Here is a 144,179-nt window from a genome sequence, read left to right as displayed (position 1 = left end):
TCCGCATATAGACTTTCTACAGGTGAAGTGCGAAAAGCACCTAAAGCTAAACGTAAACCCTGGTGATGTATGGTATCTAGCATTTGAAGATATGATTTTCTTGCGGACCCATATACTACAGAACCATAATCTAATTTTGATCGGATAAGACTTCTGTATAATTTCAGTAATGTGGAAGAATTTGATCCCCAATTTGTACTTGATAAAACCTTAAGTAAATTTAAAGCTTTTAGGCATTTAGTTTTCAAATGTTTAATATGTGGTATAAAAGAAAGTTTTTTATCAAATATAATTCCTAGAAACTTAGCTTCATCAACTACTGGAATTTTAGAACCAGATATGTAAAGTTCAGGGTCATTATGTTGTTTTCGCAATCGGCAAAAATGAACACATTGAGTTTTTGACTTTGAAAATTTAAACCCATTTTCTATTGCCCACTTCTGAATTTTATCTAAATTTTGTTGAAGTTGCCGTTCAATTGTTCTCATACTTTTATTACAAATGTACTAGTACATGTATACATATCGTGTTGAAAATGACAAATTTCATGTCAGAAACAAAAGTAAAATGTATATTATTTATTTGATGATTATTATGTACATACAAAATTCTGGAAACAAAGTGATCCCTCGGAAGCATTTATCACAACAAAATAACATAAGAATTGCAGACTCGGTTTGATTGAGTCTGTACATGAGGACAGTATATGGACAATATGGACAGTATAGCTACTAGTATTAAAGGTTATTCATATCAAATTATATCAGTATATACCGGTATGTGGCATTTTAATAAATGGATGCCGATTGCCTGACCTCGTTTTTTCAAGTCACACCATTATATAAATAATTTTAACCACTTTATGCTTATGCTTTCTGGCAGTTAATGAATTTTATAAAAAAAATGCCCTACTTTCATTTCTCTTCATTCTCCCTCCAATAAGACGCCATTTTATAAATCTTATTTAGAAAAAACTCGAATGGATAACCGCAATCTTTAATTCAATTTACAATTTAAAAAGATTTATAAAGGCTTTAACATGCTCGTTTTCGTACAATCCAGTTAGAATAAGCGTCAACAAATCTCTTTTCAGAATCAAAAGAGAAAAGCTGACTTATCATTTATTTAGTGTTGAATAAATGAATTTTTAGACCGGCTGCTAAGCAATGGTCTCCAGCAATTACTATATGTCTTATTATTGTTATTATTTTTATTATCGTTATTCATGTCATGTATTGTGTGTATCGAACTTTATTAGCATTCCCTAACAATAAGGCGCCATTTTTAATCTTATTTAAAAATAACTCGAAAGGATTACCGCCATCTTTAATTTAATTTGAAAAGAACCTTAAAGGCTTACCGCCATTTTGATTTTAATTGAAAAGAACTTAATAGGAAATTGGCATGTTACAAAATTTCTCAATTTCCTTGTTCAAGGCCGCCATTTTGTCCTACTTCCGGTTTAGTTCTGTTTATATGTCAGATTGATACAGATGTTTTCTGAGGCAAAAATGTTGACTCAGGACTGATTCATACGCATTATTTAATGATTTGAATAGTATGTTTATGATCAGAATGAAATAGTATGACATAAAACGTTCAGCAGATTCAGTAAGACCGGTGTAGACAATGTTGAAATATATGATTTTCCCGCAAACCGGAAGGAATAATTTAAGTAATATCCGTACTGTAAATTAAACTTTTATCTTAATCAGCTATTTTATGTGAAAAATACAACATTTTTTGTTCACTTTCGTTTCTTTGTGCAATATCTTACACAATAAAATGTGCAAGTCAATGTCAAGAACCAAAATATATTACATTGTATTTCGGAAATGACACAGTCTCCTTTCTGATGATGTTACAAAATTAATGGAAGAATCCATTACTGAATGGGCAAATCAACTTCACTGTAGCTATGCAATTTGGGCTATTCTGATTGATTTTGTTTTGAATTAACATTCACATTCAACAACATTTTCATCTTTCTAATGCTTTAACAGAAAAATCCTCATAACAATGTCTGTTGAGACAAAAAAATACAAGATACAGTTTTTTCAATTTATCCCTACAAAGACAGTCTATATAATCTTGCAATAAAAAATCCCTTTAACCCCCAAAACAAAGACCAATTTTCAACTCTAGACCATAATTTGAATGTACTTTGTAGAAACCAACAAGCTAATGCCTTGTGAGAAATATCTTAGCTCTAGCCCTTTCTATTTTGAAGTATAAGAACTTTTTCTTTTAGTTGCCATAGCAACCAGAGTTTAGCATGGAATGGCATTCTTTGAACAATCTTGATAGAGCTTTATACAAAGAGTATTCCTGCCAAGTTTCATTAATATTGGCCAAGTGGTATTATAGAAGATGTCGTTTGAATAAAATGTGGACGGACGACGGACGCATTTGATTGGCCATCCTATAAGCTCACCTGCACTATGTGCAAGATGAGCTAAAAAAATGCTGTATGAGTAAATGTTTAAATTCATTTTTACACCAGTGACCTTGACCCAAGTAATCCCTTACTTTACAACAATTAGAGGACCATAAAAGGAACCCACCCACCAAATATGGAAGATATTATCATATAACTTAATTAATTAGTGGAAATTTAAGATAAATCCAACTTGCAGGAATAGGTAAACCATGCAAGAGTTAAATAAATCCAACTTGCTGGAATAAGTTAACCATACAAGGCACTATTTTTAAAAGTGATAACAAGGGAAATTACTGGGAAAAATGGATGATACATTTATATAACTTGGCAATATCATGTACTTTGTAATGATAAATATTTGTGGAAATTATGGGGCCAACTTGCCGTTTTAGGTTAACCATATTCAATCCCAAAGTGCTGAAAAGAGCACTAACTTGAAAAAGAATGGAAGCAATACATGTAGTTCTTGAACCTGCCCAGATCATTTACTATGTATTGATTAGTAAGTTATGAAGCCATTAGTACAGGTAATAATTAAGAACAATATACACGTAACTTGCATTTAAGGTAACCTCGTGCAGACAGACGCACAGACAGAAGGGTCAGGTACTGTATGCTTCTGCCCGGGGCATAAAATTACATTATATAATTTATTTGAAATATCAAATGCTCATTATAGCAATAATTCTTTTTATCGTCTCGTGGCCTTAATTATGTTCGAGCGCCGTAAAATCAAACAAATTTAACAACCAAAGGCTGTTGATCTCTCATAAATAAGATGGATCAAACCGAATGGGCAATATTCATATTTTATTTTTTTGCTGCTCCGTAGAGATTACCATTTTAATATGAAAAGAACTGTCTTTGCGGAAATGATTTTTACATGCTCTATAGCATTTTGTTGCATTGGGGAAAATCTAGCGGATAAGTAATCATTTTCTTTATTTTCTACTTGGACCAGTCTCAATTTGTAAACAAAGGTACCTTTGCAGAAATAAAAAAACAACAAAACATTTACTCCTGAAGATTTGGCGCCGGAAATTTTGTACTTATCAACATTCTGAACAAAATTTGGAAACGTATGTTGGCGTCTATTTTAATATGCAAGTTAAACTATATATACTATCATCCCTTCTATTGTTATTCATTTTAACATAGTAGCTCTATTTTTGCAAAGTGACGTTCTACTTTTACGTATTGTTTGCATAATTTAGATTTAACCACAAACATTGACAAGTGTTATTTTTTTAACAAACAGTTGTGTAGTAATTCTTATCGCAATGCACTAATCAGGTTATTTGAATTAGACATGCCCGGGTCAAAAAAGCGATCTATCCGTTACTGATTGTCAACAATATTACAGCCTGTAAGATCGTAGCTTTAAAACCAAGTTTCAAAAATGTGATTTTTATATCACTGGAATCAGTTGCGCGATATCTTCAGTTATCTGTCATCTTAATATAAATTCTTACATAATAGTTTAAGTCTGTTTTAGCATTCGGCACGATATGGCCATTTATGTGTTGACGTGCCGTAAAAGAAAATGCTTGACAGTAAAATTTTCATTACAGCCTACACAGAAAGGGGCATTGTCATTCGTGAGGAGATAAGAATGGGTAACTTGAGTGTGTCCAATTCGGCATCGAAGAAGAACTGTTTGATCATGGCGGTTTGACAAAGACAGAGATGGTGACACATCAAGAGATGGGTTTATATCATGAAGTTTATTAAAGACGGCATTGTCCCAATTTGCTTTCCATTCAGATGAAACGAGTTTATTTATAGCCGTCCTAAAATCACAAACAGGTAACAATAAGTCAGTTTTTTGAAAATTTAAAGCTTGTTTAGCTAAAGCATCTACTTTTTCATTTCCTCGTATACCTACATGACTTGGAATCCAATATAATTTAACAGATTTTATTTTAAGGATATCATGAAATCGCAAAAGAAGTTTCTTCATCATGATATTGTCAGTTTTGTTATTTTTAATGGATATTAAAACAGAAAGCGAGTCAGAAAATATCACAAAGTTATCATGGGTATGCTGTTCTATGTATGACAATGCTAAATCTATAGCTTTTGCTTCAGCAGTAAAAATTGATGCATTATCTGGTAACTTCATACTAGATGTAAAATCATTTTTATACACAGCCGCACCTACTTTGCAACCTTCCTTTGAACCGTCCGTATAAACATGTATAAAATTTTCATGTTATTCCTTAATTGCTAGAAACTTCTCTTTGAAATGTTCATGTGAATTTGATGTCTTTTTTATATTTGAAAGGTTAATATTTATTTCAGGGGAATTATAAGTCCAAGGTGGAACATCCTCATCGTCATTTTGAAGGATACTGACAGGATTAATTTTAAGTTTATCTAAATCATCTTTTAAACGGAGGCATAATGGTTTAATTTCCTTTGGTTTGTTAACAAATTTTTCAATATAATTTGGTTTGAAAATAATATTTTTGGCTGGTTTTTTTGCTATTTGATGAAATTCTAGTTGCATATTGAAGTGATAGCTTTTTTCGACGAAGTTGAAGCGATGGTTCCCCAGCTTCCGCATATAGACTTTCTACATGTGAGGTGCGAAATGCACCTAAAGCTAAGCGTAAACGCTGTTGATGTATGGTATCTAGCATTTGAAGATATGATTTTCTTGCAGACCCATATACAACAGAACCATAATCTAATTTTGATCGGATAAGACTTCTGTATAATTTCAGTAATGTGGAAGAATTTGATCCCCAATTTGAACTTGATAAAACCTTAAGTAAATTTAAAGCTTTAAGGCGAATGTCATGATTTTTCACAGGCCCGTAACAGATTTTATAATGTAAACCCACTCAAAGAACTCTTTAATACAATTCCATCAAAAATCATCATCGATTATTTGAAAGAGATTAACTTGTATTCACAGATTTGATTGGCTCTTTTTATTTTTATTTACAACGTTTTACATAATAGTTTAAGCCTATTTTAGCATTCGGCACGATATGGCCATTTATGTGTTGACGTGCCTTAAAATCCAAACAAACAAACAAACTTGATTGGACAACTGCCAAATCTCAACAAGTTTTTACGGATGGTGGATGTGATAAACTTCAGGATTGTGATTTTACTGCATTGAAAAAAAATGTCATTTACGGGAACAGTTGTATCTACCATTAACATAACTCCTGAAACAGGGATTGAATTTTCTGCTGGTAAACAGTTGTAAATCTTGATGAATCAGGGATAACATTCAACACAGGAGAGTGAAATGTAGTATTGCATTCATGTTATAGGTCTTTACTAATATTTGAACTATTTTTGAGTGATGCTGTCTCAGAAGATGATTTTAGAAAATAAATAGAAGACATTTATATAGACTGTAATTGTCACGTCTACAAGAACAATACAGAATGAATTCTGAAAGGTTCAGCTTGACGGAAGTTGTAATCATTTTGCAAGATGATTATAAGTTTGCTAGCAATAATTTATAGTTATAGGACGGATTTCAGGATGAATTTGATACTCCATATGGATTAGAAGAGATCGTAAATTTTGCTTCTGAAGAAAAACAGAGTTGACTTGAATAGTAACATTCCCGAAAAGAATACATACATTCTTGACAGTGATACTAATCTGACTCCGTGTCTATGACAGTGATACTTGTCAAACAGATCTTAATGACTCCGTGAACGAGAAAATCATTTATGACAGTGATACTATGCGAACAGTTTTTAATGACATCATTAACGATTAAAATGACATTGAAACCTAAAATAGGGGTTATGTGTTGAAAGTGTCTAATGGTTTAATGTTTGACAATGATAAGTGATAAATCAAAGCTATTGACATTGTTGTCAGTTATGTGATGTTGGCACTGGAATGAAACTTAGCTCAGACACTTATAGGAAACTAAGCTAAGTAACCAAAGTTTATGATATGTTTGTCAGTGTATAAAGTTAGAAGGTTTAAAATTGATATGTGATTTAGTTCAGTCAACTTATAAGAGTTTATGAAGTGTTTCTAGCTATGAAGTTTAAATATTTGGGACTAATATAAAACTAAGTTCTGTTCTTGTATAATGATTCACATTTATGACAACTGACGTCATAAATCGAAGTTTATGATATGTTTGTCCATTATGAATTCATAATGTTGAATGCTGATATGAAACGTAGTTCATAAGTCATATTTTATGACATATTTATTATATCTAGAAATTGTATGTTGTTTTAAACAAAGTATAAAAATAACGTTCATTTATCAAAGTTAATGGCATGTTTAACACTTGTAATGTTTGGCATCGATATAAAACTGAAATCAGTTCATACAGTTTACGACATTTTTGTCAATTCCGAAGTAATGATGTTTTATGCTGATATCAAACTCAGTTCAAAAGTCATAGAATATGTCATGTTTATCACTTAGAAAATGCACGTTGTTTGAATTAATTGGAAAATATGTTCATTTATCAAAGTTATTGACTTGTTTATCAGTTATCATATTTGGCATTTATACATTTATTTTGTGCTTACTTTTTATAATTCAGAGTTATTGACATGATTGTCTGTTAATTCATTAAAAGCATAAATTGACCTCTAGGTGTTATTATTTTTCAATAGTTCAAACAAAGTTGTTTAATACTAATTTATTTTGGCATATTAAGGCAGAAAGACCGTACTATTGCCATTTTAAACAAAAATTGATTCACATAACCTTGTATATAGCCTTTACAATGGACGGAATTCTGCAAGGTGTGAAATTTGCATGTCAATTACCTACTAATGTGAAGGTAATTCCAAATGAAAACTACACTTTTATAAATTAGTGAAGTTCGGGGAACCTTATACAGTCTTGTTAAACATTATACTATGTGGACCTGTGACGAAGTTTGTAGAGCACTCTCTTTTCTTTTAGACAACATTTATGTCAGGTTTGGTAATACCCTATTTAAACAGATCATAGGAATTCCTATGGGTACTAATTGTGCACCCCTGGTCGCCGATTTGTTTTTGTACTGCTATGAAAGAGACTTTATGTTGAGTCTCTCTGAAGAGAAACAACAAGATGTTATAGTCGCATTTAATAATACTTCCAGATACCTTGATGATATTTTTAATTTAGATAATCCTTATTTTGATCAAATGCAAGATGCAACATCCTACGGGGTTTATGTTTCTCAGTTAATTAGATTCGCTAGAGCTTGTAACAACGTAAAGGATTTCAACGAGCGGAATATTTTTATTACCAGCAAGCTTCTAAAACAGGGCTACCGCTATCATAAATTACGGAAATATTTTACTAAATTTTACAATCGTAACTTTGATTTAATTTCTAAATTCAATAGTGATTTAAAAACTCTTCTGCGACAAGGGATTAGCCAGCCTGGTTTTTATGGCGATGTGGTTTACAAACTTCGTAAGATTTTGGGTCATGGTAATTTTTCTGCTGTTTTTACTAAAATCATTAAACGTTTTATTAAAAGAGGTTATGACCCTACTATTTTAAGACATACTGCATGTTTAGTGTTCAACCCTTTTACAGTTGGACACTACGCTTTCCTCTTTTGATTGCATCTGACGGACCAAGTGGGAGACTCTATGATGGATAGTTCGTAAAGCCCTTTGGGACTGAATTGTCTTAATGTTCGTCTTCTGCCTTGCTTCGTCGGGCCCTTGTAGGTGATTTTCTTGTTGCTCTGTCTTCCTTTAGGACATTGAGTACTTTTGTTATGGTCATTGGGTTTACTTTTATATGTTTCTACATGATCATTTTAGTGTTTTACTTATTTAACCTTTTGTAACCATGACAACTGTTAGAATTTCACTTGGCGGGGATTCATTTTATTTACACTGTCTCGTTTATAGGAACATGGTGGGGCTAAGAGCGAGGTTTGGTGCACCATTAACCGGTTTAAACTCCCCAGCAGTCATTATTATGCTGCTGACCGTTCCAAGGCGGCGCCCCACTGTGTTCCTCAGATGTATGTCTATGTTGTTTCATACTGTTTTGGTGACACTTTTGCTTGTGTCCCTTGTTGTTTTCTCGTCTACGGTAAGTATCTTCCCAATTGCCTCTAGTTTTTATTTCTTTGATTAACCCCCCCCCCCTTCCCCCGGTCTCCTGTCCCCTTCCCCTTTGTGGGCCTATTATAATTTTCTTTGAATTCCTAATCAGTTACAAATTATTTATCATTTAATGATTAACGTGTCGTTGCCCTGTCCTTTTTATGTTTGGGGTCCACCTGGGCTCCTTGCCATTGGTTCTTGTTGCTGGGTCATATGGGGGTTGCGTTCATTGAACGCCGCCTTTCCTTGTTGATCTTGTTTTTCATATTTTATTGTATATGCAAAGTAAATGCAATAGTCAGAAAACAACACTTAAGCCATTTCGGCAGGAGCATTTTGTGAAAAATTACTGTTTTCATTAAAAGGTCTCCCGTTACAAGTTCAAATTGCTATAAAACTATAAAATAGAGAAAATAAGAATCACCCTTTCTGGCAACCCCCTGAAGTATCTTTGAGGGGCGCCGAAAAAAAAGATCACGAATTTTTAACATCATTTCTCAAACAAAAATCAGTGTTAGGGGCATAAATAAGGCATGTTTTCACCATTTGAGACAACAAAAAGGGGGGGGGGGTGAAAAGGTATATCGAGACAGTGACTGTCACAATATTTATTATCCCCCGCCGATGGAGCCGGGAGGAGGATATAGTTTTGGCATTGTCCGTCCGTCTGTCCGAATTTCATTTTCGGAGTAGTTTCCTGCAACTACTGGCTGGAATTCACTGAATCTTTATGGGAATCATCAATATCAAGAGGAGATGCGCATTTCGTCGGCTTGTTCCGGTCAGACACTTTAACTCAGAGTTATGGTCTTTGATTAGTTATGTAGTATGCATAGAGAGTAAAAATCGTTTCCACACTACTTAACGGCAACTACTGGCTGGAATTCAACAAAACTTTATGGGAATCATCAATACCAAGAGGTGATGGGCAAATCGTCAGCTTGTTCCGGTCTGACACTTAAACACAGAGTTATGACCCTTGATTAGTTATGCAGTATGCATATGGAGTAAAAATCGTTTCCGTGCTACTTCTCTACATCTACTGGCTGGAATTCAACGAAACTTCATTGGAACCTTCAATACCAAGAAGAGATGCGCAAATCGTCGGTTTTTTGGGGTCAGACACTTTAACTCAGAGTAATGGCCCTTGATTAGTTATGCAATATGCATATGGAGTAAAAATCGTTTCCGGAGTAGTTCTCTGCAACTACTGTCTGGAATTCAACGAAACTTTATCAAGGGGGAGAATCACGCCGTTCGTTACCCAAACAAACAAGATGGCGGATGCAGCCAAAAAGAAGGTTTTTCCCATTTTTAAGAAACTGAAATAAATAATATCAGTGTCCAGCTTTATTTTTCATCCAATGAAAGCGTAATATTTCTTTAAAAAAATTGAGTAAATTTTCATAGAATAGAAGAACAAAAGTCGATGATATATCAAAGTCCGTTCATAGCAGCCTTTTATTTTTCATAGTACTTCATAGAACCTCGTTTGTGCAAATGGACAGGTATAGTGATGAAATAAAGTTAATACTAATGAAGCCAAATAAAGATTGACACTAAGTATGTTTGTATTCATCCGTAGCTGTTCTACAGAAATAAGAAATATTCTCCGGTCGCTATCGCCCCCGTCGAAATGAACACTTACATATAGTTTAAGAGTAGCGTAATAATTTTTAAAATTGTTCTTTCATAAAGATAATGACGTCATTTAAGCACATGAGCGGTCTGGCATTTAAGGTTTCAGACGGGTTTCCGGCATGGATAAAAACATCAAAATCCAAATACGATTTGAAACTTCATAATTTACACTAGAAATTAATAAGCAAATTCCAATGTCATTCTTTTATTGCTGATACCTGCAATACTTTTTTTAAAGAAATTATTGTTTTTGTTGGGGCGTTTGTGGAAAAAAAACAACGGTAATTGCGTTTCTGTGATAAAAAATCGATTTACAACAATTTTGCATTAATAGTTCATATAATGTATGCTTTTTGTATGTATGTACATGTATTCGTTTGTATGTATATGTAAATACAAGAGACCTCTAAGTTACTGGTTTAAAGATCAATTTTGAAAATGTTCATTATGTAACTCCTTCAGAAAATTTCGGCTCGTATTTACTCTTTTACCTAATATATCACAAAACAACACACGTTCGACCCCCCTTTTAGGCCTCAGTGAAAAATGTCCTTTTTTAGACCCCAAACACATGTTTCGTTTGAGAAACGTTGCTAAAAAAGAGAGCACTTTTTCGGCGCCGCCCTCCATCCAAAAGATACACCAGGGGGTTGCCAGAAGGGGGATGTGCCCCCTTCTGTTTCGGGGGTTTGAAGAGGGGCGGTAGTCCCCCTCATCGCCAAGAAAATTTTGGACTTGCAAGAGGCTAAACATGACACCAGGTCGATCATTAGGTAAAATGAACCAACGCTGAAACGCCTTTGACTCTATCTCAATCCCTTGAGAAGTTGCAGCACTTTGAAATAAATTTTGATAAAAAACTCAAGGCAAAGTAATGATTTATGGCAATTTTGAGATGCCCCATGTTGCCATGGTAACAGGAAAGTTTAGACTGAGCATGTCGTTACAAAGGCAATGGTCCAGTCAACATTTATGCCAAGTTTGATTAGTATTGAAACATTTTTCAAAGTTACATAGCAGTTTGAACTTGTAACAGGAGGCTTTTCAATGAAAACGTCCATTTTCACAATATGCTCATGAGGGAAAGGGTTTTCTTGAATCTCAGACAGTATTATCTACCGTTTACACCGGTGCTAGAAAACTCTGTCTTACATCCCCCATGTAAGACAAGTCGCTTGCTTTAAATGACGTTATTGACGCGCGCCTTTTATGAATGAATCGCGTTCTTAGGATGACGTCATTTTTCCGTTATGAATGAAGTTGTAAGTTCATACGCTACTATAGGAAAAAAGTGCGTAATGACAATATCAGTTTTCATAATTCCTGTTCCGAAAATTATTGACATGTAATATGCAAGAAAGAGAATCAAACACCGGCTGCTGGTGCAGACCGGAATATCTAGCTCTCGGGTAACTGTTTAGCGGAAACTCGGCAGAGCCTCGTTACCGCCGTAAACAAGTTACCCTCAAGCTAGATATTCCGGTCTGTACCGGCAGCCGATGTAAGATTCTTATAACATGTTTATATGAACTGTTCGTTATTATGCATGTTTTATGTCCTCATCGGCTTTAAAGCCAAATGGAATAAAACAAAATGTCTACTGTCTACTATGATAAAAAAAAACTGTGAGGCTATGTCGCGTAATTATTTCTTGCATCTCAGACAGGATTATCTACCGTTTACACAGGTGCGAGAAAACTCTGTCTTACACCCCCATGTAAGACAAGTCGCGTGCTTTAAATGACGTCATTGACGCGCGCCTTTTATGAATGAATCGCGTTCTTAGGATGACGTCATTTTTCCGTTATGAATGAAGTTGTAAGTTCATACGCTACAATCAGAAAAAAGTGCGTAATGAGAGTATCAGTTTTCATAATTTCTTTTCCGAAAATAGTTGACATGTAATATGCAAGAAAAAGAATCAAACACCGGCTGTTGGTACAGACTGGAATATCTAGCTCTCGGGTAACTGTTTAGCGGAAACTCGGCAGAGCCTCGTTACCGCCGTAAACAGTTACCCTCGAGCAAGATATTCCGGTCTGTACCGGCAGCCGGTGTAAGATTCTTATAATCTGACGCCATAGTGGCACAACGTCACGCTAAATGGTAGCGTTTCAATATTAACCGCCCGTCTAATAAATAGATTTTTTTTATTTACTAAATTCAAGTTTTTCGCATAACATTATTTTTAACTCGTTCAATAAACTCATTACAGTATAGAACCTACATTCATTCATTTTTCTCTGTTATGTTTTTTCCTTTCAATGAGCGACCATAATGAATAAACACAGGCTCATCTCATCTGGGTGTAAGCCATAAAAACAATTTTTGTTTTGTAAATTTTAGGGGGTTTAAATATTAAGATTTTCCCTTATCGAAATTTTTTAGGAAATGATTTGGGAAAAAAAAATATATAAGCCCCTCCCTCCCTTTTTTTTATTTTTGCTCTGCTGTGCGTTTCTTTTTTCCATTAGGGGGAAAAGACCATAATTATCGCACAAAAAATGGCGAAATTTAATGTAAGACAACACACACAAATTTTCCCCGAAAGGGGGGTTTTCTTTCCCTTCGCATTTTATACAAAAAATTTTTCAAACTATAAACCGGGGTTTTAATTGGGATACAAAACGGGTATCTATTTTGCCCCCACTAGAAAATTTTATTTCCGATGGTCAGCATTGTTCAATTAATTTTTTTTCTGACCTACCAAAAATTTTTTTCAGATACTATCATTTCCTACATAAAAATAATTCATTATCAGCTGATTGGACAAATGGAAATCCACTACGTAGTAAAATGCGCCGTACGTTATCATTGATATTTTGTGAACCATACGTTATCATTTCCGGAAAATGCCCTGATATTAATTTTTACAGCAGTAAATCTAGCCAGAATTGGCCGATTGCTTACTTGACAACATATAACAACTTTTTAAGTCAGTGCTTTCAGTTAAATACATATATGTAAACGAAACAGTGAATTTGAGAGAAAAAGCCGTACGTTACCACGGTCAAACCGGTGAAAAATTCTCTCCCTTCGAATCTGGTGACGCGCATTTCAGATGAAGTACGGGACGAAATATCATGGAATAAAATCCCGTGTGCCAGGAAACTTGTGTAGAAGGTTGTTATATGTACTTTAACATTAGAACATCACGAATTTCAGAGAAAAAAGGGAAAAACCTACTTTTGGGCTGCATCCGCCATCTTGTTTGTTTGGGTAACGAACGACGTGATTCTCCCCCTTGTTTATGGGAATCATCAATATCAAGAGGAGATGCGCATATCGTCGGCTTGTTCCGGTCAGACCTTTTAACGCAGAGTTATGGCCCTTGATTAGTTATGTAGTATGCATATAGAGTAAAATTTGTTTCCCCACTACTTCTCTGCAACAACTGGCTGGAATTCAACGAAACTTTATGGGAACCTTCAATACCAAGAGGAGATGCGCATATCATCGGCTTGTTCGGGTCAGACACTTTAACACAGAGTTATGGCTCTTGATTAGTTATGCAGTATCCATATAGAAAAATATTTGTTTCCTCGCTACGTCTCTGCTATTACTGGCTGGAATTCAACGAAACTTTATTGAATACTAAGAGGAGATTTGCATATAGTCGCCTTCTTCCAGTCAGATACTTATAACTCAGATTTATGGCCCTTGATTAGTTATGTAGTATGCATACATCTCATTGGCATTTCCAGATTTTACTATTGAACAAAAAGTTATGGCTCTGTTATTGCCCTGAATATTTATCAAGTTCAAAGAATATTACTGTTTATGCCATGATTAATATATAAAAAAAGGCTGATCAACATTCCTGTAAAGTTTCATGACTCTAAGGTCAAATACTTTTTGAGTTACTGTGCGACAGGCCAAAAGTGAACGGACGGACGGACGGACGGACGGACGGACAAGGGTAAATCTAAATGCCCGCCACTAACGTGGGGGCACAAAAAAGCCTTATGTCTTTAATTGTTGTGTTAGTAATAACCAGTACTTGGCGGGGGATATAAATTCAACGAATTTGCTTGTTAGACCAGATTCGAGAAAAATGGTTATGAAACAGAGAAAATAGCATAATCATGTCAATGCAGTTTTGCTCTATATACTTTTCCGTGATGGAAATGTTGCTCTTACTCCCGATTGAGTAGTACTGAAATAACATATTTTCCAAAAAGTTATCAAAATCTCCAAACAATAAAATGTTCAAAAAGAATTAATAATGCGGAAAAAATAAATTAAAAAAGGTGGTATTAAAGAGGGCATAAAGTTCATCATTGTTAATGTGTCAAGATACAGTCCAAAATAAGGGAGATAACGACAATTGAAACTTTGAAAGCGATTTTTTCTTAAAGTTGCAAATGGTAGATAGAGCAACCGGACTATGTCAAACTCAAGTTGACCTTGGCTTATTAATGACATTGGCTTTAAATCACAGATTATTGCTGTTAATAATTGACTGTTACTTGGAAATTAATCAATGGATTATCCTCATATTTGTTTGTCCCTGAAATAATCGATGGTTGGGCACCCGAGGTCTTCCTCCGCCAGTGACAAATTCTGTGTTGGTGTGATGCAAAACAAAATCTTATATTTGGACATAAAAACCCTTTGGGACAAGACTTCTAAAAGTTTGACATTGACTTTGAGTTTAAGATGACCTTGAATATCAAGGTCAAATTATTGAATTTTGGTTAAATTGTAGTTACTTTGTAAAGTTTAATTGTATAGATTTGATTTTTAGTTGTACAACGAAACATATTGAATTATTCAGATGGGACCTTTACCTTTCATTGACCTTGACAAAAAACAACAACAAAAACAGGTACAGCGGTAATTATTCCGTTCAAAAAATTTAACGTATAATAACATTTAAGAAGACGATTGTGGTCAATTTTCAAGTCATTGTGTAAAAAAGATGACGTTAAAGTTAATAAAACGTCTATTATTTTTGGAGGTTAATTTATACTGACCAACTGACCTTGGCGTTCCCCCGCGGGAAACGGGTGACTGATGTTATCGACGAATGAAGAACGGTCGTCAGAATTTTGTCCGCGGTGGAAACAACTGAACACCGGGGATCGCGGGGGAAATTACGCTTTCATCGCAGACGAACCCCCGCGTTTGTCCGCGATAAAAAAAATCGTCCGCGGTGGTATCGCGGAAAAAGCAAAACCCGCGGTGAGCGTACTGTAGGTAGATAGATCTCATTGAGTAGAAGTGCTAATTTCAACACTTTGAATATGAAAAACAAGATCGACAAGGAAAGGCGGCGTTCAAATGAACGCAACCCCCATATGACCCAGCAACAAGAACCAATGGCAAGGAGCCAAGGTGGACCCCAAACATAAAAAGGACAGGGCAACGACACGTTAATCATTAAATGATAAATAATTTGTAACTGATTAGGAATTCAAAGAAAATAATAATAGGCCCACAAAGGGGAAGGGGACAGGAGACCGGGGGAAGGGGGGGGTAAACAAAGAAATAAAAACTAGAGGCAATGGGGAAGATACTTACCGTAGACGAGAAAACAACAAGGGACACAAGCAAAAGTGTCACCAAAACAGTATGAAACAACATAGACATACATCTGAGGAACACAGTGGGGCGCCGCCTTGGAACGGTCAGCAGCATAATAATGACTTCTGGGGAGTTTAAACCGGTTAATGGTGCACCAAACCTCGCTCTTAGCCCCACCATGTTCCTATAAACGAGACAGTGTAAATAAAATGAATCCCCGCCAAGTGAAATTCTAACAGTTGTCATGGTTACAAAAGGTTAAATAAGTAAAACACTAAAATGATCATGTAGAAACATATAAAAGTAAACCCAATGACCATAACAAAAGTACTCAATGTCCTAAAGGAAGACAGAGCAACAAGAAAATCACCTACAAGGGCCCGACGAAGCAAGGCAGAAGACGAACATTAAGACAATTCAGTCCCAAAGGGCTTTACGAACTATCCATCATAGAGTCTCCCACTTGGTCCGTCAGATGCAATCAAAAGAGGAAAGCGTAGTGTCCAACTGTAAAAGGGTTGAACACTAAACATGCAGTATGTCTTAAAATAGTAGGGTCATAACCTCTTTTAATAAAACGTTTAATGATTTTAGTAAAAACAGCAGAAAAATTACCATGACCCAAAATCTTACGAAGTTTGTAAACCACATCGCCATAAAAAACCAGGCTGGCTAATCCCTTGTCGCAGAAGAGTTTTTAAATCACTATTAAATTTAGAAATTAAATCAAAGTTACGATTGTAAAATTTTGTAAAATATTTCCGTAATTTATGATAGCGGTAGCCCTGTTTTTAGAAGCTTGCTGGTAATAAAAATATTCCGCTCGTTGAAATCCTTTACGTTGTTACAAGCTCTAGCGAATCTAATTAACTGAGAAACATAAACCCCGTAGGATGTTGCATGGGGTACGTCTCCATCCAAATGTGGATAATTAACTATACAAAAGTCAAAGTCATCTCTTTTTAATCATAAATTTTCGTGTGAATAGAATTGTTATTGATAGTAATATGAAGATCCAAAAATGATGTACTAAAATTTCAAGAGTTCGTTTTATTAAGTTGTAGTTCATGCGGATAAATGTCAGACACCATTTGATCAAAATAAGGATTATCTAAATTAAAAATATCATCAAGGTATCTGGAAGTATTATTAAATGCGACTATAACATCTTGTTGTTTCTCTTCAGAGAGACTCAACATAAAGTCTCTTTCATAGCAGTACAAAAACAAATCGGCGACCAGGGGTGCACAATTAGTACCCATAGGAATTCCTATGATCTAAAATAGGGTATTACCAAACCTGACATAAATGTTGTCTAAAAGAAAAGAGAGTGCTCCACAAACTTCGTCACAGGTCCACATAGTATAATGTTTAACAATACCGTTAGTAAAAAAAGCTTTGTTAGAATTACATGCTAGAAAGGTAACTTTTTCCCGTGCAAAAGTTTTCTGAATTAGGGAAATTAGTTTATCATTGATTAATTTATGTGGCAAAGTTGTATAAAGTGTAGAAAAATCGTATGTACTGACAGTTGAAGCTTGAAAGTTATTAATTTTGAATTTATCCAAGATTTCACCAGAATTCTTAATTTACCAAAAGAGATGTTTGCCTGTGTTTTCATAGACTTTATCACAATATCTAATTACATGTGTTTTAATGGCAGTCAAACAAGACGTCAATAAAATAGAAAGTTTACTTGTAGTGCAAGATGTAGAGTTAGCAATAAATCTGGCTTTGTAAGGTTTTTTATGTAATTTAGGAATCCAATACATAATAGGAAGTTTGAGTTCTTTTTCATTAATTTGGACTTTAAGATTGGAAATATTAGTAATATGATTGTTTACAATGTCTTTTTCGGAGGCAGAGGTTTTAGAATACGCATTAGTGCTATTTAGTTCCTTATGCAAAACGTTAATGTAATGGATTCGTCAAACAATTATAATATTATTAGCCGCCTTGTCCGCTGGCACCAAAACAAATTTTGAATGAAAAGCTAGAATATCTTTTTTTCAGATGTCTTAAAGTAAGTCTTGGTTTAGGTGGCAAAAAATGTTCATTTCCACGATGAAAATTAATACATGAATCAATAATTTTAAAGATGTTACGTTTCCATGTAACTAGAGCATTACTATCCGCATTTTCACGGCGACACCATTTGACCGAAAAATCCTCTATAGATTCAGCAATCTGACCACGACAAGCATTAAAATCAATCTCAGAAGGAATTCTGTATTTAGGTCCTTTCAAGAATAAGTTACGAATTCTTTTGTCTGCAATTATATCAAAATTACCAGTGATTATGTCCGGGACATAACTCTAAAACTATAAGAGATATCAAGATGAAACATTGTAGGTAGATAGATCGCATTGAGTAGAAGTGCAGTGCAAAAGAACCATAACTCTGTTAAGCCTCATTTTTGAATTATCTCCCCTTATAGAAAAATCTTGTCCGGGGCATAACTCTAAAACATATCAACATGAAACTTTGTAGGTGAATAGATCTCAATTGGTAGATGTGCAGTGCTTAAAAACAATAACTCTTTTTGTCCAAATTTTGGAGTTATTGCCCTTTGTTAATTTTAACTCTGAACTTTGTCCGGAACATAACTCTAAAATTATAAGAGATATCAAGATGGAACATTGTAGGTAGATAGATCTCATTGAGTAGAAGTGCAGTGCAAAAAAAACATAACTCTGTTTAATTCTGGAAACAAAGTGATCCCTCGGAAGCATCAATCAGAACAAAATAACATAAGAATTGCAGACTCGGTTTGAATGAGTCTGTACATGAGGGATAGTGAATAAGTGCAACATCCCTCACGCCCCCTAGCACCGGCTTGAGCGGTACTCAATTCTCAACACTTTATAGTGTTGGCATCAATGATCCCGAAGGACCAGAAAATATATCAACACTGAAGTGAAGTACGGGGCAACTTTTTACGGCTGCCACACGGCACTTGACACTTGCTGTTGTGAAGTACAAAATTCTGGAAACAAAGTGATCCCTCGGAAGCATCAATCACAACAAGCCTCATTTTTGAATTATCTCCCCCTTTTAGAAAAATATTGTACTGGACATAGCTGTAAAACTATAAAAGATATCAACATGAAACTTTGTAGGTAGATGTATCTCAATGGGTAGCTGTGCAGTGGATGAGAATCACAACTCTGCCTTGCCTAATTTTGGAGTTATTGCCCTTTGTTTATTTATACTTTTTTTATTTAGTTCCGCCCAACGTTTTCTCGTTTAGGGCATACGCATTCTTTTACTTCAATTTTGTAAGGTTCACCAGACAGTGCCTGATGCAAAATTTAAAGCTCTTCGCTTTTGAAGTCCCCTTCCCCTTTGTGGGCCTATTATTATTTTCTTTGAATTCCTAATCAGTTACAAATTATTTATCATTTGATGATTGACGTGTCGTTGCCCTGTCCTTTTTATGTTTGGGGTCCGCCTGGGCTCCTTGCCATTGGTTCTTGTTGCTGGGTCATATGGGGGTTGCGTTCATTGAACGCCGCCTTTCCTTGTTGATCTTGTTTTTCATATTTTACAAGAATAATTTAAAATTTATTCTTATAAATTCTTTTGGTTGCCATGGCAACCAGATTTCTGCATGGAATTATTTTTTTTGAACAACTTTGAAAGCCCTTACCCACAGATCAATCCTGCCAAATTCTGGAAACTAAGTGATCCCTCGGAAGCGTAAGTCACAACAAAAACATAAAAATTGCAGACTCGGTTTGATTGAAATAGATAAATACAGAATCCCTAAAGATAGCCAAACACGGCAAAATTGAAAATGTTGCAGGCTCGGTTATGAGGGAATTTGAATAAGTGCAACATCCCTCACGCCCCCTAGCACCGGCTTGAGCGATTCTCGACTTTGGTTTGAAATTTGACTAGTGGTTTTTTACATGAACACATCTTCAGATGTTTTTAATTTCAAAATTTCACCATTGAAGCGTTTACATGTTGAGTTCTGCTTAAGCCGGTGCTGGGGGCGTGGATGGTAACTTGCACTTTCCAGTACCGTCCATGAACAGAATCAATCAAATGTGATAAACAAAATCGACAAGGAAAGGCGGCATTCAATGAACGCAGCCCCCACTCGACCCAGCAGCAAGCGCCAAGGAGGACCCCAAAGAAAAACAGGACAGGGCACAATGCAGAGCACAGGCAGGCAAACCACTACATCAGAATACATAATTAGTAACTTATAAGGAATTAAAACAAAACAAATAAATGATTGAGTATAAGGCCCATTATGTCAAAAGGCACAGGGGAAGGGGACATGAGACACGGGGAAGGAGGGGGAATAAAATAAATAAAAACTAGGGACAAGGGGAAGAAACTTACCGTAGACGAGAAACAACAAGAGACACGAGCAAAAGTGTCACCTAAACAGTATAAAACAACAAAGACACAAACACACAGGTGAATCGCTATATGCCACCGCATCGCAGATGCTGCGTTGGCATAAATACTTAGTTTTGTAAATTCAATTGTTTGCTGTATTGTCACTACAAATATATCGTTCATTTCTGAAATATATTTTGTTTCTTCATGAAGGAACTAGTGCTAATTTACAAACCTGACTTATAGGCTCAATCAAATATGATAACCAAGATCGACCAGGAAAGGCGGCATTCAATGAACGCAGCCCCCACCCGACCCAGCAACAAGCGCCAGCGGCAAGGAGCCCAGGAGGACCCCAAAGAAAAACCCAGCCTGCAACATTTTCAATTTTGCCGAGTTGGTTCTTCGGGATCATTGATGCCAACACTATTAAGTGTTGAGAATAGAGTACCGCTCAAGCCGGTGCTAGGGGGCGTGAGGGATGTTGCACTTAATCAGTATCTCTCATGTACAGACTCAATCAAACCGAGTCTGCAATTCTCTTGTAATTTTGTTGTGATGAATGCTTCCGGGGGATCACTTTGTTTCCAGATTTTTGGACTTTCTTTAAGGATTCTGTATTTATCTATTTTATTTCTTATTTCAAAATCCTTATTTTGATCAAATGGTGTCTGACATTTATCCGCATGAACTACAACTTATTGTTGTGCTTGTGGTATTTCTAGTTTCAACTTTTCGGCATTTTCTACTGTGAGGGATGTTGCACTTATACATTGTTCCTCATGTACAGATCCCCTTTCAAAATTCCATTTTATTTAGTTCCGCCCATTGTTTTCTCGTTTAGGGCACACGCATTTTTTTACTTGGGGACCATATGCCGCTTTTCATGGAATGGCACTACCGTGTCACATTGAAGGTTCCATGATAACCGCCATATGAACACATCTGCGGATGTTTCTTAATTCAAAATTTTACCAGTTCATGTTAAATGTTGAATTCTGCTTAAGCCGGTGCTAGGGGGCGTGGACGGTAACTTGCACTTTCCAGTACCGTCCATGAACAGGCTCAATCAAACCGAGCCTGCAACATTTTCAATTTTGCCGTGTTGGACTTTCTTTAGGGATTCTGTATTTATCTATTTTATGATCACATCCGTGTTATTTGTGCCGTGTGGCGGCTGTAAAAAGTCTCCCCGTACATTTAATCAATGATGTTATATTTTCGATCCTTGAAGATCGTTCAGCACGACATTATTTTTGTGCTTGTGGTATTTTAGTTTCAACTTTTTGGCACTTTCTAGTTGGGTGGTTCCAATATTCCTACTTGAATAATGTTGAATCACCCTTAGGATATGTTGCCTGCTTTTTAAATTTGTCTTTTGACGTCCTATCTGTGATACGCAGGCTTCATAACCTCAGATCCCCTTTCAAAATTCCATTTTATTTAGTTCCGCCCATTGTTTTCTCGTTTAGGGCACACGCATTTTTTACTTGGGGACCATATGCCGCTTTTCATGGAATGGCACTACCGTGTCACATTGAAGGTTCCATGATAACCGCCATATGAACACATCTGCGGATGTTTCTTAATTCAAAGTTTTACCAGTTCATGTTAAATGTTGAATGCTGCTTAAGCCGGTGCTAGGGGGCGTGGACGGTAACTTGCACTTTCCAGTACCGTCCATGAACAGGCTCAATCAAACCGAGCCTGCAACATTTTCAATTTTGCCGTGTTGGACTTTCTTTAGGGATTCTGTATTTATCTATTTCAATCAAACCGAGTCTGCAATTCTTATGTTATTTTGTTTTGATTAATGCTTCCGAGGGATCACTTTGTTTCCAGAATTTTGTACTTCACAACAGCAGGTGTCAAGTGCCATGTGGCAGCCGTAAAAAGTTGCCCCGTACTTCACTTCAGTGTTGTTATATTTTCTGGTCCTTCGGGATCATTGATGCCAACACTATAAAGTGTTGAGAATTGAGTACCGCTCAAGCCGGTGCTAGGGGGCGTGAGGGATGTTGCACTTATTCATTATCCCTCATGAACAGACTCAATCAAACCGAGTCTGCAATTCTTATGTTATTTTGTTGTGATTAATGCTTCCGAGGGATCACTTTGTTTCCAGAATTTTGGGTGGTTCCAATATTCCTACTTGAATAATGTTGAATCACCCTTAGAATATGTTGCCTGCTTTTTAAATTTGTCTTTTGACGTCTTATCTGTGATACGCAGGCTTCATAACCTCTGATCCCCTTTCAAAATTACATTTAATTTAGTTTTGCCCATTGTTTCGTCGTTAAGGGCACACGCTTTTTATTACTTGGGGACCATACGCCGCTTTTTCTTTGGAAAAAGGGCACGGGGGGCCCAACCTTTCTAAAGGGTTTTTTCCTGTTACCGCCGTTTTAAACAGATCTCCCGGGATGTTTCAAAATTTCCAAAAATTTTACAAAAATTCATTTTTAAAGGGTTGAATTCTGCTTACCCGGTGCTAGGGGGCGTGGCGGAAAAATTTCCCATTTTTCCTTTTAAACCCGCCCAAATGAAAGGCTCAATAAAACCCGGGAAAATTGCAACATTTTCAATTTTGCCGTGTTGGGCTTTCTTTAGGGATTCTGTATTTTATCTATTTTTTAATAAAAACGAACTCTTGAAATCTTAGTACAATCATTTTTGGATCTTCATATTACTATCAACAACAATTCTATTCACACGAAAATCTATGATAAGAGATGACTTTGACTTTTATATAGTTAATTATCCACATTTAGATGGAGACGTACCCCATGCAACATCTTACGGGGTTTATGTTTCTCAGTTAATTAGATTCGCTAGAGCTTGTAGCAACGTAAAGGATTTCAACGAGCGGAATATTTTTATTACCAACAGGGCTACCGCTATCATAAATTACGGAAATATTTTACTAAATTTTTCACAATCGTAACTTTGATTTTAATTTCTAAATTCAATAGTGATTTAAAAAAACTCTTCTGCGACAAGGACTAACCAGCCTGGTTTTTAATGGCGATGAGATTTTCAAACTTCGTAAGATTATGGGTCATGGTAATTTTTCTGCTGTTTTTACTAAAATCATTAAACGTTTTATTAAAAGAGGTTATGACCCTACTATTTTAAGACATACTGCATGTTTAGTGTTCAACCCTTTTACAGTTGGAGTCTACGCTTTCCTCTTTTGATTACATCTGACGGACCAAGTGGGTGACTATGATGGATAGTTCGTAAAGCCCTCTGGGACTGAATTGTCTTAATGTTCGTTTTCTGCCTTGCTTCGTCGGGTCCTTGTTGGTGATTTTCTTGTTGCTCTGTCTTCCTTTAGGACATTGAGTACTTTTGTTATGGTCATTGGGTTTACTTTTATTTGTTTCTACATGATCATTTTGGTGTTTTACTTATTTAACCTTTTGTAACCATGACAACTGTTAGAATTTCACTTGGCGGGGATTCATTTTATTTACACTGTCTCGTTTATAGGAACATGGTAGGGCTAAGAGCGAGGTTTGGTGCACCATTAACCGGATTAAACTCCCCGGCAGTCATTATTATGCTGCTGAACCGTTCCAAGGCGGCGCCCAACTGTGGTTCCTCAGATGTATGTCTATGTTGTTTTATACTGTTTTGGTGACCCTTGTGCGTGTGTCCCTTGTTGTTTTTCTCGTCTACGGAAAGTATCTTCCCCTTTGCCTCTAATATTTACTTCATAATATGAATTACCCAACACACAAACCACCTTTTCCCCCGGTCTGTTTGTTATATATTTTTTCGTCCTTCGGGATCATTGATTCCAGCACTATTGGTTTTTAGGTAAAAACTGCTCCAAGCCGATGGGCGAGAGGGGCGTGAGGGAGGTTGCACATATTTATTACCCGAGTCTGCAATTCTCCTTTGTAATTTAGTTATGATTAATGTTTACTCTTTTTGTTGGGATTCGATCCCCGGGAGAATGCATTTTGGTGGTTTAAAGCGCGGATGAAAGGTGTCTAGTACTGGTTGTTACTTCTCCAGGAAACCCGATGGTTAGGAAAAACTACCCCGCCCTATATGACTGAAAATTACTGTTGAAAAAGGGCCGTAAATGAATAGATAAATACAGAATCCCTAAAGAAAGCCCAACACGACAAAATTGAAAATGTTGCAGGCTCGGTTTGATTGAGCCTGTTCATGGACGGTACTGGAAAAGTGCAAGTTACCGTCCACGCCCCCTAGCACCGGCTTAAGCAGAATTCAACATTTAAACGTGAAATAGTAAAATTTTGAATTTTAGAAACACATCCGCAGATGTGTTCAATACGGCGGTTATCATGGAACCTTCAATGTGACACAGTAGTGCCATTCCATGAAAAGCGGCGTATGGTCCCCAATTAAAAAAATGTGTGTGCCCTAAACGAGAAAACAATGGGCGGAACTAAATAAAATGGAATTTTGAAAGGGGATCAGAGGTTAAGAAGCCTGCGTATCACAGATGAGACGTCAAAAGACAAATTTAAAAAGCAGGCAACATATCCTAAGGGTGATTCAACATTATTCAAGTAGGAATATTGGAAAATTCTGGAAACAAAGTGATCCCTCGGAAGCATTAATCACAACAAAATAACATAAGAATTGCAGACTCGGTTTGATTGAGTCTGTACATGAGTGATAATGAATAAGTGCAACATCACTCACGCCCCCTAGCACCGGCTGGAACCACCCAACTAGAAAATGCCGAAGAGTTGAAACTAAAAATACCACAAGCACAACAATAATGTCGTGCTGAACGATCCTCATACAATAAGTCTTTTTAATTTAAAGCTTGTTTAGCTAAAGCATCTACTTTTTCATTTCCTCGTTTACCTACATGACTTGAGTCTGCAATTCTTATGTTATTTAGTTGTGATTAATGCTTCCGAGGGATCACTTTGTTTCCAGAATTTTGGACTTGAGTTCATTGAACGCCGCCTTTCCTTGTTGATCTTGCTTATCATATTTTTTGGAATCCAATATAATTTAACAGAAGTTTCTTTATCATGATATTGTCAGATTATCTGCGGATGTTTCTAAATTCAAAATTTTACTATTTCACGTCTAAATGTTGAATTCTGCTTAAGCTGGTGCTAGGGGGCGTGGACGGTAACTTGCACTTTCCAGTACCGTCCATGAACAGGCTCAATCAAACCGAGCCTGCAACATCTTCAATTTTGCCGTGTTGGGCTTTCTTTAGGGATTCTGAATTTATCTATATTCTTATTTTTAATAAAACAGAAAGCGAGTCAGAAAATATCACAAATTTATCATGGGTATGCTGTTCTATGTATGACAATGCTAAATCTATAGCTTTTGCTTCAGCAGTAAAAATTGATGCATTATCTGGTAACCTCATACTAGATGTAAAATCATTTTCATACACAGCCGCACCTACTTTGCAACCTTCCTTTGAACCGTCCGTATAAACATGTATAAAATTTTCATGTGCTTCCTTAATTGCTAGAAACTTCTCTTTGAAATGTTCATGTGAATTTGCAACGTGTCGTTGCCCTGTCCTTTTTATGTTTGGGGTCCGCCTGGGCTCCTTGCCGTTGGTTCTTGTTGCTGGGTCATATGGGGGTTGCGTTCATTGAACGCCGCCTTTCCTTGTTGATCTTGTTTTTCATATTTGATGTCTTTTTTATATTTGAAAGGTTAATATTTATTTCATGGGAATTATAAGTCCAAGGTGGAACATCGTCATTTTGAAGGATACTGTCCGGATTAATTGTAAGTTTATCTAAATCATCATTAATCACAACAAAATAACATAAGAATTGCAGGCTCGGTTTTATTGAGTCTGTACATGAGGGATAATGTAAAAGTGCAACATCCCTCACGCCCCCTAGCACCGGCTTGAGCGGTACTCAATTCTCAACACTATAGTATTGGCATCAATGATCTAAAGTTAATATTTGAAACATCCCTGTTACCAAAATATAACATTTTAAAAAGCAACATTCTTAAAGAGGAGATAACTCTGGAATTAAAGATGCAATTTCATAAAAAGTTTCAGCTCATATAACATTTTAATAAGCAAAATTCTTAAAGAGGAGATAACTCTTGAATTAAAGATGCAATTTCATATAAAGTTTCAGCTCTTTTTGACTAATCACAAATATTGTTATATTTGCCATGTTTTAAGCCTATTTGTTGCCAAGGCAACCAATATTTTTTCAAAATAGGAAGAACAAATAAGACATGCATAATCTCAAAATATGAAAAACAAGATCAACAAGGAAAGGCGGCGTTCAATGAACGCAACCCCCATATGACCCAGCAACAAGAACCAATGGCAAGGAGCCCAGGCGGACCCCAAACAAAAAAAGGACAGGGCAACGACACGTTAATCATTAAATGATAAATAATTTGTAACTGATTAGGAATTCAAAGAAAATAATAATAGGCCCACAAAGGGGAAGGGGACAGGAGACCGGGGGAAGGGGGGGGGGGGGTTAATCAAAGAAATAAAAACTAGAGGCAATGGGGAAGATACTTACCGTAGACGAGAAAACAACAAGGGACACAAGCAAAAGTGTCACCAAAACAGTATGAAACAACATAGACATACATCTGAGGAACACAGTGGGGCGCCGCCTTGGAACGGTCAGCAGCATAATAATGACTGCTGGGGAGTTTAAAACCGGTTAATGGTGCACCAAACCTCGCTCTTAGCCCCACCATGTTCCTATTAACGAGACAGTGTAAATAAAATGAATCCCCGCCAAGTGAAATTCTAACAGTTGTCATGGTTACAAAAGGTTAAATAAGTAAAACACTAAAATGATCATGTAGAAACATATAAAAGTAAACCCAATGACCATAACAAAAGTACTCAATGTCCTAAAGGAAGACAGAGCAACAAGAAAATCACCTACAAGGGCCCGACGAAGCAAGGCAGAAGACGAACATTAAGACAATTCAGTCCCAAAGGGCTTTACGAACTATCCATCATAGAGTCCTCCCACTTGGTCCGTCAGATGCAATCAAAAGAGGAAAGCGTAGTGTCCAACTGTAAAAGGGTTGAACACTAAACATGCAGTATGTTTTAAAATAGTAGGGTCATAACCTCTTTTGATAAAACGTTTAATAATTTTAGTAAAAAAACAGCAGAAAAATTACCATGACCCAAAATCTTACGAAGTTTGTAAACCACATCGCCATAAAAACCAGGCTGGCTAATCCCTTGTCACAGAAGAGTTTTTTAAATCACTATTGAATTTAGAAATTAAATCAATGTTACGATTGTAAAATTTAGTAAAATATTTCCGTAATTTATGATAGCGGTAGCCCTGTTTTAGAAGCTTGCTGGTAATAAAAATATTCCGCTCGTTGAAATTCTGGAAACAAAGTGATCCCTCGGAAGCTTAATCACAACAAAATAACATAAGAATTGCAGACTCCGGTTTGATTCTGTACATGAGGGAAAAATGCAACATCCCTCACGCCCCCTAGCACCGGACTTGAGCGGTACTCAATTCTCAACACTTTATAGTGTTGGCATCAATGATCCCCGAAGGACCAGAAAAACTATAACAACACTGAAACGTTGAAATCCTTTACGTTGTTACAAGCTCTAGCGAATCTAATTAACTGAGAAACATAAACCCCGTAGGATGTTGCATGGGGTACGTCTCCATCCAAATGTGGATAATTAACTATACAAAAGTCAAAGTCATCTCTTTTATCATAAATTTTCGTGTGAATAGAATTATTGTTGATAGTAATATGAAGATCCAAAAAAATGATGTACTAAAATTTCAAGAGTTCGTTTTATTAAGTTGTAGTTCATGCGGATAAATGTCAGACACCATTTGATCAAAAATAAGGATTATTTAAATTAAAAATATCATCAAGGTATCTGGAAGTATTATTAAATGCGACTATAACATCTTGTTGTTTCTCTTCAGAGAGACTCAACATAAAGTCTCTTTCATAGCAGTACAAAAACAAATCGGCGACCAGGGGTGCACAATTAGTACCCATAGGAATTCCTATGATCTGTTTAAATAGGGTATTACCAAACCTGACATAAATGTTGTCTAAAAGAAAAGAGAGTGCTCTACAAACTTCGTCACAGGTCCACATAGTATAATGTTTAACAATACCGTTAGTAAAAAAAGCTTTGTTAGAATTACATGCTAGAAAGGTAACTTTTTCCCGTGCAAAAGTTTTCTGAATTAGGGAAATTAGTTTATCATTGATTAATTTATGTGGCAAAGTTGTATAAAGTGTAGAAAAATCGTATGTACTGACAGTTGAAGCTTGAAAGTTATTAATTTTGAATTTATCCAAGATTTCACCAGAATTTTACCATCCACGCCCCACAGCACCGGCTTAAGCAGAATTCAACATGTAAACGCTTCAATGGTGAAATTTTGAATTTAAAAACATCTGAAGATGTGTTCATGTAAAAAACCACTAGTCAAATTTCAAACCAAACTCGAGAACCGCTCAAGCCGGTGCTAGGGGGCGTGAGGGATGTTGTATTTATTCAAATTCCCTCATAACCGAGCCTGCAACATTTTCAATTTTGCCGTATTTGGCTATCGTTAGGGATTCTGTATTTATCTATTTCAATCAAACCGAGTCTGCAATTTTTATGTTTTTGTTGTGATTTACGCTTCCGAGGGATCACTTAGTTTCCAGAATTTGGCAGGATTGATCTGTGGCTAAGGGCTTTCAAAGTTGTTCAAAAAAAATAATTCCATGCAGAAATCTGGTTGCCATGGCAACCAAAAGGAATTATAAGAATAAATTTTAAATTATTCTTGTAAAGACTTCAAAAGCGAAGAGCTTTAAAATTTTGCATCAGGCATTGTCTGGTGAACCTTACAAAATTGAAGTAAAAGAATGCGTATGCCCTAAACGAGAAAACATTGGGCGGAACTAAATAAAATGGAATTCTGAAAGGGGATTTCAAGTTATGATATAACAAGAGTAAAGATCAACAAGACAAAGGCAACGTTTACAGGTCGCCTGAAATAACAAGAATAAAGACGCCGCCCCCGGACACACCCAAGCAGGACACCCAGAAGGCACCAAACAAGTACCCGGAGTGGACGCAAGGGCGAAAGGAGCGGGACATGTAATGTGAAATAATATAATCAACAAGAGCCCGGTTTGAGAGCCCGGTTTGAGCCGGGTGATGCTCCTCGAATAGGTTTTGGACACAGGAAAGTACACCTTGTAGTTTCAGAGTTATGTCCCTGGAAAAAGTTCAAAGTGCAATAATTCCAAAATTAGGAAAGGCAGAGTTACTGTTCTTTCCACTGCACTTCTAATCACTGTTATCTATCAACTGTACAGTTACCCATTGAGATACATCTACCTACAAAGTTTCATGTTGATATCTCTTGTAGTTTTACAGCTATGTCCAGTACAATATTTTTCTAAAAGGGGGAAATAATTCAAAAATGAGGCTTGTTGTGATTGATGCCTCCGAGGGATCACTTTGTTTCCAGAATTTTGTACTTCACAACAGCAAGTTTCAAGTGCCGTGTGGCAGCCGTAAAAAGTTGCCCCGTACTTCATTTCAGTGTTGATATATTTTCTGGTCCTTCGGGATCATTGATGCCAACACTATAAAGTGTTGAGAATTGAGTACCGCTCAAGCCGGTGCTAGGGGGCGTGAGGGATGTTGCACTTATTCACTATCCCTCATGTTTCCAGAATTTAACAGAGTTATGTTTTTTTTTGCACTGCACTTCTACTCAATGAGATCTATCTACCTACAATGTTTCATCTTGATATCTCTTATAGTTTTAGAGTTATGTTCCGGACAAAGTTCAAAGTGTTGAAATAAGCACTTCTACTCAATGAGATCTATCTACCTACAATGTTTCATTTTGATATCTCTTATAGTTTAAGAGTTATGTTCCGGACAAAGTTCATAGTGTTGAAATTAACAAAGGGCAATAACTCCAAAATTAGTACAAAAAGAGTTATTGTTCTTAAGCACTGCACATCTACCAATTTAGATCTATTCACCTACAAAGTTTCATATTGATATCTCTTATAGTTTTAGAGTTATGCCCCGGACAAGACTTTTCTATAAGGGGAGATAATTCAAAAATGAGGCTTAACAGAGTTATGGTTCTTTTGCACTGCACTTCTACTCAATGAGATCTATCTACCTACAATGTTTCATCTTGATAACTCTTATAGTTTTAGAGTTATGTCCCGGACACAAAGTTCAAAGTGTTGAAATTGACAAAGGGCAATAACTCCAAAATTAGGACAAAAAGTGTTATTGTTCTTATGCACTGCACATCTACCCATTGAGATCTATTCACCTACAAAGTTTCATGTTGATATCTCTTATAGTTTTAGAGTTATGCCCCGGACAAGATTTTTCTATAAGGGGAGATATTTCATAAAATATGATAAACAAGATCGACAAGGAACGGCGGCATTCAATGAACGCAGCCGGGCAAAATAGAGTTATGGTTCTTTGACACTGCACTCCCTCTCAATGCCCTCTACCACTATATGAAGTTTAAACAAATTATCTCCAAGGGTTTTCAAGTTATGCTCCGGACAAGAAAACGGACGGACAAGGCGCCGACTATATGCTCCCCTTTTTCGGGGAGCATAAAAACAGGCCCATAAGGGAATTAAAGGGAAAATATGATAGACAAGATCGACAAGGAAAGGCGGCATTCAATGAACGCAGCCCCCACCCGACCCAGCAACAAGCGCCAGCGGCAAGGAGCCCAGGAGGACCCCAAAGAAAAACAGGACAGGGCACAAGGCAGAGCACGGGCAGGCAAACCACCACATCAGAATACATAATAAGTAACTTATAAGGAAATAAAACAAAACAAATAAATGATTTAATATAAGGCCCACAATGTCAAAAGGCACAGGGGAAGGGGACATGAGACACGGGGAAGGGGGGGGGGAATAAAATAAATATAAACCAGGGACAAAGGGAAGATACTTACCGTAGACGAGAAACAACAAGAGTCATGAGCAAAAGTGTCACCAAAACAGTATAAAACAACATAGACATACATCTGAGGAACACAGAGGGGCGCCGCCTTGGAACGGTCAGCAGCATAATAATGACTACTGGGGAGTTAAAACCGGTTAATGGTGCACCAAACCTCGCTCTTAGCCCCACCATGTTCCTATAAACGAGACAGTGTAAATAAAATGAATCCCCGCCAAGTGAAATTCTAACTGTTGTTATGGTTACAAAAGGTTAAATAAGTAAAACACCAAAATGATCATGTAGAAACATATAAAAGTAAACCCAATGACCATAACAAAAGTACTCGATGTCTTAAAGGAAGACAGAGCAACAAGAAAATCACCTACAAGGGCCCGACGAAGCAAGACAGAAGACAAACATTAAGGCAATTCAGTCCCAAAGGGCTTTAAGAACTGTCCATCATATAGTCTCCCACTTGGCCCGTCAGATGTAATCAAAATAGGAAAGCGTAGTGTCCAACTGTAAATGGGTTGAACACTAAGCATGCGGTATGTCTTAAAATAGTAGGGTCATAACCCCTTTTAATAAAACGTTTTATAATTTTAGTAAACACAACAGAAAAATTACAATGACCCAAGATCTTACGAAGTTTGTAAATCACATCACCGTAAAAATTAGGCTGGCTAATCCCTTGTCGCAGAAGTGTTTTTAGATCACTATTGAATTTTGAAATTAAAAAGCCTGCATATCACAGATAATACGTCAAAAGACAAATTCAAAAAGCTTAAAGTAGAAATACCTTTAAAAGCCTATTTCTACAGAACTAATTAATGGATGATCACCAAACTTTGTCTGTAGCATTCTAGGGTAGTCGTTTATCAAATTTGCTCATATCAATTTGATTGGACCCTTTTGTAGGGGCCACTTAAGCTTAAAATATATATAAATCTTTATACATTTCCTACTGAAACAATTGATAGATGATCACCTAATGTTGTAGCATTATTGGGTAGTCTTTTATCAAGTTTGCTCATATTAATTTGATTGGCGCCGTTTAAGCTAAAATATGAAAAACAAGATCGACAAGGAAAGGCGGCATTCAATGAACGCAGCCCCAACCCGACCAGCAACAAGTGCCAGCGGCAAGGAGCCCAGGAGGACCCCAAAGAAAAACAGGACAAGGCAGAGTACGGGCAGGCAAACCACTACATCAGAATACATAATTAGTAACTTATAAGGAATTAAAAACAAATAAATGATTTAATATAAGGCCCATAATGTCAAAAGCCTAAATGCCCCAAAATATGATAAGCAAGATCATCCAAAGCAGCGTTCAATGAACACAGCCCCCACCCGACCCAGCAACAAAAGTCAGCGGCAAGGAGCCGACTCAAAAAATAGATAAATACAGAATCCCTAAAGAAAGCCCAACATGACAAGATTGTAAATGGCAATCAAAAGATCAAGTCATGGCATTTCTTCAAGTTATTGTTTAAAGGGATATTCAGGTATGTACTGAAAACCATAGGAACTCGAGAACGGGACCGCAGATTGCGGCGTATATTTTCGATCGTGTAACAGTTTTTAAAAACGTTTCTGCTACATCTAAATATCTTTTAGTATTATCCGAGTGTATGGACTCAAAAAATATATTATCAATTGAACCCAATCTGCCTCTTTTAAAACTGGTCAAATTTTACGGTATTATAAAAAAGACAAGGAGTGACATCCGCCATTTGTCGCAACGTTTTCGGCATGAGTTTTTCCCCTTTGGCTACAATCGATTACTATTTTTTCAGAATTTTGTTCCCGTTATTTTTGTCAACTATCGGGTATCGTCCGGATATAACGTTAACGGTTTATTGTTTACACGTGTTGACATATATAGGCGGCATTATAACGGGCGTATTCGTGTATTGATTTGTTAACATGGAGACACTTTAGTAATATGGTCCAACTGATTTATTTTGCGTAACTGAAAAAAGGAATATTAAAACATGATCCATAGATAAATATTTTAGGCACTCATCTCGTATTCATTACTAGAAAAATTAAAACAAAAATCAAGCGTATCAAGGGGAATAACTTACGCCGAACGTTGCGGCAAATGGCGGATGTCACTCCATTTCTTTTTTCAATATACCGTAAATTTGACTGATTTTTAAATTAGCAGATTATATTAAATTGAGATTATATAATTAAAGACCACCCATTTCGAAGTGTCAAAAAAGAACAAACCAACAAACAAACAAAAACCCAGAAAACAAAGTTCAATATTAAAAAAAAATAAATATCGCGATACTGAAATAAGACGTAGAATGGACTAAATATGTGCTTCCGATTCATTTCCGATGGTTTTCATGTTGGTATTATCCTTAGTTTTCTTTAGGCTGCTAGGCTGCTAACTTCACAAATTTCGAAGTGTCAAAAAAAACAAAACAAAAAAAACCCCAAAAAACAAAGTTCAATATTTAAAATAATAAAGATCGCGATACTGAAATAAGACGTGGAGTGGTCTAAGTATGTGCTACCAATTCATATCTGACGGTTTTCATGTTTGTATTATCCTTAGTTTTCTTTAGGCTGCTAGGCTGCCAGACTTCCAACTTCAGGCTGCTAGGCTGCCAACTTCACGAACATTTTTTTTCAGGTACTATCACTGAAATGTTGCAACTGACCCTGCAATTTATTTTAATTCTTTTGATCTTTTTATCCCCCGCCGAAAAAGTTCGGCGGGGGATATAGAAATAGTCTCCGTCCGTCCGTCCTTCCGTCCGACATTTTTGTCCAGAGCATATCTCTAAAAGTATTTGAGTTATCAACTTGAAACTTCATAGGTGGATAGACCTCATTGAGGAGGAGTGCAGTGCACAAGAATGATAACTCTACCCTGCATAATTTTTGAGTTATTGCCCTTTGTTATTTTTCAAAATGGATTTTTGTCCAGAGCATAACTCCAAAAGCCTATGAGATATCAACATGAAACTTCATAGGTGCATAAATCTCACTCAGGAGGTGTGCAGTGCAGTAGAATGATAACTCTACCTTTCATAATTTTTGAGTTATTGCCCTTTGTTATTTTTTTTACTTAATTTTTCACCTGAGTGAAGCATAACTCAAACAGTGTTTGAGATATCAACATGAAATGTCATAGGTGGATAGATCTTATGGAGGAGGAATGTTGTGTGCAAGAATGATAACTCTTCCCTATACAATTTTTGAGTTATTGCCCTTTGTTCTTTTTCATACTATTTTGTCCAGAGTTTATCTCAAAAAGTATTTGAGGTATCAACTTGAAACTTCATAGGTGGATGGATCTCATTAAGGAGGAGTGCAGTGCACAAGAACAATAACTCTACCCTGCATAATTTTTGAGTTATTGCCCTTTGTTACTTTTCAAAATTAATTTTTGTCCAGAGCATAACTCTAAAAGCCTTTGAGATATCAAAATGAAACTTTATAGGTGCATAGATCTCACTCAGGGGTGTGCAGTGCACAAGAATGATAACTCTACCTTTTTATAATTTTTGAGTTATTGCCCTTTGTTATTTTTCATACTTAATTTTTCACCCGAGTGGAGCATAACTCAAAAGTGTTTGAGATGTTCTACATGAAATGTCATAGGTGGATAGATTTTATTGAGGAGGAATGCTGTGCACAAGAATGATAACTCTTCCCTGTCCATTTTTTGACTTATTGCCCTTTGTTCTTTTTCATAATATTTTGTCCAGAGTTTATCTCAAAAAGTATTTGAGGTATCAACTTGAAACTTCATAGGTGGATGGATCTCATTAAGGAGGAGTGCAGTGCACAAGAAACGATAACTCTACCCTGCATAAATGTTTAGTTATTGCCCTTTTTTTATTTTTCAAAATTAATTTTTTTTCCAGAGCATAACTCAAAAGGCCTTTGAGATATCATTATGAAATTTCATAGGGGCATATATCTAATTCAGGAGGTGTGCAGGGCACAAGAATGATAACTCTACCTTTTATAATTCTTGAGTTATTGCCCTTTGTTATTTTTCATACTTAATTTTTCAATTCAATTTTTTTCTCAAAAAGTATTTGAGGTATCAACTTGAAACTTCATAGGCGGATAGATTTTACTGAGGAGGGATGCAGCACACAACAATGATAACCTACCCTGCATTATTTTTCAGTAATTGCCCTTTGTTATATTCAGCCATCAGTATTCACATAGGTTTCAAATCTGTAATCACTATAGCCATCAGTTTTTCATTACCAAAATACCTCCTAAAATGGAATTATTCTGCTCTACTACTTGTAAAATTTTTCCAAAGAGGGAAAAAAATTCGGGGGGGGATGGCCCTGTTGACATGGTCTTGGGTTTTTCTTTAAAATTTTACGGTCATGGGCATTCTTTCGAAAGGCCCTTGGTTAGGTTGATTTTCTTTGTAACACTTTGTAAACTAACTATTTTTTAAAATGCTAGTAGAAAAAATGACTCTGTCTTTTTATTTTTTTATTATGAGTTTTTTACGCAGAAATTAAATTTAACCCATATATAATATTTTTTAAAAACCATGAAAGAAAAAATTTTTCAAAATTAACCCTTTTTTGTGAAATTAAATTTTTTAAAAGATTTAAAAAAAAAATTTAGGCTCGTTGGGCTGGGGTAGAAGGTCCCCGGTTCAATTCCCCGGAAAAAAGGCCCCTTTTTTTTAAAAAAAATGCAAAATATTTAAAATAATATTGGGAGAAATTTATGGCTTCAAACTGTGAAAAATTTCCCATTTTGTTAAAACAGTTTTGTGAAAACTTGGGAAATTTTCTTTTTAAAATTTTTATGATTTTTTTGTCCCAAAACAATGTGATATTTGTGTTTGGGCTAGGGGTATATTCCCTTTGGGGGCGAGAGGGCCCGGGGTTTAAATCCGGGCGAGCCCCTTTTTGTTTTTCCCATTTTCGATAAGAATTTAAAGGAGAAGTTGTACGGTGCAAAATATAATTTAAAAAATTTAAAATTTTTAATATTTTATGAATCGGTTTTAAATTAAAAGCCCTTTTTTGAAAATAAAGGGCTTTTTGGGCTAAGGGTATGATTTTCACCTTTCCCAAATTTTCATGTCAAAAATGCCAAATTTAAAAGTTTTACCCCCTTTTAGTAAAACTTTTTTAAAGCTTTTTTGTGTCGTTGGTTTTTCGCTTTGGGTGCTAGAGGTCCCGGGTTCAATCCGGACGAGCCCTTTCTTTTTGTTTTTTTTTTTCTCTCATTATTTAATTATTCGATAAATTGTGAAATTTAACATGGTGCAGTACACAAATTATTACGTTTCTTAAGTAAAGTTTCACGTGAAAGAAATTAACAGTATGCCAATTATGGGCATGTAATATTTGCAGACGAATTAAATGAGAGAGTGAAGAAGTCCTTTTAAATTTGATAGTTTATTTACATTTATTTACGGGTATGCTATGAAAATTATCATATTTCATCCCACTCGATGAAAATAAATTCTGTATTTATAGAAAAAAAACTTGAATATCCTCTATATATTAACAAGTTTGTGTGAAACGGTTTAAATAGAAAGTTTTTAATGAAATATTCTCACATTAGAAAGATGACATTTTTTATTTATATTTTCAGTTTAAACTTGAAATTCATTTTTGCTGAACTGGATCTAACGTTTCCATACTTTAATACAGGTTTCCAGCCACAAAGATTCTTCCACTATTTTAATTCGTTTGATAGCAAAGCTTTACTTAAGACAATGTTTAAAAGTTTGGTTATTGTTACATTTAATAAATAATATGTACGGCTCGTTGGTCTAGGGGTATGATTCTCGCTTAGGGTGCGAGAGGTCCCGGGTTCAAATCCCAGGACGAGCCCAACTTTTACACTTTGTAATCATACTTTTGAACTGCCGGAAACATAATACGACAATGTATTGCTTTTTTCTTCTTCTACTTATAAAGTTATCATTCAATACTTTAAAAATCATGATGCAATAAATTCATATGTTAACCAATTTGTGTGAATTGGTTTTAAATAGATTGTCTTTGTATCAAATATCCATGGCTCGTTGGTCTAGGGGTATGATTCTCGCTTCGGGTGCGAGAGGTCCAGGGTTCAATTCCCGGACGAGCCCAAATCTTTTAACACAAGTCAATATCAATACAAATAATAATAAGAGAAATCACGGCTTCCAACATTACATGAGATTTAAAGATAAATCGTAAAATATCGCCAATTTCACCTTATTTATTCGTACAATCGCTGCACAGAATACCGGATTAAAAACCAGAAGATTCAATTAATTTAACAAAATATAATAATGTCAATATTAATAAAGATCTTAGTTTTAGTTATCTATTTCAGGAATATTTTACGATGGATATCGTTTAACACTGTAAAACATTTTGTCAAATCCATGTATTAAATTGATAATTTACACACCCCATATCTGAAAGGGGCATCAACAGTAATCTTCGTCTAGTTAATTAAGGGGGAAAGTCAACATATCCTTGTCATGGTGAATGTGTTAAAGATGCTTATTTCCTGGTATATTTTCTTCAATCTTGAAATTTGTTTTATCTAAAATTCATCTTATATGATTTTATGTTTCTATGTTATATATGTGCGGCTCGTTGGTCTAGGGGTATTATTCTCGCTTTGGGTGCGAGAGGTCCCGGGTTCAAATCCCGAACGAGCCCTGTCTTTTGTTTTCTCTCATTATTCGATAAAGTTATTTAAAGTGTAAAGTTTATCATGATGCAATATATAACTTGTAAATTCCGTATGTCAACCAATTTATGTGAATCGGTTTTAATAGAATGCCTTTAAAGAAATATACATGGTTCGTTGGTCTAAGGATATGATTATCACCTTTCCAATTTACATGTCAAAGATGCCAATTCATAGTTTACCATTTTCAGTAAAACTTTAAATTTATTTCATCTGAAATGGATCAAATGTTTCCATATACTCAAATCTGAAGTGTATTATGTGCGGCTCGTTGGTCTAGGGGTATGATTCTCGCTTTGGGTGCGAGAGGTCCCGGGTTCAAATCCCGGACGAGCCCTGTCTTTTTTCTAATAAATTGTGAAATTTAACACGGTGCAGTACACAAATTATTACATTTTTTAAGTACAATTTCCCGTGAAAGAAATAAACAGTATTGCAATTGGGGCATGTATAAATGGCAGATTTATTAAATGATCTTATAAACTTGAAAAAATTTTTACATTTATTTACGGGTATTCTATGAAAATTATCATATTTCATCCCACTCGATGAAAATAAAACAAAAAAACTTGAATATCCTCTATATATTAACAAGTTTGTGTGAAACGGTTTAAATAGAAAGTTTTTAAATGTAATATTCTCACCTTAACAATTTACATGTGAAAGATGACACATTTTATCTACATTTTACAGTGGCACAAAGGTGACATGTGTGTGTTTTTATTTATCACGTGGCCACGACTTAGCTATCTCGTGGCCACAACTTAGTAACTCGTGGCCACGGCATAGTATCTCGTGGCCACGACTTAGCTATCTCGTGACCACGACTTAGTAACTCGTGGCCACGACATAGTATCTCGTGGCCACGAGATAAATAAAAACACATACATGTCAACTTTGTGCCACCGTACCTTTTTGCCACCGTAACATTTTAATTTAAATTTGTAATTTCTTTTTTGCTGAAATTGAACTAACGTTTCCATACTCTAATACATGTTTCAAGCCCCAGATATTCTTCCGCTATTTCAATTCGTTTGATAGCAAAGCTTTACTTAAATAGATAATTGACATATCCCATATCTGAAAGGGACATCAACGGTAATCTTTGTCTAGTTAATTAAGGGGGAAAGTTAACATATCTTTGTCATGATGAAAGTATAAAATATACTTATTTCCTGTTATATAAACTTATTTCCAGTGAATCTTGAAATTTGTTTTATCTTAAATTTATCGTTCTAATCGATATTATACGTAAGCGGCTCGTTGGTCTGGGGTATGTTTCTCGCTTTGGGTGCGAGAGGTCCCGGGTTCAAATCCCGGACGAGCCCTGTCTTTTGTTGTTGTTGTTTTTTTTTATCACTTATTTTTCGATAAATTGTGAAATTTAACACGGTGCAGTACACAAATTAGTAAGAGAAATCACGGCTTCCAACATAACATGAGATTTAAAGTTAAATCGTAAAAAAATCGCCAATTTGTCCTTATTTATTCGTGTGTTACGGCACCATATGTAAAACGGCACCATTTGTAAAATGGTGCACCATATGTCAAAAAATCGGAACCAAATACGAAATTTTTTGCCGTTTTGCCTTGCACCAAATGTCAGTATTTTCGGTACCATATGTAAAATATTTTTTGATATGCATCATAAGTAAGAAAAGATGCACCATTCGTAAAATGCAATATTTTCTGTACTATAACATAGTCTTAGCATTATTATCACCATCGTCGTCGTCGCCAGCACCAACAAGATAATAATAATAATAATAATAAAAATAATAATAATAATAATCATCATCATAATCATCAATTTACTGAGCAAAAACAATTTTATTTTTTATTGTAAAAGATACTTTGTAGATAGAGTAATTGTCTTCCAACTGTTTTTTCTCAAAGAAGTGTGTTTAATTCAAGCGCTCCGCTCGCGCACTGATCTATATCGTTTGTGTATCGAAGTATGAGTGTGCTTTGTTACAACTGTACATACATGGTGCAATAAAACTCCTTTTTTCAACAACGAAAACCACATATTCACATTATTTTTATCTCGTTGTTATATCTACTTTTCATAATATACTTTATAAATGCTTATAAACGACGATTTAACTAATTTATAAGCAATCTCTCGCCAAAATAAAATTTATAATCTTTTCATTAAAAAACAAAAAAAAGTCTTATTTACTTTTGCAAAAAATATTTTGAAATCATTTATCATTAATTATTATTGCAATATAATTAAAATATTGTTGTGCATGTCACTGCACCATTATTAAACATCAATTTTACAAGCGCTCGCTTCGCTTGCGCGTTTAAATAGTTAAAAAGGATAATTGGCTCTAATTTAATATTCAAGACTAATGAGGATTTTACCGTACATATAGCAACTTACATGTACTTACTGGCGTTTGTTGTGTATGACTGCACATATATTGTGTATAGCAACGATAAGCTTAAGAACCTGCAAACGTCACAAATTAGAACGTGTAAACAGAAAACATCCATGTATAAGACATGGAAAAGCAGGGCCCGCCCTAAAAACAGAAAAAAAACTAATTATTTTTACTTGATAAGTATTAGCACATATGAAATTTGAATGCTTTGTTAACAATATCTTATTGATAAATTGAAATAAAAACATCACTTTATGATAAAAATTCAATGTCTAAACTGTCAATAATTTCAAAAACGAAAGTATGTTAAACACAATGGAGACGATAGGTTTCTTTAAGGTTAATATTATCAACTAATCTAATTGAATAACTGGTAAGCTCAGTAGGTAAAGCGTCAGTCAGCGTTGTTGTTGATGATGATGATGATGTTGAATAATAATGCTAAGACTATGTTATAGTACAGAAAATATTACCCCTATATATTACTCCAAGTGATTTGTTTGCATTTTACGAATAGTGCATCTTTTCTTACTTATGGTGCATATCAAAAAATATTTTTACATATGGTACCGAAAATACTGACATTTGGTGCAGGGCAAAACGGCAAAAAAATTCGTATTTGGTTCCGATTTTTTGACATGTGGTGCACCATTTTACAAATGGTGCCGTTTTACATATGTTGCCGTAACATTCGTGCCATCGCTTCACAAAACAATCGCCTAAAGAGCGAATTGTCATCACAGATCGGTTGAAAAAAGCAATGCGGAACCCGATCAACACAGAAAATCGGTTCGATCCACTTCACGACACCCAATTGATGGAGGATGAGGATCTATACCTCTCCCCTCCTCCAACTCCGAATAGCAGAAGTCCAATAAAGTTTCCTAAATGATATAAATATTCTTTAAAATGGATAATAGAAGTCATTCTATCCTACAACGGAATTGCCGTGGTCTAAAGTCAAATTATAATGATCTACTTCTACTTTTATCAAAATTATCTCCAAATGTGTTATGTCTTCAGGAGACCATGTTATCTCCTAAAGATAACATCTCTATAAAAGGTTATACACTATATAACTATATATGCACTAGTAACGCCAGAACATCAGGTGGTACAAGCATTGCTATCGCAAATTGCGTTCCACAAAAAGAACTAAAACTTAATACAAGATTACAAGCCACAGCTGTGCAGGTGACCTTACATCGACCTCTAACAATTTGTTCCCTATACCTTTCTCCAAATATAACGGTAACAAGTGATGAACTTGAGAGTATTGTTCGACAATTACCATCACCTTTCCTTCTCTTAGGCGACTTTAATGCTCATAATCCTATGTGGGGCAGTACATCTACAAATAACAAGGGTAATATAACTGAAAAATTGATAGATAACTTTCAGCTTTGTTTATTAAACAATCGGTCACCTACATATTTACATCCAGCTACAGGTACGTTTTCTTGCATCGACCTCTCGATTGTCCACTCTGCTATATTCTTGGACTTCGATTGGAAAGTGTTAGATGACCAGTACGGCAGTGATCATTTTTCATTGTTACTTACATCAAATGACTCTTTACCAGATGAAAGACGTCAATTTTTTAAATTTAATAAAGCAGATTGGGAAACATTTTCTAGGCTTTGTTCCATTGATCTAACAAAAAATGATTTTAATTTCACTTCTGCTGATATAGCTGAAACGTTTTCTTCAGCATTACATACTATTGCCTGCAAAGTTGTTCCATTAACAAAAAATAATAGTAACAAAATCAAAAAGCCATGGTTTAACGATGAATGTAAAAAAGCTGTTCGCATACGTAAAGCTTCACTAAAAAAGTTTGAACATCGCCCTACAACAGAAAACCTTGAACATTATAGAATATTTAGAGCTAAAGCTAGAAGATCAATTCGTTTGTCTAAACGCAAATCCTGGCAATCATATGTTTCAAATATTAATTCAAATACTCCTATTAAGAAAGTCTGGGATGCAGTACGGAAAATAAGTGGTAAGTATAAAAAGAGTCCAATTGTTCACTTAAAAACTGGTGATGGCCAATATGCCAAAACAAAAACGGATATTGCAGAAACTTTGGCTAAAACATTTGAAAAGAACTCTTCTTCAAACAATTATTCAAATGAATTTCAACAACACAAATGTAAAGCTGAGAAAGAACATATTAATTTTACTTCAAGAAATGACGAAGACTATAATTCCCTTTTCTCTATTGACGACTTAATTTATTCAATTAAAACTGCAAAAGACAGTGCTGCAGGCCCGGACGAAATTTACTACCATTTTCTTAAACATCTACCGCCCCAATCTCTTGACTTGCTTCTTGAAATTTTTAACAGAATTTGGGTTTCTGGTGAATTTCCTAACACTTGGAAAAAAGCGTTGGTTATACCTATCCCTAAACCCGGAAAAGATTCAACTGACCCTACAAATTATCGTCCAATTTCACTGACAAGTTGCCTCTGCAAAACATTCGAGAGAATGATAAATAATCGGTTAGTTTGGTATCTAGAAAATAATGGAATTATTACTAATTTCCAGTCAGGTTTTCGTAAACAGCGAAGTACAAACGATCATCTTGTACGACTTGAAACTTTTATTAGAGAAGCCTTTGTAAATAAACAACACCTGGTATCAATTTTCTTTGATCTTGAGAAGGCTTACGATACTACTTGGAAATATGGTATCCTAAAAGATCTAAAGGATGCTGGACTTAAAGGCAGACTTCCTCTTTTCATTTCTGGATTTTTAAACGATAGGCACTTTAAAGTAAGACTTGGTTCAACTTTTTCTGAGGATCACCAACAAGAACAAGGTGTTCCTCAAGGAAGCATACTTTCTGTTACACTTTTTGGCCTTAAAATAAACAATATTGCTAGCGCTCTTACACCAGGCATAGATTGTTCTCTATATGTAGATGATTTTCTTATCTGCTATCGATCGAAAAGTATGAGAACAATTGAAAGGCAACTTCAACAAAATTTAGATAAAATCCAAAAGTGGGCAATAGAAAATGGTTTTAAATTTTCAAAGTCAAAAACTCAATGTGTTTATTTTTGTCGATTGCAGAAACACCATAATGACCCTGAACTTTACATATCTGGTTCTAAAATTCCAGTAGTTGATGAAGCTAAGTTTTTAGGAATTATATTTGACAAAAAACTTTCTTTTATACCACATATTAAACATTTGAAAACTAAATGCCTTAAAGCTTTAAATTTACTTAAGGTTTTATCAAGTACAAATTGGGGATCAAATTCTTCCACATTACTGAAATTATACAGAAGTCTTATCCGATCAAAACTAGATTATGGTTCTGTTGTATATGGGTCTGCAAGAAAATCGTATCTTCAAATGCTAGATACCATACATCACCAGGGTTTACGCTTAGCTTTAGGTGCATTTCGCACCTCACCTGTAGAAAGTCTATATGCGGAAGCTGGGGAACCATCGCTTCAACTTCGTCGAAAAAAGCTATCACTTCAATATGCAACTAGAATTTCATCTAATAGGAAAAATCCAGCTAAAAATATTATTTTCAAACCAAGTTATACTGAAAAATTTGTTAACAAACCAAAGGAAATTAAACCATTAGGCCTTCGTTTAAAAGATGATTTAGATAAACTTAAAATTAAGCCAGACAGTATCCTTCAAAATGACGATGAGGATGTTCCACCTTGGACTTATAATTCCCCGGAAATAAATATTAACCTTTCAAATATAAAAAAGGCATAAAATTCACCTGAATATTTTAAAGAGAAATTTCTAGCAATTAAGGAAGAACATGAAGATTTTATACATATTTATACGGACGGTTCAAAAGATGGTTGCAAAGTAGGTGCGGCTGTGTTTGAAAATAATTTTACATCTAGTATGAGGTTACCAGATAATGCATCAATTTTTACTGCTGAAGCAAAAGCTATCGATTTAGCATTGTCATACATTGCACAGCATACCCACGATAAATTTGTGATATTTTCTGACTCGCTTTCTGTTTTAATATCCATTAAAAATAAAAAATCTGACAATATCATGGTAAAGAAACTTCTTTTACGATTTCATGATATACTAAAAACAAAATATGTTAAATTATATTGGATTCCAAGCCATGTAGGAATACGAGGAAATGAAAAAGTAGATGCTTTAGCTAAACAATCATTAAATTTTCAAAAAACTGACTTATTGTTACCTGCTTGTGATTTTAGACCGGCTATAAATAAACTCGTATCATCTGAATGGAAAGCAAATTGGGACAATGCCGTTTTTAATAAACTTCACGATATAAACCCATCTCTTGATATGTCACCATCTCTATCTCTGTCAAACCGCCGTGATCAAACAGTTCTTCTTCGGTGCCGAATTGGACACACTAAAATTACACACTCTTATCTCCTCACAAATGACAATGCCCCTTTCTGTGTAGGTTGTAATGAAAATTTTACTGTCAAGCATTTTCTTCTTGAATGTCATGATTTTTTACAGGCCCGTAATAGATTTTATTCTGTAAATTCACTCAAAGAACTTTTTAATACAATTCCATCAAAAAACATAATTGATTATTTAAAAGAGATTAACTTGTATTCTAGGATCTAATTGGCTCATTTCTATTGTCATTTACAATGTTTTACATAATATTTTAAGCCTATTATAGCATTCGGCACGATATGGCCAGTTATGTGTTGACGTGCCGTTAAAAATCCAAACAAACAAACAAAACAAAGCTTCACAGAATTCCGGATTAAAGAGAGTCCATTAATTTAACAATATATTATAATGTCAATATTAATAAAGACCGTAGTTTTAGTTATATATTTCAGGAATATTTTATGATTTTAACACTGTAAAACATTTTGCTAGCTCCATGTCTGAAATGGATAATTTACATACCCCATATCTGAAAGGGGCATCAACAGTAATCTTTGTCTAGTTAATTAAGGGGGGAAGTCAACATATCCTTGTAATGGCGAGTGTGTGATATATGCTTATATCCTGTTATATAGTTTTCTTCAATCTTGAAATTTGTTTTATCTAAAATTTATATAATGATTTTATGTCCTAATCCAAGGCTCGTTGGTCTAGGGGTATGATTCTCGCTTAGGGTGCGAGAGGTCCCGGGTTCAAATCCCGGACGAGCCCAAATTTTACACATTGTGTATCACATACTTTTGAACTGCTGGAAACATAATACGACAATGTATTATTTCTTTTATTATAAGTTTGTACTGCAGAGCTAATTAAGGTATCATTCAAAACTTTAAGAATCATGATGCAATAATTTCATATGTTAACCAATTTATGTGAATCGGTTTTAATAGAATGTCTTTAAAGAAATATCCATGATTCGTTGGTCTAAGGCCTTTACAATTTACATGTCAAAGATGCCAATTCATTGTTTACCATTTTCCAGTAAAACTTTAAATTATTTAATCTGAAATGGATTTAGTCTTTCCATATACTCAAATCTGAAATACATATGTGTGGCTCGTTGGTCTAGGGGTATGATTCTCGCTTTGGGTGCGAGAGGTCCCGGGTTCAAATCCCGGACGAGCCCTGTCTTTCGTTTTTTTTTCTCATTACTTATTATTCCATAAATTGTGAAATCTTACACGGTGTAGTACACAAACTATTACGTTACTTAAGTTTCACGTGAAAGAAATAAACAGTATGTCAATTATGGTCATGTATTAATTGCAGACCTATAAAATGATAGAGTGAAGAAGTCCTTTTAAACTTCATAGTTTATTTACATTTATTTACGGGTATGTTATGAAAATTATCATATTTTATCCCACTCGATGAAAATAAATTCTGTTTATAGAAAAAAATTGAATACCCCCTATATATTAACAAATTTGTGTGAAACGGGTTTATTTTTAGAAAGTTTTAAATGAAATAGTCCCACAAATACAATTAACATGTGAAAGATGACACTTTTTTATTTACATTTTCATTTTAACTTGAAATTTATTTTATCTGAAATTGATCTACCGCTTCCATACTCTAATACATGTACAAACCCAAAAATTCTTCAACTATTTCAATTCATTTGAAAGCAAAACTTTAATTAAAATAATGTTTAAATGTTAGGTTATTGTTAAATTAAGCTGAAATGTGTACGGCTCGTTGGTCTAGGGGTATGATTCTTGCTGAGGGTGCGAGAGGTCCCGGGTTCATTTCCCGGACGAGCCCACCTTTTACACATTGTTAACTACATGCACATACTTTTGAACAACTGGAAACATAATACGACAATGTATTGTTATTTCTTTTATTATGAGTTTGTACTGCAGAGCTTATTAAGTTATCATTCAATACTTTAAGAATCATGATGCAATACTTGCATACGTTAACCAATTTATGTGAATCGGTTTTGAATAGATTGTCTTTGTATCAAATATCCATGGCTCGTTGGTCTAGGGGTATGATTCTCGCTTCGGGTGCGAGAGATCCCGGGTTCAATTCCCGGACGAGCCCAAACCTTTTAACACAGGCCATTATCAAAACAAGTAATAATAAGAGAAATCACGACTTCCATCATAACATGAGATTAAAAGTTAAATCGTAAAACAATCGCCAATTTGACCTTATTTATTCGTACCATCGCTGCACAGAATTCCGGGTTAAAAACCGGAAGAGTCCATTAATTTAACAATATAAATATAATAATGTCAATATTAATAAAGAACGTAGTTTTAGTTATATATTTCAGGAATATTTTATGATGACAATCGTTTAACACTGTAAAACATTTTGTCAACTCCATGTATTAAATAAATAATTTACATACCCCATATCTGAAAGGGGCATCAACAGTAATCTTCGTCTAGTAAATTAAGGGAAAAGTCAACATATCCTTGTAATGGTGAATGTGTGAAAGATGCTTATTTCCTGGTATATAGTTTTCTTTAATCTTGATTTTTTTTTATCTTAACTTTATCTAATGATTTTATGTCCTAATCCATGTTATATATGTGCGGCTCGTTGGTCTAGGGGTATGATTCTCGCTTAGGGTGCGAGAGGTCCCGCGTTCAAATCCCGGACGAGCCCTGTCTTTTGTTTTCTCTCAATATTTGATAAAGTAATTTAAAGTGTAAAGTTTATCATGGTGCAATATATGATTTATAAATTTCATATATTAACCAGTTTGTGTGAATTGGAATTAATATAAAGTCTTTAAAGAAATATCCATGGTTCGTTGATCTAAGGGTATGATTATCGTCTTTACAAGATCCAATTCATTGTTTACCATTTTCAGTAAAACTTTAAATTTATTTTATCTGAAATGGATCTAATGTTTGCATACACTCAACTCTGAAGTATATATGTGCGGCTCTTCGGTCTAGGGGTATGATTCTCGCTTTGGGTGCGAGAGATCCCGTGTTCAAATCCCGTACGAGCCCTGTCTTTTGTTGTTTTTTTTCTCATTATTTATTATCCGATAAATTGAAAAATTTAACACGGTGCAGTACAGAAATTATTACGTTTCTTAAGGTAAGTTTCACGTGAAAGAAATAAACAGTATGTCAATTATGGGCATGTATTTATTGCAGACACATTAAATACTAGTAATAGAGTGAAGAAGTCCTTTTACACTTGATTTATTTAGGGTATGCTATGAAAGCTATCATATTTCATCTCACTCGATGAAAATGAATTCTGTATATAGAAAAAAATTAAATATCCCCTATATATTAACAAGTTTGTGTGAAACGGTTTTATTAGAAAGTTTTAAATGAAATATTCTCACAAATACAATTTACAAGTGAAAGATGACACATTTTTATTTACATTTTCATTTGAATTTGAAATTTATATAATCTGAAATGGATCTAACGTTTCCATACTCTAATACATGTACATTTTTAAAAACCCAGAAATTCTTCAACTATTTCAATTCGTTTTGAAAGCAAAACTTTAATTAAAATAATGTTTAAATATTAAGGTATTGTTAAATTTAGCTACATGTGTACGGCTCGTTGATTCTCGCTTAGGGTGCGAGAGGTCCCGGGTTCAAATCCCGGACGAGCCCAACTTTTACACATTGTGTATCACATACTTTTGAACTGCCGGAAGCATTATACGACAATGTATTGTTATTTCTTTTTATTATAATTTGTACATAACATGATATTTAAAGTTAAATCGTAAAAAAATCGCCAATATCAATTTATTTATTCGTACAATCGCTGCACAGAATTCCGGGTTAAAAACCGGAAGAGTCCATTAACACTATATTATAATGTCGATATTTATAAAGAACGTAGCTGTAGTTATATATTTAATTTAATATAGTATAAATATTAAACAACATCCGACTCATTGTGTAAGGGTATTGTACCCTTAGGATGCAAGAGTCCTTCTTTTACACTTTGTATATATTGATGTAATGCTGAGAAGTTTTATTTTGTGAAATTCATAGCTCGTTGGCCTAGAGTAATGATTGGTGCGAGAGGGCACGGGTTCAAATCAAGGACGAGCCCTATTTTTACTGTTGGCTAGCTTCTTCTTTTCAACTGACAAATGCAAAATATTACCATGACCAGTTGATTCTTTATTATACGGCGGCACAGAGGTGACATGTGTTTGTTTTTATTTATCTCGTGCGCACGAGATACTATGTCGTTGGCACGAGTTACTAAGTCGTTGCCAAGAGATAACGGAGTTTGTATAGGAGAACTTTATCATACAAATTATATATCATGACGCAATAATTTATATTAACGAATTTGTGTGAAACGGTTTTAACAGAAAGGTTTTAAATGCACATCTGCTTGGTTTGCAACTCTCAGCATCCGGAAAACCTGCGAATAATTGTCATATACATTTTGATTATCTGTACAAAGCACAAAAGGCATATTTTAGAATTGAATAAAAGTAGGGCTCGTCCGGGATTTGAACCCGGGACCTCTCGCACCCTAAGCGAAAATCATACCCCTAGACCAACGAGCCAGTTATCAAATATCGTAAATATTTCAAACTTAAGTGATATTCGCTAAATTAAAGTTAAATCTCTCAAAGTTTCTTATTGTTTAAAAATTATTTACGTATTTAGTCATAACCATTTAGCAAATCAAAATAAACAATAAGTAATAGTTACCGTACGAGGAATAGGTCTGCATAGTATTTACAGACCCGGGTGGCGATTTGAAGACCGAGAGAGCGTAGCGATCGAGGTTTTTAAAAGGCCACCGGGTCTGTAAATACTATGCAGACCTATTCCGAGTGCGGTAACTATCTTACCTACATGCTCTTTTGTTTTTCTATCCATACATCAGTTTTTAGCTCAGTATTTATTAATATTACTCACAAGAAACATATTACTTATGTACTTTATCATGTTTAAGAAAGCATTCCAAAGCCAAGCAAAGATACCATCCGCTACGCTCTTGTAATTCATTCGTTCACAAATCAGGTGTTATTTGAATATTCTCGTGATTTTCGTGGTGTTTCATTAGGTAATGTACTTGTTGAGTTGAGTCACAGAAAATGAAAACAGAACTTGTCGAGTAGGGAAAGGTAAGATCATTATTTTGATATATGAATACATAACATATTAATAATATAAACAAATACTGAGGAAGATAAAAATGTTTTCTAATCATAAAAACGGAACACTTTATCTTTATATATAATAAATTTCATGGTAAATAGATGATCAGGCTATTTCTTATATAATTAAAATATACGATGTTTTCAACGGGGTTCTATGAATAAATATTAGTAATACATGTAGTTACACCGTTATGTAAGTTGGGTTTTGTTGTTGTTGTTTTTTGTGATGGCTGATTTTAAATGTTCTTAGAATTTCATCCATGTTTGGAAGAATTTTCTTTCCGTGTATTCTTAATTAGCATAAACCGTTATAAGACAGCATGTAAGCACGCGGTCTAGAATGGAAGCGCAAGTCGTATTCTTGGTACTGGTATACAAAATCCAAATTGTAATGTAAAAATAACTGGGAAAAAATGATAAAAACGGTCTTATACTTAAGATGAACTATACTCTCACTGACAGTAATATTTTGGGAAAGAAAGATGCAGAAGTTGACTTTGATTCGATATGCACCAATAATATAATCTTCGTATATATCCTATAATGCAGAATTGTTAAAATAATGCAGGATTGTGCAAATTCAGACATAGTTGTAGAAATAAATACCGAAAACTAGTATCTTATGAAGCTATATAGTTCGGCAAATATGTTAGGTATACCGAAAAGCAAACTTTAAAGAAAGGCTTAATGTGCGTTGTTATACTCATTAATATCGGCGAAACACAAAACTTCAACGCCAGAACAGTAGCCAGTTCGTTTTTCTCGCAAATAATCTGGAATATAAGTTATGAGGGTACTTACAGCCGTATGCGCTAATTTATTTCGATTAATCTTTAAAATATATATCGACCCTTTTCCTATTCAAAGTGGTCATTATCCCCCCTCCCCCACAATATAGCGATATTTTACGGTGACTATTGTATACTGTAATGCACGAGTTTCTCGACTTCACATATTTTCTATTGTATAGAGAACAATAGAACAATAACCGGTCGGTATCTATTTGCAGACCTGTTAACCGGTCGGTAAGTGATTTACTAGACCGCTTTTAACAAAGGAGCCGGTAGGTAAACATCGGTATTGTCCAACAATATTGACCTGGCACTTCATTAATTTCCGTAAAGGTTAGGTGATAAACAGTGGTATCTAACGAATACATCGATATCTTTATTAACTTCACACGTCAATGAGTTGTGGTGTATTGATATAGATGCCTGACTTCTGATCTGAAGTTCTCTGGTTCGATACCTTACCAACACCACGATATGAGGACAAGTATTTTTTTTTTATTTTATTCTGAAATTTACATACAAGAATTAATTTGAAATCGTTATACTACATCTGGTTTTTAGGATACCTTTTAAGAAGTGTTTTTTATACAATTTTATTTTTTATTTCATTACATTATCTTTAATTACTAAAAAGGACAGCGCGTTTCAATACAAAATTAAAATTACTACACATAGAATACACACACAAAAATCAAAAACGTTTTGCACGTGAGTTAAGAGAGAAATGGCAATTTTAAAATAAGTTTAAAAAAAAATATAGAAGTGGCAGAACCAGGATTAACCTACGAGTGTACGTCTAAAATTGTTTAAAGTGAAAGCCCTTAACGATTTGGGGCTAAGGGGGTTTTTTATAACTTAACCTTTTTAACAACGGGTTTAAAAATACACTCGAAATCGATTTTAAAATGGGAAGAAAACTTTTAGGGAAAATTACCGAAAAGGGGTTTCAAACAAAGGGGGCCAGGTCAATGTTTGGGAAACAATAATTTTCCCCAAAAAAGGAGTACCCCCCCCAAAAAAAAAAAAACACAACAAAAAAATAAAATTATATGTATCTTTTCTAAAATCCTTAAAAAGAAAGAAAATGATTTTTTCCCGGGGTTTTAAAACTTTTTTATCAGCCCAATTAAAATAATGAAAATAATTTTTTTTAAAATTGAGAAAAAAAATTAAAGGGGCTCGTCCCCGGGATTTAAACCCCGGGCCCTCTCGAAACCAAAAGCGATATCATCCCCCAAACCCAACGAGCCACTTTGGGAAAGAACTAAAAAATTTTAATCATAAATTTATCTTAGCGCTTTTTATTTAGTAACCTGTAAATTTTTCACTTAATTTGTTTTCATTTTAAATTTAAATTCAGTGTTTAACATTTTAAAGGACTTTTCCATGGGTTAAAATGTAATAAAAAATTCCCGTAAGATTTCAAGATGGGACTTTTGATTTTAATTTTTTTTTTTTTGTTAATTCCCGAATTTTTAATTATACATGTGCAAATATAAATTTTTTTCCGGAAACATGCAAAAACAAAATTCCCCCTTTAAAAACATTTTTAGTAAAGGGTTTTTTAATCTTGAAAAATTTAAATCCAATTTTTAAAACAGCGTTTAAAAAAACTTTTTAATGGGAATTTATTTTTTTTTAAAATTTAATGACCTTTAGTTAAAAAGGCCCTTTAAAACTTAAAATTGTTTTAAAAAACATATAACAAATATTATTATTCATGTTAAATTATTCATACTATTACACTCTTTAACTATATCAATATTTGTTTTTTAAGATATATTTTTTTTAAACCCAAAATGATTTTTTTTTCCCGTTTTCCCCAATTTAAAAAAACCCTTTTTTTCTAAAAAAAGGGCCCAAAATTTGAAGAACATTAAATTTAAAAATAGGGGTTAAATTTTAATTTTTAAAAGAAAGGGTTGAACAATGCCCCCGTACAAAAATATCAAAAAAATTCAATGCGAGTAAACATGACGAGCCCGACCCACAAAAAATTAAACCCGAGACCCCCCCGGTTTAAAAACCTTATATTAAAAAAATTTAAACCCTGGCCCCCGGTTTAAAAATGTTGAATTCAACTTTTGTAAAAAAAATTTTTTCCAAAAACCCCTTTTCCCTTTTAAATTTTTTAAAAAAAACCCATTTTAGTTTTAAACCCTTTGACTAATTTTTACATTTTCGAAGGTCCCTTTTTCACAAAGACTGGGGTTAAAAGTCCCCCAAACGCCCTTTGTTATCATTCAATTTTCCTCCTTTTAAAATCTTTATTATGATTGATGGGGGTTTGGGGAATTTTCACTTATATTTGCATGCTCGTTGGCTAGGGTATAAAATTCCGTTTTGGGGTGGAGAGGCCCCGGGTTTCCCAAACCCCGGACAAAGCCCAAATTTTCCCTTTCTTTAAACTCCCTTTAGAAAAAATAGACACGGGTTTAAATATTTTTTTTTTAAAGGGGGTTTGAAATTGCAAATTATTAAGTTCCCCAAAATTAATTTTTAAAAATCATGTGCAAAAATTTTTTAAGATATTCCCCCAATTTTTGTGATTTGGTTTTTTAAAAAGATTGTCTTTGTAAATCAAAAATATCCATGGCTCGTTGGTCCTAGGGTATGATTCTCCGCTTCGGAGGCGAGAAGGTCCCCGGGTTTCAATTCCCGGAAAGACCCCAAATTCTTTTTAAGACAGGCCAATAATCAATACAAGTAAAAAAAGAAATCACGATTTCCCAAAACATAAAACATGATATGTTGAAGTTATAATTGTAAAAAAAAATTTCACCAAATTTTGAAACGTTTTGTTGGAACCATCGCAGCACCAGAAGATTCCCCTGTTTTAAAAACACGAACAGTCTTTTAAATTTTAACAATATTTGATACTGTCAGTATTTTAATATAGAAACTAAGTTTTAGGTTATATTATTTCAGGGAATAATTTTAATGATGTAAATTTTTTTAAATTCCTAACAACGACCCGCAAATTTTTTCCCTAATTGAACAATAGAGAAACCGAATAGTGTGTGTTAAATTATGCTTTATAAAATTTCCACTTTTTATTTTAAAAAATTTGAAATTTAAAAATAATAAAAAATACACTTTTGACAAAAAAATTTAACAAAAATTTTTTGTAAAACCCGAGAACCCAAAATAAATAACGGGAAAAACAAACCGGCCCCAATTTTTTTTGGCCTAAAATTTTTTTTATTTTTTAACCGGTTTCAGTTTCTTATTTCCTTAAAAAAAGTTCTTTTTTAAAAAATTCGAAAAATTTTAAAATTTTATCCCAAAAGGGGGTTTTTTGAATTTTAAAATTGGGGCCTTAAAAAAAAATTTTTAAAACTTGGTTTGGTTTTTTTTCGGAATAAAAAAATAAAATTATAATTTTCGGGCCCTTAACGCCCATTTTTTTTAAAAAATAATAATTCCCGGATCCAAAATTTCCAAACAGGTGTGTTTGAGCAATAAAAAATTCCAGTTTGGGAAATTTTTTTATTTTTAAACCCTTTTTTTTGAAACAATTATCGCCCCTTTTTTCAAAATGGTTTTAAAGGGAGTTTTTAAAAAATTTTTGCCCCAAAAACCTTTTGAAAATATAAATGAAAAATTTGATTTTGTTTAAACCGAATTTAAAAGGAAATGTTTACCCTTTTTAAAATTTTCCCCAAATTTAAATTTTGGTTTTGAAAACAGAAAAAAAGTTGTTTTTGGGGAAAAAATAATTTTTTTAAAAATTAATTTTGAAACTTGGTTTCAGCCTTTCCCCAATTTAAAAAGGTTAAGAAAACCGTTTTGGATTTAAAAAAAAAAAAACCAGGGCAAATTTTTCCCAAAAAAATAAATTTTAAATTTTATTTTTTCAAGGGTTTTTTTTAAAAACAAATAAATATTTTTTCCCTTTTTCCCCTTTTCAAAAAAATTTTTTTTCTATAATTTCAATTTTCCCGAAAAATTTCTATGGTTTTTTGGTTTTTTGTTTGTTAAATTGGGCAAAAAGGGTAAAAATTTTTTTAAAAAAATTTCCAAAAAATTCCGAAACCCCAAATATATAAAAAATCAGTTTTAATCTTAAATTTAAAACCTTTTTTCCAAAGCAAAAAACTTTTTTCCCCCACCCAAGTTTTATTTTTTATTTTTCTTTCCTTCCCTAAAATCTTTTTTAAACCCAAATACTAAAATAGGGTGTTGAGTTTTGTTCCCCCCCTTCTAATTTGATAGCCCATTTTTGTAAAAAAGGTTTTATTGAAATTTTAAATTGGCATTCAAGGGAAGACCCGTTGCTAATGTTGAGAGAACTTGTGGGTCAACCCTTTTGCCAAATAGGTCATGTCATTGTATTGTAACTGTCTACATGTATGTATATGTCTTATTTTTGGCAATAAAATATGTTTAAATCAAATCAAAGAAAGAAAAAGCAAAGGGGTATCAATGGCAATTTTCGTCTAGTTCATTACGGGGAAAGTCACCATACCGAATTCAAATCCCGGACGAGCCCTACTTTTACAGTTGGTAAACTTCTTTTTTAAACTGACGGAAGCAAAATATGACAATGTCTAGTTTTTTCTTTATCATGAGTTTGTATAGCAGAACTATGTTAGTCATTATACGAAAATAATTATCATGACGCAATAATTTCATATATTATTAACCAATTTGTAAAAACCCGTTTTAAGAAAAAATTTTTTATGTTTTTTGGGTATAAGGGGTATGATTACAACCTTAAAAATTTTACAGGGAAAAATTTTTAAAATATACTCAAATTCAAAAAGGGTTAAAATTTATTTTCGGCTCGTTGCCCTAGGGGAAATTGATTTCCCTTTGGGGTGCAAAAGGTCCCCGTTCAAATTTCCCGGACGAGCCCTGCCCTTTTGCTTTCTTTTCAAAAAAAAAATTTTGTGTATTTTTAAACAGGGGTGTTTTTTCCCGGGACAAAGCGCAAAATTTGCATTTTTGGGTTAATTTTTTTTAACTGACAAATTACAAAAAAATGGAAATGTTGTTTGGTTATTTATCGGTTTTAAATAGTTTTTTAATATTTTGAAAAATGGGGAAAAAACAAGAAAGGGTGCTTCAAAAACCACCCCCAACAAACCCAGCAACACTAAACACCGGCAAGGGGGCCCCAAGGGGGAAAACCAAAAAAAACGGGCAAAAAAGCAAAAGGGGCCAAAACCCACGGAGTGGGAAAATTATAAAAGAAAAAATTATATATATAAAGGAACCCGACCGGGTTTTTTCGGGAATGTTTTCATGCATTTTTAAGAAAAATTTTGATGAATTTTCATATTTTAAAACCATTTTTTTCTAATGTCTTTAAATTTTTTTTTAAAAGGGTTTTTCGCCGGTTCTAAACTTTTTGGTGCCGAAAGTTTTGGGTGCCACAGTTTCCGGGGTTCAATACGGGGTTCGGACCCCAAATTACTTTTTTTCACGTTTTATGAAGGGCACGGGTGTTTTTTAAAATCTAAAAAAAAGGGTTTACTAACTTTATTACTTTTCTTAAACACAAATTTTAAAAAAACCCTTAAGCGGGGTTGGGGGGGGATTGATTCAAAATTTTTATCAAAAATTTTTCAAAATTTTATTCGGTTTTTCCCCCAACTTGGTCTTTTCAAGGAAAACTTTTTTATAGTTAAATTCTTTTTGCCCACTTTGTTTTTGAATCTTATTTTTTTTCCTTTACCGTTTTTTATCAAAAAATTTAAAACTATAACTTTTGTTGTTTTTTTTCCCCCCTCAAGCCCAAAATAAACCAATTGAGCTTAGGGAGGTGGATTCAAAAAACCCGGTGATAACAAATAAACCCCAACCCTTTCTTTTTAAGGGTAAACCCTTATTCGGGATTTTAAATGCCCGAAAAAAGGTCATTGACTTTTCTGAAATTTTATTTTTGGTCTAGTTGAGCTTGTAAAGTCCCCCGTTTACCTTTAATTAAAAAATAGAAAAAGGGAAAAATTTGGAATTTTGAAAATTCAATTTTTACTTTCCCCTTTTCCCTTTAAATCTTAACAATATTCATTTTGCGGCTCTTTGGTCTGGGGAAATTGATTCCGTTTTTTGGGTGGAGGGGCCCCGGGTTTTAAAATTTCCCCCCCAACCCCTTTTTTTTTTCTCTAAATTATTTATTGATAAGAATGAAAAATTTTTAGGGAAGTTTCCCAAATTTTTCCCCCTTTTTTTTAAAGTTCGAGAAATTCGCTTCAGGGTTTAAGAAAAGATTCTTCCAACTTTTTTAAAATTGGGTTTGAAAAGAAAGCTTTATTTTAAAAAAACCAATTTTTTAAAGTTTGGTTATTTGTTAAAAATTTAATAAAAAAAATGAAAGGACCCCGTTGGTTTTTTTAAGGAAGTATAAATTCCCCGGCTTGGGGTGCGAGGGGTCCCTGTGCAAACCCGGGGACGACCCAAACTTTTAAAACTTTGAACCAAAACTTTTAAAAAACTGCCGGAAACATAATACCAATGTTTGTTTTTTCCCTTCTTCTCTTAAAAGTTATAAATTCAATACTTTAAAAAAATCTTTGATGCAATAAATTCAAAATTTTAAACCAAATTTTGGGTGGGGGAATTGGTTTTAAAAAAAGATTGTTTTGTATCAAATATCCATGGCTCTTTGGGGTTGGGGGTATGTTTTCTCGCTTGGGGGTGGGGAAGGCCCCCGGGTTAAAATTCCCGGACGACCCCAAAAATTTTTTAAAAACACAAGTCAATATCAAACAAAAAAAATTAAGAGAAACCGGGGTTTCCAAAATTTAAACAATAAAATTTAAAAAGGAAAAAATGTAAAAATATCCCCAATTTCCCAACCTTTATTATTGAAACAATCGTTTGCCGAATACGGATTAAAACCGAAAAATTTCCCTTTAAAATTTTAAACAAATATTAATGTAAAATAAAAATTTAAAGTTTTTTATTTTTAAGTTATCTATTTGGGAATATTTTAGGGTGGAAATTTTTTTAAAACACTGAAAAACTTTTTTGTCAAATCCATTATTTTTTTTTGATAATTTTCACCCCAAAATTCAAAAAAGGGGAAAATCAACAAAAAATTTTTCGTTAGTTTAATTAAGGGGGAAAGTCAACATATCATTGTCATGGTGAATGTGGTTAAAAAGACGCTTATTTCCTGGTATATTTTCTTCCCAAATCTTTTGAAAATTTGTTTTTAATCTAAAATTGATCTTATATGATTTTATGTTTCTAATGTTATATATATGCGGCTCGTTGGCTAGGGGTAATTTATTCTCGCTTTTTGGGTGCGAGAAGGTCCCGGGTTCGAATCCCGGGAACGAGCCCTGTCTTTTGTTTTTCTCTCATTTAATTCGATAAAGTTATTTAAAGTGTAAAGTTTATCATGATGCAAATATATGAACTTGTAAATTCCCCGTATGTCAACCAATTTATGTGAATCGGTTTTAATAGAATGCCTTTAAAGAAATATACATGGTTCGTTGGTCTAAGGATATGATTATCACCTTTCCAATTTACATGTCAAAGATGCCAATTCATAGTTTACCATTTTCAGTAAAACTTTTAAATTTATTTCATCTGAAATGGATCAAATGTTTCCATATACTCAAATCTGAAGTGTATATGTGCGGCTCGTTGGTCTAGGGGTATGATTCTCGCTTTGGGTGCGAGAGGTCCCGGGTTCAAATCCCGGACGAGCCCTTTCTTTTGTTGTTTTATTTTCTCTCATTATTTATTATTCGATAAATTGTGAAATTTAACATGGTGCAGTACACAAACTATTACGTTACTTTTTTAAGTTTCCCTTGAAAGAAATAAACAGTATGTCAATTATGGGCATGTTATAATTGCAGACGTATTAAATAAGAGAGTGAAGAAAGCCTTTTAAATTTGATAGTTTATTTACATTAATTTACGGGTATGTTAAGAAAATTATCATATTTTATCCAACTCGATGAAAATAAATTCTGTATATAGAAAAAAAAAGAATATCCTCTATATATTAACAAGTTTGTCAGAAACGGATTTATTAGAAAGTTTTAAATGAAATATTCTTACAAATACAATTTACATGTGAAAGATTTACATTTTCATTTGAACTTGAAATTTATTTTATCTGAAATGGATCTAACGTTTCCATGCTCTAATACATGTACATTTTTCCAAACCAAGAAATTCTTCAACTATTTCAATTCGTTTAATCAAAATAATGTTTAAATGTTAGGGCATTGTTACATTTTGCTTAAATGTGTACGGCTCGTTGGTCTAGGGGTATGATTCTCGCTTAGGGTGCGAAAAGGCCCCACGGGTTTTAAAATCCCGGAAAAACCCCAAAACTTTAAACCCTTTTTTGAAACTGGAAAGTAAAAATAAAAATGACTGAAATTTTTTTATTTTTTATTTGATTTGTACGGGCAAAAATTTAAAAAAAATTATAAAATAACTTTGGATGCAATGTTTTATAATATTAACCAATATGGGGTAAATTTTAATTTAAAAATGGGTTTTGTAAAAAAATTTAAGGGTTTTAATTCAGGGCCCTCGTTGGGTTAGGGGTTTTGATTCCCCGCTTTCGGGTGCGAGGGGCCCCGGGTTTAAATTTCCCGGCCCGACCCAAACCTTTTTTTTCCCAAGCCATTTTTCAAAAACAAGTAATCACGGGCTCGCAAAAGGGAAAGGGGGCCAAATTGACCTTTTTTCATTCGTAAACATCCCCACAGAAATACCGGAAAAAAAAACCAAAAGTTTCCTTTAAAATTTTTAAAAAATATAAATAATTCAATATTAATTTAAAGATCTTATTTTTAGTTTATATTTCCGGGGAATTTTTAAAAATGGAATCGTTTAAAACACGGGTTAAAACATTTTTTAAAATCCCATTTTTAAATTGAAAAATTTTTAAAATACCCCAAATCTGAAGGGCATCGCCCAGAACCCTTGGGGTCTATTTAAAATTAAAGGGGAAAGCCCAACATACCCCTTGGGTATGGTGAAGTGGGGAAAAGATTTTTTATTTCTTTTAAATTTTTTTTTTTTAAATTTTAAAAATTCCCGGTTTTTAATCAAAAATTTTTAACCCGTTTTTAACCCCCATTTTAACTTGCGGCTCTTTGTTTTGGGTATATTCTGGCGTTGGTGCCGGGGCCAAAGGTTAAAAATCCCGGACAAAGCCCTTTTCTTTTTTTTTTTCCCCTTTTTTTTTGGGTTTAAAGAAATTTTTAAAAATTTAAAAGTTCATAAACGGTGCAATAAATAATAATTAAAATTAACACAAAATTAAACCCAATTGATTGAATGGGCTTTAAATAAAAATGTTTTTAAAAAAAATACCCCAGGGTTCGTTGCCCCTGGGGAATGTTATCCCCTTTAAAATTTTTACTTTGAAAAATTTTTTTTTCCCAAAATTCAAAAAGTTCCCCTTTTTCCCAAGTTAATACCCCAAATCGAACAAAAATTTTGGGGCCCGGTCGTTGGCCCCAAAGGGTATGATTCCCCCCTTTGGGTTTCGCCAGGCCCCCGATTCAAACCCCGGGAAACAAACCCGGGTCTTTTTTCAAATTTAAATTTATATTTTCGTTTAAAAATTTAAAAATTTTAAACCCCGGTGAATTAAAAATTTAAAAAACGTTTCTTAATTTATGTTTCACTTTGAAAAAAGGAATGTAAATTTATGGCCCTTTAATTTTAATTGCAAATGTTTTAAAATGATAGAGTGAAGAAGTCCATTTACACTTGATTTATTTACGGGTATGCTATGAAAATTGTCATCCCACTCGATGAAAATATATTCTGTATTTATAGAAAAAAAACTTGAATATCCTCTATATATTAACAAATTTGTTTTATTAGAAAGTTTTTAAATGAAATTATCTCACCTCAACAATTTACATAATTATTTTCATTTTAACTTGAAATTTATTTTTGCTGAAGCGGATCTAACGTTTCCATACTCTTATACATGCTTCCAGACCCAGAGATTCTCCTACTATTTCAATGATAGCAAAGTTCAACTCCCGGACGAGCCCAACTTTTACACATTGCAAACTACATTTTTTTGAACTGCTGGAAACATAATACGACAATGTATTGTTTTCTTCTCTTCTTTTATGATAAGTTTGTACTGCAGATTTTAAATAGATTGTCTTTGTATCTAATATCCATGGCTCTTTGGGTTGGGGGTTTATTTTTCGTTTTGGGGGTGCGAAAAGGCCCCGGGTTAAAATTCCGGAAAAAGCCCAAACTTTTTTTTTAAACTATAAAATTTTTTTTTTTTTTAAAAGGGAACCCTAAAGAAATTACGATTTTTCATCAAATTTTCCAAATGTTTATCCAAAAAAAGAGTAAAAACGAATTCGTTTTTATTTCTAGCTTCTCTAAATGTAGATGTAAAATCCCAATCAAAAAAGAAAAAAAATTTGAAATTTTTAAAATGTTTCCCTAATTCCCAAATTTCCATTTACATAGACATTGGGGGTTTAAAAAAAGAAAAGACGAAAATAAGGGTAAACCAAAGGAAAAAAAACCGCAAAACTTTTTTGAAATTTTTTCCCCTTCCCAAAATTTGGGGGAAAACCCGGAAAATGGGTTTAATGATAATTTCCCGTGCCGGCAAATGCAATTACGCAATTTGTGAGTGATAAAGGTGTCAGTGTGGCGTCTGTTAGCATATTCCCGACTCGTAGATCCCCGAGAAAGGTGATAGTGCGTCTCTGTGTAAGAGACGATGATTATGCATCATATCCTTTGCAAGAATGATTTTGGCCACGTGGAATTGTGTGCAAATTATGGAAATCACGTGACAAACTGAGTCATAATAATAGATTGACGCAACGTAGCGAGTATTCCTTACCGCCTCGTTTCAGTAATATAAACTCTTCAGCAGATATCATGACAACAAACAGCACAATGACTGACACGAACCGATTTACGGATTACCGATAGACCATAGCACATAGTCTTCATACAACTGATTTCATTTCTCAATTTGCTATGAAACTTGTTCTAAAATCTCTTTCAGTTATGTTGCAAATTCTATTACTTATTATCATGAATTTAAATGTAATGTGTTGGAATGTTTCAGGTCTAATGTCAAGTTCGTCGTACTTATGCGATGCACTGATAAAATATAAAGTGGATATATGTGGTATATCTGAACATTTTCTGACTCCACAAAATATGCACTTCGTTGACACCCTTATATCAAACTATAAGTTTCATATCATATGTGACAAAGATTTATATGTACCAAGTTCACGCAGAATAGGCAAAGGTGGTGTAGGTATATGTTACCATAAACGATTAGATCATCTTATTGTTCCATTGAATTGTGATGATGACCGTATCTGTGGTGTTCAAATACAATTATTGCCTGGCCAGTACATATTTATTTTTCAACTCTATTTGCCATGTTCTAACCATTCGATTGCAAGTTATAGGGATTATATCGATAAACTTTATGATATTTGGAATACATATTCAATGCATGGTGCTGTAGTCTTCATGGGCGATTATAACGCCCAGTACCTGGAAAACGGTAGTACACGTGATAAATTAATGTTCAAATTTATTTCTGATACAAGTTTAAGTGTTGTTAATGTATTACCTATGTGCAGAGGACCCATGTACTCATATGTTTCGTATGATGATAAGAGCCGTACTTTAATTGATCACGTGTGTGTACCCACTGATATTTTAGATTGTGTAACTGGTTGTCAGATTATTGATGACCATTGTCTTAATGTCTCAACACATAGGCCTGTCTTAACAAAGTTTACATTTCCAGTTAATTTATCAAATGAAAATTTAAATGTTGCTGAATCTGATAAAACAGTGAACTGGAAAAAAGTTGACGATGATTTGATTTATCAATATAATATGTTGCTAATGAGTGATGACGACCTATGTCATCTGACACACTGTGACCTTGACACGGCAGGAATTGACCATGCCTATGAAACTATTGTCACAAAAGTGAATAACTGTGCTATGAGCGTATTTCCTAGAAAAAGATATGTGACATTTTTGAAGCCATATTGGAACGACGAACTATCTTCTGCCCATAAAACAATGTCGGAACTTCGTGCAATATGGTGCCGAGAGGGTCGTCCACGGGGTGGTGGTCACCAAGCTTATACAACCTATAAATGTGCTAAGAAGAAATTCCGTAGATTACATAGAAATGTGACATTTAAATATTTGCGTTTCTTAAATGAAGAAATGGATCGTACGGCAGAGCTTGATTCTGATCGTTTTTGGAGACAAGTTAAGTGTAGACGCAAAAATAAACAATCGAATCTTTGTGCTGGTATTAACTTTGACGGTCGTGTTGTTAGAGACCGGAGTGAAATTACTGATGGATGGAGAAAGTATTTCGAAAATCTGTATTCTTCGACAGAAAGTGTTCAATTTGATAATGAATTGTTCAACAGAGTGGAGCGTGAGGCGTCTACTCTCGACAATGTTCAGCATGACACGACCGTCGTTGTACTTCCTGAAGATGTCAGCGATGCAATACTTAGTGTTCCGAAATGTAAAGCAGGCGGGGTTGATAATTTGCAATATGAACATTTTATACATGCAAGGACTATTATTTCACCTGTACTTGCCAATCTTTTTACTCAAATGCTTCGGAAGAGTTATGTCCCAGTATCTTTAAAGCGCGGTGTGATAGTAACATTACACAAGGGAGGTAATAAACGTAAAGATCAACCAGATAATTATCGCGCGATTACTCTCACATCTGTTGTTCTTAAATTGTTTGAAACTATTGTTATGAATCGATGCAAACACGAAATATTATCATGCATAAACAAACAGCAAGGAGGCTTTCAGGAAGGTTTAGGGTGTTTGATGACTTCATTCATTGTCCGTGAAAGTATCCACTATTCGCGAGAACTTGGATCTTCAGTCTACGTATGTTACCTGGACGGTCGCAAAGCATTTGATACAGTATGGCATTCTGGTTTGCTGTATAAACTGAGACATGAATGTAACATTGACAATACGTCTTTCAAAGCTATTCAAGCAATGTATACAGATATGCAAAGTTGTGTGAAATTCCAAGGACTTTCTTCAAGTTGGTTCAACGTTGAGCAAGGCACTCGTCAAGGCGGGAAGAGTTCTCCCGTATTTTACTTATTGTACATTAATGACCTTATACGACAGTTACAAGACAGTGGGCTTGGAATGTGCATTTACAATTTTGATATAGGCTCACCAACCGTAGCAGACGACATGATGCTGATGTCGTACTCAGTGAGCGGTTTAAATGAAATGTTGAACATCTGTAACACATACGCTAACAAATGGCGATACCAATATAATCCTGGAAAGTGCTCTGTAGTAGTATACAATGATAACAACAGGGATAATATTAGTAAAACATTCAAACTGGGATCAAACACAATTGCTGAGCAGAATCAATATGCTCATCTCGGCATTATAAGCGACTCATACTTAAACACAAAAAGGTGCATTGAAGAAGCTTGTAGGAAGTTGAGAGGAACGTTTCTGAGCATCTGCAATAGTGGTGTCCATCCAGATAACTTAAATCCTATATCGTCCAAGAAAATCTACAATAGTGTGGTTATTCCCAAAAGTCTTTATGGCTGTGAGTTGTGGGATGTTATTTCTACAACAGATTTACAACTGCTTGAACGATCTCACAGATTTTGTATAAAAAACATACAGTCATTGAAGACAAATACACTCACAGACTACGTACTAAGCTCCATTGATATGGTGTCCATTGAATCATTAATAGACTACAGAAAGTTGCAATTTTTGGGACAACTATGTCATCTATCAAACAATTATTTAGCAAAAGATATTTTCAACAACAGACTAGTTCGATTTCTGCAATTTAATACTCCATTCCGTGGATTTTTGCCTGATATCTATAGACTTCTACAAAAGTATCAACTATGCGATGTATTACATACATACAAAGATACGGGATCCTTTCCATCGAAAATCGCTTGGAAACGTACACTTACAAAACATATAATTGATACTGAAAAACTTAATCGATATAAAAGGCTAATGACAAGTGATCATGGCGACCTTTTAAGAGCTATGATAAAAGTGAATGAGCCAAATGTACTGTGGCAGATAGCAAAATGTAACCAAACTCTTTTGAATATATGTTCCGTTTTAGTTTCTGCCATTGGAACTCTCTGTTCAAATGAATATATTCGAACGTGTTCAAAGTGTTCGGTGTTAACGGACGATATGACAACGCATTTGCTGCTGAACTGTTCTGAAAACAATTTATTAATTGAAAGTATGTGGACCGCCTTGGCATGGACTTGTTTTCGGACTTGATAGGCCGTGAGCCTAGGGAGCAGTGTGTCAGGTGCCTTAGCTTGGCCATCCAGAATAACGATACGAAATTTTCAAACTTTTGGATGACTAAGTGTATGTTCAAAATGTACAAAGTCCATTAATCAGAAAATAGCACAATTCTTTTGAAAGTATTGTTTTTATTTTATAAGTATCGATGTTATGTCTACTGGAACAAAGCTGAACTTTGTGAATGAATAAGAGAAATAATCATAAATTATGCATATTTAATTTGCATTTATACATGTACATGAAAATTATATTCGCACATATCTTTTACATTTAATTGCAAATTTACTGTATGTATTCATAATTGCAAAAGTGTATCGATTTTGACTGTATTATACAGTTGTTTCATACTCCATTTATAGCAGTAGCATAGCAGATTTAAGTTTAAAATGAATGATATTTACCATTAATTAAGTAGTTATAGGAATTAAAAATCATTTTGTTAAATAATTCATTTCAAACATCAGAACTTTCCGTTTAGCGTTGCTTAAAAATATTTTTTTTAATGAATTGTTCAATCAGTGTAACTTGGATTATTACAATAGTGAATTAAACAGTAACCGTTTATATTCTTTATGAAAATGACATTTAGATTATCTAGTGAACTGGTCTAGGTTTTCATAAAAATGTCATTGAAATAAAACTTGTAGATTTGTTTCCCTGCTCTCTATTTCCTAGTGTTTCGTTTTCGTACTAGGGTTAGAGGGAAGTCTAAATCATATACAAGCATTTTTTCCCGTCTTAATTCTTACTCAGTGCTATACTTTTCAGTTAGGGGCAAATCATATAATTGTGCTGTCCAATGTATACATTTTATAGATTACTTGCATTTGTTTTTCTATATTCTGTCTTGTAATGTATATATCACATTTGTATACTTGTTTTGTCTGTAGTTATTTAAAAACTGGTTGTGTAATTGTCGTTCAAATCTTCATGTATTATGGAGGATAATAAATAAATAAGTATAGCAAAACAAAGCTATGTCTATGAAATATTTCATTAGAATTCAAAGACAGTTTTTAACTTATGTCGTTTTTATAACCATTTCATCATAGAATCTCTATGCAATTTAATATTCATGAATAGTGTACGTTATCCGTTGTTATTTTACTAGATGTTCGGTGATAATTTCACGTATACACACCCGCTTTCAATAAAATATACTGACACAATTCTTTAATTTTAGGTATTCTGTAATCATTTTAATCAAAAATATCATCAATAATTTTACTGTCTACAAAGTACGGTCATTAAATACATAGCTGTTTACTACAAAAAATTTTTTATGTGTGACTTGGTTTTAATTACTGTTTAATTACTGTTTAATGTTATATTCATAGCTCGTTGGTTTAGGGATTTGGGTGCAAGAGTTCAATACTAAATAGTTGGTGTCTGTGGCATTAATGGCTCGTTGGTCTAGGAATTTGATTCTCACTTCGGGTGCGAGAGAACCCGGATTCTTTTCCCGCACATTTTACAGAAGCTAATAGCAATAACTGAGTGAAAAGGTTCTTTTTGAATCTTTGGAGCAAATGACATTACATTTTTAACCGCTGATCATTTTATTCATCTCATTTACTGATACAATACAATACAATACAATACAATATACACATTTCTTGTAGTTGTAACCATATGAGTTAATAGAAAAAAATGTCTTAATATTATCAAGTAAAACGAGAAGTGGATTTCTCCTAATAATAAAATTTAAGATTAATAAGCAAACAGGGCTCGTCCGGGATTTGAACCCGGGACCTCTCGCACCCAAAGCGAGAATCATACCCCTAGACCAACGAGCCGCATAAAATTAATGTCTGGAGTATGTTGACATCGTCAACACGGCTTCGATATCAACATTTATATATATAATTTCTTTCGTTTGAGGAACGAATTAGAAGAAAATTATTTTCCCTTAAGGTATCGTAGTCATCGTCAGGATATTTAGTAAAGCGTGACATGAGTGCACGATATTTTCGTGCAGTATTTCAGTTTGTGTAAGTTCATTCATTCATTCATTCTACCGACCGGTTTACATCGTTAAATTTTTTATTTCTTTTTCAAAAATAGAAAGTACATAATTATAAATAAAATATGTTTATCACACACCCATGCCGATTTTGCGACTCCGTAAATATGGTATTGCACGGCCGTGCATATATTTTGACGTGACGTCATTAGCGTTAACAAACATAGTGTAAAGACGCGCTAAATGTTAGCGTTATACTATAGGCGCGTCAATGAAAAATGACTCTTATTTCACTTTAAACTGTCTTTATTTTGAGTATGTGATAAATAGAATATTAAATTCGTGTAAGTTCATTACTGAATTTATTGCACTCGTTGAATTAAATAATATTATGCTCGCCAGAGGCTCGCATAATATAATTTTATTCAACTCGTGCAATAAATTCAGTATTGAACTTACACTCATTCAATATCCTCTATTTCATTCATAGGTAGAGTGTTAACAGATATGCATTTGTAGGTTTGTAAAATGGCGTCAAAGTGTTTTCTTTAAAGTAGTACATATACATTATTGTGTGATATAAAATATGAATTGTTGTTCCATCGGTTACCCAAGTGCTTCGGTTACAAATTACAATTTGAAATTGAAAGTAAGACTGAGTTGTGTTTTTATTCGTTGAATGTGTTGAATGTGACTTAGTAGATTGAGGGAAATATAATTTTCTAATTAGAAATGTATGTTAAAATAGCCTCCGCTAGTGGGAGCAAAATTGTGGTAGTCATTCAGCGTTGAGAGAGCCCACCACTTCGCACATTAATTCAACTAAATTTGAAAGTTCATTATTTCCAATCCATAATGGTTATTATACCAAATGTATTTAGTATATTTGAATAACCAGTGGTTATAAATTTCGAAATCGTGTACTGTATCTGTAACTGTGTTTACAGCTATTCTATTTTAAAAGCTGTGTGATTTGGGGAATGAAAATATTTTATATGATTATGGTGTACGTTAAATGAATGATAAATAAATAAATATGTATATATGATATTTATAGGAATGAATTTTATACGTTGTTTCTTAGAGAGCAATTTTGTTACAAGGAAATTTTATTTCTTTTCGAAATTTTAATTCTCATATTCAGGGTAAAGATGTTATGGTGACTTCCCAGCTTTAACAGACGATGATTTACGGATTACACTTGATGCCCCTCTGCCTTTTTTGTAGACTAAGGTCCATTAAATACGTGGATTTGGTGATACGTTTTACACTTTAATACTTAACGTTGTGATAATAATTTGGAGATACCGGTAACTTATTCCTTAAATATATATCTTTCTTCTGATATAGGCTTGTTGTAAAATTAATGGACTCTTTCGGGATTTGAACCAGCGGCCTTGTGCATAGATGGTAGGCCTACAATACATTAGGTCAAAATGAAACGTAGATTTGGCGTTTTGTTTTTAGTTTTTATTAAAAAAAGGACGGTAACGTTGATCGAACCCGTGATTTCTCTTAAAATAATGTGTTTTTATAGTAAAGAAACACTTATTTCTTAAAAAGTATTGTCATTGTCATGTTGTAAAAGTAATGGGCTCGTCCGGGAATTGAACCCGGGACCTCTCGCACCCGAAGCGAGAATCATACCCCTAGACCAACGAGCCATGACAGTTTACATTAAAGACAGTCTATTAAAACCAATTTACACAAATTGGATAATATATGAAATTATTGCATCATGATTCTTTAATGTTTTGTATGATAACTTAAAAAGTTATGTTATACTGTTATACTAAAGAAGAAACCAGACATGGTCATATGTTGCTTCAACCAGGTTAAAAAAAAAGATAGTTAACCAAAAGTTGGGCTCGTCCGGGATTTGAACCCGGGACCTCTCGCACCCTCAGCGAGAATCATACCCCTAGACCAACGAGCCATGGATTCCATATATAGTTATATGTTCTCTTTAAATGATAATTGAAAGGTCACAGTAATATTTATGTTATATTTTTCTTTCTGATTTTTCATTATTGTTTTATATTTTATTCTTTATTTATTCATTTCTTTTTTTTTTCTTTCCATAAGTAATTGACTTTTTACTATGTCGTTATCTTGTTTCCTTAATACAGTGACACCGGTTTGTATTACAGTCCTGATTTTTTCGTTTACAGTGTTTAGAGTGTCAATCACTCTTTGATCCGCTTCCAACACAAATATTTGTGATCCTCATAGGGTTCAAATCCGCGACCTAAAAGTTGAATGACAGATAACAGATCTTAAACTCTTAACCATCTCTTTCCTTCCACGTTATTACAAGAACATATTTCAACAAATCTACAAATGAGCCACGTCACGACAAAACCAACATAGTGGGTTTGCGACCAGCATGGATCCAGACCAGCCTGCGCATCCGCGCAGTCTGATCAGGATCCATGCTGTTCGCTTATCAACCCTATTACAAGTAGAAAAACTAATAGCGAACAGCATGGATCCTGATCAGACTGCGCGGATGCTGTTGATGATTATGTTGGTTTTGTCGTGACGCGGCTCAAATGTATATAGAACATCTGCTTGAATGGGCATGATTTTTCGTTTACAACAGCAAAATACTATTCATGTTATTACTTTAGCCGGAGAAGATTTTTTCATGTAGTACTGGTTACATCAAGTAAAATGCAGTAAATATCTTTATATTCATTGGTTTACATACATAATGTTGTTTTGGGCATCGCATGAAAGATAAATATCTAGAAAATATAAGATTGATAAGAATACCTGTACACTGTATTCGTCCATTCCCTGACCAGTATTCGACTACACTATGGGAGTAAAACCAGAGTACAATGTATAATGTATTGGTCCATTCCCTGACCAATATTGGACTACAGAATGGGAGTAAAACAAGAGTACAATGTACAATGTTTTGGTCCATTCCCTGACCAATATTGGACTACAGAATGGGAGTAAAACAAGAGTACAAGGTACAATGTATTGGTCCATTCTCTGACCAATATTGGACTACAGTATGGGAGTAAAACCAGAGTACAATGTACAATGTTTTGGTCCATTCCCTGACCAATATGGGACTACAGAATGGGAGTAAAACAAGAGTACAAGGTACAATGTATTGGTCCATTCCCTGACCAATATTGGACTACAGAATGGGAGTAAAACCAGGGTACAATGTACAATGTTTTGGTCCATTCCCTGACCAATATGGGACTACAGAATGGGAGTAAAACAAGAGTACAAGGTACAATGTATTTGTCCATTCCCTGACCAATATTGGACTACAGAATGGGAGTAAAACACGAGTACAAGGTACAATGTTTTGGTCCATTCCCTGACCAATATTGGACTACAGAATGGGAGTAAAACCAGAGTACAAGGTACAATGTTTTGGTCCATTCCCTGACCAATATTGGACTACAGAATGGGAGTAAAACAAGAGTACAATGTACAATGTTTTGGTCCATTCCCTGACCAATATTGGACTACAGAATGGGAGTAAAACAAGAGTACAAGGTACAATGTATTGGTCCATTCTCTGACCAATATTGGACTACAGTATGGGAGTAAAACCAGGGTACAATGTACAATGTTTTGGTCCATTCCCTGACCAATATGGGACTACAGAATGGGAGTAAAACAAGAGTACAAGGTACAATGTATTTGTCCATTCCCTGACCAATATTGGACTACAGTATTGGAGTAAAACCAGGGTACAATGTACAATGTTTTGGTCCATTCCCTGACCAATATTGGACAACAGAATGGGAGTAAAACACGAGTACAAGGTACAATGTTTTGGTCCATTCCCTGACAAATATTGGACTACAGAATGGGAGTTAAACCAGAGTACAAGGTACAATGTATTGGTCCATTCCCTGACCAATATTGGACTACAGTATGGGAGTAAAACCAGAGTACAATGTAAAATGTTTTGGTCCATTCCCTGACCAATATTGGACTACAGAATGGGAGTAAAACAAGAGTACAAGGTACAATGTATTGGTCCATTCTCTGACCAATATTGGACTACAGTATGGGAGTAAAACCAGGGTACAATGTACAATGTTTTGGTCCATTCCCTGACCAATATTGGACTACACTATGGGAGTAAAACAAGAGTACAAGGTACACTGTATTTGTCCATTCCCTGACCAATATTGGACTACAGTATTGGAGTAAAACCAAAGTACAGTGTACAATGTTTCGGTCCATTCCCTGACCAATATTGGACTACAGAAGGGGAGTAAAACAAGAGTACAAGGTACAATGTATTGGTCCATTCCCTGACCAATATTGGACTACAGTATGGGAGTAAAACCAGAGTACAATGCACAATGTTTTGGTCCATTCCCTGACCAATATTGAACTAAAGAATGGGAGTAAAACAAGAGTACAAGGTACAATGTATTGGTCCACTCCCTGACCAATATTGGACTTCAGTATGGGAGTAAAACCAGAGTACAATGTACAATGTTTTGGTCCAGTATGCGAGTAAAACTAAAGTAGAATGTATTGGTTCACCACATGCCGATATTGGACTACAATATGTAAACCTACATATTGTGTAAGAAAGTAATGATTCCAGTTACTAATACGGATATGACATTTTCGAAATCATAGCAATATCGCGCGTGCCTAGAAATAAGCACATGGACAAATAGTTGACTGGAAAAGTGAAAAATTCAAAAACGCTGGAAACGCAATTGAGATCGTAATCTTTTTTCTTCCTATGTTACAGTAAAATGTAACTTCCTACCTGTTGCTTCGTTTGGAGACCATCTTATACCACTGTGAGACGAGCTGGCCGTGTTTGCGTACTGGTGTAGGGCATTTTCTGTGTCACAACCGTTATCAAGGCCTAAAGGTTTGAGCCAAGCTAGATGAACGCTGTCAATGTCTGCTTCAATTACCTATTCACATATAGATACTTATATAAGTTCCTGTTCCTGCTATTAAACCATTATTTAAACACTTATAATACTGCAAGTTTGTAACGTCGCTTTTCATTGGATAATCGTGACGTTTATATAGTTTTACATACCCGGCTCATGTCGATTCATAAAGAAATCTCGCTTAATTCCTCTAAAAATGATGCTTGTTGTATTATAAATTCGTTTTAAATATTTCTGACAGGTTATATGGCCTAGCGGCTCGGGTTATATTTACAAACAACCGTTTATATAGGGCCATATAACCTGTCAGAAATATTTATAACTAATAATGTTTGCCGTTTATAAAGAAAGATAGATTTATTCGTTTCTTAGGCATAATGTGCCTTTAAAAGCTGACAAGACTTTAAAATGCATTTACTTTACAATTCAAGAGATGTAGATCTATCATACTTTAATAGTTAATATACATGAGACCTTGTGTCAAAAATCAAAATATTTCTTTCAACACTTACCCTCGGAGGTACAGGGACAGGCGCAGGTCTCTCCATATCTCTCATGGGTTGGTAGACCAAGTCAATGTAACAGTGCATTCGAGCCTCTTGTTGCGGTGTAAAGTGGTCTGTGCACGTGTCATCTAGATAATTTATACGAAATGATAAAACACAGTACGGACACTCACCAAAACAGCATTGTTTTTTTATAATTCTATTTATTTTAAAATATATCAGTTCTCTTTTAACATCTATATAATGTACAACCACTCAGTAAACCATTGTTTATATTGTCTATATCATAATTTCCCAATTCCCATAAATTTAACTGCAGAATTCATAGTAACTAGTAGCTTTTGTTTTTTGTTTGTCTTTAAAGGGAGAGGTACAGAAAATAAAATGAGACAAACAAGATTGGTTTGTGCAGCAAAAAAAATTCCCCGGCCCAAATGTGTTTATAGTAACAAAAATATTATGATAAAATTTCCTACAGATAGAATAATTGTCCCTAATGGTCAAGGCCATATCAGTGCCAAGGTCATAAAATGTCCATGTCAAACTAAAAGTCTACATTAGTCAGGCGGTTTGTTGTTTGTTGCAAATTTTAAAGAATTAAGGTGCTTTGACCAAGCTAGAGTTGTCAACGCACAGACAGACAGACATACAGACAAAATCAAACATCTGGCGATATATCAATGGTTGTCATAAAAAGTGAAAAAGTCAAATGGCGTCAATGTTTTTCACCTACAGGACATTGACTTTTGCTTATTTTTAGGGCAAAATGAAAATAATAACACTTTAATTTTGCCAAATCATTCAATTTAAATAGTTTTTGAATCATAATTACACATAATGTTGACATCTAGAATTCGAAAAATTCAAGGTCTAAACAAATTAATTGATTTCATTGAAATGGTGCACGTTTCTTTTCAAAGTAACCTTCAAAAAATATTTTTAGATACAATAAAACAGTGCTGATTTTAGTACATGATTATGTTTTCATTCGTTAAAAAATATTTTAGAGTGTATTATAAGTTATAAAAGCATGTTTGACCTTTATCAAAATTAAAAAAAACAACAATAAACAACAAAAAAACAGATCAATGTAATAAAGAAAGTTTCATACAGAAAATATATTAACTTATACTTCAGATTCACGTCGTACATACTTTTCGACCTACGATAAAATCTATGGCGAGGTGTTTCAAATGAGAAATTTAGTTGGTCTAGACCTGGTGACAATATTACATATCACATACAGTTCTTCTTATGGAATTTTAGAAGCTCACCAATCAGAATGATCAGGTGACTTATAATTATAATACGGAAGTCTGACTTACCTGCATAACTCATGTAGTTGGTATAAGGGGTGTTTTCAAACGTTTTATGGTCACACCCATTCGGGTCTTCTTGATGTTTTGGTTCTCTGCAGAAACGGTTTCTCGGAGTGGGGTTTGTATCAGAACACAAGTCACCTGAATAGAAGAAAAAACGTTTTCAATATAGGTATATAAACGAGTTGATAATCGCTTTGTACGATACACAATCACATTTCTTAGGTTATATTTACGGTTAAAAAGAACAGAGGTGATATGCAATATATTTTAAATACATTTTTTCCGTTTTTTATGGAAATAGCTTCGTCATTATCACCCGTACATATGTACTTGGTCATAAAAAAGCTTAGTCATTATCACCACATAATTGGTCATTCTCTTAAGTTAAAATATATAAAGAATTTAAAAAAAAAATGAAAATTAGAGTATTGCATTTCACCTATGTTTACAGAAGTGAAAAATTTGGTGAGCATCATATATATTTCAAACAAATGGAGAAGGCATGGTAATAATACTCGTATGCCATGATTGTCGTAAAAACTCCCGCTCATTCCTATTGCAATGACCATGATTTATGACATATTCATTCAGTAAAAAGAATATGGTTATAAGAAAAATGTTGTATTGTTGGAAGGCACATTTTTAAATTTAATTCATTGTATTTGAACATCTTCAGATTACATAATTGTTCACAGTAATTTCATCGAATTATTTTGACAAAAAAAAACCAAAAACAACAAAAAACAAAACAACAACAACAACAAAATACAACAACACCACACCCTGATAAGTTCATACTATTTTGAAACTATGACGAGTCGTAATTAGGCCAATTTAATTTAGCAAAATATGTTAACTGTATAAAACTGTTTGTACCGTATACAGTACTTAAATGGCAAAAAAAGGAAGAATTTTATGATTTATTACAATTAAAATATCCCAGATTTATGATAAATGGATGAAATAATTAGAATATAAAGTAGAGCATATTTTACCAAGAACCAACGAGGGATGTGTTTCTACACAGGGATGGTCACATGACATCTCAGAAACGCCTCTATGCACGTGCCAGAGACCAAATATATGACCAAACTCGTGAATCAGTGCCTTCGATTTGCCGAGTTTTCCAAAACTATTCTCGTGCATCACAATTCCACCTGCAAAAAAATGAATAAATAATAAATAAATCGTAACTGCACACGCTCAAAGTGTCATTTCAAAATTAATGTGACGTCTTTAAGATACAAAAATAATAATAATGATAATAATGATATAAAAATCATTTCAAGTTTTTTCATTGGTATGTTTTTACAGACGTTCAGCAAATGTTTTTAAAATAGACACATTGCACAACAGTTTGTGTAATAGGTTATAACTGAACACAAGTCAGTCTATGAATACGAATGTTGTTAAACAATACATTAGAATGAGGGTACAGCTTCTTTCGATGTTCGATAATTTTTCAGTTCTTAGACAACAACACGAATAGCTTTTTTTAAATAATGTTCAGAAACTAGGAATAAAGTAAGGCGACAAATGCTGGCAAATAACATATCATATTATCTATACCCATTGTAGAGTAAACATTTTTCTCCCAGGGGTATGTTGCTAATCCTCGAAATGTGTCCGTGTCCCAGCTTGACGTTACGAAAAACACGTTGATGACGTCATCACCGGCTATTTGTAACTCCATTTTCAACTCTTCAATGTTCATGTAGCCCCTACATTGTATCAAATTAATATATACAACTACTTTTCCAAACAGTTCATATGAACAAACTTCTTATTTTAAACACATAATTATTTAAAACTAACCTAAATCATTTCAAATACATATAAAGAAAACAGTTATATAAATCAACCTCATGGGCCAATTATAATTCAAATCAAGATATCTCGTGTTTTATAATTCAAAATCTCATATGTTTCATAAGTCAATATCGCATGTGTTTTATTAGTCAAAACATCATGTTTCATTAGTCAGGATTTCACCTGCTTTATTTTTGAAGATATCACGATTTAATACGTTAAGATCTTACGTGTTTTTTAGTCAAAATATCATGTTTTATCAAAGTTAAGATCTCACGTGTTTTATTAGTCAAAATATCATGTTTTATCAAAGTTAAGATCTCACGTGTTTTATTAGTCAAAATATCATGTTTTATCAAAGTTAAGATCTCACGTGTTTTATTAGTCAAAATATCATGTTTTATCAAAGTTAAGATCTTACGTGTTTTTAGTCAAAATATCATGTTTTATCAAAGTTAAGATCTTACGTGTTTTTAGTCAAAATATCATGTTTTATCAAAGTTAAGATCTTACGTGTTTTTAGTTTAAATATCATGTTTTATTAAAGTTAAGATCTTACGTGTTTTTAGTCAAAATATCATGTTTTATCAAAGTTAAGATCTCACGTGTTTTATTAGTCAAAATATCATGTTTTATCAAAGTTAAGATCTCACGTGTATTACCACTCTTTATTAGTAAATATATAACTATTTTATTAGTCAAAATCTGGCGTGGTCTATAAATCAAATTCTCATATTCAATTTCAATAAATCAAGATAACGTTTTAATTGGTCAATATCATATTTTCTTACAAACCAAGACCACTCAATTTTGTAATCAAGATCGCAGGTATTTTCATTACTAAAGATCCAACATAACGTTGTATTTATGAATTAATATCTCACATATATAATATCAAGATCCCACACTCTTTATATCAAGGACTGGTATTAAATAAAACAGTGGTTCACAGTTTTATATGTCAGTATATCATGTTCTTTTCAACTTAAGATCTTACTTATTTTATCAGTCTTATATAAAAAAAAATATCTCAGGACGTATATCATTGAAATCTTAATTTTCTAAAATTATATATTTCTTAATACAGGTAAAGCAAAATATCATGTTATATAATATCAAGATTTAATTTTTATAAGTCAAGAAATCATGTTCTTTGCTAATGAAGATCTCAATTTCTTTTATAAATCAAGATCGCGCACCCTTAACACTGATGGCATCGCTTTATTTAAAAATCAAAATCGGGCTTGAATTCTAGTCAACAACAAGTGTTTTGAATATAAAATAAGATTATATTGTATTCAATGAAACAAGTTCACAATACCTTTGAGGGTTCTCGGGGTTTATGCATGTATGATAAGCCTTCTCATCTCCTGGTTTACAGCAATCACCGTTGTCATAGTTATGATAAGCTTTGTTACATTCAGAATTACACTCTCCGTTTCCAAGCAAATCTTTTTTGCATTCAGATGTCACGTGGTCACAATCCCCGCCGTCATTTCCGGTTGTAGAATGCGCGCATACTTGGTCGCAATAGCCGTCGCCTATTTGATACGGGTGGCAATCAAACATAAAAACTTTTTGCAAAAGTGTCGTATTTTTTACACGTCGGACCTGAAGATCCAAGCTGATGTTATATTGGTTAAACACTTTATTAAGTATTCTGTGCTGTTCTAGAATCTGTTTATCGTAGACTTGTGCTTTCTTCCCGTTGTCATCAAGAACATTCACCACCCTGTACCGTATCTCTTTTTCATTCCGCAGATTTGCATTGTTCAGATAGCTTATTACAGTTTCCGGGTCATCACAAACAGTCCGACCACAAGGGGGCGCTTCAAGACGAACCGTATGATACGGTAGAACGACATCAGACGTAACAAGCTCTGGATTTTCATCCGACAGTATTTCCCAATTGTCCAAGCTCTCAAATGCATCTACTACAACAGAGTTGTCTAAACGAGAAAAATCATTGGAATGTCTGTTAATGTTTTCAACAATCTCGGCATGACTTAAAAGCACGGTTCCACAATCCAAACTCATCAATTTTCCCGCGGTAATAAATATCCTCGTCTGGCCGTCCACCCATTATTAAACTAATGCAGCTTTTGACATGTTGCCTGAATATGGCGCCATTTTGTTCTCCATTGAGCGAAACTTCTGCTCCGTTCATAAAAAGTTTCATCGAAGATCCATCGTATGTTGCGGCTATATTTGTCCATGTGTTTGGCTCAAAAGGTTTGTGCGACAGAATATCAGACGATGAGTCTGCGTCATTGGAATGTAAAGAAAAGACAACTCTAGCATTATGTCTGGAGTATGACGGAAGCTTGAACCCGATAGTCCAACCGATACTTTTGTCGCTACTACACGCGTCGTGTACGCCTGACAATATAAATTAAAGTCTTCATGAGATATTACATAGAACGGCTGCGTGATTTCATGGGTAATGTTAATGAGCGAGACTAAAGGCTTTGTAGGATCGATATTTTTTCTTCCGGTTAATTAACTGTGCAGTGCAGTTGCCCCATATTTCATTGCCCCGGAAGTTTATTTGTTATTTTCCGGGGTAGCGAAGGTAGAGCAGTTGCCCTGTGAGACAACTATGGTTTTCATTCATACCCGGGTTGGGGGTCAGATCGTTACCCTGGATTAATACTTCAGAGTACAATCACATATAATTCGGGCATATTCAAATCAATAAAACAATGTTTTTTAATAGGCTGTCGCCCTTGTCAAAACAGTTGAATAACTGTGTTATATGCATCATAATTTATATTATATGCATTATGATTTGTGTTGAATGCAATGTGATTTGTGCGGTGTGTACATGTATTATGATTAGTGTTGTATGCATTATGATTTGTGTTGTATGTAGTATGATATGTGTTATTTGCATTATGATTTGTGTTATATGCATTATGATTTGTGTTATATGCATTATGATTTGTGTTATATGCATTTTGATTTGTGGTGTGTGCATTATGATTTGTGTTATATACATAATGATTTTTGATATATGCATTTTTATTTGTGTTATATGTATTATGATTTGTGTTATATGTATTATGATATGTGTTATATGCATTATGATTTGTGTTGCATGCAATATGAATTCTGTTATATGCATTATGATTTGTGTAGTCTGCATTGTGATTTGTGTTGTGTGCATTATGATTTGATGTTGTATGCATTCTATCGGAACATATCGGCTATTAATGATAAAAAAATAATATCTGAAGTTTGACGGAAAGGTCCGAGAAGACGGGGTTGGTGTGCATTTTGATTTAAATTGCAATTTCGGAATTAAGTTTATGTAAAAGTTTATTAAATCAAATTTGGCGCGACCAAGTTAATTATGGAAATACGTACTAATAAATTTTGATTAAATGCACAAGCAAACACAAGTGATTATAAATCTATAAATCTTGTTATATTTTCCCAGTATTTCGACCATACAATATGATTAGTGAAATCCGGGTCAAAATCTCACACTGTCGTAGGTTAAGTTGCCCTGATTTTGACTTAATCTTATTAATTATTTTCTTAAGATACCTGTAATGGGTATATTTAGGAACCTGATCAAGCTTAATATTTTATCAAAGTACTCTATTTATCTTATTCAATTGCAAATTTTCAAAGACATTTACCATCAAGTTTTCAAATTATAAGCATTTTTATGTGAATACCCCCTCCCACTAAATTGCCCCCAAAAAAGTGGGGGTAGGGGTAAGGAATATAAATGAAAAAAAAATTTTGCAGCTTTTACCTACAATGTAAGTGTTTATTATGTTTCAAGACATATATTATGATAACAAAATAACAATAAACTGTTCACAAAATGTATTGATTTCAGCCAATTGACTAAAACCTCATCCAAGATTTCTGAAACTTAAAAAAAAACACATAAAAATAGATATAAAATAAGAATTATTATTATTATTTTTTTTAATATTTGGATTGGGGCAAGCAAATTACTTCTATAACTTTTAATACTCTTTCATAGCAATCAAAATATGGAAATTTCATGACCTCTTTCCACATTACTTTTTTGACAAAAATGTGTTTTACTAAATGATGTAAAAAAAATTCCGAAACAAAAATGTACAGCATAGCTGTTACCTGTCTTACTTATCTCTTGGAAAACAGCAGATTTTGTAAAATATGATTATTTATGTGTTTTTCTAAACAGAGGCTATCTTAATAAATATACAGTCATTTAAATGAAATCTTCAAATATTGTTTCATTATATTTGTCATGTTCACATTCTCAAAAATTTCATTGCTAAACTTCCAAAATCTTACAGGAAAATTATTGAAATTTATTACAAGAATAACTATTTCATCACAAGAAACTACTTGAATTCATTGCATCCTCTCAGTAAAATATTGAAATAATATTTAAATAATTTCACTTCCAAAATATCAGAACATAATAACACAAAAGCTGATATATTGAGGATATTGAAGGAATGTTCAATACTGAATTTAGTACTGGCGAGCAAATTATTATTACATTCAACGAATTGAATCAATGCAGTAACGAACCTACATAAATATAATATTCTATGTATCACATGCACAAAATAAAAACTGTTTAAAATAAAAAATAATAATTCTCCATTGATGCGCCTTTATTGTAACTCTAAAATTTATGGCGTCTTTATGTTTGTATAACGGAAATGACATCAGATCTAAATATATGCACAGTCGTACAATACCATTTTTATGAAACCACAACATTGGCACTAGTATATTAAAAATTTGCATACATCACATTCTCAAAATCTTGATACTGTTATAGATTTACTTTTAACACAAATATTTTCAACATGAACATTATGATGTAATGATTTGATGACATCAGGAAGTTCTCGATCCAGTTCTGGTTGCTCATAACGGACGAAACTTCCATTTCACAATAAATTTAAATGACCTCATCATGTAAAAAGCAATAAAATGACTAAACAGTCACAGAGTCACAGAATAAACATAAATATTGTTTACCGGTACTTCACATCTTAGATAAAATTATACTAGTATCAATGGGTGTGTGTATTCTACTCATTAGCTTTTATACTAAAACTCATGGCTATGCCACTAATAAAAATGTTGCATCTGACGTTAACTTTATGAAATACGTTTTGATCTTACATGCAAATCCAAGATCATCCCTTGTATTTATTTATTTTATTATCTAAACTAAAGATTCATGTACATTTATTAACATGTTCACTATGATAATGTACAGTCATATAACCATCATCTGTGACTTTTATGCCAGTTATTCGTTGAGGTTCTACTGCTATTGGCATTGGAGGAATTACATATTGATTAAATGAAGCAGCAGTCTTTATTTCTTTAGCTGCAATCTGTGTTATATGTGGCATCTGGCATCTGTGAACCTCGAACTGCAATAAATATAATGATATTGTACTATAAAGTGACAAAAGATGTACCCATATAGGCTAGCATATTGTAATGGTGAAAACTGTTACCCTGTCTGCACAATTACTTTATGAATTAGAAAATAAATTATAGGATTACTAAATTACATACTGTTTACTCTCCAGAAATTTAGCATGTAATTGGAATAATGATTATTTCAATACTTTACACAGTTTAGAAATGTGACATATGACTTTTATCTCTTTTCTATATTCAAAATCTGGTTTTAGGAAAGCAAATGTCAACTCACTTAGATCTGTAGTTTCCAAATCAAATGTTATAAATGTAGGATTTTCTGTCTTTACTCACAGGTAAACGTTGCGTGGCCATGACTTACACTATACCCCCGTTCCCCCTCTACAACCCAAAACCCTAAAAAAAAATTATGAAAAAAAAAAAAAAAATTTATGACTAAAATATTATAAAGGTATTTTACTCTACTTTCATTTTGCATAGAAATATCACTAGCATCTCAATTATCAGCGCATATATTCATCAATTTTTCACCAATCTTAACAATCTTGGTCTCAAATCTTAGATAAATAAATACTCTTTAAGAAAACAACACTGGCACCTTCGCTGATTATACGTAGCAAGAAATATCCAAGCCCAAACTGTCAACAAATGAAACTCGGAAGAGATCTGATTGCACCGTTTCGGTAAAACTCTCACGAGTAAAACACACTAAATTCACCGTGAAAGAATATTTCTTTGTATTGCGTATTTAAATATGATAAAATTTAGTTATTATTTGTAATAATTGTTCAATCAAGGCATCATATGAAACTATAACGAACCTTTTTTCCTATATGTCAAATTCTCAATCCAAAATGAAAGTAAATTGGCACAGCAGAGTTGTTTCCCTTTAAGTATTTTCATTGGTCCGAGGTTTTCCTGTGACCAATGAAAATACTCCATTTGAAAACAATCTGCAGGCCCATTTTACTTTCATTTTGGAATGAGAATTTGACATATGGGGAAAAAAGGTGCGTTATAGTTTCATAAGATGCTTTGATTGAACAATTATTATAAATAATAACTTAATTTTATCATATTTAAATACGCAATACAAAGAAATATTCTTTCACGGTGAATTTAGTGTGTTTTACTCGTGAGAGTTTTACCGAAACGGTGCAATCAGATCTCTTCCGAGTTTCATTTGTTGACAGTTTGGACTTGGATATTTCTTGCTACGTATAATCAGCGAAGGTGCCAGTGTTGTTTTCTTAAAGAGTATTTATTTATCTAAGATTTGAGACCAAGATTATTAAGATTGGTGAAAAATTGATGAATATATGCGCTGATAATTGAGATGCTAGTGATATTTCTATGCAAAATGAAAGTAGAGTAAAATACCTTTATAATATTTTAGTCATAAAATTTATTTTTTTTCATAATTTTTTTTTAGGGTTTTGGGTTGTAGAGGGGGAACGGGGGTATAGTGTAAGTCATGGCCACGCAACGTTTACCTGTGTCTTTACTGGCTTGAACTTTCCCTTAGAAACTGCATCTGGTAAGGTCTGTATATCTGGGTCTGCTGTATGACCAATACCTAAAATTGTCACATCATATTATATAGATAGCTTTTATACACAGTGCTTGGAAGTGAAAGGAAAAGCTTGCAAATAATATAAGGTTCTGAAGGGTTTTAAGATCCTTATCTATGACTTAAACATCTAGCACCTTGTATCTTACAGTTATTACCATACAAAATTAAGAATAGCATGTGTATTACTTAGGCTTATTATAATGATCACAATGAGAGTCTTATTTTATTTTTTTCTGTAGAAGAAAAATGCTTCTGAATCTAGTGCTGCATGCAAATAAATGATAAACACACCTTCAAACATAAAAAACAAGAGCTATCACAGAAAGTGACAAATGCCCCCCCCCCCCAAGGATCAAGGATTCTAGTTATAAACCACCTACATGTATATTACATGTTAAGTGTGGTGGTAAAAAAATGACAAAGTGTGAACCCCAGCAGTGACCTTTAAGCGAGAAAAAGAAACTTGTGTCTTGTTCACAACACATAGTACATCTATGGTGATTTTATATTTTTAAATAAAAATTGAAACTTTAATGTATATGAAAGTACAGAGCGGACACTATAACATAAACATTGAAAAAGTTTAAACCTCAGCAGTCCCTGTGGTGGAAAATGTTTAACATGAATGATGGCACATGTATTGAAAAGACTATAAATATATTTTATACACTTAATGCTTTTAACTCAGAAGTGGTAAATTATTTTTCGTATTAAGGTGTAAAACAATTTTGACAACAGTCTACAATGGCTTGTTATTTAAATGGCATAAATATTTTTTAGATACATATACTTAATTCTCAATTAAAGAGATGTAAAAATGTTTTGTGGTAACAAGTTAATTACATACTCCATTTCATACTCCATTTGTAAGCCTCTTCAGCTGACCGTCTCTGTGATTTTGCTCAGACAGCTTCTATCACTTCACCAGCCCTTCTCTCAATTTCCTTAAGATTTTCTAGGCTTATCAGCAAGATCAAGAGTGGCAAAGAAATTGTTAACTTTGACAGCCCACCAATGCTGTCAATCATTGCTGTAAATATGACAGAAAAAAAAGCAGTTACAATCATTGTTCAAATTAGATGGTGTATGTGCATAAACCTTAAATGATAATTTTTTAAAATACTTAATTACCTTTTAACTGTTGAGTAATGCTTGAAATTTTTACTTTCTAGCACATGAATAAGATTTTATAAATATTAAAATCACTGAGTTCACTAATATGAGCCTACTGTCATGTGTGAAGTAGAGTATTCTAAGTAGTGTTGGGAATCGGAGGACAAACTCATAATCGATTAATCGGAACAATCGTACAGGCTCTCCGATCAATTAATCGGAATAATCGGACTGAATGTTTTCCAGCATAACTAACTAGAAAATAGAAATCATTATAACTTTTATTTAATATAAATTAATGTTTTATCTAATTGTCTGTTTAACGTATTACAAAATACAAATTCTTCAGTCAGGACACAGTTTACATACATGTAATGATTTTCATATTCATATTCAGAAAAATCAATGTGTCCCTGTTGCCAGCATTTACTTATTTAATCAAAAATAAAGTTTTATTTAAGTGCCTATTTCACAATCAAGCTAAAATAAATATGGTTAAACTAAGGAAATTTTGAGATTCAGGGTTCCAATTCCTGTGGGAACTATTCATGGTCATATAAAATAATAAATTATAATAAATTAATAACTGCTACCAATAATTGATAAAATGTATCTATGTGATTAATAAATTAATTTAATATGCATGATCAGGAATACAATTGTAAGTTACCATTTCACATAAAAAAATTAATTATTTTATTTCATTTTTAATAACAGAATCGCCGTACCATAAACGGTGTCATGGTAAATATAAGTTTAGAAGCCTTTTAAATTTATTATTTAACATTATAAATGGACAGAGTAACGAAGATTGTTACAGTAAAATACAGCATCAGAATCCGATTTTAATTTAAACGGGTGGGGTACCTATGTTTGCATATCCTTTACCACAAAACTTGCACACAACTTTAGCCATGTCCAAGTTATCACGGGTAGCGGGTGCTTCAATATTCAGCTTATGGAAACCAAAATGATTCCAGACATTTGATGATGTTTTCGTGAAGATTGAAGAGTATTCAAATTAAATAGCACAAAGCCAAAAAACTACGAAAAATAACTACCACAAAGGAACAAAAATTAACACTAAGCGACAATCGATTCTGTTCGACCACAATCGATGTCGGCGACATTATCAACATACCGATCTATAATCGGATAGCGGCGACAATCGGCCCATCACTAATTCTAAGACATTAAAGCTGCATATCTTCAGTTAAGCTGACGAGAAAATTAAAATTGAGAGAGAAGTGTTACATATATTGTATTTTTACATTGAAAGTAGCCAGTCGTACAGGCCCGTACTGCTAGACAAAATTTCTAGCTGTGAGTCACAGATGACTAGCATATATGCACTGTTTAGGCTAGCCATACAGCATTTTTTCAATGAAAAATAAGTGCAATGCTTGCACTTCATTTTGTTAATTTCACGGTTCAAAACTGTTCACTATTTAGGGGAGAAGATGTGTAAGCGGCCGGATAGCTCAGTCGGTAGAGCCGCGGTACGGTATTCCGAGGGTCCCGGGTTCGAGTCCCGGTCAGGCTGCACATTTTTCTCACCCTGTGACATTTGGCGCCCAACTTGGGACCGTAATGGTATAAATTCCGAGTTCAATTTCACATTGTTCTCTTTACCCATTAGAAATTCGAGGACGAATTTCAATATAGCGGGGGAGTATGTCACGGTTCAAAACTGTTCACTATTTAGGGGAGAAGATGTGTAAGCGGCCGCATAGCTCAGTCGGTAGAGCCGCGGTACGGTATTCCAAAGGTCCCAGGTTCGAGTCCCGGTCAGGCTGCACATTTTTCTCACCCTGTGACATTAATACAGTCCAAAGATGTAGTTGTATCATTGTATGACACTTTGCTACTAAATAATGTTTACTTTGATGATTATGTGATGTTTAATTATATTTGAATATATGTATTTTGTGACCATGTGCATTTTGTACACATCTTATATGAATAAACTATCTATCTATCTATCTATCTAGTATCTTATTAAATTTTAAGCCAGTTACTCACATTTCTTATGACATTTTCAGCCAGTTACTTAATTGCACTTCTTATTATCGATACATTTTCAGAAATAATGAACATATATACATATTTCTAATTTTCTATTAATTGATTTTAATGATGTTATTCGGCAATTTATATTATGGCGAGATATCGACAGAATTAAATTTACCTATAATAAAACAGTTTTTGTGAGCTGGTGTAAATTCTGTGATATTTACAAGTTACAATTATTAAAATGAGCCGTGTCACGACAAAACCAACATAATGGGTTTGCGACCAGCATGGATCCAGACTGACCTGTGCATCCGCGCAGTATGATCAGGATTCATGCTGTTCGCTATCACTTTGTCTACTTTTTATAGGGGTTGTAAGCGAACAGCATGGATCCTGATCAGACTGTGCGGATGCGCAGGCTGGTCTGGGTCCATGCTGGTCGCAAACCCATTATGTTGGGTTTGTCGCGACACGGCTCAAATTACTTTGTCATTATCTAGTGCCTCGGGGCCTGGCTGATTAACATTCTAAAATATCTAAATTTGTTTCAAATAAAAAATAATAATTACCAAATCCAAGCTTTGTGTTTATTTCAAAGCAGGACATCCCTTCGTTTTTTTGAGGTGTGTTGTTCCATATGAAACCAAATTTACATCTCCTCACTCTAAATTCGAACACATAACGTACAGATAGCCACCCAAGCCATTTTGCAGCTCCCCCACAATGTTGTCGCTTGTGAGAATAAAGGTCCAAGACGACATTCCTTGCAGTGAGCTAAATTTCTAACTAAATCGTCGAACTCAATCACCCGTCTATCTTTCATGTCTTTTCTCCACCCACCTGCCGATCCCTTCTGTCGGTGTTCATAAATTGGACAATTACCAATTTTGCACTTACAAATGTTCAATACGTGAGGGTTATTATGATCCACATGAATATTAGGTTCTTTTCTCAACTTGCGTTTGTTTTTGGCCTTGTAACGGCCTTTTCTGTCTCTTACTTTCATTTTCACTTAAGTGACTTCTGCGGTCTATTTTCTGAAATCGTGACGTCATATAGGGGTACGTTACGATACCGAAATCAACTTGATTTCGGTAAAGTTACCGAAATCAACTTTTCATTACCGAAATCAACACGTAAAAACCAAACTAGTTAAAATATTGCTATTATTTCTTCATTATTTGATGAAAAATAATGAAATAGACTTTCAGTTAAAAAATCTATTGAAAATATTTTATTTTAATGATGTTATTAACAAAAATGTAATTATTGAGTTACTTCCCTTTGTTCTAAACAACCCTTTTATGTGTGTTTAGCATTACCGAAATCAGCTGTGAAGTTTAAATTATGTATATAATTAGTTAGATAAATTAATTAATATATTAGATAACTCTAGTAGAGCTCTATTTTATAGACATATTTCTGTTTTTAAGTTTCAACCATATCTAAATATTATCAATGTTGAACGGTTTTTGTAAAGATCTCACTAGGTTAAGAGTATCATCTCATAGATTGCACATAGAATCAGGTAGATGAACTAAACCAAATAGTACACCTTTAAATGATAGAAAATGTTTTTCATGTAAATGTCTTAGAAGACGAATACAATTTCATATTGGAATGCAATGTATATAATGATTTTAAGAAAAAGTCTGATACCGCCATATTAGGTCATGTTATATATCTGCACGTGATTGTCGTGCATAACAATTTTCTTATCAAATCGTATTTTTTAAAAAGCTATGATCGGACAATGATGGAAAAATAAAATACTTTGTAATATGAGTTAAAGATATTTATAAATTTTGTACATGTTTATGTTTTATGAAGAAAAAAATATCCCACTTCAACCGGAAGTTTATGATTTTCTATTATAAATTTGAATACAGATATATAATTCGACTGCTCTTAAAATGTTCCAAAAAAAAATTGTATAATGTATCAGGCAGTAAACTTGGAAATTGGAAAGTTTGTGTCTTTCTTTTATTGAACAGTTAAACTATATATTAACAAATCGCTAAACATATGTTATGGGGACTCTTTATCATAATATTTTAAAAAATTTTAGTCATTTATTTAAATGTTTATTAGGACATAAACAGATGGTTCATTATAATCTTTATCTTTAATAACATTGTATGCCAACTGTACCTCCTGTCTTAATTACTTCATATTACCGCCTCCGTGGTCGAGGGGTTAGAGTCGATGACTTCTAATCCAGTTACCTCTCTGGCGTGGGTTCGATCCCCGGGAGATGCTTTGGTACATTGTAGTTTGGCGCGGAGGAAGGTAGTCTAGTACTGGTGTAACTCTCCAGGAACGATGGTTAGGAAACTACCCGCCTATATGACTGAAATACTGTTGAAAAAGGCGTAAAATGAAGCAAACAAACAAACAAAACTTAATTACTTCACACCTTACTTAATACAGTAATACACAACATGTCAAATCGTACTTGTAAGTTACAACATTTCATAATTGAAATTTGTCAGTATAAAGTGTTCCATTTTTTCCATCATATAAATATATACCAGTCATTCCATAAATGTATGCTGTTTACAGATATGAAATTTAAAATGATTTTAAATCGATCAACATAAAATCATGACTTAACACTTTTTCAATAAGTAGAATATGTCCGGGACATCAAAAAAAATTGCATACATTTTTTTGGAACAACTGATATGCAATTCGGTAATAATAATATCAAAGCACCTTGTCTCATATACCGAAATGTTTTCTACGGAAACGTATCGCGATCACCCCTATATGTTAGTTTAAAACAGATCTTTTGACAATTTATTTAATATATAAAATTTACCAGCTTACTAGATTCTGAAATATTTATACTATAAAACTATAAAAAAAGTCTTTTGATACATATTATATAGGGATGGTCGCTATACGTCATTTAATATTAAACTGTAATGTACTTTTTGTCTTAATAGAGACAAGCAGCTTTAATTTCATGTAAAATAAGTATGTCTAATTATGTTTGTTTGGATACTTTAAAGTTTCCATGCGCCGATGTATATTAAAGGACTGCGGTGAACGAGTAATGTTATGTCAACACCTCCATTGTCCGAGCACGTGTATGCTTGCTCCTTATTAGTAAAGGTGTTATGATGAATGGCTACCGCTACGTCTTTTTATTTTAATCAAATCATAATCATTGGATTTAAATTAAATTTTGTGATAATTTCCAATCAACTATTTCTGAAATTCATGCAAATTATTTAGGGGTTGTTCTCATCTTTGAAATGAAATCTGATTTGATTTCGGTAATGCAACACATTAATAACAAGGGAAGTAATCATGATATAATATACATATCCGTCTATAAGCACGGATTTATATTATAAATCCGTGCTATAAGTTAACATCATCATTTTTATAATTAAATATTATTTTTCTTTGTTTATGGTTCAGTTTGAATGACTTTATATTAATTAATTAAACAAGATCTATTAAAATGTTTATTTTAACTTTTACAAGCCGATTTCGGTATGGTAACATATACATATATTTCGGTTCGTGACAAATCAGGGAAGTAATCTTGATATTTAGTTATTTGTTTCTAATTTCATTATAAATAATTATTTCGAACTGATTTTTTGCAATGAAAGTCAAACTAAACCTATTGTAATAGATTATAATGAAAAAAATATAATAGAACGCTTAATTATGATTTTACAAGTCGATTTCGGTATTGTAACATATATTTCGGTTCGTGACAAATCAGGGAATAATCTTGATATTTAGTTATTTGTTTCTAATTTCGTTATTAATAATTATTTCGAACTGATTTTTTGCATGAAAGTCAAACTTAACCTATTGTAATATATTATAATGAAAAAAATATAATGAAACGCTTAATTGTGATTTTATAAGTTGATTTCGGTAATGAAAAGTTGATTTCGGTAACTTTACCGAAATCAAGTTGATTTCGGTATCGTAACGTACCGGTCATATAGGGGTTTCCCAACCTGGTTTCAAAGCAACGGGGTTTTTACGAATTATCCGTTTACAAACAACATATTCTTTTTGATAATTTCATTTTAATTTTATCAAAAACTAAATTTCTATTTGTATTGGATATAAATATACGGATAATTTATTCATTTAGAAATAAAAAATAATCTGTTTACGGAAACGGGCGAGAGGTAACGGGTGTGCCGATAAGTTACGTAGAATGCCGACATGGCACGGAAAAAACCCGATTCCATTACAGGGATCTTACCTTATTTTGATCCTTCTAACATGTATTGTTTATTCATATCCTCGTCCTCATTGAATGACAAATATAACACGAATTTCAATCATGTACATTTGAATTTATTTAAGTGCTGAAGTGCGTATAATGATATTTCGATGATGTTTTATTTATTACTGCATTTTCATATCTTAAGCTGAAAACTTTTTGATATTTAAAAAAAAAAAATTAATAGTTTTTGTGCCAAATCAGATACATATATTAATATATCTATATACCTGCCTAAATATTGAAATATTATCCACATTTAACATTTTTTCACCGAAATTCCGAATCTAGTCTGTGTTTATGTGTAGACTTAAACCTTAATATAAGACTGGGATAACTGCCGGAAGTTTTTCAAAATGAGCCGCGTCACGACAAAACCAACATAATGAGTTTGCGACCAGCATGGATCCAGATCAGCCTGCGCCTCCGCGCAGTCTGATCACTATCAATGCTGTTCGCTATTAGTTTCTCTACTTGCTATAGGATTTGTAAGCGAACAGCATGGATCCTGATCAGACTGTGCGGATGCGCAGGCTGGTCTGCATCCATGCTGGTCGCTAACCCATTATGTTGGTTTTGTCGTGACGCGGCTCAAATGTTTTTTTTTTCTGTTATGACAAAGTGAAACAAATCAAGGTATAAAACGTTATAAGAAACATATCTACCTATTATAGGCGTGAATCTGTACTGGCCACCCTCCGGCTTGATCCAGAATTGCACGCTAAATTCCTCATTTGGGAAATTCGTATTGTCATCCAATCTAAGCTGCATATGTTCCCCAGCACTCCCAAAAGATGCCGCGGTACCGAAAGGATACTTGGTTGACTCTTTACTGTCAGCAGCACGCGGATGACGTTGTAGCAGACGATTTTGTCGATCGGCCCGTATATCCAGATTATCATCGCAAACGACACCCATAACAAAAAATAACATTATGTAAAATTTAAAAAAAGAAATTATCGAAACATTATTATTAATGTTTCGTTTCATTTTCTGCGAAACTAACATTTTTAGATTTGTATTCCAAATGTTATTACATTTAACACAGACGCGACATAGTTTTTTTTAAAAAGTAAACTCGCACCAGTCATGTAAATTGTTTTTATATCAACAGTTATAGAATATGACCCTTTCCGTCAGTAAACTTGAAAAAAAGAAGAAAAGAAAATATAGTACAAAAGTTCATACATCATATTAATTTTAATAGAGTTATTTATTCGGGTAGGTAGGTGATCATAATACAATAAATCTGTCAATCTCTTTCAAAAGACCCTTGAACCCGGTGATTTTACTGTTTTGTCAAAGTTTGGGCAAAGAAAGTTAACGTCTGTCAAAAACTGCAATTGCATTTTACGACATGCGTTTATTATTTTTATTTTAGTAGATAATCGGTTTGGTTTTTGTACCGCATGCAAGCGGATAAATCTGCATTCTGATCTTACACAACAAAAAAAACCTAAATCGCTTGAACTGATTTAAAAACTTAAACTTTTATCGCACTAGATGCCCCCAATGAATGATGCAATCAATGTAACGTAAGAAGAAGTTAAACATAGATGCAGTTCAAATTAAATACGTTACATGAGCCGTGACATGACATTTCCAATATAGTCGACGTACTAGTACAAACGTTACGTCAAAGTTGACGCCAGCATTTCTAATCATATAAAGTGCACTTTTCCAATAAGAGATGTGCAGAGGTGTGCAGTTTTTAATAAGTGGGGGAAAAAACAATTCGTTACTGCGCTAAAATGATAAAAAAATTACTGCAATGATGACGGTATTCCTCAGTTAAAATATACGGATAGAAATGTGTCATTTTTAAGAGGATAGAAGTTAAATAAAAACTGTGCTGATAAATTTGTTCCAGTAAAAATAAATCCCTGACAAAGCACACGCCCAATTGTATTTAAAGTACCTTAAAAAAGAAAAAAATCAAGGAAAATATGAGTTGACAAATATGACTTTTTTATCTTTTCAAACGACACTTGACATATTATACTTACATCAGCCACTTTCAGGGTTTACATACTAAAGTACTTATGATAATTAACCAATAATCACATTCATTCTTTTGGTTATTATTTTATTTCAAGATGTTTTCCAAGTATTTCCCTTTATCGTAGAATGTCGCGGCTGATTGGAATACACGCTTTAATATAATTGGAAATAAGGAAGATATCACTTCACGTGGATCTCATTGTTTTTAAAATAACGGACACGAAATAATAAGAATATAACAATTAAGAGACCCTTTTCTGTGTAGTGGATTTGTGCATAAGGCGCTTAAAGTTGTTGAATCCCGTCCTGATTTATGTACAATTAAGGGAAAAATATAATTTCCTTGAAATTACATCATTAAACATAATGTAGACGTTAAAGTAGCATGCCTCATAACAATTTGGAAAATGTATTTTAAAGTCACTAGCCTCAAGATGGTAAAATAAAAAAAATTGAAATAATTGTGTAAATTGATTATAACTGACATCTTAATTCAAGAAAGAATGTTCACACGGTATCTGAAGTATAACGGAAGCTTTAAACCGATTGTCTAGCCAACAGTTTTATCGCTCTTACATGCGTCGTGGACGTCTGACATTATTAAGGAAAAGTCTTCATGAGATGTTACATAGAACGGTTGCGTGCTTTCGTGGGTAATGTTAATGAGCGAGACTAGAAAAATCAAAGTGCTGCAGCACTGAATGCGACGGACATGCAAACGTAGAGACATTAAGGCTTTTTTTTGAAAAAAAAAACAAACAACAACAACAACAACAACAACAAAAAACACAAAAGATAGAACAGAGAAAATTTGTTCCATACAAGTTCGAGATTTGTAGAGCAATATATTTTATGTGTCACAATCTGATAATATTATAATTCAGATTTTCTACTTTAGGCAGAACAAGTCCAAATTATTAAATACAGAATGAAATGTATGCCTTAAAACTCAGGTCAAACTTGTAAATTAGTGTCCTTATCGATTTATTCCAAGAAATGATATGTAATTTAAAAAAACTGTCAACGAAATACGAGTATTTGTAAAATAAATCATGCAAATAAATTTCAAGCATAATACAAAATACATGTGAGAATGTTAGAATTGCTTCGTGTTACATCATAGTGGGCATATAGACAATAAAATATAAGTTATTTGTATTTTTATTATATATTTTTTATTTCTCTTGGATATGTCTCATTAAAAATATTTTGGTTAAAATCATTAGCAATAAATGGTGTTTCTTTTAGAATTTATTTTTCATTTACAAGGTAAAGATATAAAGGCCAGAGCACATCGTTTTTATTTTAATTTAAATGTCTCTTAAGCACTACAGTGTTTAGTTGTCCCTTTCAATTTCACACTAAATTCCATTCTTCTTACAATTGTATAGAGTTGTATAGAATTGTATAGTATTGCATGTAAACAAAGTAAGTATCCGCTGGTTTATTTGCGTCCGCGCCAAAGCGCGGCGCCCCTTATGGAAGGAATGAGAAAGGGCGATTGCAACTTCTCGAGCCTTTTAGTCGGTCATAATAAAAGCCGATCATTCCGATCCGTATAGGGTGCTTGATTATTAATTAGAAATGAAATGTCGCGAAATGTACAATGAATAGCGAACTGGAGAATTTCGCAATGCAAACATTTTCAAATGAAATAACCTTTTCCGTCAATAAATAGCGCTCTTCGGGTTTTTTTTATTTATCATTTGAAGTACACAGTTTGTTATTATGGTATCCATAGAATGATGAGTTGATGACCTAAACATTCCGAAAATCTATTTATAGAGGGATGTACTTCTATCGGTAATTCCCGGTCTCTCCCGGTCTATTTTGACCGGGATTTACTAGTGACCGACGAATAGTATCACACGTTTATTGTCCGGTCTCTCCCGGCTTTAGAGTAGATGTTTGATATCGTTACAGAACAGAACTAATATTTTACAGATAAATAACATTTTTTCCAAAATGAATGTTTGTCACTTAGTTTGGTTCCAATTATTAATAAACACAGATCAACTCTCAAATTTATTGATTTTTTTATACATAAACATACAATTCGAAAAAAAACCTAACAACAACAACTACATGTATTAGATTTTATGAATTATTCAATTGATTGATAATTTAAAAAATGATAAAGAACAATACAAATGTACATGTACATGGTTTAAGAATAAACAATATTATATATTGAAAGATTAACCAAAATTTACTGACTTTTTCCAGTTAAGTTTTGACTTATAATCGTCGATACATGTATATTTGTTGCTATTAATAAAAAAAATGACAAGTTATATTTTAATCTCTAGCATGTCAATCAAAGTTCATAATGAACAATTATTTTCGTCCGTTCATTCATAAGTGATATACAATTCTGGTAAAAACCAATTAACCATTGAAAAGATTATAAGAATATCCTGTCATCATATGTCTACTAGTTCATCTTCACCTGCTGCATTTCTTGCTTGGACGCCCTTTGATGCTTTGCATCAATGCTTTTCTTGTTACATGTATTATGTGTACTCCCTAATCGCTTGTCCGAAAGTCAGCACAGGTGATGCAGAATCTATTTTTAGAATAGTGTTGGCTATTATAATCTCATAGCAGGTTAACTCATATCGTGACCTAGAAAATTATGTAAACAAAACACAAGAATCGGAAGTAGAACTGATATTATAACTTCCTTCAATAAAGATTACCATGAAAGACTACATGGTGGTGAAGTGTTGAAAAACTCTCTTGTTACATGCATTTTCAAAAATAGATATTTATAACACTAACCATTGTCACGAAAAGAGTTCTTCTTTTATTAATGCGCGAGTTATTCTAGTCACGAAAAACTTTTGATCTGTTAATAAAGATGTTTTGTTTAATGGAGAAATATTTATTTTCTACTTATAATTTCTATGAATTATTGAGCTTACTACTTAATTATAGCATAATTTGCTGTCCTACTTTTTCGACAGCGGTAAATCGTTTCAGCAGTTATTTGCATATTGCGCAATAATACTACGGGGCTACAGCGTTTTTATCAATCAATACGTTCACATTTTAACTTGGATAACTTAATTTGAAATTGAAAAGGGTAAATATGGAGGTTTTTAAGATGTCCCGACAAAGTATGGGAGTTTCATAGGATCAAATTCATGCACTATTTCTTTGGCTGTTATTCGGTTGAGGACACTTGCACGATTGTAGCCGACGAAATCCCATGTGTAGATGACATAGCTCTGAACGCGCCTGAGGGCACGTCCGTCGCAAAAAGTGTTTGAGCACGATACTAAATTTCGTATTCTGGTACATACCGGACAAGGCGCTTGAATGATTAAATGCTAAAATATCGCTTTATTCACCCCGAGAAAATGCTCTTCAAGACGCCTAATTTATCCGTTCACACCGATATATATATATGATAATGAATGAAACATGTAAGAATCGGCGAAAATAGCGATATGTTTCTATTTTGTGATCATGATTTTTGCAGGCGTCTAGAGATACTGCTTAAACATTGTAGTGAGTTAAAACAAATGTTAATAACACTAAATACATATTACTTTGTTTTACGGCTATAAACATTTCATTCTGCTAGAAAAATCACCTCTTTAGCATGAAAACTCAATTTTAAGGTAGAATTAGGGACCGTTTCTTATAATGTAAGTCTATGGAAATATCATTGTGAGTGTCTGACCATCACGATGTTTGATCGGATCTTTTCCATGAGGGGAGTTTTACGTCCGCCACAAAAGGGATCAGTTAGTATTAAGACAGCACACCACACTAATTGAAGCCACAGCTTCGAATGGCCAGGGAGGATTTCATGGATATAGTGACTATTGTGGATTTAAATGACTGGTTGTCTTTAAAGTGCATTTTCAGCATGAAATTTGTTTTTGTGACACGTAATATGATCATTGGCAAATCGAAAACATGGTTAGAAATCACTTGCTGTTTAATTATAGATGTCATGGCCGCCATTGTTTGTAAACATTGCTTTTAAACAGCATGCTTGGTGAAAACAAGTAATTTTACAGGGGGGTACAAACTTTCAGCAATAGCAAAACATCTTCAAGGCCAAGCACCTATTTCTTTGTGATATTTTGCATGTATAGGGAGTTGCTAGAGCATTGACAGAGTTTCTGTAGCCCGTACATTTGCAGATATTTTTTGCCGGAGGGACGAAATATGTTGTTTTGGGTCTCGGACCACTATAGATTTTACGGAATGAATTGGAAGTTTTTAACTGCCTGACTGTTGCACATGGAATGATTTCATTATAGATTTGCAATGTTATGACATATATGTTCTTAACAAAATGTGTTTTCTTTTTCCAGGTTGTGAAGTTTGGGATCAGATTTATCAGACATATTGCTTGTAGGACATTGACGGCAGAAACTTGAAATTTAGTGTGGAGTGCTACCTAAACAGCGACCTCTGTCGTAAGAAAACGCACTAAAAATTGGTTCCCCGCTTCGTTTTTTGATAACGTCAACATTGTTATGAAGACGAATTTGTTTTAATGAGTCAACGTTAAACAGCATTTTATACTGCGAATGATGTTTCGATTGTTTTGATTAAATGTTGAACATTTTATTACAAATGAATTAATACATATTCGGTAGCGTCCATACACTGAATACCTAATGTTGATTTTAATGTGTGATTTTGAATTAAAATGTATTAAATATTTTTTAAGGGAAATCAAACCATTTTCAGAATGAAACAAGAAAAAGGTGTATAAAAATAACATTTACGTATAACAAAGATATATTTCAAAATATCCTTATAATTATAAAGATACGAAATACACTAAGTATTGAAAATAACCAAAATCTAACATCAAATACACTATTGCAAAGTAAAAACGGAAAATGGAATGTCATAAAGCATAATAGGAGAACTGGCGGATAATCCCTTCCATATATATTAGCCAAACAGAGTTACAAAATCACTCATTTAGATTCATTTGCTTCGCGGTTAATCATATCAAGTGGTTTATATTAAACATATTCGATGCCTTTAGGATGAAGATGAAAAATGTATTTTTTAATTTGACAAATATTCAGATATCATTATCTTTTATAACGTAACGTTATTCTATACAATGTAGTTGATTTTAAAAAAAGGTATGTGATAGGTCTTTGTAGGATCGATTTTTTTTCGGTTTATTAACTGTACAGTGCAGTTGCCCCATATTTCATTGCCCGCGGAAGTTTATTTATTACTTTCCGGGGTTGTGAATGGTAAATCACATTCCCCGAGTGACAACTATAGTTTTTATACATACCCGGGTAGGGGGCCAGATCGGTACATGGGTCTCATTAATTAGAAAGGTTGTCAGACTAATTGAAAGGAGACAATTAGTGTGTGTAGAAGCGGTATATCGAACCAGCTACCCTGGATTACTTCTCCAGAGTACAATCACATACAATTTGGGCATAATCAAATCAATTAAACAATGTTTATAATAAGTTGTCGCCCTTGTCAAAACTGATTACTTGCTGCAGTTAAACAACTGTGTTATATGCATCATAATTTGTATTATATGTATTATAATTTGTGTTGTATGCATTGTGATTTGTGTTGTATGCATTATGATTTGTGATATATGCGTTATGGTTTGTGTTATATGTATTATGATTTGTGTTATATGCATTATGATTTCTGTTATATGCATTATGATTTGTGTTGTATGCATTGTGATTTGTGTTATATGCATTATGATTTGTGTTGCATGCAAAATGAATTCTGTTATATGCATTATAATTTGTGTAGTATGCATTGTGATTTGTGTTGTATGCATTATGATTTGTGTTGTATGGATTATGATTTGTGTTACATGTATATGCATTATAATTTGTGTTATATGTATTATGATTTGTGTTATAAGCATTATGATTTGTGTTATATGTATTATGATTTGTATTGCATGCAATATGAATTCTGTTATATGCATTATGATTTGTGTGGTATGCATTGTGATTTGTGTAATATGCATTGTGATTGTGTTGTATGCATTATGGTTTGTGTTGTATGTATGCTCTACTGTTAATGATAAAAAATAATATCTGAAGTTGACGGAAATGGCCTAGAAGACGGGATTGGTGTGCATTATGATTTAAATTGCAATTTCGGAATTAAGTATATGTTAAAGTTTATTAGCACATTTTTACAAAATAAAATTTGGCGCGACCAAATAAATTTTGTAAATACGTTCTAATAAATTTTAATGAAATATACTAATCAGCAAACACACGTGATTATAAATTTATAAATCATGTTATTTTTCCCAGTTATCCGACCATACAATAATATGATTAGTGAAATCCTGGTGAAAATCTCACACTCTCGTAGGTTAAGTGGCCCTGATTTTTGACTTAATCTTATTTTCTTACTCCATACTGACGCTTATCCCTACAATTGGTTTGCTTAATGTGCTTATTTGACCCATTTTGTATGTATTGTTTATATATATCCTATTATGCATGTAGGCGCGAATCTGTACTGGCCACCCTCCGGCTTCATCCAGAATTGCACGCTAAATTATTCATTTGGGAAATTCGTATTGTCATCCAATCTAAGCTGCATATATTCCCCAGCACTCCCAAAAGATGCTGCGGTCCCGAAAGGATATTTGTTTGACTCTTTACTTTCAGCAGCAAGCGGATGACGTTGTAGCAGACGATTTTGTCGATCGGCCCGCATATCCAGATTATTATCGCAGACGACACCCATAACAAAAAATAACACTATATAAAATTTAAAAAAAAAGAAATTATCGAAACATTATTATTAATAATAGAAAAGAAAATATAGTACAAAAGTTCATACATCATATTAATTTTAATAAAGCTATTTATTCGGGTAGGTTGGTGATCATAATACAATAAATCTGTCAATCTCTTTCAAAAGACCCTTGAACCCGGTGATTTTACTGTTTTGTCAAAGTTTGGCTTTGTACCGCATGCAACCGTCTGATCTTATACAAAAAATAATGATGCAATATATGTCACATTGTTATTGTATTAAATGAAAAAGTGAATAAAGCTGCAGTTCAAGTGAAGTACGTTATATGTGCCACAACATGACATTTCCAACATATTGGTCAAATGACGTAATAGTAGAAACGTTTCGTCAAAGTTGACGCAAACATTATTAAATATATGACGTGCACTTATCCAATAAGAACTGTGCAGTTTTTAATCAGTGGGTGCATCCGTTGCACATATATAAAGAAAAAATACAAACAATTCGTTACAGCACTAAAATAATAAAAAAAATCACAGCCATAATGACGGTATTCGTCAGTTTAAAGATAGAAATGACTCATTCTTATAGTGTAAAGATTAAGAACAACTGCGCTGATAAATTTGTTCTGAAAACATTGAATCCCCGATAAAGCGTATGATCGTATTTAAAGTAAGTTAAGAAAGCAAATTTCAGGGAGACAACATGTGTTGACGAATATGATATTATCTATTCAAACGACACTTGACATATTTTACTTACTTGTACTCACATCAGCCACTTTAAGCGCTTACATACTTGGAAATTAATTAACAAACTCATAATCACATTCATTCTTTTGATTTTTTTTTATTTCAAGTGCCCGTGAGAACGTCCGTGAGAATTCGGCGCGCGTGGCCCGTTTTTCGTTGTTACGCCCTTATTAATATGTAAACGTACGTAAAACACAAGGCCCCAACAGCAATTGCTTTGACACCATCTGTCCGAGTCCGTTTCAGTTTCGATTTTGTACAAGTGTAAAAAGGGTCCCCTTTGCAGAAATGTAAAATTCCGAGCCCTAGCCCAAGTAAAACTTCCTAATTTTTTACTCCGAGCGAGCGGCCTGGTTTTCGTTGTTTCGTCCATATTAATATGTAAATATACGTGAAAAACACAAGGGGCCTGAGCCCACTGCTCCAAAACCATCCATTCGATTTTGTTGCAGATTCGACTTTGTACAAGCATAAAGGGTTACATTTACAGAAATGTAAGTCTAAAACCCCTAGCCCAAGTAAAAAGGCCATGAGAACTCCACGTGGCGGGCCCGTTTAATGTTGTTGCATCCTTATTCTGTAAATGTACGTAAACACTAGGCGCCTGAGTCCAATGCTTCGACACCGCTAGTCCGATTTCGTTGCGGATTCGATTTTGTACAGGCTGGAAGGGTTCTCCATATGTGAACGTACCTAAACACAGAAGGCGCCCACAGCCACTGCTTTGATACAATCCGTCCGATTCCGATGCGGGTTCAATTTTGGACAAGTCTGAAGGGCCTCTTTTATAGAAATATAAGTCAACAAGCCCTTGCCGAAGTAAAACGTCTTCTTTTCTCTGCTATCTTACTTCTTCTTTTTCTCATTTTTTCAGATAGTTGATTTTTTTACAAAACATATCTTTTAAACATTCTTGTAACCAACTACGAACTCATATGTTTTGTATATAACATAAAATTCATTCTTATTAAACAATTGATCATTGTACTTTCAAACATATTCATGTACACACATATACACACTGCCAATATTTAGCAAATAAAAACTAGGATAAGACCTATATAAGCATCAGCTTTCGGTTCTGATCCTTTTTTATTCATTTCATGTGTTGTAAAGTTCTATTTGTAAATTGTAAATGTGTATACTTGTTTGAAATAAACTATGTTTAAACTAAAAAACGTCAGTGAGAACTCCGTCCGTTCGGTCCGTTTTTCGTTGTTACGTTATGTAAATATACATGAAAGCGCAAGGCGCTTGAGTCCACTTCTCCGACACTATCCGTCCTATTCCGTTGCAGATTAGATTTTGTACAAGTGTGAAGGGTCTCCTTTACAGAAATGTAAGTCATCAAGTCCTAGTCGGATGAAAACGTCCGTGAGGACTTCGTGTGTGCGGTCCGTTTTTCGTTATTATTTAACGTAAATGTACGTACAAAACGCAAGGCGCCTGAGTCCACTACTCCGACACCATCCGTCCGACTCCGTTGCAGATTCGATTTTTGTACAAATGTGAAGGATCTCCTTTACAGAAATGTATTCAATCAAGTCCTAGCCGGAGTACAACGTCCGTGAGATCTCCGTGCGTTCGGTCCGTTTTTCGATGTTACGTCCTGTAAATGTACGTAAAAAACGGAGGCGCTTGAGTCCAATAATCCGACACCATCCATCCGATTCCGTTGCGGATTTAATAATGTATTGATATTGTACAAGTGTGAAGGGTTCCCTTTATAGAAATGTAAGCCGTAGCCAAAGAAAAATGTCCATCAAAACTCCGTGCGTGCGGTCCAACTTTCGTTGTTAAAGTATGTAAATGTACCTTAAAAACACAAGGCGCCAACAGCCACTGATTCGATACAAAAAAGTGTAAAAGTGTGAAGGGTCCCCTTTACAGAAATGCAAGTCTCCAAGCCGTAGCCAAAGTACAACGTCCGTGAGAACTCGGTGCGTGCGGTCCGTCTTTCGATGTTACGTCCTGTAAATGTACCTTAAAAAACACAAGGCGCACACAGCCACTGCTGCAACACCATCCGTCCGATTCCGTTGCAAATTCGATTTTATACAAGTGTGAAGGGTGTCTGGTACAGAAATGTAAGTCTCCATGCCGTAGCCAAATAAAAAGGCCCATGAGAACTCCATGCGTGTGGTCTGTCTTTTGTTGTTACGTCCTGTAAATGTACGTAAAAACACAAGGCACCCACAGCCAATGCTTCGACACCATTCCGTCGCAGATTCAAAATTGTACAATTTTGAAGGGTCCCCTTTTACAAAAATGTAAGTCTCCAAGTCGTAGCCCAAGTAAAACGTCCGTGAGAACTCCGTGCGTGTGGGCCGTCTTTCGTTGTTACGTCATGTAAATGTACGTAAAAAACACAAGGCGCCCTTAGCCACTGCTTCGACACCATCCGTCCGATGCCGTTGCGGATTCGGTTTTGTACAAATGTGAAGGTTCCCTTTTACAGAAATGTAAGTCTTCCAGCCGTATCCCAAGAAAAAAACATCCGTGAGAACTAGGTGCGTGCGGTCCATTTTTCGTTGATAATGATGTGTCCCGGGTATCAGGCATTAATCAATAATTTAACTGTGATCTGTGTAACAATTATCTATTTAGAAAACTTACCTACATGAACTTTACTTTATCAGTGGGTTGTGAAATCCAGTACCAGTTGTTGACTTTAACAAGGCATAAAATGGAAAATGAACTGTGCATTGACATTTTAAACAACACACTTTAGCTCATTTAAACAGGTTATACCAATGATATTAGCTGCTGGTACTTTATGTGTAAGAAATCCTTATCCGTAACACTTTAGCTGTAATTGTTTGTAAACAATCCTTTTAATCTTGACTTTAAGCTGTCATAATTCCTGAAATGTTTGTATTTTTATGTAAAGTCTGATTTCCTCAGTTGAAGAATGTAATTCTCTAACAAACTGCCAAGTAACTTTGTTAAATTCCACATATTTCACTGTATTTTCCTTGAAATGTAATTTTCATGTGTTGGAAATTTACTGTAAGCCGCCATTTTGTACTTTGCATTATTGGCTATTTATAGCTGTTCCATCGGTTAGTTTCTGTAAACACTAAGGAAGCAGGAGATGTTTCGTTTTGGTACGCAAGAAATAACATTACAAAAGGTAGAGAATTTTTGGAAATAGTCATTATTGTATTTGCTTATAGCTCTATTATTGTAAAATTTTCCTCCATTAAAGTTAAGTTCAGTCCGATCAGTTTATGATCGTTTTCGATCATTTTTGTCTGACAGCCGTCAACCATTTTTGGTTGTTGAACGTTTTTCTACCATTCCAACCATTTTTGGGCAGTGGTTGGGCGTTTTCATATAAATACGGCGAAATCAGCCGTTTGAGTCAGTCTAGTCTTGTCTTTCTTAGAAGCAGCATCCCTTTACGCTGTCTTTGACTCTTAGAAAATTTGAAACATTAGAAATTTTGGCGGCCATTTAACTTATTGTATAAATTCGTCTGCGGTCTAGCGCCATTAATTTTAGTAAGCCAGATTCTTTATAGAAAGACGATTTATTTACAAGATACTCATTTTATAAGAATTTACATCATAATTTGTTACTGTCTCACATTATATAATTAATATTTATTGACTTTGAACATTATTTTTCTGCTGTTATCGATGAATGATATAAGCGGCTACGGTTCACTGACTTGCATATATTTTTATGGAACGCCGTTAACGTCTTAATTTAATACGCGATTATATCAGCAAAATTTTGATTTAAATGCATCCTGTGCTATACTAAAGTAAATTATTCATAAGTATCATAAGTTAAAAAAACTCATAAGTTGTAATAACATCTAAATAACTGAATTCTGTGTGTATTTAATTACAAATGAACACTGCTCATCATTTTAGTTTTTTACCGTGAATAATTGTGACAGTTGCTGATATAATAACTTATACATTATATTGTGTGTTGACATTAATTTATTTATACACAAAATAAATTTTGTTGAAGTGTTACATCTGATTTGTTCTACATTTTTAATATACATATCTGGTTCAACTGCTAGTAGAGGACTCATCTTCAAAGTCTTTGCCTAATTAATTCGAACCATTAGTGCAGTAACGTCCCTATAAAATTGCAAAAGAAAGCGCTACCAAAAATAGATCAACAGACAATTCCTGCTAAAGCCCTGTACTGCCGGCACGCGACATACTATATTTCGTGGTGGAAAGCGGTGGGATCTGATTCAAAACACGTCAGATCCAGTGATCGAACCAACACTTCAAGTATATAGAATCATTTATCCAGATTTACCATAGCATCCTTTGGTAAGATGGCTGAACCAAGCAGCGTAGATAGCGAAGGCATTATATCTTTTAGAGAAAATCAAAATACAAGTTGTAATGATGAGCCTTCTGATGGTTGTGACACAGATTATTTAGACGTTGACTCTGATGCTGGTACCCACCTATCAAGGGAGATCACAACAGGTAATGGTGATACACAAAATGTAGTTATACAAGAGATGTCAGTCATGATGAATGATGTAACGAGTGTACTTAGAGATGTAGTCCTAGAGTTGAAAGACTTAAGAAAGTCAACTTTGCAGACAAATAGTAGCAACAATCAACCTGATATTTCAAATTCTCATACCAACAACATAGTAAATACACAATCATACACGCATGTTAACAATAATGCCGATTCACGACAAATTAGAATGGACAGTGTAGGTAACACATAAAACCAGAATGGTAGTCATGAATGTACAACAACCCCAAGTTACCCCCACTATCGCAAATTCGTACCCAGAGTCCATGCACAAACATATGATAGATATTAACCCCCTTACAACTCCACAGTTAATAACAATGCTTATGACAGCAATGCTTATCAGTCCTACTATGCTGATCCAACTTGTTACAATAGAGGAAATTACACAAATGGTCTTCCATACAACTCTAGAGTCTCACATGGTAGTATGCCTGTTAAGATTCCAGCATTCACTGGTAGTGAAGATTGGGTTGTTTGGATTACACGTTTTGAAGCTATTGCACAGAGATGGGGTTGGACCGAGAATGAGATGCTTGACCAGCTTTTACCGAGAATTGAAGGACATGCAGCGAATTTTGTGTTTTCACAGCTACATCTGTCACTTCTACATAGTTATAGAGACCTTAAGGTTGAACTTAACAATCGCTACAGAACTATTGAGACACCCAGACTATTTGCTTCTAAGTTCAGCAAAAGATCATAAAAGGTTGGTGAGACTGCTGAAGAATTTGCTGCAGAACTGAAGGTCCTATATGATAAGGCGCACGGGTTCCGAGACAGGAAAACAAGAGATGAAGACCTGGTGCGTAGGTTCCTCGACGGACTTCGAGATGACGAGATAAGGTTTGCCGTTGAATATGGTAAAGAACCAGAAACAGTAGACGAAGCTGTCTTTCATGTGGTCAACTTATTTTAGTACGATCTAAAATTTTCTGTCTTGGGTATAACATTTAAGAACATTTTTAAGTTGTGTTTGTGTCCAGTTAAATTTTTTAGAACTTCCTAAAATTTTCTGTCGCTGTTATTACATCTTAGATCATCCTAAAATTATTTTTACATTTCTCTGGTATTACAATTTTAGAACTTTCTAAAGTTTGATTTTGTGTCTAGTAAGAAGTTTTAGACCTAATTTAACTGAACAAAAAAAATTTTTTTAAATGTTATAAAATGTAATACTTTCAAGAATTTCTAATTGGACACAAAAAGAACATTTTAGAATGCTCTAAAATTGTAATACCAGAGACGAAATAAAATTCTGAACGTTCAAAAATTTCTGACTGGAGACAGAAAACTTTACAATGTTTAAAAATTCTGTCTCGAGTATTACAATGTTAGAACATCCTCAAGTTTTTTTTCTCTCCAGTTAAAATTTTTGTTTTAATGTTTAATGTTTCAAGTCTAATAATAAATTTAAGAACGTTCTAATCTTTTCTGACTCGGGTATTACATTTTAGAACATTCTAAACTTTTTAACTGAACAAAAAAAAAATTAAAATGTTATAAAATGTAATACTTTCTAGGATTTCTAATTGGACGCAAAAAGCAACATTTTAGAATGCTCTTAAATTGTAATACCAGAGACGAAATAAAATTCAGAACGTTCAAAAATTTCTGACTGGAGACAGAAAACTTTACAATGTTTAAAAATGAAATATCCGAGATAGAACATTTAACAACGTTTCACAATAACTAACAGGGACAGAACCTTTTAGAATGTACCATATTTTCTAACTGAACACAGAAAACATTATAATGTTCTAAAATTTTAATGCACGCGACAGCGTATTCTAGAACGTCCTTAAATCTCTAACCGAACACACAAACAAACAAAAACCACCTTTAATAAAAGAAGAGACAAAATTAAATTTAAAAGGTTCTAAAAGTTTTAACTGGACACAAAACTTTAGGATGCTATAAAATTGTAATACGAGAGACAGAAAAATTTAGAACGTTCTAAACATTTTAACTGGAGACAGAAAACTCTAGAATGTTCTAAAATTGTAATACCAAAGAAAGAAAATTTTAAAACGTTCCAAAATTTCTTACTGGAGACAGAAATTTAAGAATGTTCTACAATTGTTATACCCCCGACATAATATTTAAGAACGTTCAGAAATGTCTTACTGGACACAAAAACAACAACTTTAGAACGTTATAAAATCTAACACCGGATACAGAAAGTTTTAAAATTTTCTAAAATGTAATAACCGAGAGATAACGTTTTAGAACGCTCAAAAATTTCTTAACAGGACAGAACAACTTCAGCATGTTCTTAAAGTTTTAGAATTAAGAAAGACAATGACATTTGCTTATCTGATCATGTGTAATGGTTGAGGTAATGAAAACTTTATCTACAACTCATAATTTGGTTTGTTTGTTCAAAAATTCAGTTAATGATTTTGATTTTATTATTATTTCAATTTATAATGAACGCATATTTAAGAAACGTAAAAAAGTATTTTTATCATTTATGTAAATATTTTACTTAGTCATGACATGTATATTATGTTTTGTTTGCTTTTGTTGTTGCAAGCTTAACATTCTTTTGTGTATATTTGTTGTTCTCAATTTTCTTCAACTTTCATTTTTTATGTCATACTTAAAGACAGACACGTTATATTCCAGTAAAATGCTAGTTGAACAGCATTGTTTAGTCATAGTATTCAGTAGAGCTACTTTTACAACTTTATCTCTAGTCTTGTATAATATAGTGTTTATTTTATGTTTTGATTTTCTATGCTAAAGTTGTGTACTTTTCCACCTATTTTTATTATAACGTATCATCAAATATTTGTATTTGATCTTTTTGTGAGTTTCCTGGTTGTTATTTAAGTCTTTGAGAGTCAAATATTTCTTTAACTCTCTTTTAAGTTACTAACGACAATATATTAATTGATGTTTTATGATTTTCCATTTTAAATGTTGAGTCCTCTTATTATACAAATCAAAGAGGTAGTTGTCAATTGTTCCTGTAAATATCTGATTATTAAGATTAACTTAATAGATGTTATCTATCAAAATTTTCAGTAAAAATATATGTTTAAATCTGTTTTGTGCTCTCTCAGATCCACTGGGTTTAACGCCCAGGGAAATAAAATTGTGATACTTTGATGTTTTGAAAGTGACTTGCTGTGGAATCTTAATGTTGATCCAGATCCATTCTTTGTGAAACATTAACTACATTCCATTTTTTTAACTCTCACACTGAGACTTTTGAATGTTCAAACATTTTATTTTTCAACAAAAATGATATCCTTTAGATGATTATTATTTATTTGAGTTATTCTAAGAGAGATTTGTAGTTATGTTGAATCATTATTATTGTTTGAAAACATTCCACATTTTGCTTCATTTTTTTCTCTTGTTAAAATTAACGTTTCATGCTATGTAAATAAAGACATGCATAGTTCTTGTTCAGTTCAAGTCATAATTCTGACTGTGTCTTGCTCAAAAGACTTGGACATCATTTGTTGTTTTCTTCTACAATATCCATTCATAAACTCGTTTTCAAAATTGAACATAAACTACTTTTCATTTCTATTAAGCAGTATTTTCATAGATTAAGTATTTATAGCTGAAAGGTTTGCTTTTATTTTACTAAATTTACAAACCTTTGCTCTATAGTTTATATATTTTGTTGGTGCTGTTTCTCTTCCTATAAATTCCAAGTAAATATTATTTATATGTGCATGTACTTTCACAACCTTTAGTGTGAAAAGAAGGTAAAGGAAATGTTTTTTATTTGTGATTCAAGTCTGAATGACTGAATCTGATTATTTTGCAGACACTAAATCATAAATACTTTATCTGCAATAAGGTTTCTAACTAGATTAAACATTCAGCAGAGTTAAGATAAAAGCGAAAAGGAATGCAATCATTTAGTTTCTAACATTTCAGCCTTATTGCATTAAAATCATTTTAGTATAATGAAGGTAACAAACAAGAAAACATGTTCATGCTGTATAATTTTTATTGCTAACGTAAATTAAAGTACATTTTATTGTTCACTGGTAAAAATCAAATGAAACAAACTAAAATATATCTTGAATCTCTCATGCAACTTCCAGTTTCAACAACAGTTCAAGGTTTCAGCTTCCTGGAACAAAAAGCGATAAAATGTAAAATACATTCACATTTCATCAACCTAAAGCTAAAACAAAGAGTCATAAAACCATCATGGTAATGTAAACAGTGAAATTGTTAAGTATCTTGTCTAATGAAACAGTTTTAATTATGTATTATGGTATATAACACCGATAGAGGTTGTTTAAAATTCAACATTAGAATTCACATTTATAATCAATCATTGACATCATCATAATCAACATAATATTATTATTATCAATATTAATTCAGTAAAACCCCTCTAAACCGGAATTGCTTCGGACTGGCAAATCATTGACATCATCATAATCAACATATTATTATTATTATCAATATTAATATTATCATTGTTCTGAAGACACTATCGTGCACATTAATTCCAACTCTCATAGGGATGTTGTCACCATTGATTCAACACTATCTTCTGATGTCAACACAAACTTTATTTCTATGCGTACCTAATTTCAGTTTTTATATAATTTGCAAGTGAGTAAGTGTTTGAAATAACAACATAACCATCACCAAATCTGAAAATAAAAGCAAAATAAACAGGTTTCACTTACAAACTTACTTGTCCAGTTAATGTTTATGGCATTTTCCCATACGAACAACACACCACTTGTCCCACTTTTTCTTAATTTGTCCACCTCCAAATGAAATGAGGGCATATCAAGTTCATTTTGCCAATTTTCCTCCTCGGGAATGAATTCACAATTTTTATCATCTCCCCAGTTTTCTAGTTGTTGCTTGTTTGGTACACATGTTGTTGGAGGCGGAAGTCTCTTTTTAATCAATGTAAAAGTTATCTTCTCCGAGGAAGGAGGTGGTGGTAACCGCTTCCTGATTTCCGCGAAACTTATCTTTCGAGACATTTTGAAGAATGAGTAACGAAAATTATTTCAAACGAGTTATATAAACAAGCTTGACTAAACATGAGACATATTTTGTCAACTGACCATGTTTTCAAACCCTACGGGTCTAAATAAATTTTCAAAACATGGCATGTTATTGTACTTTTAATTTTTGGGTTAAACGCTAGATTTACCACTGAATATCAACACCTGACGTGATTTTTTTAAATATCTCTATGAAGGGTATGAACGTCTTGTTTCTGTAACCAATGCTTTATTTTAACTCTCGGTAGTTCATATTTTCCTTCTCTTTTTACTACTTGATAATTTTTCGACGCCTGCAAACGACCTTGACTATTCACGTCGAAATATAAACTTTTCAAATAGTCTCGATAATCCATAACTTCACGAATCTATGAAGTTATAACATTGCAGAATTATTTCTTTTAAATTACAAATTTCAATCAGTACATCTTTTGAAATAGTGACGGATCTAGTACCTCTTCTTATATTTATAACACAAAGTCCTTCTTCATTACGGGAGATAGACACGTAATGACACCCTTCAATATTAAAATTCACCTTGCGTTTATTAAGCATAGAACTTAAATCAGTATCACTTGAAGTATCTCTCACTCCACTCATATTAACGTAAGCTTGTGCCATTTCATCACTTTTGATATTTTGGTAGCTCTAGTTCAACTTTTCCAAGTAAATGAATTAGTATTATATTGTGTATATACAGTAAAACTTGGTTATAACATACTCGGTTATAACATACCCTCGGCTACAACATACCATATTTCTTGGCCCATTTTTCATCCTTATATATTCTATATAAAATCAGCTATATGGATATAACATACCTCAGTTATAACATACCTTTTTTCTATGGCCCATCGAGTATGTTATAACCAAGTTTTACTGTATAATATATTATATTCACTGTATTGAACATGATTAAACCGATTACTGGAAGTTTCCGTCTACACAATTGAAAAAGGTAAACCATATTCGATGAGGTTTTATTTTTGTTTACTATACTTATAATACAGGTTAGAAATATAACAAGGAAGAATTACATCATAATAATCACAAGAAGAAAACAAACAAACAACAAACCAAACAAAGCATCTTATCATAACATAAACAGAATATATAATAGAAAGCGTTATCATAGAAATCCGTGCATTTTCAAACTACATATATTGAGTCTTGTACATGTACTTTTATATACCATAAAATTGCCATGTGTATATCAAAAGTGTTTATCATATATATTTCAAAATGTTTGATCACAAAAATAGATGTACTAGTTAGATATAATAATAAAACACTGTCATACACATAATAAACGTGTGCGGTAAATTGAAAGTATTTGTTGATGCGGTAACAAATAATCGTATTGTTGTTAATGTTAGTATATAAAAAAGATCTATGTCTTCTAATTCTGCTTTCCTTCCTACCAAATCTCTCACTTGCGTCTCTGGAGATTGTTCTGTAGAAACAAACCCAGGGATAAAGCTTTTCTGGAAAAAAAAATAAAACTTGTTTAAGTACAATTAAAAACAATGTCGGTACTGTACTAATGTTCTATAAACGAATAAATTTATTAAAACATTTAGATTATAAAACTTAAGGTATCTGTTATTAGTAGGTTATTAACTTAAGCAGGTTGAGAATAAAAGATAAACTGCATCAAATAGTAAATCAAAGCTAATAGTTTGAATACATTATCCATGAGCCAGGATACATGCAAAAAAGTTTGTTAAAAAGTGAATTAAACGTACCTGCAGTTCGGGAAGGCTGTGCGCAGTCCGTTGAGCAAGATCTTGTACAAACTTGTTGGTAACTATATTCTTCGTTGTCTACCAGTACTGATCGCACAAGTCTGTCTATGTCGAGTGTTCTGCTACCATACATCCACCAACGTCCATGTGTTGTTTTTTGTGAGATATGATCAATCATACATCTGTGGCAGATTTGGTTTGAAGGAGAGAGTTCAAGTATTTCCTTTGAAATAGCCAACGCCATTATGGACGTTATGATTTCCTTTTTTCTTCTCAGTAAACTTCGTGATGATAGACTGATAATATGATAGTTTGTCTCTCAACATAGAGTGACCTAAACGTACGCGAAATATGTTTAATGTCTACATGGAATAACTCCCTCTTATATGCATTTTCTTTTAAAGAAACTACAGTAATCAACTCCCCGATTTCACAGCGGCTCACTTAAAAAGGTACGTAGATGAGTCGAGGAGATGGTTTAACAGAATATCTACCAGCTAATCAAGTTTTCAACCGCTATCAATAATTTTAAAATTATTCCGATGTGCCGGTCAAATACGCAGATTAATAATATCTGTCATATGTTGCGGTTCGGACCGGAATATCCGTCCCGAGGGGACCCACCCATTGGGCGGTAACGAGGCTTGCCGAGTTACCGCCCATGGGCGGGTTCCCGAGGGACGGATATTCCGGTCCGAACCGCAAACATATGTTAGATATTTTTTCTTGCATATTCTGCCATATTATTTCATATCTAAAATGGTATACATCAATATGATATATGTTCATGGAAATTAAAGTCATTTCATCCATAACTATTTTCTTACAATAGCGAATGAACTTACAACTTAAATAACAACGGCGAAATGACGTCATCCTAAGCACATATTTCCCTTCTAAAACGACGTCATTTTAACGCGGTTTATTCATAAAGTGCGCTAAAATGACGTTGTTGTTTGGCACGCGACTCATCTGGCACCCCCCCCATGCCTGATGAAATTTCTGGCATGGGTAAAACTCAGGGAAACGCCAATCTGCTATGCAAGAAATATTTGTTCCCTTCGTAGCGATATTTTTCAATAGTTTTAGGGTATGTTTGCAAAATTGAATCGTAAACTAATGATCATTCCACGTCTTCACACACACTAGAATTGTCTAATGTTATATCGGATATGATAGTAGCTTCATTGTGCTCCTTTTTTCAGCATTATATTTTGAAAACCGTCCGGTATATTTTCTGCAAATCGTTTTATAGACATTTTGCTAGCGTCAAAATATGTTTCAACTCTGACGAATGAACCTAACGCGTATAAACTGTATAGCATACAATTTTAAGAGCGTTCTTTGCTATTTATTGAATCTAAATACCTATATTTAAAAATAATACTACTTAACCGAAAGGCAAATAATACAAGTCATGCTTCATCAGAATGTGTGTATTGTTAGTATATTATAGAGATATAAAATTATAATAATCTGCTAAATAATCACACTAGCTATAGTACAATATACTCTGATGTACCTAAAGTATACTATGAACACTATTTGTTTGTAGTTTTATATCTATGACTGGTAAAAAGTGTAGACTGAATAAATTCTATATTGTAGTAAACCTAAAAATTAAATCTTAAATTAGCATATAATATAACACCATTGTAGACTGTCTTTTTATAAAAAATTGGTCATTTTATCAACTAACAATGCTTACTTAGCCTACGTGTAATCATAGTGTACTGACAAGTAAGATCACTACTATTTTTGGTATCAGTAGTCCAATCTTGTTTTCTCGAAGATTACGGGTTAACATAAAAGACAACATAGTATATTGACTAGTTTTTATCTGACTACTGCATCATTTTAGTTTTGTTTCATTACCTTAAGCATTATGAAAATAAAATCTCACTCCTTTGACGTGATCAGATTTTTTAATAGATAAAACTCTGTTGGTGATATTTTTCAATTTTATCAATTTTTATCTCAAAGTTTTGATGTAACAAAATTGTAGAAACTTAACTATTATAGTACATTTGTATACTTTCATGAAAATTACTGGGTCTGATTTTATTGTGAAACAATAACTTAATCACATGCTAGATATCATATTTCATATCACATGGTTTTGATCTTCAGTTCAAAACATTCTGTTAAATATTAATGCTTCCAGTTATTGATTTGAATCAATTGATTTAAGTTCAGTCAATATTAATTGTTGTAACTAACACGAACATAAAATTATGAAAGATTAAATCAAAACAATAAAATATCTAATTGTAATAGAAAATTGTTTTAATTTCTGATATATCTATGTTTCATCAAGTGTCTGTCTAAGTGCAATTAACCCCGGTCTATATTTCATTATTATAATAAGTAAATCAAAATGTGTGTGTGTGTGTGTGTGTAGTTATGAAATAACTTTGTTTTAGAATTCTAACGAAAAGACATAACTATTCATGCATCATTCTTATTCAATCGAATACACCCCATCTATCTTTTCTTTTGTTATTAGATAAACAGAAGAAATAAGTCTTGATCAATGATGCGAATTGTGAAGTGTCTCATTCATGTGAATAATCAATTATATCATTCATATTCATGTCTTATCCTGCAGGCAGTTATAATTATTAATTTATCTATATCTGAAATCTATATTCTTTCATCGAATTAAATATACTGGAAATTTCTAATTACAACAACAATGTATTATTTTTTATCTGATGGAAATCGACAATGATCTAAATTTGTACAAATTATGATCATTCCCAATTCTGTGTGTCATTTATCCACTACTTACAATACTACTTGGCCAATATTAATGAAACTTGGCAGGAATACTCTTTGTATGAAGCTCTATCAAGATTGTTCAAAGAATGCCATTCCATGCTAAACTCTGGTTGCTATGGCAACTAAAAGAAAAAAACTTAAAAGTACTTATTCTTCAAAATGGAAAGGGCTAGAGCTTAGATATTTCTCACAAGGCATTAGCTTGTTAGTTCCTACAAAGTATATTCAAATAATGGTCTAAACTTGAAAATTGGTCTCTGTTTTTGGTGTTAAAGGGTTTTTTTATTGTAAGGTTCTATATGCTATCTTTGTAGGGATAATTTGAGATAGTGTATCTTGTAGTTTTTGTCTCAACAGACATTGTTATGAAGATTGACATTGTTATGAAGATTTTTCTGTTAAAGCATAAGAAGGATGAAAAGTTTGTTGAACGTGAATGTTAATTCAAAACAGAGTCAATCAGAATAGCACAAATTTGAGAGCTACAGTGAAATTGATTTCCCCATTCAATAATGGATTCTTCCATTAAATTCGTAACACCATCAGAAAGAAAGATTGTGTCATTTCCGAAATACAATGTAAAATATTTCGGATCTTGACAATGACTTGCACATTTTATTGGGTAAGATATTGCACAAAGAAATGAAAGTGAACAAAAAATGTTGTTTTTTTTCCACAAAGTTAGTTGATTAAGATAAAAGTTTAATTTACAGTACGGATATTACTTTTTGTATCCTTCCGGTTTGCGGGAAAAATCATATCTACACCGCTCCTACTGATGAACGAATTATGCCATAATATTTCATTCTGAGATCAATCATACGATTCAAATCATTAAATAATGCATACCAACTGGGAAATGCTGTTATCGTATCTCCCAGATACCAACCAGTCCTTAAAACAAGAGGGCCATGATGGCCCTAAGGTCGCTCACCTGTATATAGCCCCCAACCCCCTCCCCCCCCAACGTTGCAGGGCCAATTTAACTCAAGGGCTTTTATTTGCACAAACTCGGTAGACATCCATAAGAAGATGTTTAATGCTAAACATCTAAGCTCTAGCTCATTGGGCTTTTGAAAAGAAGATTTTTTTAAGTTTTTACTATACATACATAGTTAGAAACAATGACACCCCTGGAGCCGGGCCAGTTTTGACACCAGGGCTTTTATTTGAACAAACTTTGTAGACACTTACTAGAAGATGTTTCATGCTTAATATCTAAACTCTAGCTATTTGGGTTTTTTCAAAGAAGATTTTAAGTTTTTGCTATACACATATAAAGAAAATCAATGACCCCCGGGGCGGGGCCAATTTTTACCCCAGGTCTTTTATTTAACCAAACTTTGTAGACACTCACTAAAAGATGTTTCATGCTTAATATCTTAACTCTAGCTATTTGGGTTTTTTCAAAGAAGATTTTTTAAAGTTTTTGCTATACACATTTAAGGAAAATCAATAACCCCCGGGGCGGTGCCAATTTTGACCCAAGGGCTTTTATTCGGACAAACCTGGTAGACACCTATTAGAACATGTCTGATGCTAAATATCTTAGCCATAGCTCTTTGAGTTCTTTAAAAGAAGATTTTTTAAGTTTTTACTGTGTGCATAAAGGGAAAATCAATGACCCCCCAGGGCGTTCAAATTTTGACCCCATGGCTTTTATTTGAACAAACTTGGTAGAAACCTATTAGAACATGTTTGATGCTAAATATCTTAGCCATAAGTTTTGAGTTCTTTAAAAGAAGATTTTTTAAGTTTTTACTATATGCATATAAGGAAAATCAATGACCCGGGGCGGGGCCAATTTTGACCCCAGGGCTTTTATTTGAACAAACTTGGTAGACACTTATTAGAACATGTTTCATGCTAAATATCTTAGCTCTAACTATTTTGGTTCTTTTTTGGGCTCGACCGGGAATTGAACCCGGGACCTCTCGCACCCGAAGCGAGAATCATACCCCTAGACCAACGAGCCATGGATATTTGATACAAAGACAATCTATTTAAAACCAATTCACACAAATTGGTTAACATATAAATTTATTGCATCATGATTCTTAAAGTATTGATTGATAACTTAATAAGCTCTGCAGTACAAAGTAGAAGAAGAAAAAAGCAATACATTGTCGTATTATGTTTCCGGCAGTTCAAAAGTATGATTACAAAGTGTAAAAGTTGGGCTCGTCCGGGATTTGAACCCGGGACCTCTCGCACCCTAAGCGAGAATCATACCCCTAGACCAACGAGCCGTACATATTATTTATTAAATGTAACAATAACCAAACTTTTAAACATTGTCTTAAGTAAAGCTTTGCTATCAAACGAATTAAAATAGTGGAAGAATTTTTAGGGCTGGAAACCTGTATTAAAGTATAGAAACGTTAGATCCAGTTCAGCAAAAATGAATTTCAAGTTTAAATGAAAATATAAAAAAAAATGTCATCTTTCTAATGTGAGAATATTTCATTAAAAACTTTCTATTTTAACCGTTTCACACAAACTTGTTAATATATAGAGGATATTCAAGTTTTTTTTCTATAAATACAGAATTTATTTTCATCGAGTGGGATGAAATATGATAATTTTCATAGCATACCCGTAAATAAATGTAAATAAACTATCAAATTTAAAAGGACTTCTTCACTCTCTCATTTAATTCGTCTGCAAATATTACATGCCCATAATTGGCATACTGTTTATTTCTTTCACGTGAAACTTTACTTAAGAAACGTAATAATTTGTGTACTGCACCATGTTAAATTTCACAATTTATCGAATAATAAATAATGAGAGAAAATAAAACAACAAAAGAAAGGGCTCGTCCGGGATCGAACCCGGGACCTCTAGCACCCAAAGCGAGAATCATACCCCTAGACCAACGAGCCGCACATAAGCGTTAAAGTTTTACTGAAAATGGTAAACTATGAATTGGCATCTTTGACATGTAAATTGGAAAGGTGATAATCATATCCTTAGACCAACGAACCATGTATATTTCTTTAAAGGCATTCTAATTAAACCGATTCATATAAATAGGTTAATATATGTTATTTATAAATTATATATTGCACCGTGATAACTTCTACACTTTAAATTACTTTATCGAATAATGGGAGAAAACAAGACAGGGTTCGTCCGGGATTTGAACCCGGGACCTCTCGCACCCAAAGCGAGAATCATACCCCTAGACCAACAAAAATATCACATTGATTTGGACATAAAATCATAGATAAGTTTTAGATAAAGCAAATTTCAAGATTCACGAAACTGTATAACAGCAAATAGGCATCTTTCACATGTTTGAAGCCATGATTTCTCTCAATATTATTTGTAATGATATTGCATTTTGTTAAAAGAATTGGGCTCGTCCAGGAATTGAACCTGGGACCTCTCATACCCCTAGACCAACGAGCCATGAATATTTTATTTGTGACAATCTGTTTAAATTAATTCACACAAATTGGTTAATATGTAAAATTATTGCATCATGGTCCTTAAAATATTATATGATAGCTTAATAAGTTCTGCAGTACAAACTCATAAAAAAAAATAACAAGACAGAGTCATATTTTTCTACTAGCAGTTTAAAAATAGTTAGTTTACAAAGTGTAAAAGTAGGGCTCGTCCGGGATTTGAACCCGGGACCTCTCGCACCCTAAGCGAGAATCATACCTCTAGATCAACGAGTCATGTCGTAAGAATGTCATGAGCCGTACAATTTAAAGATAAACAAGAGCCATGTCAACATGGCCATCCCCCGCCTTTTGGTAATGAAAACTGATGGCTATAGTGATTACAGATTTGAAACCTATGTGAATACTGATGGCTGAATATAACAAAGGGCAATTACTGAAAAATAATGCAGGGTAGGTTATCATTGTTGTGTGCTGCATCCCTCCTCAGTAAAATCTATCCACCTATGAAGTTTCAAGTTGATACCTCAAATACTTTTTTGAGAAAAAAATTGAATTGAAAAATTAAGTATGAAAAATAACAAAGGGCAATAACTCAAAAATTATAAAAGGTAGAGTTATCATTCTTGTGCCCTGCACACCTCCTGAATTAGATCTATGCCCCTATGAAATTTCATAATGATATCTCAAAGGCCTTTTGAGTTATGCTCTGGAAAAAAATTAATTTTGAAAAATAAAAAAAGGGCAATAACTAAACATTTATGCAGGGTAGAGTTATCGTTCTTGTGCACTGCACTCCTCCTTAATGAGATCCATCCACCTATGAAGTTTCAAGTTGATACCTCAAATACTTTTTGAGATAAACTCTGGACAAAATAGTATGAAAAAGAACAAAGGGCAATAAGTCAAAAAATGGACAGGGAAGAGTTATCATTCTTGTGCACAGCATTCCTCCTCAATAAAATCTATCCACCTATGACATTTCATGTAGACATCTCAAACACTTTTGAGTTATGCTCCACTCGGGTGAAAAATTAAGTATGAAAAATAACAAAGGGCAATAACTCAAAAATTATAAAAGGTAGAGTTATCATTCTTGTGCACTGCACACCCCCTGAGTGAGATCTATGCACCTATAAAATAGATAAATACAGAATCCCTAAAGAAAGCCCAACACGGCAAAATTGAAAATGTTGCAGGCTCGGTTTGATTGAGCCTGTTCATGGACGGTACTGGAAAGTGCAAGTTACCGTCCACGCCCCCTAGCTAAAGTTTCATTTTGATATCTCAAAGGCTTTTAGAGTTATGCTCTGGACAAAAATTAATTTTGAAAAATAACAAAGGGCAATAACTCAAAAATTATGCAGGGTAGAGTTATTGTTCTTGTGCACTGCACTCCCCCTTAATGAGATCCATCCACCTATGAAGTTTCAAGTTGATACCTCAAATACTTTTTGAGATAAACTCTGGACAAAATAGTATGAAAAAGAACAAAGGGCAATAACTCAAAAATTGTATAGGGAAGAGCAACATTCCTCCTCCATAAGATCTATCCACCTATGACATTTCATGTTGATATCTCAAACACTGTATGAGTTATGCTTCACTCAGGTGAAAAATTATGTAAAAAAAATAACAAAGGGCAATAACTCAAAAATTATGAAAGGTAGAGTTATCATTCTTGTGCACTGCACACCTCCTGAGTGAGATTTATGCACCTATGAAGTTTCATGTTGATATCTCATAGGCTTTTGGAGTTATGCTCTGGACAAAAATCAATTTTGAAAAATAACAAAGGGCAATAACTCAAAAATTATGCAGGATAGAGTTATCATTCTTGTGCACTGCACTCCTCCTCAATGAGGTCTATCCACCTATGAAGTTTCAAGTTGATAACTCAAATACTTTTAGAGATATGCTCCGGACAAAAATGTCGGACGGAAGGTCGGACGGACGGACGGAGACTATTTCTATATCCCCCGCCGAACTTTTTCGGCGGGGGATATAAAGATCAAACAAATTAAAATATATTGCAGGGTCAGTTGCAACATTTCAGTGATAGTACCTGAAAAAATGTTCGTGAAGTTGGCAGCCTAGCAGCCTGAAGTTGGAAGTCTGGATCCGGTTGTTCAAAACATTGGTTAGTGTTAACCAGTGGTTAAATTCATTATCCTCTGGTTAAATTTTGTCCGTTGGATAAGTTATGTTGCTCAAAACTTATCCAACGGATAAAATGCGTTATCCAGTGGTTAACTTTAACCAGTCCGAGGACCACCGGATAAAGCCCTTAACCAGTGGTTAGCCATCATCATTAAAACAGTCTAAACCATAAAAACGTGTTTGAAACCAGATTTTTCTTACAAATATATGTTTATTTTGTCTTAACTAGAACATTTCATATGAAATGCATATGATTAAATTGAAACATTTCTGAAAAAGTGCTTTTAGAACCCTTTTTCAACCTGAATTTGTTGTTGTTGTAGTTCAGAAAATTCAGTTAAACAGTCATAACTTTCTTATTTTTTAATAAAACATACAAGTGTCAGTACTCATTTTCTTAGTTAGAACATTACCCATCTAATGGAAGTAATTTCAATTCAAAATTTGGAAAAAAATTATTTTTGAATTTTTTACCTATGTGTGTCTAAGGGAAAAATAGATCTATCGATACTTTTAGGCCTTTGATATACTTTTGCTTTATTCCAAAAACATGAAAGCACAAAACATTCAAAATTAAGTCTTTGGGAGCTTTTTGATTCTAATAAATTTATTATTCATCAAAAAAATCGGCCATTTTGTTTCCAGAATCACTAACCAACCCTGTTGCATTGTGGTACTTAACCAGTGGATAAATACGCTATCCACTGGTTAGGTAGCCAGGGTACTATCCAATTGTCGAACAATGAATTTTTATCTACTGGATAGCTGACCACTGGTTAAGGATTTAACCAGTGGATAGGCTATCCAATGGTTAATTTTAACCAATGTTTTGAACAACCCGGTCCTGGCAGCCTAGCAGCCTAAAGAAAACTAAGGATAATACAAACATGAAAACCGTCAGATATGAATTGGTAGCACATACTTAGACCACTCCACGTCTTATTTCAGTATCGCGATCTTTATTATTTTAAATAATGAACTTTGTTTTTTGGGGTTTTTTTTTTTTGTTTTTTTTTTTTCGAAATTTGTGAAGTTAGCAGCCTAGCAGCCTGACAGCCTAAAGAAAACTAAGGATAATACCAACATGAAAACCATCGGAAATGAATCGGAAGCACATATTTAGTCCATTCTACGTCTTATTTCAGTATCGCGATATTTATTTTTTTTAAATATTGAACTTTGTTTTCTGGTTTTTTTTGTTTGTTTGTTTGTTCTTTTTTGACACTTCGAAATGGGTGGTCTTTAATTATCTAATCTCAATTTAATATAATCTGCTAATTTAAAAATCAGTCAAATTTACGGTATATTGAAAAAAGAAATGGAGTGACATCCGCCATTTGCCGCAACGTTCGGCGTAAGTTATTCCCCTTGATACGCTTGATTTTTGTTTTAATTTTTCTAGTAATGAATACGAGATGAGTGCCTAAAATATTTATCTATGGATCATGTTTTAATATTCCTTTTTTCAGTTACGCAAAATCAGTTGGACCATATTACTAAAGTGTCTGTTTTCTCCATGTTAACAAATCAATACACGAATACGCCCGTTATAATGCCGCCTATATATGTCAACACGTGTAAACAATAAACCGTTAACGTTATATCCGGACGATACCCGATAGTTGACAAAAATAACGGGAACAAAATTCTGAAAAAATAGTAATCGATTGTAGCCAAAGGGGAAAAACTCATGCCGAAAACGTTGCGACAAATGGCGGATGTCACTCCTTGTCTTTTTTATAATACCGTAAAATTTGACCAGTTTTAAAAGAGGCAGATTGGGTTCAATTGATAATATATTTTTTGAGTCCATACACTCGGATAATACTAAAAGATATTTAGATGTAGCAGAAACGTTTTTAAAAACTGTTACACGATCGAAAATATACGCCGCAATCTGCGGTCCCGTTCTCGAGTTCCTATGGTTTTCAGTACATACAATAATTTTGATATTTTTGTCATTATTTTGCCTGAATATCCCTTTAAACAATAACTTGAAGAAATGCCATGACTTGATCTTTTGATTGCCATTTACAATCTTGTCATGTTGGGCTTTCTTTAGGGATTCTGTATTTATCTATTTTTTGAGTCAGCTCCTTGCCGCTGACTTTTGTTGCTGGGTCGGGTGGGGGCTGTGTTCATTGAACGCTGCTTTGGATGATCTTGCTTATCATATTTTGGGGCATTTAGGCTTTTGACATTATGGGCCTTATATTAAATCATTTATTTGTTTTTAATTCCTTATAAGTTACTAATTATGTATTCTGATGTAGTGGTTTGCCTGCCCGTACCCTGCCTTGTCCTGTTTTTCTTTGGGGTCCTCCTGGGCTCCTTGCCGCTGGCACTTGTTGCTGGTCGGGTTGGGGCTGCGTTCATTGAATGCCGCCTTTCCTTGTCGATCTTGTTTTTCATATTTTAGCTTAAACGGCGCCAATCAAATTAATATGAGCAAACTTGATAAAAGACTACCCAATAATGCTACAACATTAGGTGATCATCTATCAATTGTTTCAGTAGGAAATGTATAAAGATTTATATATTTTAAGCTTAAGTGGCCCCTACAAAAGGGTCCAATCAAATTGATATGAGCAAATTTGATAAACGACTACCCTAGAATGCTACAGACAAAGTTTGGTGATCATCCATTAATTAGTTCTGTAGAAATAGGCTTTTAAAGGTATTTCTACTTTAAGCTTTTTGAATTTGTCTTTTGACGTATTATCTGTGATATGCAGGCTTTTTAATTTCAAAATTCAATAGTGATCTAAAATAGAGAAATACAGAATCCCTAAAGAAAGCCCAACACGACATAATTGAAAATGTTGCAGGCTCGGTTGTTCATGAACGGTATTGGAAAGTGCAAGTTACCGTCCACGCCCCCTAGCACCGGCTTAAGCAGAATTCAACATTTAAACATGAAATGGTAACATTTTGAATTTAGAAACATCCGCAGATGTGTCCTGTTTTTCTTTGGGGTCCTCCTGGGCTCCTTGCCGCTGGCGCTTGTTGCTGGGTCGGGTGGGGGCTGCGTTCATTGAATGCCGCCTTTCCTTGTCGATCTTGTCTATCATATTTTCCCTTTAATTCCCTTATGGGCCTGTTTTTATGCTCATCGAAAAAGGGGAGCATATAGTCGGCGCCTTGTCCGTCCGTTTTCTTGTCCGGAGCATAACTTGAAAACCCTTGGAGATAATTTGTTTAAACTTCATATAGTGGTAGAGGGCATTGAAAGGGAGTGCAGTGTCAAAGAACCATAACTCTATATTGCCCGGCTTATGAAATATCTCCCCTTATAGAAAAATCTTGTCCGGGGCATAACTCTAAAACTATAAGAGATATCAACATGAAACTTTGTAGGTGAATAGATCTCAATGGGTAGATGTGCAGTGCATAAGAACAATAACTCTTTTTGTCCTAATTTTAGAGTTATTGCCCTTTGTCAATTTCAACACTTTGAACTTTGTGTCCGGGACATAACTCTAAAATATGATAAACAAGATCAACAAGGAAAGGCGGCGTTCAATGAACGCAGCCCCCACATGACCCAGCAACAAGAACCAATGGCAAGGAGCCCAGGGGGACCCCAAACAAAAACAGGACAGGGCAAAGACAGAGCACGGACAGGTTAATCATTAAATGATAATTAATTTGTAACTGATTAGGAATTTAAAGAAAATAAAAATAGGCACACAAAGGGGAAGGGGACAGGAGACCGGGGGGGAGGGGGTGGGGAGTAATCAAAGAAATAAAAACTAGAGGCAATGGGGAAGATACTTACCGTAGACGAGAAAACAACAAGGGACACAAGCAAAAGTGTCACCAAAACAGTATGAAACAACATAAGACATACATCTGAGGAACACAGTGGGGCGCCGCCTTGGAACGGTCAGCAGCATAATAATGACTGCTGGGGAGTTTAAACCGGTTAATGGTGCACCAAACCTCGCTCTTAGCCCCACCATGTTCCTATAAACGAGACAGTGTAAATAAAATGAATCCCCGCCAAGTGAAATTCTAACAGTTGTCATGGTTACAAAAGGTTAAATAAGTAAAACACTAAAATGATCATGTAGAAACATATAAAAGTAAACCCAATGACCATAACAAAAGTACTCAATGTCCTAAAGGAAGACAGAGCAACAAGAAAATCACCTACAAGGGCCCGACGAAGCAAGGCAGAAGACGAACATTAAGACAATTCAGTCTCAAAGGGCTTTATGAACTATCCATCATAGAGTCTCCCACTTGGTCCGTCAGATGCAATCAAAAGAGGAAAGCGTAGTGTCCAACTGTAAAAGGGTTGAACACTAAACATGCAGTATGTCTTAAAATAGTAGGGTCATAACCTCTTTTAATAAAACGTTTAATGATTTTAGTAAAAACAGCAGAAAAATTACCATGACCCAAAATCTTACGAAGTTTGTAAATCACATCGCCATAAAAACCAGGCTGGCTAATCCCTTGTCGCAGAAGAGTTTTTAAATCACTATTGAATTTGGAAATTAAATCAAAGTTACGATTGTAAAATTTAGTAAAATATTTCCGTAATTTATGATAGCGGTAGCCCTGTTTTAGAAGCTTGCTGGTAATAAAAATGTTCCGCTCGTTGAAATCCTTTACGTTGCTACAAGCTCTAGCGAATCTAATTAACTGGGAAACATAAACCCCGTAAGATGTTGCATGGGGTACGTCTCCATCTAAATGTGGATAATTAACTATACAAAAGTCAAAGTCATCTCTTTTATCATAGATTTTCGTGTGAATAGAATTGTTGTTGATAGTAATATGAAGATCCAAAAATGATGTACTAAAATTTGAAGAGTTCGTTTTATTAAGTTGTAGTTCATGCGGATATATGTCAGACACCATTTGATCAACATAAGGATTATCTAAATTAAAAATATCATCAAGGTATCTGGAAGTATTATTAAATGCGACTATAACATCTTGTTGTTTATCTTCAGAGAGACTCAACATAAAGTCTCTTTCATAGCAGTACAAAAACAAATCGGCGACCATAAGAGATATCAAGATGAAACATTGTAGGTAGATAGACCTCATTGAGTAGAAGTGCAGTGCAAAAGAACCATAACTCTGTTAAGCCTCATTTTTGAATTATCTCCCCTTATAGAAAAGTCTTGTCCGGGGCATAACTCTAAAACTATAAGAGATATCAATATGAAACTTTTTCTTGTTGCTGGGTCATATGGGGGTTGCGTTCATTGAACGCCGCCTTTCCTTGTTGATCTTGTTTATCATATTTGTAGGTGAATAGATCTAAATTGGTAGATGTGCAGTGCTTAAGAACAATAACTCTTTTTGTACTAATTTTGGAGTTATTGCCCTTTGTTAATTTCATCACTATGAACTTTGTCCGGAACATAACTCTTAAACTATAAGAGATATCAAAATGAAACATTGTAGGTAGATAGATCTCATTGAGTAGAAGTGCTTATTTCAACACTTTGAACTTTGTCCGGAACATAACTCTAAAACTATAAGAGATATCAAGATGAAACATTGTAGGTAGATAGATCTCATTGAGTAGAAGTGCAGTGCAAAAGAACCATAACTCTGTTAAGCCTCATTTTTGAATTATCTCCCCTTATAGAAAAATCTTGTCCGGGCAGGCTTCATAACCTCTTATCCCCTTTCAGAATTCCATTTTATTTAGTTCCGCCCATTGTTTTCTCGTTTAGGGCACACGCTTTTTATTACTTGGGGACCATACGCCGCTTTTCATGGAATGGCACGGAAGTGTCACATTGAAGGTTCCATGATAACCGCCGTATGAACACATCTGCAGATGTTTCTAAATTCAAAATTTTACTATTTCACGTTTAAATGTTGAATTCTGCTTAAGCCGGTGCTAGGGGGCGTGGACGGTAACTTGCACTTTCCAGTACCGTCCATGAACAGGCTCAATCAAACCGAGCCTGCAACATTTTCAATTTTGCCGTGTTGGGCTTTCTTTAGGGATTCTGTATTTATCTATTCTATTTAAACATATCAACATGAAACTGACTCAATCAAACCGAGTCTGCAATTCTTACGTAATTTTGTTGTGATTAATGCTTCCGAGGGATCACTTTGTTTCCAGAATTTTATACTTCACAACAGCAGGGGTCAAGTGCTGTGTGGCAGCTGTAAAAAGTTGCCCCGTACTTCACTTCAGTGTTGTTATATTTTCTGGTCCTTCGGGATCATTGATACCAGCACTATTAAGTGTTGAGAATTGAGTACCGCTCAAACCGGTGCTAGGGGGCGTGAGGGATGTTGCACTTATTCATTGTCCCTCATGTACAGACTCAATCAAACCGAGTCTGCAATTCTTACGTAATTTTGTTGTGATTAATGCTTCCGAGGGATCACTTTGTTTCCAGAATTTGTAGGTGAATAGATCTCAATAGGTAGATGTGCAGTGCTTAAGAACAATAACTCTTTTTGTCCTAATTTTGGAGTTATTGCCCTTTGTTAATTTTTACTCTGAACTTTGTCCGGAATATAACTCAAAAATTATAAGAGATATCAAGATAAAACATTGTAGGTAGATAGATCTCATTGAGTAGAAGTGCAGTGCAAAAAAAACAACATAACTCTGTTAAATTCTGGAAACATGAGGGATAGTGAATAAGTGCAACATCCCTCACGCCCCCTAGCACCGGCTTGAGCGGTACTCAATTCTCAACACTTTATAGTGTTGGCATCAATGATCCCGAAGGACCAGAAAATATATCAACACTGAAATGAAGTACGGGGCAAGTTTTTACGGCTGCCACACGGCACTTGACACTTGCTGTTGTGAAGTACAAAATTCTGGAAACAAAGTGACCCTTCGGAAGCATCAATCACAACAAGCCTCATTTTTGAATTATTTCCCCCTTTTAGAAAAATATTGTACTGGACATAGCTTAAAAACTACAAGAGATATCAACATGAAACTTTGTAGGTAGATGTATCTCAATGGGTAACTGCACAGTTGATAGATAACAGTGATTAGAAGTGCAGTGGAAAGAACAGTAACTCTGCCCCGTGTTGGGCCTTCTTTAGGGATTCTGTGTTTATCTATTTTATGATCACATCCGTGTTATTTGTGCCGTGTGGCGGCTGTAAAAAGTCTCCCCGTACATTTAATCAATGATGTTATATTTTCGATCCTTGAAGATCGTTCAGCACGACATTATTGTTGTGCTTGTAGTATTTTTAGTTTCAACTTTTCGGCATTTTCTAGTTGGGTGGTTCCAATATTCCTACTTGAATAATGTTGAATCACCCTTAGGATATGTTGCCTGCTTTTTAAATTTGTCTTTTGACGTCTTATCTGTGATACGCAGGCTTCATAACCTCTGATCCCCTTTCAAAATTCCATTTTATTTAGTTCCGCCCATTGTTTTATCGTTTAGGGCACACGCTTTTTATTACTTGGGGACCATACGCCGCTTTTCATGGAATGGCACGGAAGTGTCACATTGAAGGTTCCATGATAACCGCCGTATGAACACATCTGCGGATGTTTCTAAATTCAAAATTTTACTATTTCATGTTTAAATGTTGAATTCTGCTTAAGCCGGTGCTAGGGGGCGTGGACGGTAACTTGCACTTTCCAGTACCGTCCATGAACAGGCTCAATCAAACCGAGCCTGCAACATGTTCGGTTCTGCCGTGTTGGGCCTTCTTTAGGGATTCTGTGTTTATCTATTTTATGATCACATCCGTGTTATTTGTGCCGTGTGGCGGCTGTAAAAAGTCTCCCCGTACATTTAATCAATGATGTTATATTTTCGATCCTTGAAGATCGTTCAGCACGACATTATTGTTGTGCTTGTAGTATTTAATTCTCTTGTAATTTTGTTGTGATTGATGCTTCCGAGGGATCACTTTGTTTCCAGAATTTTTATACTTCACAACAGCAGGTGTTAAGTGCTGTGTGGCAGCTGTAAAAAGTTGCCCCGTACTTCACTTCAGTGTTGTTATATTTTCTGGTCCTTCGGGATCATTGATGCCAACACTATTAAGTGTTGAGAATCGAGTACCACTCAAGCCGGTGCTAGGGGGCGTGAGGGATGTTGCACATTTCCATTATCCTTCATGTACAGACTCAATCAAACCGAGTCTGCAATTCTCTTGTAATTTTGTTGTGATTAATGCTTCCGAGGGATCACTTTGTTTCCAGAATTTTTAGTTTCAACTTTTCGGCATTTTCTAGTTGGGTGGTTCCAATATTCCTACTTGAATAAAGTTGAATCACCCTTAGGATATGTTGCCTGCTTTTTAAATTTGTCTTTTGACGTCTTATCTGTGATACGCAGGCTTCATAACCTCTGATCCCCTTTCAAAATTCCATTTTATTTAGTTCCGCCCATTGTTTTATCGTTTAGGGCACACGCTTTTTATTACTTGGGGCCGCTTTTCATGAAATGACACGGAAGTGTCACATTGAAGGTTCCATGATAACCGCCGTATGAACACATATTCTGCTTAAGCCGGTGCTAGGGGGCGTGGACGGTAACTTGCACTTTCCAGTACCGTCCATGATCAGGCTCAATCAAACCGAGCCTGCAACATTTTCAATTTTGCCGTGTTGGGCTTTCTTTAGGGATTCTATATTTATCTATTTTATGTTTCTCACTTAATTAGATTCGCTAGAGCTTGTGCACGTAATGGATTTCAACGAGCGGAATATTTTTATTACCAGCAAGCTTCTAAAACAGGGCTACCGCTATCACAAATTACGGAAATATTTTACTAAATTTTACAATCGTAACTTTGATTTAATTTCTAAATTCAATAGTGATTTAAAAACTCTTCTGCGAAAAAGGACTAGCCAGCCTGGTTTTTATGGCGATGTGATTTTCAAACTTCGTAAGATTATGGGTCATGGTAATTTTTCTACTGTTTTTACTAAAATCATTAAACGTTTTATTAAAAGAGGTTATGACCCTACTATTTTAAGACATACTGCATGTTTAGTGTTCAACCCTTTTACAGTTGGACACTACGCTTTCCTCTTTTGATTACATCTGACGGACCAAGTGGGTGGCTCTATGATGGATAGTTCGTAAAGCCCTTTGGGACTGAATTGTCTTAATGTTCATCTTCTGCCTTGCTTCGTCGGGCCCTTGTAGGTGATTTTCTTGTTGCTCTGTCTTCCTTTAGGACTTACTTTTATATGTTTCTACATGATCATTTTGGTGTTTAAGCCTGCAACATTTGCAATTTTGCCGTGTTGGGCTTTCTTTAGGGATTCTGTATTTGTCTATTTTACTTATTTAACCTTTTGTAACCATGACAACTGTTAGAATTACACTTTGCGTGGATTCATTTTATTTACACTGTCTCGTTTATAGGAACATGGTGGGGCTAAGAGCGAGGTTTGGTGCACCATTAGGCCGCTATTCCATTTATACGTGATCAGTGGTCCGCGTCAGTGATCCGTGTCCGGGCATGTCCGTGGGTATTATTCCATAGGTACGTTATTTTCTACATACTTTTAATTGAAAAATATGATAAACAAGATCAACAAGGAAAGGCGGCGTTCAATGAACGCAACGAAGTATAGCGAACAGAAGATGATTATTTGTAGAATATGATACAATATGATAAACAAGATCAACAAGGAAAGGTGGCGTTCAATGAACGCAACCCCCACATGACCCAGCAACAAGAACCAATGGCAAGGAGCCCAGGGGGACCCCAAACAAAAACAGGACAGGGCAAAGATAGAGCACGGACAGGTTAATCATTAAATGATAATTAATTTGTAACTGATTAGGAATTCAAAGAAAATAAAAATAGGCCCACAAAGGGGAAGGGGACAGGAGACCGGGGGAGGGGGTGGGGAGTAATCAAAGAAATAAAACCTAAAGGCAATGGGGAAGATACTTACCGTAGACGAGAAAACAACAAGGGACACAAGCAAAAGTGTCACCAAAACAGTATGAAACAACATAAGACATACATCTGAGGAACACAGTGGGGCGCCGCCTTGGAACGGTCAGCAGCATAATAATGACTGCTGGGGAGTTTAAACCGGTTAATGGTGCACCAAACCTCGCTCTTAGCCCCACCATGTTCCTATAAACGAGACAGTGTAAATAAAATGAATCCCCGCCAAGTGAAATTCTAACAGTTGTCATGGTTACAAAAGGTTAAATAAGTAAAACACTAAAATGATCATGTAGAAACATATAAAAGTAAACCCAATGACCATAACAAAAGTACTAAATGTCCTAAAAGTACTAAATTCATTCTAATACCAAAAGCAGTTGTAACATAAAAGAATTAGGTAACAAACATTGAATATCAGTTAGGTTTACAAATAACATCTCTTTAGCAACCGATGACCAGATATTGTTTTTTTTAATCTGTCATTGCTACATCATAAACTTAGTTTTTATTTCTTTGATTAACCCCCCCCCCCTTCCCCCGGTCTTCTGTCCCCTTCCCCTTTGTGGGCCTATTATTAATTTCTTTGAATTCCTAATCAGTTACAAATTATTTATCATTTAATGATTAACGTGTCGTTGCCCTGTCCTTTTTATGTTTGGGGTCCGCCTGGGCTCCTTGCCGTTGGTTCTTGTTGCTGGGTCATATGGGGGTTGCGTTCATTGAACGCCGCCTTTCCTTGTTGATCTTGTTTTTCATATTCTTTAGTATTTTCTTTCAAAATCGATAAATTATTTAATTTCGTTCGAGGCATTTTCCCCCGGTCTCCTGTCCCCATCCCCTTTGTGGGCATATTATTCCTTTCTTTTAATTCCTAATCAGTTACAAATTATTTATCATTTAATGATTAACCCGTCCGTGGTCTGTCTTTGCCCTGTCCTGTTTTTGTTTGGGGTCCGCCTGGGCTCCTTGCCACTGGTTCTTGTTGCTGGGTCATATGGGGGTTGCGTTCATTGAACGCCGCCTTTCCTTGTTGATCTTGTTTATCATATTGTAGGGATGAGACATGTCAGTGACTGTCCGCGTCCGTAAAAAATCGCTCAGCCTGCGAAACGTCGCGGATGCGGATGGTAAACGGACAAAAGGAATTGATTCAACGTATTCTTTGATTAGCGAATCGGTAACGGATGCGGATGACGGACGCGGACCACTGATCACGTATAAATGAAATAGCGGCCTTAACCGGTTTAAACTCCCCGGCAGTCAATATGCTGCTGACCGTTCCAAGGCGGCGCCCCACTGTGTGCAACATTTTCATTTTTGCCGTGTTGGGCTTTCTTTAGGGATTCTGTATTTATCTATTTTGTAATATGTGTAGATGCCAGTCTGGAGATTATACACGTCTTTTTCTTTTCTTCCTATGTTGAAAATTCTGGTTGCTATGGCATCACATAGACTGAAAATATGGCAAATTTTACACAGAAACTGAATCCAGTGATAATTCTAAAAGTACTGGAAATATTTTTATGAAACTTGACAATTATGGATAGATGGCAGTCTTGAGATTATGTATGTCTTATTTCTTCTTCCTATTTTGAAAAAAATATTGGTTGCCTTGGTAACAAATAGGCTTAAAACATGGCAAATATAACAATATTTGTGATTAGTCAAAAAGAGCTGAAACCGCCTTTCCTTGTTGATCTTGCTGATCATATTTTTTGGAATCCAATATAATTTAACAGAAGTTTCTTTATCATGATATTGTGAGATTATCTGCGGATGTTTCTAAATTCAAAATTTTACTATTTCACGTCTAAATGTTGAATTCTGCTTAAGCCGGTGCTAGGGGGCGTGGACGGTAACTTGCACTTTCCAGTACCGTCCATGAACAGGCTCAATCAAACCGAGCCTGCAACATTTTCAATTTTGCCGTGTTGGGCTTTCTTTAGGGATTCTGTATTTATCTATTTTATGATCACATCCGTGTTATTTGTGCCGTGTGGCGGCTGTAAAAAGTCTCCCCGTACATTTAATCAATGATGTTATATTTTCGATCCTTGAAGATCGTTCAGCACGACATTATTGTTGTGCTTGTGGTATTTTCAGTTTCAACTTTTCGGCATTTTCTAGTTGGGTGGTTCCAATATTCCTACTTGAATAATGTTGAATCACCCTTAGGATATGTTGCCTGCTTTTTAAATTTGTCTTTTGACGTCTTATCTGTGATACGCAGGCTTCATAACCTCTGATCCCCTTTCAAAATTCCATTTTATTTAGTTCCGCCCATTGTTTTCTCGTTTAGGGCACACGCTTTTTATTACTTGGGGACCATACGCCGCTTTCCATGGAATGGCACGAAAGTGTCACATTGAAGGTTCCATGTTAACCGCCGTATGAACACATCTGCGGATGTTTCTAAATTCAAAATTTTACTATTTCACGTTTAAATGTTGAATTCTGCTTAAGCCGGTGCTAGGGGGCGTGGACGGTAACTTGCACTTTCCAGTACCGTCCATGAACAGGCTCAATCTAACCGAGCCTGCAACATTTTCAATTTTGCCGTGTTGGGCTTTCTTTAGGGATTCTGTATTTATCTATTTTTCTTTAGGGATTCTGTATTTATCTATTTTTATGCTCCCGAAAAAATTTCGGGGGAGCATATAGTCGCCGCCTTGTCCGTCCGTCCGTCCGTCCCCTTTTCTTGTCCGGGACATAACTTTGAAACAACAAGAGGTATCAACATGAAACTTTGTAGGTAGATAGATCTCATTGAGTAGGTGTGCAGTGCACAAGAACCGTAACTCTGCCTTGCCTAATTTTTGAATAATTCCCCTTTGTTTATTTTTACACTTTGAACTTTGTCCGGGACATAACTCTAAAAGTATAAGAGGTATCAACATGAAACTTTGTAGGTAGATAGATCTCATTAAGTAGGTGTGCAGTGCACAAGAACCATAACTCTGCTTTGCCTATTTTTTGAATTATCCCCCTTTGTTTATTTTACACTTTGAACTTTGTCCGGGACATAACTCTAAAAGTATAAGAGGTATCAACATGAAACTTTGTAGGTAGATAGATCTCATTGAGTAGGTGTGCAGTGCACAAGAACCGTAACTCTGCCTTGCCTAATTTTTGAATTACCCCCCTTTGTTTATTTTACACTTTGAAATTTGTCCGGGACATAACTCTAAAAGTATAAGAGGTATCAACATGAAACTTTGTAGGTAGATAGATCTCATTGAGTAGGTGTGCAGTGCACAAGAACCGTAACTCTGCCTTGCCTTATTTTTGAATTATCCCCCTTTGTTTATTTTACACTTTGAACTTTGTCCGGGACATAACTCTAAAAGTATAAGAGGTATCAACATGAAACTTTGTTGGTAAATAGATCTCATTGAGTAGGTGTGCAGTGCACAAGAACCGTAACTCTGCCTTGCCTGATTTTTGAATTATCTCCCTTTGTTTATTTTACACTTTGAAATTTGTCCGGCATATAACTCTTAAAGTATAAGAGGTATCAACATGAAACTTTGTAGGTAGATAGATCTCATTGAGTAGGTGTGCAGTGCATAAGAACCGTAACTCTGCCTTGCCTACTTTTGGAGTTATTGCTCTTTGTTCATTTTGACACTTTGACTTTGTCTGGGACATTACTCTAAAATTATAAGAGATATCAACATGAAACTTTGTAGATAGATAGGTCTCATTGGGTGGATTTTAGTGCAGTGCTTAAGAATCATTACTCTGCCTTGCCTTATTTTGAAGTAATTGCCCTTTGTTTATTTTAACTTTTTGACTTTTATCCTGGACAATACTTTAAAACTATTAGAAATATCAACATGAAACTTTGTAGGTAGTTAGATATAATTGGATAGAATTGCAATGCTTAAAGAACCTAAACAAAGTCTGGTCTAGTTTTGGAGTTATTGCCCTTTGTTCATTTTTACACTTTGACTTTTACCCGGGACATAACTCTGATATCATCAGGAAACTTTATAGATAGATAGATCTCATTGAATAGAAGTGCAGTGCAAAAAAACATAACTCCGCTTTGCCTAATTTTGGAGTTTTTGCCCTTTGTTAATTTTTTTTATACTTTCCTGTGTCCAGAACCTTCTCGGGGAGCATCACCCGGTTCAACCGGTTCTTGTCTTAACTCTGATATCATCAGGAAACTTGTCTTAACTCTGATATCATCAGGAAACTTTATAGATAGATAGATCTCATTGAATAGAAGTGCAGTGCAAAAAAACATATCTCCGCTTTGCCTAATTTTGGAGTTTTTGCCCTTTGTTAATTTTTTTTATACTTTCCTGTGTCCATGTCTACCGTCCATGAACAGGCTCAATCAAACCGAGCCTGCAACATTTTCAATTTTGCCGTGTTGGGCTTTCTTTAGGGATTCTGTATTTATCTATTGTATTCAAAGATCTGTTTGGCTCTTTTTTTATTTTTATTTACAACGTTTTACATAATAGTGAAAGCCTATTAAAGCATTCGGCACGATATGGCCATTTATGTGTTGACGTGCCGTAAAATCCAAACAAACCGGAAAATTTAATGACCATACAAATTATTCCTGCCTATAGCTATGACCATACAAATTATTACTGCCTAGCACCGGCTTGAGCGGTACTCAATTCTCAACACTTAATAGTGCTGGTATCAATGATCCCGAAAAACCAGAAAAATACGCTACAAATCTGTTCGATTAAAATATACTTTAAAAATAAAGAAAGAGTATTAAAACAATGGCAACAGTAAGGAACGAGCCACAGTCCACTCAATTATCAGACATTCTCTTTACCGACTGTGCTATTGTGAATTAACAAAAACCTTCACATTAAGCTAGCGTGACTTTAAATCCATGACTTATCTACTCCACATTAATTCTTGTAAACTACACGGACCAAACCGAAGTGGGATCGAATATTTAAATGAGTCCTATAATGTATTCATATTGGACAGGTTAATAAAATCAGACTACACCTGCCAGTTATCGAGATACTGTGTGACAAGCTGTATGAGACTATTTTTTGGCATTTGACATTTACGTATGACCTTGACCTAGCCACACGATTCTTGCAAGCGACACGCCATCTCATGATGTGGACCATTCCAGGTACTTGAAATTCCTCGAGCTAGTAATAATTTTGGTGCAGACAAGCTGTTAGAGAATCTTTTGAAATTGACCTTAAAGTACGACCTTTAAGGCGCCCCACTGTGTTCCTCAGATGTATGTCTTTGTTGTTTCATACTGTTTTGGTGACACCTTTGCTTGTGTCCCTTGTTGTTTCTCTCGTCTACGGTAAGTATCTTTCCAATCGCCTCTAGTTTTTGTTTCTTTCATTAACACCCCCCCCTCTTCCCCGGTCTCCTGACCCCTTCCCCTTTGTGGGCCTATTATTACTTTCTTTGAATTCCTAATCAGTTACAAATTATGTATGATTTAATGATTAACGTGTCTTTGCCCTGTCCTTTTAATGTTTGGGGTCCGCCTGGGCTCCTTGCCATGGGTTCTTGTTGCTTAGTCATATAGGGGTTGCGTTCATTGAACGCCGCCTTTCTTTGTTGATCTTGTTTATCATATTTTTTACTTAGCAACACGGTTCTTTCGAATGACACGCCTTCTCATTATTATTCAAAGATCTTATTAGCTTTTTTTATTTACAACGTTTTACATTATAGTTAAAGCCTATTTTAGCATTCGGCACGATAGGGCCATTTATGTGTTGACGTGCCGTAAAATGCAAACAAACACAAATATTGTGAACATATTAAGTTACAATTGTTTTTAATTTCTGCCTTCTAATGACAAAATAGATAGTAATAAACAAAATTGATACTGTTGCAGGCTCGGTTTGATTCAGCCAGTTCATGGACGGTACTGGAAAGTGCAATGTAGCGTCCACGCCCCTAGCACCGGCTTAGCTAGAATTCAACATTTAATTATAGTAAAGTTATATCCCGGACAAGCATAACAGGACGGACGGACGCACACACCAAACCGATGTTTAGCTCTGTGCAAGCAGGTTGAGGTATAAGTATTCCATCCATCTTTTTTTTAACGTGCGTTATCGCCAGAGGCGACTTAATGTGGTCAATTTACTGAAGTCTGAACCCCCTTGTGTGGAGGTACGATTTTAACACCCGAGAGTAGACAAATCATCTTTTTATTCGTACCATATGACCTTTATTGTGTTTGTGCGCCGTAAAACCAAACTCTGTTAATCTGTCATCGACAAACTATATCTTTATTTCACGGCGTCTCAACGCCGTGATATTGTGATGGGTAGTTTTCGGTAGCATGGGCAAAAGTCACGTGACAAAATGCCTTTCGATTACTACAGCCGACATTTTATTGTTTTTACGCAATCATTGTACAGCCCATTTCCGTGAAAAGTTACATAGAAACAGTTTTTTTTTCAAAACCATATAGAATCTAAACAGTATTTTTATCAACACACGAAATATCAGCGTTTTATATTAATACATTTCCGGACATCCTTTCGACATGCTTGAGAAATTCGCCTTGAATGGATTATGTATGGTGGCTGATTAACGCCATCCAAATATTTTCGCGTCTTCGCCTCAAAATGCGAAAATGCGAAAACACGAAGGGTCGACATATTTTGACTAATGTGTTCTCATGTCGGATCTATGTCTCTCTCGGAGTGAATCTTTTCACGTGTAAAATGTCTTTGAACATTACATTCCTAAGTTTCTATATTTGCAATTAAGAACTTAAATTGTCTTTTTTTTCAGCTCACCAGAGCCGAAGGCTCAGGGTGAGCTATTAGTAACAAAGGGGGATACTCCGGCGTCCGTCGTCCGTCGTCATGCGTCAACAATCATCTTCTTCTCTGAAACTGCTGGGCAGATTTAACTAAAATTTGGTCTGTAGCATCCTTGTTTTCTACTTGGGTCAGTCTCAATTTGTAAATGAATAGTACACTGGCAGTGATAAAAAATTCTGAAGATTTGGCGCCGGAAAGTTCGTAATGACCGTAAATGCATAATATTAAAAACAATACTTGCCTTGTTCATAATTTATATATTATCTATAAATTATCCAAAGGAGTATCATCTTATTCGCTTATATATTTTCCACAAAGAAGAATTAAGAGGGTTTCATTTACTCTCTATTTTGCATTTTATCTGATTACTTCATTTTTTAAACCGTATTTACAAATAAATAGTTAATATCGGCTGTTTACGTTTCTGTTTTTCTGATACACTTGTGTGTAAAACATTTGCCTGACTTAAGGTATCAAAAGGTATCTTATGTCTGTCGCCAACAGTAAATCTGGAAAGTCACCATATGACCTATACTGTGTTTGTCCGCCGTAAAACCCAACCAAATTAAATATTTTAATAACAGTATAAAGCAAGTAGTAATGCAGTTATAACAATATGTAGGTATCAGTAATTTCTAACATTGTGTAGTTATCATTAATATTAACTATACGATGAACATAAACTGAGAATCTGATACATATATCTAATAAAGTTTTTAGTTTTCATGTGATTAAAATTGAGCATAAAATAATGGGAAACTGTCATTGTACAATGCATTAGCCCGGGTGTATTGCACGAGTTATGTCTTGTACTGTGTTGGTAGGCCGTTAATTATGATAAACAAGATCGACAAGGAAAGGCGGCGTTAAACCAAATTAAACAGGAGTTATCGCTTTGTTTCCAAATTTTTATATTGACCAAACAAAGCATAACATTTCTTTATGTGTGTGAAGGATGGTATCAGAAAGGTTGCTACAGAGGTGATAAAACTTACTGATTAAGCATACACTGTTACTGGATGGTCATAGTTATTTCGTTTACAGTAGTATTATTGCATTATTCTTACATTTCAATTCCTTTAAACTACATTTACTTTTTAATCTAAGGCACACTATGCTTCCAATTTTCTGGGTTATCTTTTCGTTTCCTTACTAAACGCTTTTTACAGGACTATTATAAGTTGCAGATTTTCGCGGTGTGGTAGAGATATACGTAAGTGGTACATGCCTTGCATACAGTGTTTCGTCATTCTGTTCTTCCCCTGAATTCTCAGAAGTGTCCCAGGTGTTCTCTGCGTGTCAGCAATGTCCTTGATGATACATGCATCATAATGTTCAATAATTGTTAGAATAGATGTATATGCCAGGTTTATGATTTCATTTGTTTCACTTGCTAAAAGAGTTGGTTGTACCTTTGTTTGTAAATATCATCACACATTTCCTCTCAAGATTGGCCAAAGCACGTGATAGAAAATCAGCAACTCTTTCGCGTTTTAAATTTTCAACCTCATTTAGATACTCATTCCAAAAGGCTTCACCATCATAAGGTCTGTGTTTGTTTCATAAAAACATGCATACTAGTTTTGCTCCAGATGTAAGCATATTGACTGCCTAAGCTCCTGGGCGGAGTTACTTGACCCAGATGATTTAATTGAGCTTCAAATGAGCAGTTACCATATCCTTGTACTTTGACTCTCGTAAAAGCTTTTTGGTGAGTAGCGCGTCTATTATAGTTTCCTCTGTTCTAAACCTAGCATTGCGTGTGAGTGTTTCTTTTATACTTTCATTTATTGTTGAAATTGTTGCTGCACTATTTGCTTTGTCCGTTTCAAAGTCAACAGATGTTGATGAGCTCTTTTTATATACCATCTCTTCTTGTTGCTTAGGAAATTTAGTACGCTGTTTGTTTTTTAAGTGCTTTTCCACCACACGTTCGAATTTCTTCTTTTGTTTCCGGTCTTTCTTTGTGGTTTCTTGTGCATCGGACGAATATTCGGAATCAGTTAAATTATGAGCTTTTGAGGAAGGTATGTATGTTTTATCTAAACCACTATTGCTATCAGAGGCATCCATGTCAAACAATTTTCTCTTTTGAATTAAGTGGCTAAGAGGAAAATTGTCACTGTCAGTTCCTCTATAATTTTTGTCGCATTTATTGCTACTATCAATATATCTCAGCTTTTAAGTGTCGTTTTTGGCTTTGGGTTGTTTTATCTGTTCTTTTTCAATTTCATTGGTTGTTTTAAATGTAATATAAACATTGTAACCATAATAAAACGTTTAATTTCAGCATTGGTAAAGTTTTTAAAATCTTCCGTGGCCCGCGGCCTTCCCCGTTTTTTGGGTCTTGAAAATAAAGTTTCGTTAAATTCCAGCCAGTAGTTGCAGAGAAGTAGTGCGGAAACGATTTTTACTCTATATGCATACTACATTACTAATCAAGGGCCATAACACTGAGTTATGAGATGACATTTTTATTAATTCAATGTGCATTTAACATTATTATAGTTTCAATATCCAAAAAACTGAAAACTCATCTTTGCTCTCTGACAGCATCTACAATTCAAACTGAATCAAAAATTCAATAATCAATAAATATCTTATTATAGTCTAACAATGTTTTTCTAATCAGTATGTCATAATATAGCTGAAATAAATACGGATGTATACAAATTATTATGACAAATTAGCATTGTTGTCTAATTCTAACATATTCACAATTGACTTTTCCAAATAAACAAGCAGTTTAGATAAAAGTATTATGAAAGGGTGTTCTGATAATTTAAAAACACGCTATATCATTGAAATAAACATACAAATTTAAGCTGCGTGAAAGTGCTAACAGTACTTTTTCGATTCAATATTTTGCAGTGACATGATATCTTTTATAACATTTATGAAGTCGTAATTATCCGTTATAAATAGTTGTGTTTGTCTTCTCGCACTCATAATTACTTTCTAAACCTTCACAGACAAAATGTTTTTTATATCTTCATTCGGAGTGGCCCGCGGCCTACCACGTTTTTTTTTGCTTGGCGCATCATTTTTTTCTTCATCATCAGTGGATCACCATATTTCTTGTAGCTTTTAATAAATCTTTTGATTTCCTTATTCGTGAAGTTTTTTATATCTTCATTCGGAGTGGCCCGCGGCCTACCACGTTTTTTTTTCCAACTGTACACATAAATATGTCTATTATGGTAGCACTTATATCTCAGTTTGTTGTACATATTAAATATTTTGCATCTAAATAATGAATATCATTTAACTGTGAAACTGCATAATATACAAAATGTCCAAAACATTTTGAATTTCAATAAACAAAATTCTATTTTCTTTATTACGTAAAATGGTTTTAATCAAACAAAAAATTTCATAGTAAACAACACAAAATATTTTCTTGTTTATGCAATGTTATTGTGTATCTAGACAAAACCTTCTTTAAAATCTTCAATAAAAAGTACTCTTTACAGTCTTAGTGGTACTTCAAATTAGTTTCATGATTATGCAATAATGTTATCACCATTACAGTTTAAGAGGCAATTCAAATTAGTTTCATGATTATGCAATAATGTTATCACTTCAACGCTTTTATCAAGTCACCTGACACATTAAGTATCTGACTGGAACAAGGCGACTATATGCACATCTCCTCTTAGTATCTCATAAAGTTTCATTGAATTCCAGCAAGTAGTAGCAGAGAAGTAGCGAAGAAACAAATATTTTTCTATATGCATACTACATTACTAATCAAGGGCCATAACGCTGAGTTATGAGATGACATTTTTATTAATTCAATGTGCATTTAACATTATTATAGTTTCAATATCCAAAAAACTGAAAACTCATCTTTGCTCTCTGACAGCATCTACAATTCAAACTGAATCAAAAATTCAATAATCAATAAATATCTTATTATAGTCTAACAATGTTTTTCTAATCAGTATGTCATAATATAGCTGAAATAAATACGGATGTATACAAATTATTATGACAAATTAGCATTGTTGTCTAATTCTAACATATTCACAATTGACTTTTCCAAATAAACAAGCAGTTTAGATAAAAGTATTATGAAAGGGTGTTCTGATAATTTAAAAACACGCTATATCATTGAAATAAACATACAAATTTAAGCTGTGTGAAAGTGCTAACAGTACTTTTTCGATTCAATATTTTGCAGTGACATGATATCTTTTATAACATTTATGAAATCGTAATTATCCGTTATAAATAGTTGTGTTTGTCTTCTCGCACTCATAATTACTTTCTTAACCTTCACAAACAAAATGTTTTTCCAAAAACAAATTTTAAACTCTTGTGATCTCTTTCGGTTTATAATTACCCCAACAATAATGACTGATACATGTATTAGCACAGTTATGTTCACTTTCAAATTGACCTGTTATAAATAATGGCACAACCAAAAGTTTACTGTCTAAGCCCTTTTAGTAAAAATAATTATACATAATATATAAATTGTTATTTTAATTTAGACTATGAGTATGTAAGGTTTTTATTTCTTATTTATTAATTAAGAATTAATTATCTGTTAATTTTAAAATCTAAATATCTGTCACGGTTTAGAACTGTTCCCTATTTAGGCCAGAAAATGTGTAAGCGACCAGATAGTTCAATCGCTTACAGCCGCGGTACATATTCTGTGGGTCACAGGTTTGAGTTCTGGTCAAGCTGAAAGATTTCTCATCCAGTGACTGCATATAACCATGAGTTTAATTCACTATGCTCTGTAAACATCAGAAATTCAAGGACATAAACCAATAGAGTGGGGAAATATGTTGTGGTTTAGAACTATTTCATTATTAAAGAGAAAATGTGTAGCCGGCCGGATAGCTCAGTTGGTCTTCTGAAAGTCATGGGTTCGAGTCATGGTCAGGCAGTTTAAGTCAGGGTTTAGAAGTGGTTTTTCTCATTTAATAGATTGTATTTTATTTGAAATGGACAAAGGCAGTATTGCATGATACTTTTAGATCTACAAAAAGCATTTGATACAGTTGATCACACTATACTGCACATGAAGAAGTTATTTTACTTCTTCTTCATGGAAGTATCTGCCATATGTAATGACATTCTTACATGCTTCAAGTCTTATCTCTGATAGCAGCTGGTTGATGTGGCTGGTACTCCTTCTACTCCTGCTCTGAGTACCTATGGTGTCCCCCTGATGTTCATTTTAGGTCCTCTTTTATGTCTAGTATATGTCAATGACATGTCTGCAACCTTAGCAATAAGCTTTTATTATATGCACAGGCACGGAGTTATGCTCCGGACAAGCTTTACCGGACGCCGACAACGACGCCGACACAGACGCCGCCGCCGCCGACACCGCCGACAAAAGTAACCCCTATATGTCACCTTTTCAAGGCGACACAATAATTGATTATTTAAAAGAGATTAACTTGTATTCTAGGATCTAATTGGCTCATTTCTATTGTCATTTACAATGTTTTACATAATATGTTAAGCCTATTATAGCATTCGGCACGATATGGCCAGTTATGTGTTGACGTGCCGTTAAAATCCAAACAAACAAACCATTTTAACAGTCAATATCTTGAAAAATATAGTCAGTTTAGATCAACTTGAATATGAAAATATGAGCATAATGTGACTTTAAACAGTGATTTTTTGTCTTTAAAAAAGGCAAAACATAAATTGTTTCTCCCTATAAACTGTTACAAATCAACAACAATAATGTAATCTCATAATTTCCCAAAACCCCACTCCCTCCCCCAACAACCTAGAAATTAAACATGACATTTCATGACAAAAATTTGAATTATCATTTAAAAAAAGTCTCTTAAAAATGTTTGTTTGTTTGTTTCATTTTACGCCTTTTTCAACAGTATTTCAGTCATAAAGGCGGGTAGTTACCTAACCATCGTTCCTGGAGAGTTACGCCAGTACTAGACTACCTTCCTCCGCGCTAAACTACCAAAGCATCTCCCAGGGATCGAACCCACGCCAGAGAGGTAACTGGATTAGAAGTCATCGACTCTAACCCCTCGACCACGGAGGCGGTCTCTTAAAAATGATTTAATGTATTAATGCTTCCGAGGGATCACTTTGTTTCCAGAATTTTGTACTTCACAACAGCCAGTGTCAAGTGCCGTGTGGCAGCCGTTAAAAGTTGCCCCGTACTTCACTTCAGTGTTGTTATATTTTCTGGTCCTTTGGGATCATTGATGCCAACACTATAATGTGTTGAGAATTGAGTACCGCTCAAGCCGGTGCTAGGGGGCGTAGGTGATGTTGCACTTATTCATTATCACTTGTGTACAGACCTCTTCATAATTAGCCAATATCCAATTCCTGCATTCTTCATTAATAAACTAACTTTTATCATTATTATTTTAACACATCCGTTTAATTTTGCGGCTCCATAAAAATGGTATTTATATTAACAGATTGGCGATCCACATCATCAGTATAAATGCTGTTAAAATCGGATGTATTTTCAGAAAGTAGATTAAAATATCCACCTTTGACCAAATCGGTTGTTTTTGTTGGCACATCTGTTGCCCCAGATAAAAATAAAAACCCTGATTTCATAAGCTAGCTCGACAGCTTTCTAATATGAAAGAATCCAATGGATGAAGGCCCAGAGGTTTTTATCTGCTGATCAGTGGCAATAACCACTTGGCAATGAAATATGATAAACAAGATCGACAAGGAAAGGCGGCCTTCAATGAACGCAGCCCCCCACCCGACCCAGCAACAAGCGCCAGCGGCAAGGAGCCCAGGAGGACCCCACCTTTTTTGTTGCCTAATTGCCAGTGAAGTGCCACGCCTTTTTTTTTTTGTTATAAGTACATGTAAAATGTAGCAAATAATTTCATGCCGGAAAATTTAATGACCATACAAATTATTCCTGCCTATAGCTGTAACTGTAACGACATCATACCTGTAATGTTGATATACAACTTCTTTCAATAAACATCCACCCCCCTCTTCATAATTAACCAATATCCAATTCCTGCATTCTTCTTTAGGTGTTCTGGAAATGTCATTTCTTCATTCATAAACTAACTTTTATCATTATTATTTTATCACACATCCGTTTTAATTTTGCGGCTCACATTATCAGTAGAAATGCTGTTAAAATCGGATGTATTTTCAGAAAGTAGATTAAAATATCCACCTTTGGCCAAATCGGTTGTTTTTGTTGGCACATCTGTTGCCCCAGATAAAAATAAAAACCCTGATTTCATAAGCTAGCTCGACAGCTTCCTAATATGAAAGAATCCAATGGATGAAGGCCCAGAGGTTTTTATCTGCTGATCAGTGGCCATAACCACTTGGCAATGAAGCCACCTTTTTGTTGCCTAATAGCCAGTGAAGTGCTACGCCCTTTTTTGTTATAAGTACATGTACAATGTAGCAAAAAATTTAAAAAAACTGACTTTTTGTTACCTGCTTGTGATTTTAGAACGGCTATAAATAAACTCGTTTCATCTGAATGGAAAGCAAATTGGGAAAATGCTGTCTTTAATAAACTTCATAATATAAACCCATCTTTTGATGTGTCACCATCTCTGTCTTTGTCAAACCGCCATGATCAAACAGTTCTTCTTCGATGCCGAATTGGACACACTAAATTTACCCATTCTTATCTCCTCACGAATGACAATGCCCCTTTCTGTGTAGGTTGTAATGCAAATTTGTCAAGCATTTTCTTCTGGAATGTCATGATTTTTCAAAGACCCGTAACAGATTTTATAATGTAAACTCACTCAAAGAACTCTTGAATACAATTCCATCAAAAAACATCATCGGTTATTTGAAAGAGATAAACTTGTATTCAAGGATCTGATTGGCTCTTTTTTATTATCATGGCTCAAATATCAAACTGAGAGAGAGAAGATAAATACCATAATTGTATATACTCTTGACTCCTCTACATTCCAACTACAATCCCAATGTTCCTTCTTAATATGGAAGTTTATACGGAACCTACATAATACATGCATACTTTACTATAATAACTCTGAATACTTTACAATAAAGTCATTGACATCTCAATAAAAATATATGAAAAAGGAGGGTTAAATAACAACGGAAATGTCTGTTAATTTTCGATACATGTTTTCATACTTTTATTTGAGAATATAAAGTAGAAACAAAAAAATACATCCAATACTAATTTACATTCAATAAATAATATAATTATGGTTTATATAAAACTGTTGACATTTATCTGTAAACTATTTCAACTTATTTTATACAACATAAATATGTTTATCAACCAACCGTACACGTATTAATATTTAAGTAAATTGAAAACATAACAAATTGTTAGGCATGCTGATCTTTATTTTTTTATTCTTATGTAGTTGTAGTTGTTTTTTTCTATACTATAAATGTAGTGTCAAGTATATGTTTCATTAATTATACACTTATGAAAAAATTTCAGATGTAATCATCAATGAAATGCGTATTTTCATTTTCCACATATTTCTCTGTATAAGATTACTTTTACTGCTGTGAATCATATTTTCCGTACTTTCATTCATGTCGTAACTTCTTTCATTCATATACATATTAAAATAAACAATATTGCTAGCGTTCTTACACCAGGCATAGATTGTTCTCTATATGTAGATGATTTTCTTATCTGCTATCGATCGAAAAGTGTGAGAACAATTGAAAGGCAACTTCAACAAAATTTAGATAAAATCCAAAAGTGGGCAATAGAAAATGGTTTTAAATTTTCAAAGTCAAAAAC

The 144,179-nt window shown here is 34.1% G+C and overlaps 1 protein-coding gene, 2 long non-coding RNA genes and 15 other non-coding genes across 18 annotated transcripts; 8 read left to right on the top strand and 10 right to left on the bottom strand.

Annotated features, from left to right (window-relative positions):
• The first annotated feature begins 36,754 nt into the window (after positions 1-36,754).
• Positions 36,755-36,827, top strand: Trnap-agg (transfer RNA proline (anticodon AGG)). Its single transcript has one exon. It is a non-coding gene; the product is annotated as a tRNA-Pro (tRNA).
• Positions 36,828-37,014: 187 nt separating this feature from the next.
• Trnap-cgg (transfer RNA proline (anticodon CGG)) lies at positions 37,015-37,086 on the top strand. The gene has a single exon. It is a non-coding gene; the product is annotated as a tRNA-Pro (tRNA).
• An 861-nt stretch (positions 37,087-37,947) lies between these two features.
• Trnap-ugg (transfer RNA proline (anticodon UGG)) lies at positions 37,948-38,019 on the top strand. The gene has a single exon. It is a non-coding gene; the product is annotated as a tRNA-Pro (tRNA).
• Positions 38,020-45,148: 7,129 nt separating this feature from the next.
• Positions 45,149-45,220, top strand: Trnap-agg (transfer RNA proline (anticodon AGG)). Its single transcript has one exon. It is a non-coding gene; the product is annotated as a tRNA-Pro (tRNA).
• Positions 45,221-45,563: 343 nt separating this feature from the next.
• Positions 45,564-45,635, top strand: Trnap-ugg (transfer RNA proline (anticodon UGG)). Its single transcript has one exon. It is a non-coding gene; the product is annotated as a tRNA-Pro (tRNA).
• An 851-nt stretch (positions 45,636-46,486) lies between these two features.
• Positions 46,487-46,558, top strand: Trnap-cgg (transfer RNA proline (anticodon CGG)). Its single transcript has one exon. It is a non-coding gene; the product is annotated as a tRNA-Pro (tRNA).
• A 501-nt stretch (positions 46,559-47,059) lies between these two features.
• Trnap-agg (transfer RNA proline (anticodon AGG)) lies at positions 47,060-47,131 on the top strand. Its single transcript has one exon. It is a non-coding gene; the product is annotated as a tRNA-Pro (tRNA).
• A 1,665-nt stretch (positions 47,132-48,796) lies between these two features.
• Positions 48,797-91,110, bottom strand: LOC132723617 (pappalysin-2-like). Its single transcript, XM_060708380.1, is given in 9 exon segments — positions 48,797-48,885; positions 71,478-71,631; positions 72,126-72,247; positions 73,445-73,579; positions 74,437-74,598; positions 75,011-75,162; positions 76,572-77,295; positions 77,297-77,629; positions 90,294-91,110. Coding segments are annotated over 9 exon segments (2,124 nt in total). The 5' UTR covers positions 90,547-91,110.
• Trnap-agg (transfer RNA proline (anticodon AGG)) lies at positions 48,962-49,033 on the bottom strand. The gene has a single exon. It is a non-coding gene; the product is annotated as a tRNA-Pro (tRNA).
• Trnap-ugg (transfer RNA proline (anticodon UGG)) lies at positions 58,024-58,095 on the top strand. The gene has a single exon. It is a non-coding gene; the product is annotated as a tRNA-Pro (tRNA).
• On the bottom strand, positions 66,471-66,542 carry Trnap-ugg (transfer RNA proline (anticodon UGG)). Its single transcript has one exon. It is a non-coding gene; the product is annotated as a tRNA-Pro (tRNA).
• Positions 68,302-68,373, bottom strand: Trnap-cgg (transfer RNA proline (anticodon CGG)). The gene has a single exon. It is a non-coding gene; the product is annotated as a tRNA-Pro (tRNA).
• On the bottom strand, positions 68,574-68,645 carry Trnap-agg (transfer RNA proline (anticodon AGG)). Its single transcript has one exon. It is a non-coding gene; the product is annotated as a tRNA-Pro (tRNA).
• On the bottom strand, positions 83,104-86,423 carry LOC132723682 (uncharacterized). The gene is made up of 2 exons (XR_009624780.1): positions 85,937-86,423; positions 83,104-83,271 (listed from the first exon to the last, which is right to left on the bottom strand). It is a non-coding gene; the product is annotated as an uncharacterized LOC132723682 (long non-coding RNA).
• Positions 91,111-115,081: 23,971 nt separating the features above from the next.
• Trnap-cgg (transfer RNA proline (anticodon CGG)) lies at positions 115,082-115,153 on the bottom strand. The gene has a single exon. It is a non-coding gene; the product is annotated as a tRNA-Pro (tRNA).
• Positions 115,154-115,355: 202 nt separating this feature from the next.
• On the bottom strand, positions 115,356-115,427 carry Trnap-agg (transfer RNA proline (anticodon AGG)). Its single transcript has one exon. It is a non-coding gene; the product is annotated as a tRNA-Pro (tRNA).
• Positions 115,428-116,795: 1,368 nt separating this feature from the next.
• Trnap-agg (transfer RNA proline (anticodon AGG)) lies at positions 116,796-116,867 on the bottom strand. Its single transcript has one exon. It is a non-coding gene; the product is annotated as a tRNA-Pro (tRNA).
• Positions 116,868-131,634: 14,767 nt separating this feature from the next.
• Positions 131,635-138,499, bottom strand: LOC132723674 (uncharacterized). Its single transcript, XR_009624779.1, has 2 exons — positions 132,274-138,499; positions 131,635-131,960 (listed from the first exon to the last, which is right to left on the bottom strand). It is a non-coding gene; the product is annotated as an uncharacterized LOC132723674 (long non-coding RNA).
• Between the last annotated feature and the right edge of the window lie 5,680 nt (positions 138,500-144,179).

The sequence above is a fragment of the Ruditapes philippinarum genome, unplaced genomic scaffold, assembly GCF_026571515.1.
Source record: "Ruditapes philippinarum isolate M1 unplaced genomic scaffold, ASM2657151v2 ctg2465_1_1_1_1, whole genome shotgun sequence".
NCBI lineage: Eukaryota > Metazoa > Mollusca > Bivalvia > Venerida > Veneridae > Ruditapes > Ruditapes philippinarum.
Note: the sequence above shows the minus strand (reverse complement) of the source record. Positions and strands in the feature narration are given on the sequence as shown.